The sequence below is a fragment of the Coffea arabica genome, chromosome 8c (assembly GCF_036785885.1).
Source record: "Coffea arabica cultivar ET-39 chromosome 8c, Coffea Arabica ET-39 HiFi, whole genome shotgun sequence".
Lineage (NCBI taxonomy): Eukaryota > Viridiplantae > Streptophyta > Magnoliopsida > Gentianales > Rubiaceae > Coffea > Coffea arabica.
The window spans coordinates 2,778,700-2,922,276 of NC_092325.1; the positions used below are offsets into that span (position 1 = coordinate 2,778,700).

General features: G+C 35.9%; 15 protein-coding genes, 1 long non-coding RNA gene and 1 other non-coding gene across 21 annotated transcripts; 5 read left to right on the forward strand and 12 right to left on the reverse strand.

Moving 5' to 3' along the window:
• Nucleotides 1-9,365: 9,365 nt before the first annotated feature.
• On the reverse strand, nt 9,366-11,416 carry LOC113703172 (carboxylesterase 1-like). Its single transcript, XM_027224449.2, has one exon. It carries the CDS (start codon nt 10,599-10,601, stop codon nt 9,510-9,512), a length of 1,092 nt encoding a protein of 363 aa, XP_027080250.2. The 5' UTR covers nt 10,602-11,416; the 3' UTR covers nt 9,366-9,509.
• A 727-nt stretch (nt 11,417-12,143) lies between these two features.
• On the reverse strand, nt 12,144-13,655 carry LOC113705594 (carboxylesterase 1-like). Its single transcript, XM_027227507.2, has one exon. It carries the CDS (start codon nt 13,445-13,447, stop codon nt 12,443-12,445), a length of 1,005 nt encoding a protein of 334 aa, XP_027083308.1. The 5' UTR covers nt 13,448-13,655; the 3' UTR covers nt 12,144-12,442.
• A 2,390-nt stretch (nt 13,656-16,045) lies between these two features.
• On the reverse strand, nt 16,046-17,458 carry LOC113705302 (carboxylesterase 20-like). The gene has a single exon (XM_027227108.2). It carries the CDS (start codon nt 17,357-17,359, stop codon nt 16,355-16,357), a length of 1,005 nt encoding a protein of 334 aa, XP_027082909.1. The 5' UTR covers nt 17,360-17,458; the 3' UTR covers nt 16,046-16,354.
• Nucleotides 17,459-20,845: 3,387 nt separating this feature from the next.
• On the reverse strand, nt 20,846-26,267 carry LOC113707085 (carboxylesterase 20-like). Its single transcript, XM_072063318.1, has 2 exons — nt 25,680-26,267; nt 20,846-21,843 (listed from the first exon to the last, which is right to left on the reverse strand). The coding sequence occupies exons 1-2, from the start codon at nt 25,939-25,941 to the stop codon at nt 21,107-21,109; spliced, it is 999 nt and encodes a 332-aa protein (XP_071919419.1). The 5' UTR covers nt 25,942-26,267; the 3' UTR covers nt 20,846-21,106.
• A 2,141-nt stretch (nt 26,268-28,408) lies between these two features.
• Nucleotides 28,409-41,387, forward strand: LOC113706348 (protein TONSOKU). Of its 2 annotated transcripts, XM_027228236.2 has the most exons (19): nt 28,409-28,827; nt 29,752-30,549; nt 31,253-31,429; nt 31,616-31,707; nt 32,329-32,427; nt 32,651-33,114; nt 33,193-33,236; nt 33,312-33,533; nt 33,853-34,000; nt 35,053-35,172; nt 36,714-36,814; nt 36,963-37,086; nt 38,201-38,313; nt 38,793-38,904; nt 39,227-39,331; nt 39,417-39,483; nt 39,583-39,703; nt 39,773-39,946; nt 40,445-41,387. In XM_027228236.2, the coding sequence occupies exons 1-19, from the start codon at nt 28,426-28,428 to the stop codon at nt 41,108-41,110; spliced, it is 4,149 nt and encodes a 1,382-aa protein (XP_027084037.2). In that variant the 5' UTR covers nt 28,409-28,425; the 3' UTR covers nt 41,111-41,387. The 2 variants fall into 2 exon arrangements, with proteins under 2 accessions (XP_027084037.2, XP_027084038.2); XM_027228237.2 differs by lacking the exon at nt 33,312-33,533.
• A 799-nt stretch (nt 41,388-42,186) lies between these two features.
• LOC113706353 (ASI1-immunoprecipitated protein 2) lies at nt 42,187-49,860 on the forward strand. Of its 4 annotated transcripts, none has more exons than XM_027228242.2 (12): nt 42,187-42,322; nt 43,783-43,893; nt 43,990-44,096; nt 44,249-44,515; nt 45,637-45,722; nt 45,890-46,389; nt 46,510-46,962; nt 47,159-47,630; nt 47,751-47,981; nt 48,068-48,189; nt 48,320-48,512; nt 49,584-49,860. In XM_027228242.2, the coding sequence occupies exons 2-11, from the start codon at nt 43,806-43,808 to the stop codon at nt 48,382-48,384; spliced, it is 2,391 nt and encodes a 796-aa protein (XP_027084043.1). In that variant the 5' UTR covers nt 42,187-42,322; nt 43,783-43,805; the 3' UTR covers nt 48,385-48,512; nt 49,584-49,860. The 4 variants fall into 4 exon arrangements, with proteins under 4 accessions (XP_027084043.1, XP_071919934.1, XP_027084042.1 ...); XM_072063833.1 differs by having other exon boundaries at nt 44,255-44,515; XM_027228241.2 differs by having other exon boundaries at nt 43,783-44,096.
• LOC113706354 (carboxylesterase 1-like) lies at nt 49,389-50,536 on the reverse strand. Its single transcript, XM_027228243.2, has one exon. It carries the CDS (start codon nt 50,415-50,417, stop codon nt 49,437-49,439), a length of 981 nt encoding a protein of 326 aa, XP_027084044.1. The 5' UTR covers nt 50,418-50,536; the 3' UTR covers nt 49,389-49,436.
• A 4,457-nt stretch (nt 50,537-54,993) lies between these two features.
• LOC113707086 (carboxylesterase 1-like) lies at nt 54,994-56,285 on the reverse strand. Its single transcript, XM_027229248.2, has one exon. The coding sequence runs from the start codon at nt 56,035-56,037 to the stop codon at nt 55,057-55,059; it is 981 nt and encodes a 326-aa protein (XP_027085049.1). The 5' UTR covers nt 56,038-56,285; the 3' UTR covers nt 54,994-55,056.
• Nucleotides 56,286-72,844: 16,559 nt separating this feature from the next.
• On the forward strand, nt 72,845-75,365 carry LOC140013768 (uncharacterized). The gene is made up of 4 exons (XM_072063859.1): nt 72,845-72,928; nt 73,044-73,229; nt 73,753-73,947; nt 74,976-75,365. The coding sequence occupies exons 1-4, from the start codon at nt 72,845-72,847 to the stop codon at nt 75,114-75,116; spliced, it is 606 nt and encodes a 201-aa protein (XP_071919960.1). The 3' UTR covers nt 75,117-75,365.
• A 6,265-nt stretch (nt 75,366-81,630) lies between these two features.
• LOC113707437 (abscisic acid receptor PYR1-like) lies at nt 81,631-82,708 on the forward strand. The gene has a single exon (XM_027229772.2). It carries the CDS (start codon nt 81,741-81,743, stop codon nt 82,428-82,430), a length of 690 nt encoding a protein of 229 aa, XP_027085573.1. The 5' UTR covers nt 81,631-81,740; the 3' UTR covers nt 82,431-82,708.
• A 13,405-nt stretch (nt 82,709-96,113) lies between these two features.
• LOC113705339 (uncharacterized) lies at nt 96,114-98,087 on the reverse strand. Its single transcript, XM_027227153.2, has one exon. It carries the CDS (start codon nt 97,453-97,455, stop codon nt 96,433-96,435), a length of 1,023 nt encoding a protein of 340 aa, XP_027082954.1. The 5' UTR covers nt 97,456-98,087; the 3' UTR covers nt 96,114-96,432.
• LOC140013668 (uncharacterized) lies at nt 96,114-98,507 on the reverse strand. The gene is made up of 2 exons (XR_011820485.1): nt 98,082-98,507; nt 96,114-96,246 (listed from the first exon to the last, which is right to left on the reverse strand). It is a non-coding gene; the product is annotated as an uncharacterized lncRNA (long non-coding RNA).
• A 6,317-nt stretch (nt 98,508-104,824) lies between these two features.
• On the reverse strand, nt 104,825-104,909 carry TRNAM-CAU (transfer RNA methionine (anticodon CAU)). The gene is given in 2 exon segments: nt 104,825-104,860; nt 104,872-104,909. It is a non-coding gene; the product is annotated as a tRNA-Met (tRNA).
• A 111-nt stretch (nt 104,910-105,020) lies between these two features.
• Nucleotides 105,021-108,395, forward strand: LOC113705603 (uncharacterized). The gene is made up of 2 exons (XM_027227515.2): nt 105,021-105,296; nt 107,170-108,395. Exon 2 carries the CDS (start codon nt 107,377-107,379, stop codon nt 108,124-108,126), a length of 750 nt encoding a protein of 249 aa, XP_027083316.1. The 5' UTR covers nt 105,021-105,296; nt 107,170-107,376; the 3' UTR covers nt 108,127-108,395.
• A 1,162-nt stretch (nt 108,396-109,557) lies between these two features.
• Nucleotides 109,558-110,640, reverse strand: LOC113706359 (uncharacterized). Its single transcript, XM_027228249.2, has one exon. It carries the CDS (start codon nt 110,198-110,200, stop codon nt 109,859-109,861), a length of 342 nt encoding a protein of 113 aa, XP_027084050.1. The 5' UTR covers nt 110,201-110,640; the 3' UTR covers nt 109,558-109,858.
• A 2,494-nt stretch (nt 110,641-113,134) lies between these two features.
• Nucleotides 113,135-115,227, reverse strand: LOC113707088 (uncharacterized). The gene is made up of 3 exons (XM_072063861.1): nt 114,573-115,227; nt 113,812-113,990; nt 113,135-113,722 (listed from the first exon to the last, which is right to left on the reverse strand). The coding sequence occupies exons 1-3, from the start codon at nt 115,225-115,227 to the stop codon at nt 113,135-113,137; spliced, it is 1,422 nt and encodes a 473-aa protein (XP_071919962.1).
• Nucleotides 115,228-135,504: 20,277 nt separating this feature from the next.
• Nucleotides 135,505-138,257, reverse strand: LOC113706815 (transcription factor MYC2-like). Its single transcript, XM_027228834.2, has one exon. It carries the CDS (start codon nt 138,004-138,006, stop codon nt 135,913-135,915), a length of 2,094 nt encoding a protein of 697 aa, XP_027084635.1. The 5' UTR covers nt 138,007-138,257; the 3' UTR covers nt 135,505-135,912.
• Between the last annotated feature and the right edge of the window lie 5,320 nt (nt 138,258-143,577).

A 143,577-nucleotide genomic window follows, 5' to 3' on the forward strand; every position in this document is an offset into this window, starting at 1 on the left:
TCCAAAATTAAAAAAAAAAAAGAGAAAAAAAAAATTTTCCGTAGAAAAAAAAAAGAGAGAAAAAAAAAACCAAAAACAAAGAAATTTTTTTTTCTTTTTCTTTCTTTCTTTCTTTTTCTTTCTTTCTCTTTTCTTTCGTTCTTCTACTCTGTTATCCTGCTGGTCCGCCGCTGTTTCCTCCGGTTGACCGAAGTCCCTCACATCGCTCGCCGCTGCCTCTCCGCGCTCCTTAGCACACGGACGCCGCCGCGCCCACCATCCGCAGCCCCGCACGCCGCCGCTGCTCTGGGCTCCTCCCCCGCGCGAGCTGTTCCCCTCTCAGCACCGCCGACTCTTCCCACACTCAGCAGCGATCCACTCCACAACCACCGCTGCTGCGCGCCGCAGACTCCACGCAGCAGGCCAGAGCTCTGCCTAGCCAGACCCTTCACACGCGCAGCTCCCCCACTCGCCAGCGGCGCCGCCCAAGCTTAACACTGCCCAGCTTGCGCCGCCGTTCCTCTTTGGACGAGACCCAGAGGCCCTCACGCGCAGGGCAACTTCTCAGCCACACGCGACAGCCGACCACCCGCGCCCTCCATCCTCCCTCACAGTGCCGACGAAGTCACCACCGCCGCTGCTGACGACCGCGAACGAGCCACCAGCACCGCGGCACGCCGCCACCACACCCACGCGTCTCACTTGCGCGCCTGAAGCCATCCGCCTCTGCCCGAATCCACGAGGTACTGGTAGAGGTATTTGGACTTAATTCCCCAATTTCTAATATTGATTGGTGCTGTTTCGGATTTTCCCCAATTGGCATTGTTGACGGTTGGAGTTTATTTTCTCAATTGGTGATTTCCGCCAGTGGTATTGGTTGGACTATTTTTGCTTGGAACTGCTATTTCTTTTGGGTTGGGTTAAATTGTGCATTTAATTGGCCAATTGGAGCCATTTGTTGGGACTTTGGGTGAACTGCATTGCTGTGCTTGTTTGTTAACTTTGGGGACCACTTTGAACCTCACGTTGATTGTGGACATTGGTTGACTCGTTGTGAATTGCTGGGCACTATTTTGCTTGAATTGCTGGATAACTCGCTGAGGTTTCTTTTGGGATTTTGGTTGAGTTATTTCTGAAATTGCTTGTTGAATTAAGGAGGCTGGCCGCGTGAATTACTTGTTGAGATTGGTAATATTCGGTTTAATTACTTGTTGAATTGCTGATTGTTATTGATTGGGTTACTATTGGGAGATTTTTGCTTTGTTTTTGCTGAGTTTCTTTTGCTAGTTGCTTCTGCTGGATTTTCCACATGGTGAGACCAAAATCATCCTCTAGGTCTAGGGCCTCTCGTTCTCAACCCCCTCCACATGCATCTATTCCTGTGAATACACCTTCCAACCTACCCTCTTCTTCTAGTGCTCGAACCCGCTTGGGTAGGGGTAGGGGTGCTCAGGTGGATACCTCAGCTCACTTTGGAGGGCACCTAACCTTCACTAGACCCGCCGATCAGCAGAGATATGCTAAGGTCTGTGAGCGGCGTATTATACCTTGCAAAACTTGGGACAAATTAACCGTGATGGGTCTAGGCATACGAGAGGAGGTCGAGCAGATGTTTACAGCCATCGGCTGGCGCCCGTATCTTGATATCTTCTGCCCCGCCTTTGTCGAGCTGACTCGAGAGTTTTATTTTACCTTTGAGTTTGAGCTGCTCACGAGGTACACCGTTGAGACACCTAATGTCATCCGCTTCCGTCTGATGGGTCGGGAATTTAATTTTTCTATTACCCAATTTAATCTGGCATTTGGGTTCATTACTCAAGAGTATGCTGAGACTAGGGAGTATGGTGAGAGTGCCTGTGACTACATAGAACCTTTTCTCTCCCGCTACCGTGTTGTGTGGGCAGAAATGTCTACCGATCGGGACCGCTACGACCCTTCTCGGTCTAGGAGCTCCTTTCTTAAGGACCCTAGCGCCCGATACGTCCATCGTTTCTTAGCCTACAGCTACTCCAGTCGGAAGGACAGCTCCGGCATTCTCTCTCGACCCGAGTTTTTCTTCATCTGGAGTATGAAGAATAACATCAAGGTCAACTTGGGCTGTTGGTTGGCGGCGCAGTTCAAGACCGTCTTAGCCAAAAAGAACAAGCCCCTGATCCTTGGGTCCTATATCACCCACTTGGCAACACAGTTGGGGGTTCTTAACCTGGAAAACCACGACCTACATTTGGCGTGCGAGATGGAGCTCTTGGATGTAGATTGCTTGGAGAAGATGGAGTCGTCGAGCGCCTGCCCGATGGTTCCTACCAGTTCACCCCTCCGGGACCAGTTTGAGCTCCAGGGGTGCACCCTTCGACCCGCGCAGGGCCCTCTTCATTTCATGAGTCAGCCGAGGACACCGCTGGGCCATCATCTTCTGCGCCACCTCCACCATATGGGACAACTAAATGGCAACAACTCCGGGAGCGGGTTCAGAATTTGGAGGCTCGAATGCTCAACGTCGACCTCAATGTAGCTGGCATAGCACAGAATTTGGCGCAATTTCTGCATCATACGGGCTTTCCTCCTCCAGCTCCGCCTCGCCCACCTCTTTGACCGGATTTCAGGGAAGTGTTGCTGTCCTCTCACTCACTTTTGTTGGTTATTTGTCACATTGAGGACAATGTGTCCTATAGGTGTGGGGGGGTTTCTAATAAGGTGCCAGTGTTTTAATTTTTGGTAGTTTTTAGTTTTTAGGTGCTTCCTTAACTTTTAGTTTGTTCTTTGTTTATTTCCATTCAGTCATTTTCTTTCTTTCTAGTGATAAGCTGTCATGTGAATGCCAAAATTTGCTGGATTATTGCCTCTAATGCTACTTTTGCCAAGTTTTTTTTTAAAAAAAGAATAAATGTGTATCGAGTTAATGTGGTTGGGTCCAAGATATCTCCTTGGTGAATATCGGACTGCTTGACTTTCTTGATTTCTTTGTTAACTTTTCTAGGCATAGGGAATGACTGTTGGCGTTTTAATGTGAACTGGTCCAATATTGACTCCAGTTCTCCATGTTTGGCAATAATGAGGCGAGCTGCTCCTATGCTTGGTTGCTAGTGTTGTTATTTCGCGTTTTTACGTTGTTTGGTTGTGAATAAGCTTGACTGTACTCCGCTATTAGTTACTACTGAGTAACCGGGGATCTGCACCTAAAAGTGTCGATTCTCGTGTCAAAAAGTAGTACTTTCTATGAGTATGTGGTCATATAGCGGTAGGAGCTGAGTAACCGGGCTCCTTCATCTAAAAATGTTGGAGTTCGCCTCAAAAGGCTCCAACGGTTAGAGACTAAGTCATTTCGTGTTATTGTTATTATTATTTCGTTCCAAAAAATAAAAGAAAAAAGAAAAAGAAAAAGTGAATGAGAAAAAAAGAAAAAAAAGGGTTAGTAGTATGTTAGAGGTCAGCTTGCCGATTTATGGACTGAATATGGGGGCTTTGGTTAATATTTGGACTGTTTGCTAATAAATGTTATGCGCCATTCCTTTTTCTTAGATTAGCTAATTTGGAAATTGAAGGAGTTTGTAGTTTAAAAGCTAACCGGGGTGATGTTCTTTGGAGTTTTACCACTGATGCTTGATTTATAATTTTCTTGGTGTCTTGGCAATTTGGTAGAGAGAGCAATGGCCGTTATCAAATTTTGGTATCTGTTTACTATTCTTATGCTTGAGGACAAGCATGGTTTAGGTGTGGGGGGAATTGATAGGTTACAATTTATTCATTTATTTTATTATTAATTCCCCTTATTACCTGACTTGGTATGGATTAATTGCTGGATTCTACTCATTTTTCTTAATTTACACTTATTTCAGGGAGTAGATCAAAACTACTGCAATTACTGCCATTTTGACAGTCATCGGGAAAGAAATTAAATAGAAGGCTTGCAAGGGCATTTTTGGAAGAAGAGACAAGAGCCCTTTTCGGTCATTTTGACTAAAGTGTTCTTCCGCCTAGTAGCCGCCGCATGGAGCATCAGGATATAAGAGGAAAATTGTGCAGAAGAAAGGGGGTTCGCAGCTTAGCATTAGTTTTGCCTTTTAGACGTTTTGATTAGAACCTTTTCCTGCGCATGGCAGGAACAAAAAGGAATTGTTTCTTTTGACTTTTCTTGGACTTCTTAGTAGCTTTGGTCTCCACGCATGTCAGGAGCAAAGAATTGGAGCCTACTTTGTTTGACTTTTCCTTCTTGTACCTTTTGAGTGGCTTTGCTCTACGGATGCTAAGAACAATGAAGAGCTTCACTTGTTACTTGTGACTTTTATTTTGCTCTCTGATTGTTCGACGAATTGCGGCTCTTGAAATGCAGACAGTGGCCGTGACTTTTGCTGAAATTTCCCGCGGGCTTAGTTTATCCAATATGAGCTAATCCCCTCACTCTAGTCAAGAAACGACGGATGCTTTGAGTTACCTAAAAATTGTGAGATCGATTTAATTTAATCTGTCCCTTTTATTTATTGGTATTCGCATATTCCTTGATTGCAGTGCTTATGATTGTTCAATTAATTGGTTGTCTTGGATCCAGATAATTAATTGATTTGGTAATCTAATGTCAATTAGGGCATTAAATCCGTAATTGTTTAATTGTCCTGAAATAGTGACAACTGGCACGATTAGATTCGAGTCAGGGGGATACGCGGGCTAATATGAAATAACCCTGGTAGTGTGTTATTTGGTTAGAATAGGGCTCCTCTAATACGTAAGGCAATTGGGGAATTGAATTCTACGGGCGTACCTAGGATTATTTCTCAATTAGAACAGTGATTAACGGGCGTACCTTGATCACCGACACAGTAAGGAGGGGTTGACTGCCATCGCTTGTTTGGTAGTTATAACTTATTTATTGATAAATAATTGGAATTGGCTTTGCATCGATGATCAATTAGATAAACCATTGCTGAAGTTATTTCTTGGCTAGATCTTTAATTAATATTACCTTGATTTTGGTGAATTGCCATTTGATTTTTAGTTGCCTACTTTATTTTATTTTTAATTGTTTCCTTGCTTTAATTGAGTTAGGCCTTTAATTATTGTTATTCTAAATTCAGTGAATTGTGGTTTAATTTCTAGTTAGTTATTTATTTTTATTTTCTTATTTGAATTTATTTAGTTGTTGTCGTTCCTACAAATCACTCCCCTGCGTTACTCTGGATTTCTTAAGAAACAAATATACCCAATCCCTGTGGATACGACCCTACTTGCCCTGTCTACAAATTCATAATTATTTGTGAAAAGAAATAACCATTCCATTCGGGTATATCGGATCAAGCAAACTCTTCGGGAATATGGTGAATCAAGTAACCCATTGCACACCTAGAGTCCCTGCTCCAGTACTTGGAATTGGGTTTTGGTCATTTTAACTGGCAATTATGCTTAATTTTATTATTGCATAGGCTTCGACACCCTGTCAGTATACGCTGAAAATCTTTTAGGTTTTCAATATTTCATTTTGACAAATAATTTTTTTTTTTTTGGAAAATTCTGAAAAGTTGATTAAAAGTAGGAAATACCATTGCAAGCACAATAATCAGATTAAAAATGCTTAAGTATCTAAATCAGTGTTAGGGGTGTGCACCGTTGATAATTCGGAAGTCTGAATTCCGAAAATTCGGTAAATTGAACACGGTAAATTTTGATCTATTTCCTTTTTGAATTCAAAAGTTCCGAATTCAATTTCGCTCCAGATTCAATTCAAAATTAGATATTCTACCAAATTCATATTTAAAAAAACTGGTTTGGAATTTATTGAAAAAAAAAACTAATCTAGATTAGTCAGTTAGAGGTATTATACTATCACTATTATATAATTCAATGACTTACATATATTATAATGATCTAGATTAGCCTGTTTGAGATATTATACTATAATTATTATTATATAATATAATTATATATACAAAATTGAAATCAAATTAGGTAGCCGAATTCCGATTTCGATTTGTGAATTCGAAATCGAAATTCCGCTTTTAAGAATCATGGCCTCGAATTCGAACCAATTTCGCTACTTTCGAATACGAAAACTCCGAATTCCTATGTATTTTCCAAATTTATGATTTCAAATTTCCAAATTCAAATCGAAATCAGGAAAATTGAAATTTTTTGGATTTGCGCACCCCTAATTAGTGTAGCCAATCACTAATTCCATTGAAAACAAGCTGACGCTGTTCTAATCATTAAAATCAAAGGAACACAAATGTGCATTGATGTTAATATTATATACACTTTGTATTCCTAGTACAGGTGACACATAAAATCCAAATATGAGATTAAAATCAGAACCTCCAGTATAATATAATACAATTATAATTGCATGCATCAAAGAAATTTACAATCATAATATCTACCATCATAACATTATAACAACTTTCCTAAGACTTAAAAACTAATTTGACGAAGAAAAAGAGTAAATTACAAGTACAAACATTAGTTAAAACGGAGGAAAAAAAGGACCTTTTGGGCCAATGATTGAGCCTAAGATTTATCTTATTACACATATAGAAAGAGTTAAGATTTCTACTCCACATGAGACACGTGGCAGCATTAGGGGAGGGAGAAAATTTTTCTTCCCTTTATGTCCTGAAAATGTTGATTACTTCTTTTTTTTCGGTACAAAAAATGTTGATTACTTCTCCAAACAGTATATCACTGTTGAGGTCATTTTTTTATATGAAATTACTATCTTGCCCAAATAAGAATAACTAGTCCCAAAACAGTAACTATCAGTTGAGGGCTATTTTTGACTTTTCGTGAATAGTCTTTTGCTTTCTTTCTCGGTATTTCCCGTCTCTTCCCCTCTTTTCTCAGACGAAAGAAAGCGGTAGTTGCCATCAGTTCTGCTGTGGTTCTCCGTTGTCTCTGTGTTGTGATTTGTGAAAGACAAGAAGTCAAAAAGTCAAATAAAAAATGGATGTTGACCCACGTGGCAGGAAGACAAAACACTCCCTTTCTAGTTCATTTTAGCCCATCATCTTTTGTTTCCTTCTTCCTTTCTCTCTCTCTCTTTCCCGTTTCTTTATTTCTCCTTTCTTTTCTTTCTAGTTCAGACGGAGGAGTGTTTGAATAGCAGGTTTTTCTAAATAATATTTCGCTTCTATTATAGATATATTTTTAATTTATATTTTTATATTTTTAACTATTTTTTTATCTCACATACATTATATCCCAAAAAATGTTACAGTAATTATTACAAATAACATTTCAAATAATACTCTATTCAAACAAACATCTTCCACCAGTAGCGAACTGTTTAGAAGTGTTTTTGACTTTTTCCCTATCATTCTTGTATCAGAAGATGCAGCCTCCAACTGTCTTGGGCCTGAATTTGATGTTTTGTACATACGGGCTTTTTCTTTGGCTGATTGGGCAATAGACTGATGCATTCATTTCTTACCTTTTTTATTGAAAAAAAAAGGATAAAAAAAAAGGAAAAGGCAAAAATCATCCACTGGTTCTCGCTCCTTTTCCCTCTTCTCCTTCGCTTTCCTTCAGTAATTAACCAAGAAAGACGTTCACAAATTTCAATCGATGTCCCAAAGATCACAACCTTCGATTTATTTGCACTACAAAAACCAGAATGATTGAAATGAGATGATTATGGTGAAAACACCCATCACCTCTTGTGACTTTGTGAGTTCCTAGCCATTGAATTTGCTTCTTTGTTGTTTTATATTGACTACATATTGGTTGTTTGGTTCCTAACGCTTGTTGCCATTTTGTAGAAAAACGTTGGGAGATTTTCGGACTCTCAAGTTGGCTTAGCACTGATTTTCGATTTTTGGAGTCTACTAGGTGAAACCAAAGCTATAAGTGGGAAATCATAGGTGCAAAGTATCTACTTTCATTTCCCTTTGAATGACTCCTATCCTGATCTCCCAAACAATACATCTGGAGGTCATTAATTTTAATACCCATTCTTGTCCCTCATACCCATTTACCTGACACCCCCAAAATTTGCTTCCCAACTAATCCCTATTACAACCCTAAATTTAAGTTGAACCGTGTGTTGCTTGATGCGAGAGCAGGCATGTAACAACTTTAACCCTGATTCAATCGTGCAATCAAAATTGACCTTCACGTGATCACAATTTAGATCGCCATGAGTTTGTCATATTTTGTTGAGTTTGACACTAGTGCAAGGTTCATTCTAACCCTGATTGAATTGCATTACGATCGAGGCCTACATCATCTTGTAGATGGAACCTATATTTTCATATTAGGATCGGGTATCGATTCAGCCAAACTCAAGAATCAGAAGTCGATGGATTCACTGGGCTCAATGGATTCTTGCACAAGATTGTTATGTGTTCTTAGTAGTGTTTCTTTGCAATTGATCGAAACCAAACCCCTCCTCGGGAGGATAGATGGAGCGATTCGAGTGAGATTCAACTTTCGATTCACTAGTGGGGGATCCGGGCGATTAGAGGACCAACGTGCCCAGGTAGCATTATATCACCATCCAGTTGACCTCTTCAAGATTTAAACACATTACTTGTTGCCCTCTCAAAGAAAAAAAAAAGAAAGAAACTGTGGAATGTTGTAGGTCCTCCTATTAATAGACAAGCATCATATACATTTGATACATTCACAACCACCTACCATACGTGAATTGACTCCCAACCTCAGATCCCAACTTAGGCTCCTCTTTTTTTTGTTTTTTTTTTGTCAACAGGGGTGTCCGAGTCAATCCTTATGGGGCGCGACTAACCCCCTTCGAGCACGTTAACAACGGGACTCGAACCCTGGACAAGCCAGAAATGTCGCCATACCCTAAGGAGAAGGAGCGAACCGTTCGACCTATCTCGTGGAGCAGAAGACCAACCACGTAAAGTGGCAAGTTTGTGGGAAGCAGGGATTGAATCCCTGACCTCCAGCATCACCAAGGATGGTAATGACCATTGAACCAAATGGCCAGTGGCCCAACTTAGGCACCTCAAATAAGAGAATTGAATATCTTGAACTGTTTAGTATACAATGATGGAAGTAGAGACAGCTCGAACCTGATCCAAATTTAGACCTAATATCTGAAATTAATGTCTCAAAACCAGTCTAAGTCAACGTGATTGTTTCTTGCTTCCTTCTACCTAGACGTAGAAGACAAACCATACTAGTAAAGAAATGACTATTCAAACTTGAAAGATAGATACGAAATCTTAAGAAGAAAGACAGTTGATAAGAAAATTAGGTTGACGATCGATTGAGGAATTCTAAAAGATCAGCATAACAGGAAAAAACGAAATCCCAGTATTCAAATTACCACGCATGCAATTAGAATGATTTTGGGACAAGAAAAGGAAAGTCCAAATTTTACTAAATCAAAAGTCTGGTAAACAATCAACGCAAATAGTACCAAAGATTGAAAGCTGTACCAAACCAAAAACAAAAAAAAAAAAAAAAAAAAAAAAAAAAAAGGGTAGTCGTAGTAGTAGTAATGCCATTTGACAAGATTTGCTCAGCTGCTGAACTTTTTTGTAGAATTCTGCAAGATAATTTGTCCATAAATGCAAACACTTTCAAGAAGTGGTGGCTGATTTCACAAGCTCTTTAATTCGCAAGACTAGTTCTTTAGCCTTGTCGGGATATCCAAACTCATACCCATGACATCCTCCCTCGTCAAACTTACCTGTCGCAGATACACCACACTCTTCTAATTTCTTCCAAAGCTCAATCTGACGGTCGACCAACGGATCACCATCACAGCCAGTGACCAAAACCTTCCACCTCAGAGCTTTGACCTGATCAAATTGGCCTGACTTAATCTCCGCTGTTGGATTGCAATACTCATGATCGCGGTCAACGCCGATTGGCAAGCTCAGATCCCACATCAGATCACATACCGTCAACGGTATGACCATGTTTTTGGCAAGCCTCAACTCTGACTCAGTCCTTTCGGTCCCACCAAAGAATGGCTGATGCAATATCAACCCTTTGATCTGCAGAGGCCCGAGATCGTCAACACATGCAGCTGCATGGAGGCCAACGTGATAAGCTATGTTACCACCAGCACTGGTGCCCATCAAGAAAGCCTTAGAAAAGTCAGCATACTTTTCCAGCCATTCATCCTTGGATTTCTTGATCCAATGCAATGCTTCAAAGCAATCTTCGTAGGCTGCAGGCAGCCGGTGCTCCGGAGCAAGACGGTACTCGACGGAGACAACTACAGCCGGAATTTCTGTAACAATCGGAGTGTACAAAGCATCAAAACTAGATGAATTCACGCTACATAAAATGAAGCCTCCACCATGGACATAAATAATCAGGGGCAATTTTTTGGCAGGAGAGGAATCAAATGCTTCCCGGGGGACGAATATCCGAGCCCAAGTGCCCTTCGATTGGTTTATGTCCAAGTCCTTCGAAAGATGAAAAGGGTTGCTAGGATCGGACGAGGCAGGGGTGCCCGGAAGTTGAGCCAGGCGTGTGATGGAGCCATCAGGGTTTTTGGCCATTCCCAGGTAGCCATAGGGGTTTTCATTGGGATCAACTGGCTGCTGAACTTGATCTGGCATGATGATTTTGTTAGACAAAGGTTTCGTGGATAGAAGGTATTTTTGGAGGCAGTAGAGTCTTGATAGTTTCTCTCGGGCTACGAATTTGTGGTACAACATGTAGTAGTTAACTTTGAAGATCAATCAATAAGACAATAACTCCGTCAGAAAAAAAAAAAAAAAAAGTCAATAACTGCAAAGTGCCAACAACTCCTTTGTTTTTTTTTTATTTTTTTATTTGACCGAGGAGTACAACAATGTTGGCAACTTCTTCAACTTGAGACAGGAGACGGTCAATTTTGGCAATTGAATTTCGATTAGTACTAATTAGACTCAGGAGGGCTCTTAAGAAGCCCAAAAGTTGAAAAAGAAGTAAAATCTGGGAGGGATCCAACTTATACGTTCAAGGTGATTTTGGAACGCCCCCGGGTAGCACAGGAGGAGATTTTAGAAGCAGAAATTTTGGGAGTTGTTACCCCCAGGGATGATTTCTTCTTAAGGGGGTTTGTCACTCCTTATCCCTATAATAATAAAGTTTGTGTAGGTATTAACTTTGTTTGTTTTCAAATTTATCTTTATATCTATTATCCATTTTTGTTATCCTTTAATCATTATTTTATCCATTAATCGTTATCCCTATTATCAACTGAAACACAAATCCTATCCAAGCAAAATTACCTCCCTTCAATTCTCGCATTCTCCCTTATCAATGCATTTTTTACTTCCAATTGTACATATCTGTAAAATACACTTTTTATCACATATTACATAAAATAGTTACGCTTATTTGTATTATTTTTGTAATTCTTTTAATTAAAAATATTTTTTGGCAAGATGCACACGCAACAAGTGTGCCTTGACAGCTAGTAACTAATAATGATGAATAAAGTAATAGTTTATTAGTTTGCCAATTTTTTGGACGATTTTCTCTGTCTTCCAAACATCCAAGTAAACTGGCACAACAATTTGAGTTCAATTTTTATTATAAACTCCACCCAAAATATTGTTGCATGATTATATTTCAGTTGTATAAAATTGAAAAGACACGATGAAAATATAGGACATGGATATTATTATTGACATAGAAAATCATCCAACAGACATATTACTCTTCATTTAGATGTAATTAGACTTTATTTTTTCCACTCAAAATGCTTGTTGATGCACCTTTACTTTCCAGTAAAGTTGCAACCTCCCTGTTCGAGTATAGATGAAATGTAGAAAATGGAATTTTACAAAAGAAAAAAACAGCTAACGAACGAAAAAGATGGGAAAAAATTTAGGCATCATGAAAGGCAATATTAGTACTTTTTTTTTTGGAAAGTGAAAAGTTTTGAATTAAAGGACCTCTTGCTTACCATTTTTTCCATTTTATCACCCAACTCAATCCCTCTCGAGTACTTGTAGTATAAGTTTTGTATAACTGATGCAACTATCATCCTGTTACACTACCATACAAAGCAAAGACCTAATTGTATTATTATCTACACAGTATTTGAAAACAGAAGGGCAGAGACAAAGAGAGAAGAAATGTATGGAAAGTTAATTTTTTACGTAAGGAAAATCCTATTACCCAAAAATTATCACTCATGTAACTAGATGACAATTTTGGGACAAGAAAAGTAAAAATATTACTACATCAAAAGTCCAGCTCACTTGATATAATCAAAAGTAGTCCATATATTAACCCCTGCAATATTTATTATTACATCAAACAGTATTGTGACACGGGCATTAATCTTTTTTTTTTTTAATCTTGGTAATAAACTGGGCTTTTATCCAATGACTGCATCAATACAATACAGTATCATTGCATCGTAATGCATACAAATGAAATTAGCTACTAAGCCACCAAATAGAAAAGCAAGTTCTACCATACCAGCGTACTAGCTTTGCTTAGCTGAATTTTTTGGCCTTTGACCTGTTGTAAGATCAAAATAGCTTCCCAAGCACGTACTTTTTCAAGAAGTGGTGGTAGATTCTACGAGGTCCTTAATGGTAATGGCCAGTTCTTTAGCCTTGGAGGGATCTCCAAACTCATACCCATGACATCCTCCCTCATCAAACTTACCTGCTACCGGTACACCATTCTCTTCTAATTTCTTCCAAAGCTCAATCTGGCGGTCTATTAACAGATCACCGTCACAGCCAGTGACCAAAATCTTCCACCCCAGAGATTTGACCTGATCAAATTGGTCTGGCTTAATCTTCGCCATTGGATTGCAATACTCATGATCGCGGTCAACGCCGATTGGCAAGCTCAGATCCCACAACAGATCAGTTAATGTCAACGGTACAACCCTGTCCTTGGCGAGCCTCAACTCTGATTCAGTCCTCTCGATCCCACCAAAGTATGGCTGATGCAATATCAAACCTTTGATCTGCAGAGGCAGGAGTTCGTCAACACACGCAGCTACATGGAGGCCAACATGATAAGCTATGTTACCACCAGCGCTACTGCCCATCAAGAAAGCCTTAGACAAGTCAGCATGTTTTTCCAGCCATTCATCGTTGGAGTTTTTGATGATCCAATGCAAGGCTTCGAAGCAATCTTCATAAGCTGCAGGAAGTCGGTGCTCCGGAGCAAGACGGTACTCGACGGAGACTACGACAGCCGGAATTTCAGTCACAATTGGAGTGTACAAAGCATCAAAACTGGCTGTATTTACACTACACGCGACGAAGCCTCCGGCATGAAAATAAATAATGAGGGGCAATTTTTGTTTAGGGGAGGAATCATCATCATCAAACGCTTTCCGCGGAACGAATATTCGAGCCCAGGTGCCCTTCGATTGGTTTATGTCCAAGTCCTTTGAAAGATGAAAAGGGCTGCTAGGATCGGACGAGGCAGGTGTGCTCGGTGGTTGAAACAGGCGTGTGATTGAGCCATCGGGATTTTTTGCCAATCCCATGTAGCCATAGGGGTTTTCATTAGGATCAACTGGCTGCTGAACTTGATCTGACATGATGGTTTTCTTGGACAGATGTTTTGTGGGTAGGAAAGGATAGAAGGTATATTTGTAGAGGCAGCAGAGTCTTGATAGTTTTCTCTCTGGCTGCGTTGGCTGATAGGATTTGTAGTTTAGACGATTAGTATACGTGTTTGCCTCACACTCTCAATACACAAGAACGCCGTTCTATCCTATGTTTTTCGAACCGGACCGGATAGCGACTCGACCGAGGCCAGGGATCAGGGGTCAATGGGTTCGACCGGGGGTCGATAGGGATCAAACCGGATGACGTCATAAATAAAAATTATTTAAAAATTAAAATATTATATATATAATATTTAATAATATGTTGATATTAATAAAGGTATATTCATATATATTTGATGTTTCAAATATATTTAATATGAAAATACAAAGAAATTAGAACAATCAAGTAGCAATTTATATTATTTAATAAATATTAATAAGTTTAGAATTAAAAGTATGAATTAAATTGAAAAATAACATCAAATTTTAGGATAATATTTATAAAATATCAAATATTTGAGGTATATCAATAAGTTTTAATAATTTAGGGGGTCAAAACATAATATTAAAAAGTTTGAATTTTTTTTAAAAAAAACACTGTTGAACCGGAAAATCGGTTTTTTCCGGTCAAACCCGGTCAAAATCGGTTTTTGACCGACTTTGACCGAGTTTTAAATTCCCGGTTTTTTAGTATGGCTCGGGCCGACTATCTGACCGATTTTCGATTCGACCGGTCGGTCCGGTCCGAATTTCAAAACAGAGGTTCTATCTGCTAATTTGTTGTACAACATGTAGCAATTGATTGAACTTTGAAGATCAGTCAATAAGTGCTAAGTACCAACAACTCCTTTGTTTTTTTATTATTTTTTTATTTGACCGAGGAGTGGAATAATAGTTTTCATTTTTCAAACTTCCCGGGAAGATTAAAATATTGACCACTTCTTCAACTTGACACGAGAGACCGTCAAATTTGGCGATTGAATTTCGATTATTATTAATGAGACCGAGGAGGGTTCTTAATAGGACTGCAAACGAATCGAGCCGCTCGAGTCAAGCTCGAGTCGAGCTCGATATTAATCGAGCTCGAGCCGGCTCGAATCAAACTCGAGCTCGAACTCGAGTTCAGAATATTAAACTCGTTAGTATATATATATATATTTTTTTTATTTAATAATAAAATTATGTATATTATATATATTTTTTATTTTTTATTTTCATAGTAAAATTACGTATATATCCTTAATATTTTATTATTTATTAAGAAAAAATATTATTTTATTTATTTTTTAAAAATAAAATAATTATTTTTTTTTCGAGCTCGAGCTCGAAAATTGCTGGCTCATCCAGCTCGAGCTCGAGTTTGGTAAAATTTAGTCAAGATTCGACTCGATTAACTCAAAACTCGACTCGACTCGTTTGCAGCTCTAGTTCTTAAGAAGCCCAAAAGTTGAAAAAGAAGTAAAATCTGGGAGGGTTCCAACTTATAAGTTGAAGGTGGTTTGGAACGTCCCCGGGTAGCACAGAAGGAGATTTTGGGAGCAGATATTTTGGGAGTTGTTACCCCTAGGGGTGATTTCTTCTTAAGGGGGTTTGTCATTTCTTATCTCTACAATAACAAAGTTTGTGTAGGCATTAACTTTGTTTATTTTCAAATTTATTTTTATCTCTATTATTTTTCTAATGATTAGCTTCTCCATTAATCATTATTTCTATTATCAACTGAAACACAAATTTTATCCAATCAAAATTACCTCCCTTCAATTCTCACATTCTCCCTTACTAATGCGTTTTTTACTTCCAATTGTACATATTTCTGTATAATACACTTTTTATCACATATTACATAAAATAGTTACGCTCATTTGCACTATTTTTGTAATTCTTTCAATTTAAAATATTTTTTGACAAATTGCACACGCATTAAGTGTGCCTCGATAACTAGTAGTAACTAATAATGATGAATAAAGGGATACTTTATTAGTTTGACAATTTTTTGGACGATTTTCTCTATCTTCCAAACATCCAAGTAAACTGGCACAACAATTTGAGTTCAATTTTTATTACAAACTCCACCCAAAATATTCTTGTTTATTGGTACATCAGGTAAAATGCGGTGAAGTTGACCTCTATTGTTGCATAATTATATTTCAGTTGTATAAAATTGAAAAGACAAGATGAAAAATATAGGACATGTATATTATTATTGACATAGAAAATCATTCAACAGATATATTACTTTTCATTTAGATGTGATTAGACTTTACTTTTTCCACTCAACATGCCAGTAGATGCACCTCTACTTTCCATAAAGTTGCAACCTCCCTGTTCTAGTACAGATGAAATGTAGAAAATGGAACTTTACAAAAGGAAAAAACAGCTAAGGAACGAAAAGATGGGAAAAAATTTAGGTAACATGAAAGGCAATACTAGTAAGTTTTTTTTTTTTCGATAAGTGCAAAGTTCTGAATTCAAGGACCTCTTACTTATTATTCTTTTTCACTTTATCAGCCAACCCAATTCTCAATGAATACTAGCAGTATAAGTTTTGTACTCCGTATAACTGATACAACTATCACCCTGTTACACTACCATACAAATCCAAGACCTTAATTGTATTATTATCTCTTTGAAAACAGAAGGGCACAGACAATTTTATCACTCATGTAACTAGATGACAATTTTGGGACAAGAAAAGTCCAAATATTACTACATCAAAAGTCCAGTTCACTCGATATAATCAAAAGTAGTCCATACTGCACACAAATGAAATTAGCTAGTAAGCCACCAAACAGAAAAGCTAGTTCTACCATACCAGCGCACTAGCTTTGCTTAGCTGAACTTTTTGGCTTTTGACCTGTTGTAAGATCAAAATAGCTTCCCAAAGCACATACTTTTTCAAGAAGTGGTGGTAGATTCAACAAGGTCTTTAATAACAATGGCTAGTTCTTTAGCCTTTGTGGGATCTCCAAGCTCATACCCATGACATCCTCCCTCAGCAAACTTGCCTGTCACCGATACACCTTTCTCTTCTAATTTCTTCCAAAGCTCAATCTGCCGATCTATCAACAGATCACCGTCAAAGCCAGTGACCAAAATCTTCCACCCCAGAGATTTGACCTGATCAAATTGGTCTGGCTTAATCTTCGCCATTGGGTTGCAATACTCATGATCGCGGTCAACGCCGATTGGCAAGCTCAGATCCCACATCAGATCAGTTAACGTCAACGGTACAACCCTGTCGTTGGCGAGCCTCAACTCTGACTCAGTCCTCTCGATCCCACCAAAGAATGGCTGATGCAATATCAACCCTTTGATCTGCAGAGGCAGGAGATCGTCAACACATGCAGCTACTTGGAGGCCAACATGATAAGCAATGTTACCACCAGCACTACTGCCCATCAAGAAAGCCTTAGAAAAATCAGCATGTTTTTCCAACCATTCGTCGTTGGAGTTTTTGATGATCCAATGCAAGGCTTCGAAGCAATCTTCATAAGCTGCAGGAAGTCGGTGCTCCGGAGCAAGACGGTACTCGACGGAGACAACTACAGCCGGAATTTCAGTAACGATTGGAGTGTACAAAGCATCAAATATGGCTGTATTTACAGTACACGCGACGAAGCCTCCAGCATGAAAATAGATAATGAGGGGCAATTTTTGTTTAGGGGAGGAATCATCATCATCAAACGCTTTCCGAGGAACGAATATTCGAGCCCAGGTGCCCTTCGATTGGTTTATGTCCAAGTCCTTTGAAAGATGAAAAGGGTTGCTGGGATCGGACGAGGCAGGTGTGCTCGGTGGTTGAAACAGGCGTGTGATTGAGCCATCGGGATTTTTTGCTATTCCCAGGTAGCCATAGGGGTTTTCATTAGGATCAACTGGCTGCTGAACTTGATCTGACATGATGGTTTTCTTGGACAGATGTTTTGTAGATAGTAGAAAGCAAGATAATTGTAGAGTTTATGAGGTATTTGTAGAGCCTGCTTGCCAGCTAGTTTGACGGTTACTCTCGTTGCTCTCGATAATGACTTGTATTATATGGGATTAACGTTCCTATGACATAATCTATCCTAACCTAGGAGACGGAAGTCGATGGAAGTAGAAATTTTATTAGAGAAAATCACTTAAGGCAGTCACATACAGTAATAATTTGATGAAAGGTAAAAATTAAACCCATGATTTCCCAACATCATCAAAATTTAAGTGCATGACAGTGATCACCAGGCAAAGGGCTGGTAGCGACCTTTCTCACTTCACAAGAACGCTAATTTATTATATAACCGTTTGGTTGACTTCTGATGGAGAAATCGATTAAAAACCGGCTGATTTACTCCTAGTGCTGTAACTTAAATTTTGCTGTCTGCATTCGATGAGTTTTGATCCAACAAAATTTTGGGATTTTCACTGTGACTTGTGGGACATTGGGGATTCGGCCCCATTGGTGGAGTAGTTGGAATATTAATAACAGCTAATTACTCCTTTGTTTCTAGTGGTTCGATTTGAACGAAGAGCTAAACAATAGCTTTCAAACTTCCGTGGAAGGTGAAATGTTGACCAATTCTTGAACTTAGACTGGAGACTATCATTTTTTTTTTGGGTAACGCTGACACTTGTATAATCTATTCTAACCTATTTCAGAGGAAGGGAGAGCCTGACCGACGAAGTTTCATCGAAGGAAGCCACTTGCAATAACCTACTCTAACCTATTCTAAACGGGATTTCGTCGAGGGAAGCCATTTGAAGGTGATAACCATAATTAAATGACAAATATACGATAAGAGAGGCAAGAGTTGACTCCTATTTCCACCAAAACTAAAGTCTTAGTGGTGATCGGCAGCTTTCAACAACTAGGGGTGTGCAAAATCAAAATATTCCGATTTGCCGACCGAATTCGAATTGAATTCGGAAATTCAAATTCAATAATTTGGAATGAAAATCTGATTTCGATTTCGATTTTGAATTATGAATTCGAAATCGGAGTTTCGTTTTCGAATTGGTCGAATTCGGTAACGAGATTTTTCAAATCGGAAAATTCCGATTTCGAATTCACAATTCAAAATCGAAATCGGAATTCAGAATTTCTATTTCGATTTCAAATATGTTTTTCATATATATATATATAATATATAATATAACATTTATATTATAATAATAATTTTTATATTCATGAATTCGGTGAAATCGGAATTCCTATTTCGATTTCAATTTTGTTTTCACACACATATATATATTATAATATTTTATATATATATGTAATATAATATTTATATAATAATAATAATTTTTATATTCATGAATTTGGTGGAATTGAAATTTACCGAATTTCGAATTGGATTCGAAACGAATTCAAATTTGAAATTGGTGAATTCAAAATCGAAATCGATCAAAAATTCTGATACAAAAATTCTGAAAAATTTCGATTTGAAAGTTCCGAATTACCGATTTCGATTTCGATTCACACCCCTACCAACAACCTCTCAACCCAAGCGGTTGTTGGCTACTATCGTATTTCGTTGGTAGTCGAATCCGATCCTTCCATCTATGATTGGACTGAGGAGGGTTCAAGCCCAGAACTTGAGGAAAAAGTAAAATTTGGGGGCAGTTCTTCTATCTTCCAAGTTCAAGTTTCAAGATTCAATCTACTTGGGAGATCCTCTGGGGCCACTAAAGAGATTTTGGGATCTGCTGTTTCGGGGTTGTTACCCACCCCAGCCCCCTGGTTGTTTTCTTCTTAAAGGGCCTTTGTCGCACGTTATAAACCAAACAAAGAAACAAAAATTACAGGGAAAATTACTGTCTTAGTCCTAATGTACAGCCCTCCGTAGTTTTAGTTCTTAAAATTTTGAAAAAAAAAAAATTTGATCCCTAATGTTTAATATATGTATAGTTTTGGTACCTAAAGTTTGGGCAAGAACATATCTGGTTCTCAATGTATCCAATTTAAAGCAGATTGATTTATGACAATTGATAAATTTTTACTGACATAATTTAGTCATTAGCAATCATGAGTCCATTAAATTGAATTCTAAAATAAGGGTAAATTACACTAACTTGAATTTTAAAATAAGGGTAAATTACACTGACTTCCTCTCTAGTTTCTGCAAAAGTTACACACCTCCCTTCTTGATTTTAAGATAACAGGGATCTCACCTCTAAATCACTATATAATGTTAATTACTTCCCTTACTGTTAACCAGATAATGAAAGTCAATTTGTATTGCCATTAATATCCTCCCACATCCCAAAATGCCCTAGGTTGACATTTTTTTATTATTTTCTACAAAATTGAAAAATCTGATTGCAAGATCTTTTTTCTTTAGCTCTTATGGTAGTATGAAACACATCCTAGGATTTTGTAGAAAATATCCAATTTAGATCCAACAGAATTGGAGGCTTCAACCGCTGATATAAATCTCAGGCTCATTCACTAGGCTAAAAGGCCTATATTTCCCTTTCCATTTTGATATCTACCATTTGTAATGTAGTTATTATACTCGACTCGACCTGACAGTTGAATTGGTCAACTTGATGAATCAGCCACCTAACCGACTGGGTTAGTAATTAGATTGGATAATGGAAGATCCCATTGATTAGTTAATGATGCAGTGGGGGTTGCTGGAACTTGAATCCAAGACTAGTCGGTCCATGTCTTTCTTTTCGAATAGGAAATAGTTCAACCAAAAAAATCTCACAAACCCAACAATGATTGGACTATCGGTTCGACCACTAATTCAATTATTTATTTTTTTTAATAACTCAAACTTTTCATTTTAATTTCATCATCATTTTTCTTGCTATAGTATTTCCTTTTTATAATAGATTTTTAGAATTTTTGAAAAACATTATTTGTCAAAATTTGCTTATCACTTTTGATGAACGATCAATACTCCGCAGCCAAGGTAGGTGGAACAATTGAGTCGGCGACCGCGACTGCAACTGCCATGGCAAATCAGGTCCCAACCCTGATTAAGCCATTAGGATTAAGGCCTATGTCACTTAATTCGTGGATGGATCAATTCCATTCATGGTAGATTTCCTGTATATGAAGACATTCCAAGGTTTATGCGGTGGTAGACCTGGCGGTCCATCCTGTATAGGTTTTCGGTGGTTGTGAGCAATTGAAACATGGCCAGGTAACATCAGGTCACCATCCAGTTGAACTCTATATGTTGGCCTCCGGCCAAAAGAAAAAGAATGATACGCATGATGTTGTAGGCAAGCAAACTTGTGTAGAAAAGTTTGACCCTGGCATCTGAAATCAATAATGTCTGAAAAACCAGTGTTAGAGGAGATTAACCCGACTCTTCAAAACTTCCAGTAGATTTGTAGTTACCCAACTCAACAAAAACAGATGAGTTACCAGACCAGAGGGTTGAGGTGCATGAGACATCGGATTAAAATTTACTTCCATAATACAGATTTAGAAGTTTGATACAGATATAACCTGGGTTTAAACCTGACTACTTCAATAAACCCGGGTCTAATCTATTGCATGGTTATTATCGTGTGACAATGGTTTAAACCCAGGTCTAACCTGTTGTAATTGTAAACCTGAAAGTTTTTGAAGGAAATAAAGAACACAGAACCACTGACCAAATTTTGAGAGTAACCTGTTGTATGATCAGAACAATATCCCAAGCACAAACTTTTTCAAGAAGTGGTGGCAGATTCTACGAGGTCCTTAATGGTAATGGCCAGTTCTTTAGCCTTGGCGGGATCTAGAGCCTCGTACCCATGACTTCCTCCCTCGTCAAACTTACCTGTTACTGATACACCGTTCTCTTCTGATTTCTTCCAGAGCTCAATCTGACGGTCTCTCAACGGATCACCATCAAAGTCAGTGACCAAAATCTTCCACCCTAGAGCTTTAACCTGATCAAATTGGTCTGATGTAATGAACGCCAATGGATTGCAATACCTATGATCACGGTCAAAGCCAATTGGCAAGCTTAGATCCCACATCAGATCACATACTGTCAACGGTATGACCATGTCCTTGGCCAATTTCAACTCAGATTCAGTCAGCTCGGTCCCACCGAAGAATGGATGATGCAATATCAACCCTTTGATCCGCAGAGGCAGGAGATCATCCATACATGCAGCTGCACTTAAGCCAACATGATAGGCTATGTTACCACCAGCATTGGTGCCCATCAAGAAAGCCTTAGAAAAGTCAGCATATTTTTCCATCCATTCATCGTTTGATGATTTAATCCAACGCAAGGCTTCAAAGCAATCTTCGTAAGCTGCCGGAAGCCGGTGCTCCGGAGCAAGACGATACTCAACAGAGACGACGACAGCCGGGATTTCAGTAACAATTGGAGTGTACAAAGCATCAAACATGGCTGTATTTACACTGAATACAACGAAGCCTCCCCCATGAAAGTTGTCAACAGGTATCTTGGGAGGAAAACATCTAGTCACACTATTATGAGTGACCAACTAGTATTTATAGGAGTACAAACCTAACAGACTATTTACAAGAATACCCTTACTAATTTATTATCTATAAGAATACTAATATTCTCCTAACACTCCCCCTCAAGTTGGAGCATATATATCATAAGCACCCAACTTGTTACAAATATATTTCACCCTAGAGCCCCCTAAACTCTTAGTAAATACATCAGCCAATTGATCTACAGACGGTACATGAGATGTCTTGATGACCCCGTCAAGCAATTTCTCTCGAATGAAATGACAATCAACTTCAATATGTTTTGTCCTTTCATGAAACACTGGATTAGACGCAATATGAACAGCCGCCTGATTATCACACACTAAATTCATAGGCTGTTTATGTTCAAACCCAAGTTCCAGTAACATGCTCTTCACCCAAACCAACTCACACACAGTGTGAGCCATAGCGCGGTATTCAGATTCTGCACTTGATCTGGATACAACTGTTTGCTTCTTACTCTTCCACGACACTAAATTACCACCAACAAACACACAATATCCTGTAGTCGATCTTCGATCTGAGGCAGAACCAGCCCAATCTGCATCACTATATCCTTCAATATCATTGTGTCCATGATTTTGATACAGCAACCCTTTTCCAGGAGCATTTTTAAGATACCTGAGAATCCGTATAACAGCATCCCAATGACTAGTACGAGGGGTATCAAGAAATTGACTCACAACACTCACTGCAAACGAAATGTCAGGTCTCGTTACAGTGAGATAATTTAATTTACCCACAAGTCTTCGATATTGCTTAGGATCATCAAGTAATGCACCTTGATCTCCTGCTAATTTCACATTGGGATCCATAGGAGTATCCACAGGTCGGCAACCTAACATCCCAACTTCACTCAACATATCGAGTACATATTTTCTTTGACATAAATAAATCCCATATTTAGACCGAGCTACCTCAATACCCAGAAAATACTGTAGATGACCTAAATCCTTTGTCTGAAAGTTTGCCTGCAGATTGGATTTAAGTTTCTGAATCCCCACAACATCATCACCTGTAATCACAATGTCATCCACATAAACAACTAATAAAATTTTACCAGCATTAGAATGCCGATAAAATACAGAGTGATCTACTCCACATCTTGTCAGACCGAACTCCATGACAACACTACTAAACCGGCCAAACCAAGCCCTCGGGGACTGTTTCAATCCATATAAGGATTTTTTCAAACGACAAACCAACCGCGGATTCTCCCCCTGAACAACAAATCCAGGAGGTTGTTCCATATATACCTCTTCTTCCAAATCTCCATGCAGAAATGCATTTTTCACATCCAACTGATGCAATGGCCAATTATAAGTTGCTGCCAAAGAGATAAGAAGACGGACAGGGGTAATCTTTGCAACAGGAGAAAATGTTTCTAAATAGTCTACTCCATACACCTGAGTAAATCCTCTAACTACCAACCGAGCCTTCAATCTATCAATAGAACCATTAGGCTGCACTTTTATAGTGTACACCCATTTACAACCAACAACAGGCTTACCTGAAGGACGAGGGACAAGATCCCAAGTACCATTTTGTTCCAAAGCAGACATCTCTTCTTGCATAGCTAATCTCCAACCAGGATGATTAAGAGCATAGGTAATAGACTTAGGAATAGAGATAGAATCAAGAGAAGCAACAAAAGAAGAATATGACATAGAGAGACGAGAATAAGAAACAAAATTAGAAATAGGATGGGAAGTACAATGTCTCTTACCTTTGCGTAAAGCAATAGGAAGATCTAACTCAGAGGAGGGCGTCATACCTGGATTTGAAGATTGAGAGTTAATTGGTGAAGTGCGTGGCATATCAGGAACTTTTTCAACCATGGAACGACGAGAGTAAACTTGAAGATGAGGACGAGATAATCGAGCTATGGAATCTGGTGGACTAGACAACTCAGGTAATAAAGGGGAAGGGACTGGTAAAACAGGAGAGGAAAAAGAGGGACACTGGTCTAATTCACAAGACATACTTTGCTTGATAAAATACGGAGTGGATTCAAAGAAAGTAACATCAGCACAAGTAAAAAATCGATTTAAAACTGGACTGTAACATCTATACCCTTTTTGCGCTCGTGTATATCCTAAGAAAATACACTTAATAGCACGAGAATCTAATTTATCCACCCCGGGAGCAAGCTGATGAACAAAGCACACACATCCAAAAATACGAGGAGGCAATTTAAACACAGATTCATGAGGAAAAAGAATGGAGTGAGGTAATTGACCTCCAAGAATATTAGATGGCATGCGATTAATTAAATAACATGCAGTTAGAATTGCATCACTCCAAAATTGTTTGGGCACATTCATGTGCAACAATAGTGTTCGAGCAATTTCGATTAAATGCCCAATTTTTCTTTCAGCAACTCCATTCTGTTGTGGAGTGTGAGGACAAGAGGACTGATGAATAATACCAGACTTAGTCATAAAGGTATTAAAAGGAGTGGAAAAATATTCTTTCGCATTATCACTGCGAAGTATACGTACAGGCACACCAAATTGATTCTTTATTTCTGTAACAAATGCACAAAAAATGGAATATAATTCTGAACGATCTTTCATTAAATAAAGCCATGTAACTCTGGAAAAATCATCAACAAAGACTACAAAATATTTAAAACCTAACTTTGAAGTGACTCGACTAGGACCCCAAACATCAGAATGAACTAACAAAAAAGGTTCAGAAACCCGTTTATTGACTCTAGGAGCAAAAGAAACACGATGATGCTTTCCTAACTGACAAGACTCACATTCTAACGAAGATAATTGATTCAAAGTAGGAACCAACTTTTTCAAATTTTGTAAAGACGGATGACCTAAACGACAGTGAATTTCAAGAGGAGAAACAGTAGCAGGACATGCTATCGGACCATTGAAGTTGAGAAAATAAAGACCATTATGCTCATGCCCTCCACCAATCATCCTCTTTGTCTTCAAATCCTGAATGACAACAGAATCAGGAGAAAAAGTAACTGTACACTGTAGAAATTTAGTGAGCTTACTAACAGACATTAGATTAAATGGCAAATTGGGTACGTAAAGAACAGAAGACAGCGGAAGTGATGGATTAATTTCTACAGTGCCTAGTCCTTTAACTTTAGTAGTAGATCCATCAGCTAAAGTAACATGAGAAAAGGGAGTTGACTCTTGAAAATTAGAAAAAATTTTAGAGGTACCTGACATATGATCAGTAGCCCCGGAATCAATAATCCATGGGTCATTACCTTTTTGTGCTAAAGAAGCAGAGGGAAGAGATGCGTGATTTGTAGCTTGGTACTGTAGGAATTTAACATAATCTTCCTCAGATATAGTAACAGTTTTCTGGGACCCATGTGTTGAAGAACTTGATTCAACTTGGTCAGTGATAACCGTATTAACAAACCTTTCAACCATAGCGAATAGCACGTCAAACGAAAGAACGGGTCAAAACTTGAGACAAACGCGTGAACAGTAACGGCATGAACAGTACTACGTGAACAGTATCGGCGTGAACAGTGCCGTGAACAGTATACGTGAACAGTGCCGCTATGAACAGTGCGGCGTGAACAGTGATTTGCTAGATGTTTTACCCTAACCCTAGGACTTTTGCTCTGATACCATGTCAACAGGTATCTTGGGAGGAAAACATCTAGTCACACTATTATGAGTGACCAACTAGTATTTATAGGAGTACAAACCTAACAGACTATTTACAAGAATACCCTTACTAATTTATTATCTATAAGAATACTAATATTCTCCTAACAAAAGTAAACAATGAGAGGCAATTTTGTGGTAGGGAAGGAATCAAATGCTGCTCGGGGGATGAATATTCGAGCCCAAGTGCCCTTAGATTGGTTAACGTCCGCGTCCTTTGATACTTGAAAAGGATTGCTAGGATCGGATGAGGCAGGGGTGCCAGGGGTTTGAGCTTGAGACAGGCGTGTGATAGAGCCATCGGGATTTTTGGTCATTCCCAGGTAGCCATAGGGGTCTTCATTAGGATCAATTGGCCGTGGAAATTGATCTGACATGATTGATCTCTTGGACAAGCAACTGTGGATAGAAAATAATGGCAGAGTCCATGAGGTATTTGTAGAGCCTTGCTAGTTTTATCTCTTGCTGCATTTGATAATGGACTTGTTGCAGTCGCGTACGTGACTACCTCACTTGAGTGATCACCTCACCATGAAACGATCTCTCTCCCCACCTCAAACCTCGTCAAACTTGCCATCCAGTTGAATTCTGCTATAGAATTTCATCAACAATGTGCGACTAGAATATTCTTTAATTTTGCTGTCTGGATACAATGACATTCGATCCAATGAAGAATATGATGTTGTAAACATTTTCATGCGACTTGTGGGATTTGGCTCCATTCTCTAATTTGTTTTTCCTTTCCTTTGAACGAGGAGTTAAAGAATAGTTGTGAACATTTCATGAAAGATGAAATCATTGACCAGTTCTTGAACTTAGATAGGAGACACAACGTTTGGATAACTATTTTTACGAGTTTTTGTAGAAAAATATATAGTAGCGATTTAATATATGTGAGATAAATATTTGATGTATGTGATTGAAAAATATGTTAATGAAAAACGTAAAAGTTATTTGGAGAAAAATTGCAATCCAAACATGATTAAATTTGGCAATGAATTCTTCTATCGAAATTATGAGACTGAGTAGGGCTCTTACCTTACTCTTATTAAGTAAAATCTAGTGTCAGTTCCAACTTCAAAGTTCTACTCCTATAATCCAAATTATTGCATGTCCGTTTGACAATATTAAAGCCAGAAAGGACCGCTGATCCAGATTCCAGCACAACCAAATTACATCAGGTCAATTTAATCCAATTATCAGAATAATTATAATCTCCAAAAAGAATATTCCTTGTATTTGTATTATCAGGTAAAATGCTTTGCAGTTGACTTTTCTTGTTGCGTAAACATACTTCAGTTATATAAATTTGAAAAAGGAAATAAATGATATTGTTCATTTTTTTTCTTAAATGTGAGAGTTCATTTCCTCCACTCAACTAAAGCTCAGTCATTGAAATTCAGGCACCATCCAGTGAAGTTCCAACTCCTCCCCTCCAGAGTAGACGTGATGTGGAAAAAGAAATTTATAACAAAGAACAAAAAGGATGGTAAAGGTTAGGCAATTTGGAGGCTCAATTGTGTTAAAATCTGCTTAAGAAAAGGAAAATAAAATTAGGGGAAGTTAATTTTTTAAGCCAGAAATAGATAGTTACCAGTAATGATGACATTTAGGGTTTATTCTTCTCACTTCATGCAAATGGTGTACTCATAATATTATATTTCAGCTTCTTTATAGATGAAATAATTCATTCTTATATGATTTTGTAGCAAAACCGCAGATTATCTGCATGAGAGTTTTGGTAATTGGTACTCTGCTCTAAGAATTGATAAATCCATAATTGTCTGTTTACTAAGCATGAGGAGCTCTTACTTATTAATTGGTGCCAATGTCAATTAATTGAGGAACTCTTAAGCAAAGAGTTCATGAATCCAAAATCCATGCATCACTAGTAGCTCAACTTTAATTAAATTTACATTTCATCATTCTCTCCCCCCTCCCCCCCCCCCCCCCTCCCTTTGGACTTGGAAATTCTAATTTCTCACTTTCCAGTATAACAGCTTGATTTCCCCAAGCAAAAATTATTTGTTTGTATCATAAATACATTTTTCAACACATATTTTTATCTCATATACATCACATTACAAATAGTGTTACAATAATTATTTGAAATAATATTTGAAATAAACTTATATCCAAACACACTACTCTATTCGCTTTGTTTGGACATCTCATTTTTTCAAATAATATTTCACCTATATATCATAAACACATTTTTCAATCCACCTTTTATTTCACATACATCACATCACAAGCAGTGCTACAGTAATTATTCCAAATAATATATTAAAGAATACTCTATCCAAACAAATTTCACTTAAAGCAACAACCAATCAATTGAGTAAATTCTCAAGTTTTTGAAAAGCGTGAGACAACGTATTTAATTAGTGTATTTTTTTTTAAAAAAAAATGCATTCAGTAAATGCATTTTGAAAAAAATAATATTTAGACAATTCAAAGATTGCATTCTATGAATATAACTTTCGAGGAAACAATGCATTCATTTAATATGTTTTTCACCCTTTGAAAATTTTCTTCTAAAAATCTCACTTTTTGGGATTTTACTCTAGGCCAACTATGTTAGCTTTGATAAATTTGAGAAAAAATTTGCTATTAGTCTCATAGCTCGACCTACCACATACAAAAGAGGAAGTAGTGTACATTAAAAAAAAAAAAGAACTTTTTATGCAAAGCATTTTTAGGTAGATGGTCAATTACTTGCAATTAGTACTTAGGTTCCCTGTACAGGTGTTTAAGGTGGACCTCCCAATCAAGCTGTTAAGGTTCTAATATTCAACAAATTATGCCCATAATACAGATAGCAGTCAAAAAGTTTTTTTTTTTTTTTGATTTAAAGTTTTATGGCGGGAATCCCTATTTCCCTCCTTTTAACGTTTCAAAACCAGAATCAATCAAGACCTTCGTCAATCCAAAAACTCCAAACCCCTAAACCTTCTCTCTCACACATACACACACACATCAAAATGCGGAAAAACAACGACGAACAACAGCTCCGTGATGCTAAACGGGCTTATAAGGAAGCAAAGGAGGTGGGGAATCGGGCGGAGGAGGCGCGGTGGGCAAATTACATCGGCAATATTCACAAAAATCGAGGAGAATACGTCCAGGCCCTCAAGTGGCTCCGTATCGATTATGACGTTTCAAGCAATTTTTTGCCAGATAAACAGCTCCTTCCGACTTGTAATACCCTCGGAGAACTGTATCTCCGCCTTCAAGATTTCAAGGATGCCCTAAAAATTCAGGTAATATTCTGTTACTATTACATAATTGTGTTGCTTGAAAGTGTGGTACCTTAGGCCTATGAGTTGTATGTTGCCCAGAAAATTAAAAATTTCCTTTTTTTCATTAACTGATTGATTGATTGATGAAGAAATGCATGCAATTGTTGGTTGTTCTTGTTGTCGTATGTGGTGTTGTACCTTCCACTACCTGTTTGATTCTGCTTTCTAGAACTAATTTTCAATATAATTGCTGAATTGGTTGACATTTTCGTTTTTTGGTTAATTATAAATTAAAATTCCGTTGATATTCATACAAAGTTAGTGCCTTTAATTTTGTATTGCTAGAAAAAAAAATGTTTTAGAACAGGGAGGGTGGGAAGGAAGAAGCTGGGAGGGGAGGGAGAGTGTAATAGAGATGGTGAGAATAGAGCCGTCGTGCTAGGAGGAGGGGAAAAAAGACCCTTATCCATCGGACGGCTTCAAATTATGAAAGGTATTGACTTAGCTCCGCTCCTTCCTCCAAATATTGGTTAGTGATGGTCATCGGCTTGCGTAATGCCGCAATTATGAGAAGCTGTTGTCGTGTAACATGATATTGATACCTTGTAATTTGTGTACTCTTGGAACCTGTTTTTGTGTAATGCACATATTATTTGTAAATGCAAAACTTGCCTGTGCAATTGGTTTGTGATGTTTAAGGTCGCACGGATATCGTGCTCGCATTAAGCCTTTGCAAGGAGAAAATACCATTTCTTAGTGTATGGGGTAGAATTTGAATTTGGTCAAATGGGTTCTTGCCTAGAGTCACAAGCCTTTCAAGTTTCAAGCGGGATTTTCTTTCCTTCAGTTGCTTTACAAATTATTGAACAGTTGATCTTTCTAAAGATTCCAGTTTCTGATTTTTATTAGTTTAGAGGATTAAATTTTATTGATTTTACATTGCAGAAAAAGCATTTACAGCTTGCAGAGGACACGAATGACCTCATTGAGCAACAAAGAGCAAGTACTCAACTAGGTCGAACATACCATGAAATGTTTATGAAGTCTGATGATGACCATTCCTCAATCAAGAATGCAAAAAAGTACTTCAAGTCAGCAATGAAACTTGCTAAAAATCTCATGAGGAATCCATCATCTTGTAAATCTACTTTTGTTGCAGAGTACGTTGACGCCCACAATAACATTGGAATGCTTGAAATAGATCTTGATAATCTGGAAGAAGCCCAGACAATTCTTAGTAGAGGATTAGAGATCTGTGATGAAGAAGAGCTTAGTGAAAATCATGATGGGCGTAGTAGGCTTCATCACAACCTTGGAATTGTTTACATGGAGCTCAGGAAATGGGACAAAGCTCGGGAGCATATGGATGAAGATATTTCTATTTGTAACAGAATTGGGCACTGCCAAGGTGAGGCAAAGGGTTATATTAATCTTGGCGAGTTGCACTACAGGGTCCAAAAGTATGATGAGGCCATAAATTGTTACCACATGGCACTTCAACAGGCAGAGTCAATGGAAGATGAGGATGTTTTAGTCAGTCAAATTGAACAGAATATTAAAACTGTTAAAGCAGCAATAAATGTGATGGATGAAATAAAGAAAGATGAGCAGAATCTCAAGAGGCTGGCCAGGAACATGCAACTAGCTAGAGGCACAGCAGGTGAGAGGAAGTGTTTACTGCAACAGATTGCATCTCTTGATCGTCTTATTGAGAAATCAAGCATGATCTTTGCATGGATGAAGGTATATAGTGAAACTATTTCCTTATTTGCTTATGCATTATGATTTAGTTTGGCTAACTTGCTTCTCCATAGAGAATTAATATTCTAAAAATTGTGCCTCAGCTCCAAATTTAAATACTGCATCCATTGGTTTGTGTTTAACCATTGAGTCTCTTTTTATCAATCACAGTCCGTGAGTTTCTGAATTTGCATATAAAAATAATGATTTCTCTCCTATGACCATGTTTTGGCATTAAATATCTTTTACTCTATGCCTGCTTGTGAAAGCAGGTTGTTCCAGTTGGTCGACCAGATGGGTAAAATCGTGAATATAAGAAATGAAGAAATTGGTTTAGACATGCCAGGTAGTAATTTCTTGCAGTGGAATAACAAATTTAATCTGCATAATGTAATTACATATTGACTGCTAGTGAAGGATTGACATCCATTAAATAATTTTAGTGGTCAACATCAAGAGATATTGACATGTCACTGGAGGAGTCAAATAATCTTAAGGTTTTTATAAGGATTAAAGGATACGTCTCCATTGACTCAAATGTCTTTCATGCTAAGAGAAAATCAGTCTAACATATTGAACAATGTGCATCTTTGTGTTTATTTTTTAATCCCAGCGGCATCTTGTTGTGTCCTGTTTTCTTTCAATTGTCAGCTAATATACTAAAGTGAAAGTTGAGTAACTGTGCTTCTGAATTTCTTGTGCTCAGCATCTTGAGTATGCAAAGAAGAGGAAGAAGATAGCTAATGAAATTTGTGACAAAGAGAAAATGGGTGATTCATTTCTATTGATCGGAGAGTCATACCAAAAGCTCAGGAAGTTCAAGAAAGCTCTTAAGTGGCACACAAAGAGCTGGGAAACATACAATTTAATAGGCAACTTGGAGGTAACTTAATATTTCTCTATAGACATCAGATACTTGTGCGGTTTAGTCATCAGTGTCCTTAACACAGGCAGCTTATGCATCAAATTAGTTAATGCACATTAGGTCTTTATGGATTTCTTTTTTATATGAATCTTATTTTTTCTTGTTTTGGTAAGTGGGTATAGTTTATGTGCCTTGTCATTCTAGGGACAAGCTTTATCCAAGATTGACATAGGAAATGCTCTTGACTCAAACGGTAATTGGATGGAAGCCTTCAAAGCATTTGAAGAGGGTTACAGGCAAGTATCTTCACCTATTACATTTTCCTTGCTGTCTTTTTGCAGCTCTGATTGTTAGTACACAGGTGCTTGGAGTTTTTATTGTGAATTTTCCGATTAAAGTTTTCTAACATGAAGGCTATAGATTGACTGGGTATGATAGATTTTCATTATTTCCTCAAATGTCCTATTTTCGGAAAACACAGTGACAGTTACAGGAACAAAAATGTTGAAGCCTTTCTGTGTGAATATTCACTAAGCCCAGCAGACAGGTGTATATCTGAGTTTATAAACTTATCTGAGAATTCCTTAAATGTAGGTAAAATACAATTTTCCCTGCTTGTGCTTGTCATTTTGCATGTGGAAAATATGGATGACTGCTTTGGCATTGATTCCTCAGTCTGTTGATGGAAAGAGAGAAAAAATGGAACTAATTGAATCAATTAAATCAGTTGAAGGCAGTTACTAGTGCTCTAATTTGTTACAATTCCCAAAAATTGCTATCATGAGTTTCATGATGGGTCAAAGTTGTTTAGAAGATGCTTCTTGCTGCTGAAACTCAATCTGTGCCTTTGCTGCCACTTTTTAGCTGCCCAGTTTGGCGCCTATACTCATGCTCTTTGATGTTCATTTATAATGCAGGATTGCTGTTGAAGCTAACATGCCTTCTGCCCAGCTATCTGCACTTGAAAATATGCACTACAGCCAAATGATCAGATTTGATGATGTTGACAAAGCAAGGTACTAGAGAAATTTTTGCTTTACCCATTTTGAACCAATCTAGATATCAGTCACTAAGAGAAAGGTTGTGGAACTAAGACCTAAGGAACAATGTTGTTGTGGATGTGGATTTGACTCCTGCATGTTTGAATCCAATCACTGATATAAGTTTCTTTTAGTTTGTCTCTCCTTTATAGTTTTATAAGGTTCACATGTTTTCTGAAATGAAAGTTTCTTCTTTCAGGAGCCTGAAGTCATTAATTGATAAACTGAAGCATTTAACACCTAAGGAAACTCAAGGACAAGACATGCCAAATGATTGTTCTGAAACTGAAACAGAGATTGATGATCTGTCATTAAATCCACCTGAAGTTAGAATTTCACCTGAGAGAAGTATATCAAATGCCAGTAGATCAAAGTCTCTTTCTGCAAATGACTTGAGTGAGAATGCTCCTTTAATATCATTTCTCCGTAACGGTAAAAGTGCTGAAAAGTTGAGAGCTGTGCATGATGCAACAGTTGAAACAGCAGTCAAGCTGCCTGAATCTTCACCCAGGAAGGCATCTATTGCTTCTGGTAGTCAAGCGGCTGGTCGTAAACGAATTCGTCTTGTTCTTTCAGATGATGAATCTGAAAATGATGGGGAGCATACCTCCAGAAGAACAGCTTATAACTTCCATGCAGAAGAGGTTGCTACTTCAAATGGATGTAAGTCAATTCCCATCTTATTTCTGCTGTATGCTTATACCAGCTCAGAAGAGTAACTCGCTTGTGTTGCATTTGTAGGTAAGAGTAAAAGCAATCTCAAGAGTCCTGTTCATGAGCTTCAAGTAAGCAAATATTTGTTCAAACTCTTATCAAGCCTTTTCCTTGTAAGCTATGCATGAGTCTTTTGGTTTTGGCAGGATCTTTCACCTGTTGCCTCAAGACATGCCATTAGCACTTGTACTCCTGTTAATCTTGAAGAAAGCAGTTGTTCCCATAAATCTGAAACCTCTGCATTAGCTGCTCAAGATGCCAAGGATTTTAGAGATCCATACAGAAATAAATTTGACAAATCAGGAAACCTAAATTATAAGCACAATATGTCCAATCTTGATCCCTCTGCTTGTTGTGCTGAAAGTTGTGTAAGTACTGAAACGGAAGTATCTCTACATCAACTTTTTCTTATTACCTGTAGCTTGCTATGAAGTACTACTATACATGGTAACTAGTAGTATTTTCTACTTTTTTTTTCTCTGATACATTAAACAAGACTTCCTTGTCAGCTCTTACTCTCCTTGATGGTCCATGGCTTTATGTACCAAATCAAATGTATTTAACTGTAACACTGAGATAACTAATGCTATTGAATCTTCACCCCTGAATTAATTAGTTGCTGCTTACTTTCATGTTCAGTTATAATTGCATGAATGACAGAATGTGATGCTTAGGTTGTGATTGCAGCAACATATGATATTCAAAGTCAATGATGACTTTGTACATTTAGAACCAGACTCTTGTATGCTTGGAGATGAACTCAGTATGGAGCAGCTGAAGGCTGGAGTGGCATGCTTGTACTACCTACAACTACCGTCCGTGAAGAGAGCAAAGGGTATGAATTAATATTCTCTTCTCAAGTTGTTTTCATATATTGTATTATAAACCATACATTTTCTAGTGGACCAGGCCTTTTGAAAGCTAACAATCCATTTGAATAGTTAGCAAGTTTGTGTAGCAAAGCAGTTCATGAGAAAGTGAATGAAAGGAAAGGGGAAGTTAATTCCTTCTTATGCCTGTTTACTAGAAAAGACTATTCAAGGAAATGGGTGGTGATGGGTAGTTGGTTGGTTAAAATCAATATTCTGTGTGTGAATTTCCGCAAATTCGTGCAAGTTTTGTGTGACAGAGTGTTTGAAAATTATTTCCACAGGTAAATTATCCTTTTTTTTGGTTTTTTTTTTTCAACTGAACATCCAAGTCAGAAAAATAGCTACTCTTCATCAACATTTCCTTGATATTCCTGCCCCTCAAATATTAACTAATTGATTTCATAATTTTGACCAAAACAATAGAAAGTATGGGGTGTGGAACCCTTTGACGTTATACTAACCAATTGATGTCATACTCTGAAGACCTACATCATTTTCTCTTGCTGCACAAACTTGCGAGAAACTAAGGGATACTTTTTCTATGCCCAATTTGACATACTCAATTAGTTAAAACTAAATAGAATAACTGAAAAGATTCCTATGTTTTCTAGATACAGAAATCGATTTGTCAATTCCCAAGTATCACTGAAGGGGTATGGCTGGATAAAATTGCTCCTCACATGACATGGATGAAAGCAAGAGAACAAAAGATTATTCTAATCCAATTACAATTCTGTAATGATTGCTAAGGGAAAATCAGATAAAGGAAGAAAAGGGAGCAATGAGGAAGTGAGTGCAAAATGTCCATTGCCTCAGGCTTTTAGATTTTAACATGAAGTCACAATACTGATGAGATGTTACATAATTGCCTTGTCCCGAGTTCTCTAATAGCTAACTCTGTTGTCTTGTTCTCAGTTCTGAGTCACTGACACACTTGCCTTGTCCTTAGTTATTTAAGTTTTATAGGAGTGCAGATAGGGGAGTAGCTGCTAATACAGATTAAACTTCTCATCAGGTCTAGTTCCGGATGTTCAAGACCTAAAAAGAGATGGCAAAGTCCTGGAAACTTTGGAAGCAGTTGATGAATTGAAGAATCACACATTTGGAAACAACATATTTGAAGTTTCACTTGGGGGTAGGCCTTTTGCTTTTGAACTATCCATTACCATGTGAAGAATCTTGGATGTTTGTTTTCCCCAACCAGTGTGCTGCTATTGAATACTTTGATAAAAAGACTGGTCTCTTGCTATCAGATAATTGTGAAATGGTGAAATGACAGGAGATAACTTGTGGTTTATTGATAAACAGGTTGTGTTTTCGATAAAGAAATATATACTCCAATGCTTGTCTCAATGTTCCAATTGCATCTTAAGCTACACTTTTGACTTCACCATCTACTTCTAACATTACATAGTATTAATTTGTAACAGGCACTTCAATTTTCTAAGGAAAGACAGAGGTTTTAATCTGCTTTGGGTTGAAAATGGCACCAGGATGAGCTGATTTATTATAACTTTATCTCCATTGATAAAAGTCCAATTATCTCAAACTAGATCTTTATTATTCTGTTGGAAGTCTATTTGGTATGGTAGGCATTCCACATCTTGCTTGGCATGTTGATTATATATCAAATGCATTTATTGATTAATACATTAGTATTTAATAGGTTTTCATTTTCATTTACATTTTGGTCCTTAGAGCTGTTTGGCAGCCCCCAACTTATCAAGGAATGCTTACACATCATTGAACTGCAAATTGGCATAATTCTTCTGAAAGTCAGTGCTCTACTATTCAACGAGAAAATCCCAAGTTACTTTTGTTGTTTTGAAGTGCATGTCCTAATATCATGGTTTTATTTGAATATTATTTCTAAAATAGCATACAAAAAATACTTGTACCCAAATTAACTCTATATCATTTAACAACAGTAGTATTGGTTTCTGCCTTTTCTAATTTCCCATATAGTCCACAGAAGCCAGTGGGTAAAGTACTAGTGGCTCTCTGAGGACTCAATCTTGTTGCATGAACCATAGCAGTACATCTTCTGTACGAGGTGGTCCATTGGCCTCTCTACCATAACTGTTTAGCATGCATGTGTTTCTAAAAGAAAAGCTACTGGTCACCAATGGAAATGAACTTGTTAATACAATGATGATTTTGTTATGTTTACGGGGTATCCTATATAACATACAAAAAGTTATTCTACCCCAAAATAATTTTATACACTCAAAAACTAGTAGTATTGTTTTTATGGTACTTTCATCAATTTAAGTGATGTAAGAAAGAAACCTGAGAGTTTCATCAATCTCTCATCTGTGAAGTAATGTGTCCCTAAGTTTGAGTGTTATTTGTGACTGGAGTATTAGCAAGTGAAGAATGAAGAGCAATCGATTTTTGTCCTGCTTTGAGAGAAAGAAGTTGCTTCTCTTGAGTTTTAATATTTTTTTGCAACAGTTAACCATCTGTTTGTAAGTGATTGTGAGCGTTTTTGTTAATTTGGAATACTACATGTAATGATTACAATTTTCATTATTGATGTCTACATAAGCCACACAAAAAATCTCCAATTATGCCATTTGGGTTATTTTTTATGAGGTTCCAATACCTGTACAGACACCATGATTCTTTAGTCCAAATGCCATGTACTCAGATACTCTTCCAATGTCTTTCAAGCAGTATGGGTACCAAAGCCAGTCATGAAGTTATATGTTGATTGCTGCAAGGAGCTATCTGAACAACCTGATTTGAAGGTTCTTAAGAAGCTATATAATCTAGAGGTGAGATCCCAGGAGCTGTGTGTCTATGTTGCTGGCTTGCTTTTGATGAAAAGTTGGATTACTGGTGTTTAAGGGTTTAAACCTCTCTTAAACAGCTTTAAAATTGAAAATGATGTTCGTACCCTTTGATATCTACTGTTTTTTCTAGGTATCAGAAGATGAGGTTATAGTATCTGACTGTGGATTGCAAGACATATCAGTTGCACCCCTGCTTAATGCCTTGTATGCTCACAAGACAGTCGCAGTCATAGACTTTTCTCACAATCTTTTGGGTAATTATAGCTTGTTTGCCTCTCTTGCTATTTAACTTAGTGGTTTAAACTAAATTGCATAGCCTCTCCTTTGTGTTCTCTCTCAGGAAGTGCCCATCATATTTCTATTTCTCTGGGTCATTAACAACAATATTTCTAAAGAAAAAAAAGAATGATAGTTTTAGCTGGTTTTGATAAATACAGAAGTCAAAGTTTTGACAAATCAACTTATTTCTTAAAGATTGACTTACTGATTTTCGAGAAATCGACTTTTCTTTCATTCCTTTCCAGTTTTCTTTCTTCTCCTTCTTTGCTTTTCTAATTTTCATTTCTTCTTCTTCTACACGTGACTTGATTAATCTGATGATTGGGTTGTTACTCATCACGTGCTATTGTTTAGTACAGCAATCATGTGCCTTCTCTGATTAAGGAAGACATCTTCCACCTTTCATTGTATATACCCTCTTTTCTCCCAGCACCTAAAACAGATGTATAAACAGTTAACACATTCGAAATCTATTGTCGTCATCAAAGTCTTCAGATATTTAGTTCCATAACGTTTTCAAGAGTTCTACAATAGATGAATTATTCTACTTCATAAGGAAAGAATTATCACATATCATGTTGAGCATCTATTCAAATACTTGCCTGAGGCAATGCAGTGCATTTCTCTGTGAGCTTCCATGGCTACTGCAGATGAAGAAGCCAAGCAATCTTGTTTGGATGTCTTGACAATTTGTTTAAATCCACCAATGTTTACCCTGAGCACATTGGTATTCTTTTGGTGAATATTGCATTTTGTTCAATCCAAACTTTGCTTTCTGCCATGATTGTCAACCGCTAAAAATTAAGAGGCAACATTAAGATCTTCATAGAATTCAATCCAGAAGAGTTGGAAAAGAGTTTGCTTAGATTATTGTGTGGAGGTGTTCGGTGTGAACAAGACAAGGGAAAAGAGAAGTCATAGTGTCAGACTTCTTAAGGGACTTTATAGTCGATTTCTAGGAAATGAATTTCTTTACTGAAGCTAAATAAGCCATCAGTATTACTTTAATTTGGCAAAAATATATCATTTGCTGTGTAAATGACCTGTATATCTCTTTTACTAGCTAGCTGCATCTCTCCTATTTTCCAGGAAATGGAACAATGGAGAGACTTAAGCAGGTGTTTACGTCATCAGGACAGGATTATGGTGCTTTAGTTTTGGATTTGCATTGCAATCTACTTGGTCCCACTGCTTTATTTCAAGTATGTTCCACTTCCTTCACCCTGTTCTCATTCTTTTTAGTGATAAGAAACTCATGAATCAGGAAGCGAAGTGAGAGTTTTGAAATGACATAAATGGAAGCTCATGAATTTTAAGGTAATGATACAGTTTATTATTGAAATAGATAATTCAACAAGTCCATAGAAAATTTCCTTTTTATTCCAAGAGGAAATTTTTCAGGACCCAGTTATTCGCTCTAATTGTGAGATTTTGCGCAAGTTATACAGGTTCAGTATCTAGAGAAATCGACTCAATTCTTTCTATTATAAGTTATGTGAACAAGGACATACGGGTTGAGTAGTACTTGAGTTAGACCTCATCAGAGTCTTGTCTAGATGGTTTATGGACACTGACATATAAAACTGGAAAATAGCTTGAATTGCGACTTTATTCGAACCACAGTAGTGAAAGTCATTCATATCCACCAATAAGAGACTCTGTTTATCCTTCTCATATGCAGATTTGTGAGTGCCCTGTGCTATACAACCGATTGGAAGTACTAAACGTCTCAGGCAACCGCTTGACAGATGCATGTGCTTCTTATCTTTCCACCATTTTGAAGAAGTGTAAAGGTGAACCTCTCTTTGTTTTGTTTTTCTCTGTCTGTATCCCTTATTCTCATGAACGAAATCATATTTGAGAAAGCACTGTACTGTGCTAAATATGTCTCTGCGAGCATGCATTTTAGTGCTAACATGCTGGAGATATTGCTTACTTGTAAGTTACTGATTATTAACCAGTTGCACTGTAAGTTAAGATATAAAAGATCAATATTAGAATTATATTGTGTCAGGATTTTTGTATTGCAACCATCTTCTTGTTTCTTACGATTCTCCTAAGTGCACAGATCTGCCTGTTTTTTATCATTGTTCTTAAGAAAGCTTTCTTCACCAGCTCTTTATACTTTGAATGTCGAGAAGTGTTCTATCACGTCTAGAACAATCCAAAAGATTGCTGATTCACTGGACTCTGGATCTGTACTTGCGCATCTGTCTTTAGGTACTGCTCATTCATATGACGAGTCGTTTTCAAAATCCTCTTTATGCACTATTCTAAGACTCCAAAATTCTCTGTTTTTGCACAGGACACAACAACCCTATATCTGGCAATGTCATTATCAACCTTTTTGTGAAGATTTGTAGCTTAAAAAGGTATAACTTCGTTAGAGATCTCAATCATTCTTTAATTCACAATTTGTTCAAATTAAGATGCTAAATCAAGGACCAAAATTTTTGTGTTGATGTTTCTAGATTCCAAGAACTCAACCTAACTGGCATAAAGTTAAGCAAACCTGTGGTTGATAGCCTTTGCCAGCTTGCCACGAATTCATGCTTGTCCGGGTTGATACTTGGAGGCAGCTACATAGGAACAGTAAGTGTATTAGCATATCTGCTTTAGGGAGCAATAACTTGATGAACTTACGTGGGAGGCCTTTTGCAGGATGGGGCATTACAGTTAACTAAGTCGCTAGCTAATGAGACCCAGGAACTGGTGAAGCTTGATCTATCATCATGTGGACTGACAAGTGACTATATTGTTAGGCTGAATATTGAAGTATCTTTGATTTATGGTATTCTTGAGCTGAATCTTGGAGGGAATCCTCTTATGCAAGAGGTATGTTGTCTTTTCTACTAAGAAGCATGAGATGTGAGTTTTTGCTTATGTATTTCTTAGATGTGTTCTTTGTCCTGAGATGCGATAGCTTTTGTTTTCTTTTGAAGTATGGAGTTTACAACGTTAATCTGTCAATAAACATGCTAATGGATTTGCTATTGGCGGAATTATGCTTTACCTGCTTGTGCTTATCACCATGGATTTGCATAAAAGATGTGAGTAATTTTCAGAAGGCAATCATTACAAACATTTGGCTAATATCAGATGTTCATGCATAAAGTCCTACATGCATCCGAGTGTTGCTTGTCGCTATGTGAAACACAACTAAGCAGGTAAACTTGCTGCATCACAAGCTAGTAAACCTCACATGCCCCTCATTAATACTAGAGATGCATCTACCTGGCATTAATAAGAATTTGACAAAGATCATAGAATTAATTAAGTGAGAAAATTCTGCAATTATTCCTCTTCATAACCTAACAGAAAGCATGAAATCAGGGTGGCAAGGCATTGGCGTCTTTAGTTGCTAATCCTCAATGTGGTTTGAAAGTCTTGGTGTTAAGCAAATGTCAACTTGGCCCGGTTGGCATCCTCAGGATACTTGAGGAACTAGCGTGCAACTCCTCCCTTGAAGAGCTGAACTTAGCTGAAAACATCCATCCAGAAAGCAACGCTTCAGAATGTTGCTTAATACCACTGAAAGAAGGCTCAAACTTCAAGCAAACCAACCCCAACCTTCCGGAATCTTTGTTGGAAGCATATGCATCCAAAGAGGTTCAGGGTTCTCCACAAGAGTTGTGTACTGTCAACGCAGAATACAATCAGCTTGAAGTTGCAGACAGTGATGACGACACAACTGGCGAGAAAGTTGCACCTTCAGGACTGAGTGACAATCCTATTGACTCATCTCAAAAGAAAGAACTTCGTCTAGAATCTAGTTTCATTCCAGATATTTTAGCTGCTATTTCCAGGGCAAAACATTTGCTAAGCTTAGATCTTAGCGACAACGGATTCTGCCAATCTGTTGCAGAGAAATTGTACACTGCTTGGTCAGCAAGTTCAAGAGCTGGTTTAGCTCAGAGTCACATTCAGGATAACATGATTCATCTGTCAGTGCGAGGACATAAATGTTGCGGTGTTAGACCCTGTTGCCGAAGGATTTGAGCTTGTCCCTGGTGCAATTCCTGATTGTTCTCAACAACTCCGTCGAAGTTGACAGAAAAACCAACAGGACATCAACTGCGCTACTTCCAACGCTGGCCATAAGAAGCTTATGTAGATATGTGCTTTTTCTACCTTGTGAACATTGTCAATCTTTTCATTTTTCCATTCTCTATTTATACAGTTTGTGGATTATTATGAAGAATCGAAACACTAAAAGCAAATACTTGCCAATAATGTGATTTTGTGATCTAACAGCTACACAAATGACTTGCTTCAAGCATTAGTTTCTCTTCATAATGTGATTATTTGTGTATGTAACTTGTACCCACTAAGGATTTTTGCTATAGAATGAATTCATGTATAATAATAATCGTTTATAAAACTGAGCTGCAAACCAGAAATCAAGGAAACTTCGCAGGAAACTCGAAACCTTCTCCAGCAAAAGCAAGAAACAAAACAGTTGAAAGGAATCCATAGCTCAATTGCCGGAAGCTTAAAGCTAGTGATATTCCTTTATTAGCAAAGAAGCTGCCGTCCATCTCCAGTACCGTGATTCGAAAAGAGAAATGGCAAAAGTAAACGTGTTTGATTCCATTAACCTACCTTCTCTAATTTTTCTATCATTTGGGACAGTTTTTGAATAATCTATTATTAAAATTTTGATATGATCATTTTTCATATTGATATAAAAAAAATATATTATCGAATTTTCATCCTTTCCCTTGTAATGAACCAAAAAAAAAAAAAATCAAGGTAGTAAATAAAATTATTGTCAGCGATATTATGTTTACATATATATATATATATATAACTATTGCACTTTTTATGGGGCACTTTTGAAATACAAGGTCTTAATTAAGGACCAAATTTACAAAATTTCCGCCACAGCTAAGAGTGACGACGGCGGTGGAGGCCTCATGGCCCACTTAACAAAGCCCGCCACTTTCGAAATCTTTTAAAAGTCAATAAACCAATTTCTGGTCGAAGTCTAACCAAATTTGCGGTCGGATAAATAAACAGCCAACTAGCACATAATTTTGAAGAAAATTTCTCACTTGATTATACATTTTTTTTCTTTTGAAGTTCGAACAAATATATAGCATGATTATTAGTTTTCATTTTTGGTTTTTGGAGTTTCTAAGTTCCAACTAGTAAAACGTTGCAAATTCGAGACTTTTGAAGAAGTTTATCGATAAAGCTCGATTGATTCCGGTAAGCCTTTGTTCCTATTTCTCTTTTTTTATTTTCCTTTTTTTTTTCCCTCAGTCGCAACATTTAAAATTTTTTTTTTGGTTGATAATGTTCTGCTGCTTTGGTTGAATTCTAGGGGTTTTAGGGTTTTAGAAATATGTTTATGTGGTTACTGCTTCTCTTGTCTTACTTGGCATCAAATTGTGCTCTTGATGATATTTAATTTAGTTTTTTTTTCTTTATTCTTTTTCCCTTTGTCTGGTGAACTTGATTATATTCTAGTAATTGATAAGATATTCTGTATTAAGCAGCTGAAATTCTGCAGGATACAATATCTTGAAAAGGGTTGCTCAAAGGATTTCTAATAGTAGAAGAACACATATAGCATTTTGTTTTTCTAGATTTTTAGCAGGGAAGGCGGAATGGGTTGGTGAATGGCGACTGGGAGAATTGAATTTCGTTTTAAGACGAGGAATAAAGACCCTTAAGTGTCAGACAAAATCAGATTCCAGGGTTAGCAACTAAGGCCTTGCTTGGATTGAAGGTTTTCGTCGGAAAATATTATCGTTTTCCGTGATCACATTTCCCTATCACCTTTTTCCCTCACATATATCAAATCGCTACAGTAATTTTTCCATGAAAAATGACGGAAAATGCAATCCAAACACAACCTAAGTTTGCTTAACATGAACCATCTTGATACAATTTAAACGAGGTGTAAATTGGCATCATATTAACAAATCCCTGCTGCTTTTGTTGTTAACATGTGCTTAGTGCAACATTTCGTATTATGTATAAGGGAATAGTTCCTTTTTTAGGTATAATAAGTACTATTTGATGATATTTTGAAGCTTCATTGGCAAAAAAACTCGAACAGTAATTTTATTTCCGTGCTGTTAATATTATCCTTTCCTTTCGAAGCTGAGAGGTTTCTGATGTTCTGTTTTTCTGAATTTATTTCAGCAGTGCATACATCTTAAACTGTGATTCTGTGAAGATTTTTTGGGAAAACTTAGGATGATGAAGAAATGCCTTTTTCTTTTTCAGTGCGATATGAAATATAGGGTTTCATGCTTACTTGCACTTTTTTTTTAAGCACGTATATATGTTTAGGTAACGGTGTCAGATCATTGAAAGGCATTAGTTTTGGTGATAGTTCCATTCCATCTCTTATTTAAGATATATCACATTGCTTCGAGTTTGTAACTTCTACTGAATTTTTCTCATAAACTTACCATTGTCAAGATTATCAGGAGTCTTTTCTGCTTTATGTGTCCTACAATACTCTGTTTTTTTAAACTCTAAAAAAAATACCAGAAGCATACCAGGTGGCCAACAGATCTGGAACTCATAGTACGTTGCATCTATAGCAAAAAAAAAATTATTATTATTTTTTTTGGGAATCTTCATGTTATTTGTGCTTTTCTACTTTCAGTAGTTTCTACTTTTCTGTTGTGGGAGAGTAAGTTTTGTTTGGACAGGTTTTAAACTGGAAAATTTTGATATGACAACTCAATTTGGAAGGTGCAATGTCTGCTCCACCCCTTGTGCCTCTTGCATGCATCTCGGCCGAGAACTCTTGCAGAGGGGAGGTAAATCTAACTGTTCTTCAGATAAATCCTGTGAACATGATGCCTATTTTGAGCAGGTTTCTGAAACTTCTGCTGCATCTTCTCATGAGAGTGAAGGTGGCACTCTAGATAGCAGTAATGATCGAAGTTCATTTGTAGAAGGAGCTGGCCCATGCTTCTCAGCTGAGAATCAAAGTATTTACACGGACAAAATAGATGAAACAGTGGGTTCAATTATAGCTAATAGTTCCTTTCAGATCAATTCAGCTTAGTTGTCTTCTTTGAATGACTATTATGCTGGTCCAACCTCTTTAAAGGTCTTGAAACAGTTTTTTTTTTGGTTAATTGTTTACTTGAAACATTTTATATTGTTTAGGGGCAGTTTCACTGTAGCTCCGTGGATCAGACAGGGTCATCATCTTCAGTCATAACGGTCAGGGCTGAAAAGGTGCAACACAAACAAGATGTAGCTGATAGCCAAAAAACTGTTAAGCTTATATTTGCACAAGATGGTGCTACTGGATTCGTGAATTGCTCAAGTTATAATGGAGGCATAACCTCAATTGATCAATCAAATGCAGAGAAACCTTCTCAGCCTTCAGAGTTTGTGAGGTGTGATGGTGAATCAGCTTCCCTGTATGACGTATGTTCTACTTTCTTTCCTATTACCTCATTACAGTGGCTTGATTATTAGACATTCTGGTGATGAAAGTACTGAGGTCATAGAACTAGATTTTGTAGTTTCTGAACTTATTGGTTGATTGATTACTAAAGTTGCAATGGTCCCAGATGCTCTCACTTATAGTGTGTTCCTTTGACACATTAAGTCCTGTGCAGATTTACTGTTGCTGTCCTACTTGAACATTGCAGAAAGGGAGATTTGTGTAACGAAAGAAAATTAGAGTATTTAACATGCTGTTTATATATATATTTGTGTTTACATGATGGACTTACTTTTTTGCTTATTTGATACTATATACTGGACTTCCGATGCTTCTTTGTATAATGCAGAAAGTAATTAACATCTTTCTGAACAATAATCTGGAAGTGTTCACATAACTTGAACAAAATGTAGGAGTCCTCTGTCCATTATTTTTCTTTTTGGTTTTAATCACTGCAGTAGGTTTGCTAATAGGAGTTGAATGCCTGACCTCCTGCACTATACAGCAGCCATCTACCCGCCAGTGCTACCAGCCTAATGCAATCTTCTGTCCTGCCACAGAGTAGTTGTCTAATTTTTTAGTTTAAATTGTACCTTAAAACAGAAAGTAATGCATTTCTTTTACCAGTCTTAGTGTTTAAAATCAAAAGCAGAGAAGTTATTAATGGATTTGTTGTTTCAGATATGGGGTATTTTAGGTTAGACTTTTAAACTTTTTACTCTTTTAACATTCTTGTGTGGTAGTATTTTATGAAATTGATTATTCTTTAATATTTTGTTCTTGATATTTGTTGGACTACTTTATAATTTAGTCCTGAGAACACGAGAAAGATGAAAGAATGATAATATTTATCAGTAAACATAGAGGAAAACTATGAAGTAAGTACTTGCTGGCTGCTCTTCATTTTCAGTTTGAAAATATTTCTGATATAGTAGCTTGACTTCCATGGCACTAGTCTAATAAATAAGACAAATATGCAGTGGTTCTCAGCCTCCCTGAATCTGTATGACACTTCCAGTTATTCTTATGATTATGTGTTCATGCTTGTTGGGTGATTGAAACCCTGGAGTGACATGAGATGGTTGCTGTCATTGGCACGTAGGTAAAGGTCTGTGACATCTGCGGAGATGCTGGACAGGAGGAATTTCTTGCTGTTTGTAGCAAGTGCAATGTTGGTGCAGAGCATGTGTAAGTAATTAATAAAAAAAAAAGAAATTGTTCTGTGAATGCTCTTTTCATTTTAAATAGTTAGATGAGTCCCGGCAATGGATGTTTATGCTTTGCTTGTGCACTTCTTGATGTTTTCTCCTGGATGGAGTATGATTTAGATATTCTCTGTCTGTTATTTGTGATAGTTACTGCATGTGCCCAATGTTGGAGACAGTTCCTTACAGCAATTGGATGTGTGAAGAGTGCATGCTATCAGAAGATAAAGATAAGATGACCAAAACCAAATTTGAAACGCTTGTTACATGTCCAAAGTACGAATCTTTAAATCCATCAAACCAAGGGTGTCAAATGTCGAATACTTATGATTTCAAGGAACTTCATGATACAAATACTAAAAGATTGGATGCTGACAAGAGCAGTGGAGATGAAGCAAGTTCTCTACTATCTGCTAAGAGAACTTCAGGCAATGTAATTTGTACGTCAATGACAAAAAGATTAGCACTTGGACCAGAAAGTCGGCCTTCTTGTATATCTGGAGACTCTAGCAAAGCTCGGGCTCCAGGTTTTGAGGTGAAGCCTAGTCATAAATTGTCACTGTCAAATGATTACTCTTCTCAAACTAAAAGCATTCAAGGGAAATCAGGTCGAAATCTGCCAAAAACCAAACTATTTCAAACGGCAACTGGTATTGATTCTTGATCCTCAAACTCTGGAAATTTTGTATCTTGGTTCGATGCTCTGTATTAGTCGTTTTGAACCCTGCTTCTGATACTTTGATTGTGGGGAAATATCTTCCATTTCGCAGGTAGTCTGAGTAAGTCAAGATCATTTAATGATTCAGGGAAGAGGCCAAAAGTACAGCGGTTGGATGTAATTCCAGAAAATAGGAAATTCTCCATTAAAACTCATTACAAGAAAAAAGGTAGTACTATTCGAACAATGAGGAAAACTCTGCCACTTAATGATGCGAGCTGTGGCAGTTCAAAAGCTGTTGGTCCAAAAATTAAGAGGATTCCAGCAAAATTTTCTGACAATGGCAGTTTGAAGAGATTAAGGTGCATGAATGAACATATTTCAGTTAAAATGACATCTAACACCAGATTTAAGAGGCTGCAAGTCGGCTCTACAAAAGATGGTACTTTTGTTTCTGCATCATCACATGATAAGAAGTTTGAATCTCATGGTAAATGTACACCTCCAGACGTTTGTGGAACCAAATATCTTAATATCAACCCTCTTCAGATTTCAGATGACTCAGGTAATTCATGGAATTTGGCCTTCCACTGGTTCTGAAAATTCAAAGCCATACACCTTGTGCACATGTCTAGTTTCATGCCCTTCACAACTGCCATCCCCTGGCGAGTTTTTCTTGATTCTATTAAATGTTTTCATCTGTCAATTAAATTTACTCACTTTGATGTCTTGTGCTTCTTGACTGTCTCCCTAAAAAACAGTCATTGCAGGCAAGGGAAAGACACTGTGCTTGCCTATAGTTGATATGGTTGAGGATGTACGATTTGCCAGTGTGTCTGATGCTTCTCAGGAACCAAAGCAGAAAGGTGAAACATCTCATCGCTTGTTGGAGTCGACAAATCCTTGTAGTTGGTCTGATGCAATTGGAGAAAAAAAACTGACAGTGCTACGGACATCCTCCAGTGTTACTGAGAAAGCCCCCCAGACATCTCCTTTCACCTCAGCAAATAAATGTTTATCAAATGGAAGTGGAAGTGAAGACTATGGTAGAACTGGAAGTTTGGATAATGCTTCATACTGTCACCTGTTAGACTGTTCTTCACTTTCCATTCTTGATGCAACAAGGGTGAAGGATATGGATGGAAGCAGCCAGATAGATGCTGGTCCATCATATTGCAATCAGATTGATGCTTATAGGGCGTTGGCTGTTCCCTTGATTGATTACATATGGAAGTGTGTTTTCTTTTCTAGTCACACAATTTTGCTCTCTAATTAATGAATTAGAAATGTGCACTTCTTGCAGAATGTATGAAATCTAAGATGTTTCACATGCATTTTCTAAAATTCTTACAGAGGTGAATGCGAAATTCAGAACTCTTCAAGGTTGCCCAGAATCTTGTATAGAATTCAAGCACACTTGTCTACAATGTCATCATCCAAAATACCTGAAGCAGTAAAGAACTTTTCCAACAAAATTCTTTTGGAGGAAGTATCTCGCTTGACTGCATGGCCTATTCAGTTCCAGGAATATTATCCCCAAGATGATAGTATTGGCCTTTACATTTTTGCAGAAGACATTGAAAGGTATGATCTTCCTGTTTTTCTTCTCCCATTATGTTCAAATTGTAATCATTCGAGAATTTATACTAAATTTTTTCATTCTGATGCAGCTATATAAACTACAAGAGCTTGGTGCAATACATGGTTGACCGTGATATAGCTCTAAAAGGAAATTTCGACCGGATTGAGCTTCTTATATTCTCATCCCACCTTCTTCCTGAAAGTTCCCACTGTATGAACTGAATTCACTTTTTATTTTTAATTTTTTTTAATCTTGAAGACTAGATTTGAACATGCACAAAATAATAGATTCTCCCTGTTCTTTTTTGCCTTAATTAATTATGCATTTTCTTTTTTGCCAGATTGGAATGGTTTGTTATATTTGTGGGGAGTCTTTAAAGAGAGGAAGGTGAATTGCTCGACATGACTTGCATCTATCGCAGGACAATGGCTTAAAATGGACACCAGTTGGTAGAAGTTGTTGGTGTTTGCAGCATCAATGTTCTCCTCTGAAGTCTGGTGGATATTTAGCTTCATACCAGGCTCCTAAAAGTGGTAAAAGTCTCAAGTTTTATCAATTTACATTTCCCTGTCACTGTCACCTCCCACAGCAGGCATAACATGGTCATATCTGAGGCTTTCAGCCTAAGACAAAATAATCCAACTGAAGCTTATCAGTATAGTGGCGAAATATCATATGTTTTGAAATTTATTCGGTGCACGCTTGTAAATTAGTAGAGTCTGAAAACTTCAAATTTCCTGCAAAAATCTGGAATTCTAGTTTATTTCACTTTTTCAAATGACATCTATCTCTTACATAAATATATGAGATTTACACAGTTCCAATAGCATGTAGACCATAACCTTGCGGTACAAGCACAGACCTATTCAGTATGTTCCAGGGGATTCGAGGGACTCCCATTCCGTGCATCCATACTTTTGAATTTCTTAATGTGATTTGGCATTTTTGCTTGTTACTTAGGATATAGATTGGCATTTGAAGTTCTGTTCTTCAGAGTTCAACAATTAGGAGGATTCTCGTGGAGTACACATATGCAGCAATTAATGCATGCCATGTTGAAAATGGGAAACTTTGAACATCTAGAACACACTTTTCCCTTGTGATGGGATTTATCGTTGTTTGTTTCAAGTATTCAACTTAAATAATTGAAAAATAATAACGTTGTCTAATATCGGCCTGTTCTGGGGGAAACCCTCTGATACATGTACTTAGTATTAATATCCCACTATTACAGAATTTGCTGCGCAAGGAGTACCTTTAGAGCCTTACATTCAAAATGATGAAATACTTAAAAGACAGTAGGAAAAATGTATCCCAAAAGCTATGAACTACTAATTTTGGCAGAACGATGGATCTGCACTTTTTGTTTTAAAGCAAAAGAAGAAAAAAAAAAAAAAAACTCCTGTTACTTCCATAATGTCATATTCCATGGTTCAAAGCTCATTGCTTAGTCTTTTTCAACAAGTGATGGAAGATAGTACAAACTCTTTTACAACCATAGTTATTGCATTGGCCGTGGGATTAACATAACCATAGCCATGATATCCTCCCTCATCAAATTTACCTTTCACTGATGCACCATTTTCTTCTAATTTCTTTACCAGCTCAATCTGACGGTCAATCAATGGATCACCTGCACACCCGATGACTAAAATCTTCCATCCCAGAGCCTTGATCAGTTCAAATAGCTGCGGATTGATTCCCATCATCGGATTGCTGAACTCGTGGTCTCTATCCGCGCCAATTGGCAAGCTTAGCTCCCACATGAAATCAGTTGCACAAAGTGGTATTACCTTGTCATTGGCCATCCTCAATTCTGAATCAGTCCTCCTGGTCCCGCCAAAAAATGGATGATGCAATATCAACCCTTTTATCTCCAAAGGCTTTAGATCATCAACACATGCTGCTGCAAGTAATCCTCCATGGTAGGCTATATTACCACCTGCACTAGTGCCCATGAGAAAACACTTTGATAGATCAGCATACTTTTCCAACCATTCGTCGTTGGAATCTTTAATCGTGTACAATGCTTCCAGGCAATCATTGTAGGCTGCCGGAAGTCGGTGCTCCGGAGCAAGGCAGTAGTCAACTGATATGATCACTGCTGGGATTCTAATCGTGAGTTCACTGTGCAAATCATCAAACAAAGGTGTTGAGACGTTGCCTACAATGAATCCTCCGCCATGAAAGTAAACAATCACAGGCAATTTTGTGTCCGGTGAGGAGTCAAATGCTTCCCGGGGTACATATATGCGAGCCCAAGTGCCCTTGTGTTGGTTTATAGATATGTCTTTTGAAAGGTGTAAAGGGTTTCTGGGATCGGATGAGGCAGGGGTTGCTGGTCCTGGAAGACGTCTGATTGTGCCATCAGGACAGCGGATGATGCCAAGGAAGCCGTATAGATCAATATTAGGATCGACTGGTGATATATCAGACATTCTTCTGACTAGTCCTAGTTAACTGTATGGTTGTGTTTCAAATAATTGTGAAGTTCTATGAGTACTCTACTTTTTATAGATGTTCGATAGCAATTAACACAATAAGCCGTTTGGCCAGGTAGCAGCATCAAAAGCATGAAGCGAATAAGTTACGGCTGTTTAGGAAGGATGTCAACTTAGAAACGTAGGCTCAATTTTCTGGCGTTTTAGAGTGGAAGAGTCAACATTTTCCAACATGCTAACCTAAGCATATATGTCAAGTTTGGGATGTGGACCATATCATCGTCATTCAAATCATCTGTGTTTGTCGAATTTTTGGATTTGCACATTTTCTGTACAGCGACATTAGCATAGAAAAAAGAGAAGCACATGTAAGTACCATGTACATGGCATAAAGCTTTTATCACAGAAGAATGCTAGTCTTGGCTATGAAATGTCAATGAATAGAGGTAGCCAGAATAGGATCATGTACCAGACAAAATCTAATCCAATCACGGCTTCAGTGCAGAAATTGTCAATACTATTTAAGGTTGCACTAAATTGCACGAATCCTCCTCCATGAAAGAAAATCATTTGAGTAAATTTGGTCAATGCAGAGGATTCAACTGCTTCAGGGGGTTAATAATCCACGAATTGGATTTGCTAACCTGGATGTCCTTTTGAATAAGGGTAAAGGGATTACTACTCGGAATATCGTTTGATGATCCTGTGGAAGTACGACTGAACCATCAAGGTTGCTAAACCTTTGTCCACTATTATCGTTAGGATCTAATTCAGTTATTTTGAAAAGGCGATTATCAACCTTTTCAAAATGAAAAGAAGCATGGTAGAGCTAACTTATTGATAATTTATTAAACTTACAATAGTTTTTATAAGGATTAATGCTTACAATTGGTGTCTTACTTAAATTACTAAATGAATAAAGTTTTTGTAGGGCAAATTACATTTTACCCCCGTATGGTTTAGTATTTTTGTACATAACCCCTCTATGATTTCAAAAGCTATATATAACCCCCTCATGGTTTGGATTAAAGTGTCAAAATGACGAAATGATCATTCGTAATGGAACATTTGAAAATATCGAAATCACCTTGGTTTAAAAATTAAAACTGCTGAAGTGACCAAAATATATAAACATAATATACATAACACACTAACCCCGTATGATTTTATATTTTACCATATAACCCCTTTATAGTTTAATGTTTTACCATATAATCCCCTAATAATTTTTAAAATATATACATAAACCCTATGTGGTTAATACATAATTTTAAACTTTACATAGGAATATTTTTTATATTTTAGGTGATTCCGTTATGGATTGCAAATTTCGCTACTTTGACACTTTAATTCAAACCATGAGGGGATTATGTCTAGTTTTTGAAACCATAGGGGGGTTATGTACAAAAATACTAAACCACTGGGGATAAAGTGTAATTTGCCCTTTTTATTTTTAAACAAAAGAACAAATTAATTGTTTTCAGTAGAATAAAAGGGACATAATAGTCACTTTAGACCATCGAGGGGGGTGTGTAATTTCAGAAACCATGAGGGAACTATTTGAAGTTGTTAGAAACCTCTTTCTGAAATTATCTCTTAAATCTATGCTTCCTAATAGTAAAGAAATTAGTCATTTCAAAACTTATAATTGGTGTTCTTATTAATTGTCAGTCACACATACTAAACAGATTCTAGATTATTAGTCAGGGAGATTAGATAGGTCATCAATTGGCGAGGAAAACCAATACATTTCAAGTCTATGTGCATCTAGTGCTGGCTGTTGCCATGTAACCTGTTATGAGGAACAAGACATGTATGCTCAAATGACCTTATTCATTCCCACATTGCTACTTACCTCGTACTTGAATTGGAAATTCCCTTTCTCTGCAAAAACTCTCCTTTTCTTGTTCAATTGCCTTTCTTCTTCTATCATCAACAAATCTTTATTTTGTCTTTTCTTTTAATTAGCTACTAATTTTTGGGATTTGAGACCTAACCCTTGACAGTCAAAGGCTGAGGATCAATCTCAATTGATCTTGGCTTTTAATTCAAAATGCTTGTCTACATTAACTGATCTAACTTTATATTTTCCTTCCCACAAGTTAGGCTAACATCGCAAGCCCCTAGTTTTATTATGACAAAAGATGAAAAAAGACCACATATCTGAGGCTAGCTCAATAGGAAGACAAACTCAGGGCTCGAAATGCATCTTATGGTTCAATGGGAAGTAGCTACTCCATAAGCATTTTCTTATGGTTCAATGGGAAGTAGCTACTCCATAAGCATTTTCTAGCAATGGATGTCTTTCCAATCACAGACCCAATTTAGCTTTCACAAATAGCATCTACAGCAGAAGCAGCAGATAGTTTTATCAATGTTTTGGTAATGATCAATGATCAATTTAGTAGGACAGCCAAAAAAGTGGGTATTACTAGAAATTGAATAAATGTGTCATGGTTGTAAAGGTTAACGTTCTCATTAAATTAAGAGGTAATTATAGTTTGTCCCCTTGAACTTTACCCCTCATAATAATTTGCTTCCTTTAACTTTAAATATACATACTTTGCTGCTTTATTGACTAGTCAAATATTATTAATGAACTTCCATACAAAATTTTAACATGATGACATTAATGCCAATACATAATAGTTGAGATTAATACTTACTTTATGTGGGAGTGTGGATCATTTGACTAGAAAAAAGAAAAAACTAGTCATTGATATAAAAAAATTTAAGAATTTTTCTAGCGGCTGAGCAAGCACGGTTAATGCACCTAAATTCACAATTATTGCATTCCCTGTATTTAGATACTTTCCAAAATTAATTGTACTTTTTTCAAAAAAACTAACACTCGATGCCTCTGTTAGTGGTTGCCCATTAGCATTTAGCCCTAATCGAAAACTTGAAACTACGAGATGGCAAAATACCAAAGAGCTAAAAAATTATGTTGTAAAGTTAAAAAAAAATTAAAAAAATCTCGAAAACTTCTGCACCGGTTTTCCACTGCTTCTTTTTTCCCCCCTTCCTTTAAACTATAAATTGATTAGCCTTGATCATGATTTTGGCTAACCTTACAACTCACAAAATTCCCATTAGTCAATCACATGCAAATTGATGTTTGCATTCTACTATAGTACTTTTATTTACATTTTGTTTAGATTCCACATCATTTGGGAAAATTTTTTGAAATTCTCTAAACACGATTCTCACTACATTTTTTTTTGGGGGGGTTTTTTGGGGGGGGGGGGGGGGGAGATACTCTGATATGCGTAGTATAGTTAGTAATAACTCAATATTCCAGAATTTGCTGCTCGAGGACTACCTTTTACAATATAGAGCCTTGCATTGAAAATGATGAAATACTTGGAAGACAATAGGAAACGAGTATCCCGAAAGCTATGAACTACTAATTTTGGCAAAAAGATGGATCTGCCTTTTTTGTTTAAAAGCAAAAGAAAAAGAAAAGGGAAAATCGTCCAAAACGTCCCTCACATTTTGTAAAATAACTTTTTTCGTCCCTCACTTTTAAAAATATAATTTTATGTCCCTTACATATTCACATCGGTCAAATTTAGTCCCTAACTAGGTTTCCGATTATTTTTTGGCCGGAATCCATCATGTGCAAGGCACGTGATCATTTTTAAGGGTGAATTTGTCAAATTATATTTTATATAATTTGATCTATAGTCCTCCACATTTTATAAAATAAATTTTTTCGTCCCTCACATTTTATAAAATAATTTTTTTCATCCCTCATATTTCAAAAGATGAATTTTTCATTTCTCACTAATTATGTGTGTGAATACATTTTTTTTAAACACATGTATATGTCTATTTGATTTTGCTTAATAATAATAGCATAAACACATGTATGTAATTGGGCTCAACTTGTGGGCTATCTTCTTTTTTTGTATGATTATGACTAATATTTACCAATAGAACCTTAATTTGCATATTCTTATTGTATTTTGACCGAAAATAGCATTATTGGCCAACTTGACAATGAATGCAAGATTTTTTACTAGCTAATACCAGATAAAATCAAATGATCACGTATAATTTATGGTATTCATATTGTTAAGTGAAATCAAATAGACACATACATATATTTATGCTATTCGTATTATTAAGCAAAATCAAATAGACATATACATGTGTTTAAATAAAAATGTATTCACACACATATTTTTTTTAGGGTTTCCCTTACACACATAATTAGTAAGGGATGGAAATATTCATTTTTTGAAATGTGAGGGATGGAGAAATTCATTTTGTGTAATGTGAGGGATGAAAAAATCATTTTATGAAATGTGAGGGACGAAAAAATTTGTTTTATAAAATGTGGAGGACTATAGATTAGATCATGTAAAATATAATTTGACAAATTTACCCTTAAAAAATGATCACGTGCCTTGCACGTGATGGATTCCGGTCAAAAAATGATCGGAAACCTAGTTAGGGACTAAATTTGACCGATGTGAATATGTAAGGGACATAAAATTACACTTTTAAAAGTGAGGGACGAAAAAAGTCATTTTACAAAATGTGAGGGACGTTTTGGACGATTTTCCCAAAAGAAAAAACCAAGTATTGTTTCCATATATTCCATGGTTCAGAGTTCATTGTTTAATCTTTTTCAACAAGTGATGGAAGAGAGTACAAACCCTTTTACAACCATAGTTATTGCTTTGGCCGTGGGATTAACATAACCATAGCCATGATATCCTCCCTCATCAAATTTACCTTTCACTGATGCACCATTTTCTTCTAGTTTCTTTACCAGCTCAATCTGACGGTCAATCAATGGATCACCAGCACACCCGATGACTAAAATCTTCCATCCCAGAGCCTTGATCAGTTCAAAAAGCTGCGGATTGATTCCCATCATCGGATTGCTGAACTCGTGGTCTCTATCCGCGCCAATTGGCAAGCTTAGCTCCCACATGAAATCAGTTGCACAAAGTGGTATTACCTTATCATTGGCCATCCTCAATTCTGAATCAGTCCTCTTGGTCCCGCCAAAAAATGGATGATGCAATATCAACCCTTTTATCTCCAGAGGCTTTAGATCATCAACACATGCAGCTGCACGTAATCCTCCATGGTAGGCAATGTTACCACCTGCACTAGTGCCCATGAGAAAACACTTTGATAGATCAGCATACTTTTCCAACCATTCGTCGTTGGAATCTTTAATCGTGTGCAATGCTTCCAGGCAATCAGTGTAGGCTGCCGGAAGTCGGTGCTCTGGAGCAAGGCGGTAGTCAACTGATATGATCACTGCTGGGATTTCAATCGCGAGTTCAGTGTGCAAATCGTCAAACAGAGGTGTGGATACGTTACCTCTAATGAATCCTCCACCATGAAAGTAAAGTATCAGAGGCAATTTTGTGTCCGGAGAGGAGTCAAATGCTTCCCGGGGTACAAATATGCGCGCCCAAGTCCTGTTGGATTCGTTTATAGTTACGTCTTTTGAAAAGTGAAAGGGGTTTCTAGGATCAGATGAGGCAGGGATTGCTGGTCCGGGAAGAGGCGTGATCGTGCCATCAGGATAGCGGATGATACCAAGGAAGCCATAAAGATCAATATTAGGATCGACTGGTGATATATCAGACATTCTTCTGACTAGTTCTAGTTAACTGTATGGCCGTGTTTCAAACAATCGTGAAGTTTGTAAGTACTCAATTAAACACTTTGTGGATGTTTGATAGGAATAAACTACCATAAGTCTTTTGGCCAGAAGCAGCATCAAAGCATGCAGCTTAATAACTTAGCCGCTATTTAGGAAGTAGGATGTCAACTGTTATCTTTGAAACGGAAGCTCAATTTTTGTGGTCTTTCGAGTGGAAGAGTCAACACTTACCAACATGCTATCCTAAGCATATATGCCAGGTTTGGGATGTGGAGAATATCGTCTTCAATCAGATCATCTTTCTTTGTTTGTCGCAATTTTGGATTTGCACATTTTCTTTACAGTGACATTAGCATACCAAGATGAAACACAAGACGCACAAAATTTTGTCACAGAAGATGGCTTTATGAGATGGAGGTGCATGATTGAACCATCAAGGAGCGGACAAAGCTAGAAGAACAATGGGATCAAATCTAATTCAGTTTAAAGAAGGATGGTCGACCTTTACAGAAAAGAATGCAAAACTAGAGATAATAACAATTTGGGCAAATTACACTTTACCCCCTGTAGTTTAGTATTTTTTACATAACTTCCTATGATTTTAAGAGATATACATAACCCTCTCATAGTTTGGATTAAAGTGTTAAAGGGATGGAAATGATTATTCATAACGGAGTCACCTAAAATGTTACAAATACCCTTATGTAAAGTTGAAAATTATTTATTAACCAAAGAGGGTTATGTGTATATTTTGAAAACCATAAGGGGGTTATATGATAAAACATTAAATTATAAAGGGGTTATATGGTAAAACATAAAATCATACGGGATTAGTGTGTCATATATTTATGATAGTAACTTCGACATTTTAAAAGTTCTGTTATGAATGATTATTTCGTCACTTTGACACTTTAATCCAAATCATGAGGGGGTTATATATAACTTTTAAAACGATAGGAGGGTTATGTAGAAAAAATACTAAATTACAGGGGGTAAAGTGTAATTTGCCCTAACAATTTACTAAACTTGCAATTGGTTTTGTAAAGGACTATTGCTTGCAATTGGTGTTCTTACTGAAATTACGAAAATATTTTCATTTTGTTTTAACAAAAGAACAAATTCATCATTGACAATACAGCAAAAAGTGTCAAAACAGTCATTTTAGGCCCAAAAAAAGGTGTATAATTTCCAGAAACCATGAGAGAATTGTTTGAAATTGTCAATTATCACTCACAACTGTATTTTCTAATAGTAAAGAAATTAGTCACTTCAAAAGTTGTAATTGGTGTTCGTACTCATACTAAACAAATTGTAGATCATTAGTCCAATGTGTCGAATTTACTTTCAAAAAAAATAACTATGCATTCAATTTTATGTAAATGCTTTTAGGGTTTTTTTTTTAATAAGAGGTTTCAAATTCAAAATCTCTCACTTACAATTCCTACTCCTATACCATCCAATCTATCCTCTCCACCCTCCCTCCATTTTTATAGTATTTGATAACTAATTTCTTGTAACTTAAGGAGTCCAATTTTTTGTAACTTAACAGTACTTTTGTTAAAAGTATCTGTGTTGAAAATGCTTCTTTATAAGCTATTACAACCCCAAACGGGGCCTTAATGAGTGCCATTGGTGCTTGTTAGCTAAATCAAAATCTAAAGTTAAAAGATAGCGGAACACCAGAGAGTTAAAAAATTATGTTGTAAAGTCAAAAGAATGAGTAAATATTATATACACTATTAGTATATACACTATCATGGTTAGATGGATGATACATAAGCAAATTTTGAATTTCAAATTCAAATTTTGCACATGTGTCATATATTTAATGGTAATAGTATATACAATAACAGTATATATAAGATTAATCCAAAAAGGAATTTTGAAAAATCTCCGTAACTTCTATCAAAGAGTTTCCACCGTCTCTCTTTCTTCCTTTCTATATTAGAAATTGATTGGTCTTGATAATTTTCGCTTCCCTTACAACTCTCACTAGATTCTCATAAGTCAATAAAATGCAACTTGGTGTTTTTGTGCCACAATCATACCTTTCTTCATATTTTGTTTGGATTCAACATTATTCAGGAAAAAATTTAGAAATTCTCCAAACACGTTTTCATTATATTTTTATTTTTTCAATCACGAGTTATCTCATATAAATCACATTGAAAAAAAATGTTATAGCAAAAAAATCTCAAATAATAGATTACATGTGTTCAAAAATTAGTCATTGGTATTTTGATCATGCAAAATATAACTGTATTTTAATCATCAATAAATTAATTGTCGTCAGATATTTAGAATTAACGGAGACAAAATGTTAATAGGGACCAAGTTCGAAGGCTCGGGGGAGAGGGGTCAAAGCGTAATTAGCCCTTAAATTTATGATCTCATAATGGTAATTAGGCTCGTGTGCTGTTACATAGATCAAATATGTTAGGATATATTTTACAAATTAAGCTTGTAAATTCAAATACTACGACTTCTGAGCACTCGTTTTGGTATTTCCTGATTCAAAGGAAATTTAGACCTCATAAGTGTAATCCCTTTTTTACCTTGATTCAAAGGATATTTAAGAGGCACTGTAAGCATAAAGTATTTCACCAAAAAAGGCACTATGAATAGACAATGTGACTATGGAAGCTATGAATAGAGCAGGAGGAATGGCTTTACTTTGGACTAAGGATACACAAATTGTAGAGGTGGCCACTACTGCTTTTACTATAGAAGCTAAGATTGAAGGTAATGAATCTCAGGCGGCATGGTGGTTCATTGGAGTGTATGCTAGTTGTGATCAAATGATCAGGAAGGAACAATGGAGGGTGCTAACTGATAGAAATAGGTTGTGGGGATCTAGATACCTGATCATTGGAGATTTTAATGACATTTTGTCCAATGAAGAAAAGTAGGGGGTGTGTTTAGGGAGGAGAGAAGTTTTAGGGACTTAAGACATTTCATTGAGCTGAACAGACTAGTTGATATTGGTTTTGAAGGCTACCCTTGGACATGGAGCAATCACTGGGACAATGAAGGGGAAATTCGTCAAAGACTAGATAGATGTTTGGGTAGTATGGATTGGTTTCAAGATTTTGAGAGTGCTAAGTGTCACCATATTGAGATTCTAGCTTCTGACCACTCGATGCTTTTATTAGACACCAATCCAGGGATAGAAAGGAAAAAAAAGAGGTTTTACTTTGACAAGAGATGGCTCCAAAAAGAGAGGATTCAGCAAGTGGTGGAACAAGCCTGGAATAGGGAGGAACAGGGATCAAAATTGTTCAAAGTGACTAGAAAGATTAGGAATTGCAGAATTGAACTCTTGAAGTGGAGAAATAATGTCCAAGCTAACTCTAAGAGTAAAATTGAAGGCCTTAAGCAGGATCTTGAGAAGACTAGAAATGCTGGATTAGCTAACAAAAAAGAGGAACTTCAGGATCTCAAAAGACAGTTGGCTAATGCTTACAAGAAGGAAGAAGCTTTCTGGAGCTAGAAGTCAAGAATCAGCTGGCTGAGGGAAGGGGATAAAAACACTAGATATTTTCACTCTTTTGTCAAGGGGAGGAGAGTGAGTAATAGGTTGAACAGGTTACAAAGAGAGGATGGATCTTGGACTGCTAAAGAAGATGAGGTAGTGACTGAACTTTCTAAGTACTTTAAGGATCTGTTTACGAGTGGAGGGAAGGGTGAAATGACATAAATTTTAAAGGGAATTCCACACTCTATTACTCAGGAGATGAATGATAAGTTAACCAAGGAAGTAATGGAGGATGAAATCCACGATGCTTTGTTCTCTATGAATCCAGAAAAAGCTCCAGGACAAGATGGAATGACTCCATTGTTTTTTCAGAAATTCTGGAATACTATTAAAAGTGACATCATTCTAGCTATTAAAGCTTTTTTCACTCAAGTCACATGTTCAAATCAGTTAACCACACTGTTATATCCCTTATTCCCAAAACACTGCACCTAACCAATCTGAAAGATTTCAGGCCTATCAGTCTATGTAGTGTGCTCTATAAAATCATATCAAAAATTTTGGCTAATAGACTGAAATCTGTTCTGGACTTGTGCATTAGCAAAACTCAATCTGCTTTCATCCCAGAAAGACAGATTTTAGATAATGTGATCATTGTTCATGAGTACATGCATTTTCTTAGAAATAAAAGATAAGAAAAAGAGGGCTACATGGCTATCAAATTGGACATGGCAAAGGCTTATGATAGGGTGGAGTGACAATGTTTGTTGGAAATGATGGAAAAGATAGGTTTCTACTCTAAATGGATTAACTGGATTCATAGCTGTTTGAAGACAGTAAGTTACTCTTTCAACTGTAATGGTGAAGTTAAAGGTTTTGTGTCACCAAAAAGAGGGATAAGGTAGGGAGACCCTTTTGTCTCCATATCTGTTTCTAATCTGTTCAGAGGGCTTCTCCAATTTGCTAAGAAGGGCTGAGGAAAGCAAAAGGATCCAGTGATTCAAAATCAGCAGACACGGTCCAACGCTAACACATCTGTTTTTTGCGGATGATTCTATCATATTTTGTAAGGCTAATAAGAATGAGGCAGTGGAAATTATGAAAGTGTTGAAAACATATGAAAATGCCTCGGGACAATTAGTCAATCTGGACAAATCAGCAGTGTTTTTTAGCAAAAATATGTACGATGAGCAGAAGAAGGAGGTATGCCTGGCCTTGGGAAGAATGGTAGAGGCTATGCAAGGCAAATACCTGGGACTTCCAATGGTAGTATCAAGGTCTAAAGAGCAGATTTTTGGTTTTGTGAGAGACAATATAAGGAAAAAATGTCAGAATTGGAAAAACAAACTATTGAGTCCAGCAGGTAAGGAAGTGTTGCTGAAAGCAGTTGTAATGGCGATGCCTACATACGTGATGTCTTGTTTTAAGCTGTCCAGAAGATTGTGTAAAGATATATGTGCATTGATGGCCAACTTCTGGTAGGGTGAAGTTAATGGTAAGAACAAAATGGACTGGCTGTCTTGGGAAAGAATAACAATGGCAAAAAGTGCAGGAGGTCTAGACTTTAAGGATATTGAAACTTTTAATCAAGCGCTGTCAGGAAAGCAAGTTTGGAGGATACTTACTAAACCAAATCTGTTGGTTAGTAAGGTGTTGAAAGCCAGGTATTCTCCACAGGAGTCCATATTACAGTGTAGCCTCTCCAAAAATGCATCCTAGATTTGGCAAGGACTCATGGGGACAAGAAGTTTAATCAATGCAAGAATGATCAGAAGGATAGGAAATGGAAGGAGTACAAATATTTGGAGTCACAAGTGGATCCCAGACACTGATACAAGGAAGCCAACTACTAATCGAGGGAATAATTGTGAGCTGGAAAAGGTGGAGGAGCTTATTAGTCAGCATAGGTGGAACAGAAACATCATATTCAGATACGTCAATAGAAATGATGCACAAAAAATTTTAGCTATTCCTCTAAGCCTAGTTGAAAGGGAGGATAGCTTCTATTGGCAACCAAAGGAGGGAGGGCTATACACTGTCAATTATAGATATAAATTTCTGATGAAGCAACACAGAAAGAGAAGCAGGTGCAACCAGGAAGGAGCTAGCTCTAGCTATGCAACAAGTGATTCAGAATTAGCTCAGATGTGGAATACACTGTGGAGTTTAAACATCAAACATAAAATCAAGTTCTTCATCTAGAAATGCATTCAAGGTGCTCTGCCTGTGAAAGCAACAGTAAGTAGACGAATGGGGGTGGGTGATCCGATATGTAAGATGTATGGAACAACACAGGAAACAGTCGAATATCTTCTGCTGACTTGCCCCCACATGGAAAACATATGGAAGGCATCTCCCATTCAGTGGGATGGAGCAAAGGATTAGCAGGGAGACTTCAAAAGGTGGTTGCTAAGAATCTCATAAGCAAGGCACAGGTCAGAAGTGATGGAACACATTGGATTAATTGCAAACATCCTGTGGTAGGTGTGGAAAGAAAGAAATAAAAGAGAATTTGAGAACACTACCTTTGTCCCTCCATTCAAATCTATAGGGAAAGCACATTCTGAATGGTTAGAGCAGCTGTAGCTAGAGTACAAGGAGAAAGGAGAGCACAGAAGAAACAGTCCCTAGGCAAGATGTACAGGATCAGAATTATGTAAATGAAGGAGAAGTGCTAATGGAGATGACTACAACCACGAAGCAAGGGCAGCTATTTGTGGGAATTGGAGTCACAGTTAAGATTTTTGCAAGTAATACGATGAGAGGGTGGGCACTGAAAGACATTAGTTCCGGTAACAAACTCCTAGATGAAGCTCTGGCACTGAAGTTGGTGTTGTGTAAAGCTGTACAACACAAGTGGAGCAAACTTAAGCTAAGATTTTGTAACAAGGAACTGTGGAGACAATTAAAACGTCAGAGCCCAGCAGACAGCAAAATGGCAACAGTACTTGAAGACATCTCTCAGTTACAGAGATTGTTTTACATGTGCTCTTTTGGTTTGTATAGGGAAGAAAATATGATAGTTAGTAAAAAAATGAGTGCTGATGCTTTAAGCATTATTGTGGATGAGGAGCGACAGCTTCCTCAGTGTCTTTGAACACTAGTTGTAGAGTTTCGATCGAACCGTTGCTCGTATATGTAATTTTTTACCATTAAAGCAATGAAATCATCTTATTGTTTCGACCAAAAAAAAAAAAAAAGAGTATTCCGCTAAACTAGGTACAGCCTAATTAGTAAAGATTCAACTTCCTTTACGTTCCAAAATTGTACAATTATACTTCTTGCACCCTCCTTAGAAGACGCAGCCACGAGCACTTGTAAATTAGTGGACATTCGACAACCCTTTGACGACTGACTAATGGGCTTTACAAATGCGCCTGTTTGAATCTATAAATGCAACACAAATACCACATGACAAGTGACAACATTTTCCTTACAATCAGAGATGTTACATAAACCATGAAATATTCCAGGCCATATACAATCAGTCTACCAACAACGATAACAAAAACAACCAAGTTGGACTGGACAAAACAATGCCCGTCATCGATATAGCTCCGACCTTTGATTACCTGCAGTATGGAGGAAGGTAAGACCGACAAGAAGTTGCCCATTTTCCCCGGTCATTACAATCTCGACTTCAGAAAATGAAGCTGAAACCCGACTTCAGAAACAGTGTTTGGGAAATAAAACAGAACAGACCAGGTTAGGAAGCGGGGGTTCACATCTTTCCCATGGCATGTGCTGCTGTTTAGGATTTTCAGGACTTTTCCAAGTCACTAATAAGCAAAATCTTCCCCATAACATGTCCTGCTACCTTGCCAGTACAGGCATAATGTTCAAGCCATAGTACAAAGCGTCAAATTACTGAATACAGATTCTGATAATTGTCAGTGAGCTCCATAAGCTTGTGAGCAGCTGCTGCTTCGGACAGTCGAAGTGTTTTGTGCACCACAGGCTTCGCCGATCTATTTTCAATCTCTGGCCATACTTCTTTCTTTAAAAATTCAACAATATTTGCTGCTTTGTCCAACGTTTTGAACCATCTATTAAGCACTGTATCCACAAGTCAAAAGCCATAATGCTCATAAATTAATTTGTTAATGCAAAAAACGAGTCAATGATGAAAGCAACCAGAAAAAAGATATCTAGATTAAATAATGCCAAGGTGGTGAAACCCCATAAACACCTTGTAACCAAACTAGTCCAAGTACATGAAGTTGACGACAATTATAAAATTACCTCAAACTCTTGCCTGCTTGGCCATTGCTGTTCCAAATACCATGTTTCCCGTCGAGGGTCCATGTGCGTCAACAAAAATCACTATGCCCCAATTGCTTATGATTTTTAGATCTTTTTCTAAGTTTACACCCCAACTGTCAACCACAACATCAATACCTAACATTGAAGAATTTGTCATAAGATTATCACACAAAAAAACTACAGATATAGCATATATACCAAGAGAAGCAACTCATTCCTTTTAATTTTTTCTTGAAAATTTAATAGATTATGCGAAGCAAATTACTTCCCATTGATCCTCTTGTAGTCTTCAGGGCATCAAAAAATTCAAACAAACACTTTAACCAGCATTATTCACCCTCAACGCAATTCCAATAGAAAAACGCAATTCCTTCATAAAGTCACCAAAGGATTTACTTGTTCTTTGCCTTTCCATATTGTAATATTGGACAATCAACTTAGGAAATCCAGAAAGAGAGAGGAGGCACAAGCAACGAAGTAAGTGATGGATAAGTTTGTAGAAATAGGAGCGTAGGACTGCTAATTTAAGTTTGGGGAAGTTACACAAATACCAGCACTTGGGGTTGGTTGTACTCTTTGTTCCAAATTTCAATTCATACACAACAAAATCCTTAGTTCCTCTAGTTTCAAATTAAGTACAACTGCAGGCAAAACATCATTATTTCTTAGTACACTATAATCAGTTGCAATCTAGCATTTTTACTCAACGGGCAATAGTTATTTTTCAGATACACAATTCAGGATTGGAGTCCATATGTTTTGAAGAATAAGAATAAAACATGCAATAAATTCAAAAAATAGACACCCAATTCATATTTCCTCATCCATCTATTGTTGCCACTGCCAACTTCTTAGGAGAAAAGACATAAGATTAAAAAAAAAAATCTAAGTGCTATCTTTGCTTAAACCTCCTCATCTTCTGTAAGTGTTGAAGACAAGGAGGCTTAAGCAAACTTGCCCGTTTGGGTCCGTTTAAAGTCCGTTTGGACCCTAAATCTATAGTCATTTAGGGTTCGTTTGGTTTGTGGGATGACACAGTATTATATTAATTATCCTATGTCATCTCATATTTAATTACATTTTATACATGGGATGATACATTCAAATTAACCAAATCAATCCCCTATTCATGGGATAAAATAATTTCATGGGGAGGTGATATTAGTCATATTGGGATGATTGAGAGATAGGATAATAAAATTTTAAACTAATTTATCCTTACAAATAATATAAATTTATACTCTCATAATTATATAACCTTACCTTCACATGATAATATAACATGAATGAACTAATTTGCCCTTACTAATTAATTTAAAGTTTTTTTGACTGATTTGCTGCTTCTACCAACATAACAATATTTGGATTAGTTTGCCCTTGCAAATCATACAAATTCATACGGAATATTATATAACCATTCTGCCACACAATCACATGATAATAAATGGAATAATTTGCCCCTACTAATTATATTAAAATTTTTTACTATTTTACCCCTATTCAATATCTTAAATTTTTTGACAAATTTACCTCTATTAATTAATTTAAAATTTTTTACCTAATTTACCCTCACTTATATCATAATAAAAGGACTATATTACCCTTACTAACCTTATTGTTTCAACCAAATTCTATATAAATACATAACTTTATCATTTGGGCTTTGCAAATGAGGGTTTCAATAACCCCAAATTTAAACCCAAAGAAAACTCTTCTATATTGACTTGAGTTTGGCTAATTTAAAAGTCTTAAATGGGTTGGATTTTATTCAATTTAATTCTAACTTAGCCAAAATTCAGTCCATTATTTAATTGAATTTCAAATTTAGATTAAAAAACTATGTTAACACCTATTTTTAAGGGTCCGAATGGGTTTAGTTTGAGTGAATGCAAATTTTTATATATCAAAATCCTTGATTTACTTTATAATTCTAAAGTTGCAAATTACTTTAGTACTTGACTCAAGCTTGATCATACTCACAAGAAAATCGAACATAATCGAGTTGATCTCGAGTATTTGAACAATTATTCAAGCTCGAGCTCGAGATTGAGTAATGTCATTTTAGTGTCGAGTCGAGCTCGAGCACCACGATACTCGAGTTCGACTCGATTCGATTACATCCCTATACAAGAGTGGTAGGAGCGACTACAAAAGTTTAACAATGATTTATGAGAACGAGAGCAGCAACTGCTAAATGATTGGAAGAAGTTATCCACGCTTGGGGACAACCTAATTTCCCGCGAGAATACCATAAATAGGTATGAGGATGCCTATAACAACTGCAAGAATGCCCTTAACAAAAGCCAGAATGCCTTTAATATGCGACTGCACAACCTGATCACAAGCAAGAAAGAGATTTGAACGTACGTGAGGGGGATTTGAACACAGTAGAGGAGGATTTGTATACACGCAAGGGTTTGCTAAACATATGGGAAGGTCAGCCGAATACTTTGGAAGGTGGCTTGGATGCATGACGCATAGTGCTAAATGGCTGAGAGAGGGAGCTAGGAGGTTGGCTAGAAGAGCAACTTCCATGGCATGGAGAGTCAGGTGTATGGCAGGGAGTGCTAGCCACATGGCATGAGATGCTAGATTCCCCAAAAGGATGGCTGAATGCAGGGGAGTCAGAGCTGCAGCAGCAGCAGCACCTTTTGGTGTTGCCGGTGCACCAGCAGCAGCAGCAAGTGATGTCGCAGGAGTTGCAGCATGATAATTTGGATTGAATGCGATTGCACTATGGTATGCTCTAATGGATTTTAGTCATTGTTTTTTGCTTGTATATACATTCATAGTTGGCACATGGTTCGAAGACTCGGCCGAGACCGAGACGTCTCGGCCGAGTCGTCTCCATCTCGGCCTAGTCCGAGACGAGACCGCAACAAAATGTTTCCGAGATACGTGACAGATCGAGACGTCACCGTAAAGAGTTGAAACGACCGAGTCATACCGAGTCACTTCGAGTCATCTCGAGTCAACTTGAATTTTTATTATTTTTACTAATTTTTAATTATTTTTATTTATCATATTTTTTACAATTTTTAGAATATTAAATATTTCAAAAATTCGCATCTCGCCGAAACCGCGACCGATATGCCGAGACTGATGTGGAACGGTCCAAACTGCGACCACAACTGCGACCGCGACTTTGAATCATGGTTGGCAGAGAAATAGGAGTAGTGTGTAACTATGGTAGGTGTTCTTGCGGCAGCAATAAGAGTTTAACCTTCTTAGTTTGAGAGTCAAATGCATTTGAACTGTGAAAGTCAGACTATTGATGTTATTGAATCTTTACCCCTGAATTAACTAGTTGCTGCTTACTTCATTCAGTTGTAATAGTTATGGTTTTGGCAACTTCTATCATGTTGTGCATAAATGTGAGAATATGATGCTTAGTGTGTTGATAGCAGTAATATATTATAATCAAAATCGATGATCACTTTGTGTATATAGAACCAGACTCTTGTATCTTGGAGATAAACTAAGCATTGGAATTTGCTGGAATTGATGTCCCAGAATGTTAATACGTTGCTGCTGGTCGATTGTTTCTTCAAAAATCTCTGCATTTTGCAAAACTATGAACTCTTCACTGGTATAATTTCATAGAGGGCATACACCCGAGGATCTCCACAGGAGTATTTTATACTCCACTGCTATAAACTTCTGAATTTCAAGACGATAAATTGTGCCTGAAGATTGCATTAAGAATTAACTCTTCACTAGCATAATTTTCACAAAGGGCATGCACTAGAGGATCTCCAGAGGAGCATTTTATACTCCATTGCTATACACTTGTGAATTGCAATAAATTGTGCCCGAAAATTGCACTAAGAAGCAGAGGACATGCAATTCAGGTACTGTAATTCACCAGGGACAAGAGCACCTTCTTTGCTTGTGACATCTAGGTTTACTTTTGGTTGTTAATGTTCTGCAGCTCTACGTGGAATTCAAATGGGCTTTGTAGGATCCAATAGATATTAGTGAATAGAATAACCTTCTTGACGTCATTATAAAGCTACCAAGCTGTGATGTTCACAAGTACTAGCATACTTTCATCACGGATGGTTGTATATACAAGAGCATGGCCATCAAGACTTGAGTGTCTATAAATACCAATGGTTGTTGAGAGGCTGTAAATCAGTTGCTAGTAGTTGACACTTAAAATGCCATTATACATACAGAGGCAATAATGAATAACAGCACAACACGTTAACTTAGATTCTTTTCCCCTTTTTCTTTTGGATCAATTGGATTATTTATATATTTACCTTTTTGGATCAACTGGAGGCCGAGGTCAAATGTACATAGTTCTACTATGGTTTACACATGTTAAATCTTCGGCTAAACATGGATTAATTCTCTGACAAACTTCTTTTGGAGGAGGTGTCTCGCTCAAATGCACGGCCCACTCAGTTCCAGAAATATTATCCCCAAGACGATAGCATTGGTCTTTACTTTTTTGCAGAAGATATTAGCAAGTATGTTTCCTCTTCGTATAGTTGCCTTGCATTGGAAGTCATGGTTCGAAGACTCGGCCGAAACCGAGACGACTTGGCCGAGTCGTCACCGTCTTGGCATTGGCCGATACGATATCGTGACGAAACGATACCGAGATACTCAACTCATCGAGACGTCACCGTGAATGGTTGAAATGGTTGAGTCACATCAAATCACTTCGACTCATCCCGAGTCAGCTCGAATTTTTATTATTTTTACTAATTTTTTAAATAATTTTTGTTTATCATATTTTTTATAATTTTTAAAATATTAAATATTTCAAAAATTCGCGTTTCGCTGATACCGCAACCGATATGTCGAAACCGATGTATAACGGTCCAGGCCGCGACCACACCACAACTTTGAACCATGTTGGAAGTGTGATCATTTTCGGTGTTATTTGTGCTACAGAAGCTACAAGGCCTTATTGAAGTGTTTGGTTGATTACGATCTAGCTCTTAGAGGAAATCTTGGTGGGATTGAACTTCTTATATTTTCATCTCACCTGCTTCCAAATAGCTCCCAGTGTATGAAGTGAACCTTTATTGGTTTATTTTGTTTCAGGAGATTGGATATAACACATTCACTGAACCGTCATTGCTTTGTTTTTATATCTTGAGATTGGCTTTGACACGTCCACATCCATACGCACTGCTCATTTTGTTGCATACAGGTGTTGGTCCCCTTTTCCTTACTGAGTTGTGTTATTCTTTTGCCAGATTGGAACGGGTTGTTGTTTTTATGGGGTGTCTTTAAAGAGAGTGCAAGAAATTAACCCACAAGAAAACTAACAAAACAAATCTCACACAATCAAAAGAAACTTGGCAGCGGAATATTGAAAAACAAACAAGCAACGCGCGGTGAAAGAAATGCAGGCTGGCAAAAGCTTCAGGAGACAAACTTCTCAATTCTTATTTCTTAATTCTCGGCACAACCCAATGCATCAGTACTACTAGTATTTATAGAATACCAATTCCTTATTTCAAATCCGAACTGACAATGGAAATCAAACAAGACTTGGACCAGACTAGCTTCCAACCGACTAAACACAAAGACTATTACCAAACCAATTAGGAAACTACTAAAAGAATAACTTGGTTTAACTTCCCACAGAGAGGAAGGTAAATGGCTCGTTATACACACCATTTACAGCTAAAGAGGAGAATGCACTACACTTAGTTGACACCCAGACCTCTCAGCTAAATTTGTAACGTCTTACAGCATATATGTTCCCAACTTCCCATCTGAGATCTTGTGTATAGTTGTCTTCAGATAAGACCCTTAAATTAATTTGACAGATAACGGATTCTATTGATTCACAGTTCTCTCCAGTGGATAGGAACTTCTTAAGGCCAAACTATAGTTGCCTAGTCTGGATTCAACTTTTGATCTGTGTTTTTAAACTCGGACTAGACAGGTCAGTCTAACCAGTCGAATCGAGAACTGATCAAGTGTCCTGTCCGAGTTATTTTAAAAATTGGATGAGTAAAAATTTGGTCAAATTTGGTCAAAGCCTTTTTTTTAAAAATCCGGTTCAAAGACTAGGTTTGACCGAAGCAATCGGAAGAACCGGTTCAATCAAAGTCTTTTTTAAAAAAAGGTCAAACATTTTCAATATTATGTTTTGACCCCTAAGTTATTAAAAATTATTAATATATCTCAAATATTTTATATTTATAAATGTTGTCCTAAAATTTGATGTCGTTTTTCAATCAAGTCTATAATTTTAATTCTAAAATTTTTAATATTTATTAAATAATATAAATTGCTATTTGATCGTTCTAATTTCTTTGTTTTTTCTTGTTAAACATATTTGAAACATCAAATATATATATATATATGAATATACCTTTATTAATATTAACATACTCTTAGGTATTTTACATACAATATTTTAATTTTTAAATAATTTTTATTTATGACGTCATCCGATTCAACCTGGATCGAATCTATTGACTCCTGAGTTCGACCAAATCGATACTGGTCCGAGTTTGAAAACATGGCTTTTCATTGGAAAATGGAGATGAAATCACATTATGGTCAATGAATCCAACATATGCTGGGATACTTGGTTACGCATTCATCTCTCTGGTAACATTTGTTCTTCTTGTATTATGCATTTGGTCTCTACAAAACTTACATATTTCACTGATTTTTTTAAATTTCCCTGTGTAAGAGTGTGAGTGTGTGCGTGTCTGCATGAATATTTGTAGTGGCACTTTATGTGTGGTTGTAGTCGTACATGAGTCTCGTTCCAATATTCATGTTAACCTTGTCGATGTCATTATAAAGCTATCAAGCTGTGATCTTCACAAGTACTAGCGTACCATCATCATGGATGGTTGCGTATGGAAAAGGGGTAGTAACGGTTCCTGATAGTTCACGGTCAAGATTTGATAAAAAAAATTGTACGATCCAAATTTCATCTTGTATCTCAATTTTAACAACATGTATAATACCTACAAAATTTTGTCTTAAAGTTACATGTTGTTGAAAGTAAGTTCCACCATATACAAACAAAATTATGCCGTATGCAAAATGCATATAACTGTCAGGAACGGTGGCAGGTCGGGTTGTATATGTAAGAGCTTGGCCAGCAAGATTTTTTTTTTTTTTGGTCAATACGTCAAAGTTGAACACAAGTTAAATTAAAGTTAACTAAAACACTCCGAGAATTGAACTTAAGGAGGACCTACAAGAAACACCCATCCAGCCAATTGGTTCATGGCCATCCAGAGTTGAGTGGCTACAGATACCAATAATTGTTGTGAGGCTGTAAATCATCTGCTATTAGTTGACACTAGAAATGCGATTACACATACAAAGGCTAATGAGTAGTAACACAAAATGTCAACTTAGTTTCTTTTCCTTTTTCTTTCCTGGATCAGTTGGAATTTTTATTTATTTGGATCAGCAGGATGCCAAAGTCAAACGTACATACTCCTACTATGGTTACAAATGTTAAATCTTCACCTGAACATATATACTAGGTTTAATCATATGTACTAGGTTTATTTGTAAATTGAGACTATGCTTTGCTAGAATATTGGCACATGAATTGCTTTGGTGTCAAAAGTGACTTATTATTCATTCTAAAATAGAATAATTAATATCTTTCTGAGAGTGACATTTTCTAAAGTGAATTCATGGAAATACCTCACTATTGAATTTCAATCAAAGTGTTTACTCAAAAAAGAGAAAAAAGAATTTCAATCAAATTGAGATAGTTCGAGCCCATCTGGAAAATGGATCATTTTAAGCCAACTTAAACTCTTTAGAATATAATAAATAGTATGCTCTACTCACTCTTGAAGTTTTTAGCCCATCCAGAAAATGGATCTCAAGTACACTAACATACTTCTGTGGGAACATATAATCTCTAAAGACGGCACTATTTTCAGATTTATCTTTTTGTTACAAAAATTATAGATTGAAAAAAAAAAAATCTAACCACCGGAAAGTACAGTGTCATCGTGGAAGAAGAATTAACACTTGCACCCATGCAAACATAGCCTCGCTAGGGTTGTTCACCTGCCATCTTGTCTTGTCAATCTCCCAAAGAATTTTCTTGAAAACATGTTAGATTAAATCGATTTCGTTAAGAACTAAAGCAGCTTTCCCAATATTATGGGAATGTTCAACTAAAATTGTTTGAGAATTTGAGAATTTTGTCTAAGCAAAGGCATCATTGGCAATCAAAGCTCCCCATGAAAATGTGAATGATGTCTTAACATTTTGAACGTTTTATTTTTTTCTTTTTTCTTAGATCACCAAATTAGTAAAACGTTGTTGTTTTTTGAAGCTTAAATATTTAACGCTCGGCTCATGTGAATTGTCTACAAAGAATTTCATATTATGTCCCAAAAAACTGACATTAAGTGCCCCTTTGGTATAGTGTTAGTCAGACGGTTGCTTTGATAACCGAGAGTTTAATAAAAAAAAATTAGTTTAAATCATATTTAAAAAGCGTGGGGTGTGAGCAGATTTTGTTATGTGCAAATTTTTTTATGTTAGCCACAATAGAAGCCAATTTGAACTTCTTCAAATTTTCTATCTTGAAATTACCTTTTGTCATGTCTGCTCCTTATTTATACAGCTGCCCCGTGTATTGATGCTTTGATAACTTAAACAAATTGATAACAAATTCGGTCAACAAGTCAAAGATTGCCTGAATTATCGATACATCAATATACGTGACAGCTATATATATAAACACAAGGCAGAATATTAATTTTAGGACAAAGGATTTGAAGTGAATTTGAGCGGGTTACCAAATAACAAAGGATAGATTCTTAATTCCAAACAAGCCATCCAAGAGTATTTTTTTTTTTAAGAGCACCATAATCCTAGTATTTAGGTAATTGAACTGCTTCAACACTTGTAACGGAGAATCTGCTAGTCAATAACAAAAAATATACACCTGTGACAATCTCGGCAAAATTCTAGCTACATATCTTTGGAAAAAGTCTAGTTTGCATGTTTCTATAGCTCTTAGCAGTGTAAAAAGCTTAAAAAAAACCTTAACCAACCTCTTTTTTGGAACTAATTAACTGACAAGAAATGGGTAACGATGAAGATGAATATCAAGGACAAACTGAAGTGTCCAGACCTCTTCTTTCAAGGCTGAATCGCCTGGGTTCTCTTGTGGGTTACTATCAGTTTGGTTTTTGCTCCACAAATAATTATGACAATAACTCTTAAAGAGGAACTAATTGTGTGTATAAGCTTTTCATTCATTCTTTGCTTTTTTGTAAACCAGATGAAACGTTTAGGTGGAAGAAAGAATTTGTGGGCCAATAAGAGCAGCACCAAAGATGATACTAACACTTCGGCAGACAGATTAGATGGAAGATGCTTTATGCCCCTAAATGTGGCAATCCAGGAGCCTTGTTCCAAAGGCTCATTGTTGGATCGAATTGCATCTCTTGAAGATCGTCTTGTCCAGGTCAGATATTATTGTTGCCTTCAATTCCATTCTTTTCGTTCACGTAAAAGCTTCTTTTGTCGTTTACTGCATGCGAATTACCTAGTGGAAGTATACATCGTTGTCTTGCTAATGATGCCTAGTTACGTCCGCTGATCATATACATATGTTCGTGCGTTGCATCCGGACCATGTCCCAGATTAGAACTGTTAGTGGTTACCTTTTGGAAATCCCACTAAGAATATGTGCGTTTCTTCATCGATCTGCTTATTGATTGATGTTGAGGGCACGAAATAATCTGCTTTTCTCAAGAAAATATACCATTTTTTTTTAATTTAGCAATGTCTTGGAACAATTGTCAGTGGATATATGAGACTTTTGACAGATAAATTCTCTTAACATGGGATTTACCTTAATCTGTTTGAATTACATGTGATTGCCAACATTATTTGGCGTAGATGTATTACGTATGATGATTTTCGTTCCAATGGAGGATTATGGCCTGCATTTATACTGATCAAACAATAATATTGATTTACATCAGCTCTGCTTGGAAATTGAATGCTACAGAAAGTCGTGCAGTTCAAGCGTTTATACATCTTCGGGAGCATCATCTTCAAGCAATAGCGGATCCAAAACAGAAAGGATTTCTTCATATCCAACTTTCAGCAGCAAACAGAACCCTCAATGCAAAGAGCAGACTCAAGTTCCTATCAGTACTATACCTCATGAATTCGAGGTACGATACTTCCACTTTCTGCATACAAACAAAGACGCCCAGTGTAGTGTGTTAAATGATATAGTCAACTTTTGGAGAAGATCATTTCTGATAGATGGTTAAAAGTGCTTTTGACAGGTTAAGAACTACCAAATATAATCCTGCTTTGCACCCTTGAAATGTTATAAGAGTCCAAGCTCTTTGCGGCATAAGCTTTTATAGGTGACGATTTAGTACCTAAAGCTTTTACCTCTTTATCAAAATCCATAGTCGAATGGTAAGGATTAAATGCTAACTGTGCACTTGACAACACCGTGATCTTAGATGATGGTTTAAAACAATTATATTTCAAAACCGTCTCAGTAATATTCAAGAACTGAGGTTTAATCATGAAATCCCAGTTCAAGACTTAACATTAACTAAATATTACTCAGGCCAAAATGATCAAAAATGAAATTTAAGTAATGAATTTAAAGGGCGCAAACTATCATATTCCTGTTAACGGAATTGTCTAGAGTTTGTTATGTATCTGTATCCTGAGAAGGAGACATCATGCAGTCTTACAATCCAATTGTGCGCAACAAGATTAAGGATCTGTTACGTTTCCTTGTTGCATATACCATCGTTAAGACATGATTTTCAATCAGAGATATATTGCTTCACCTGGAAATGTGGACAAAAACCATAGAGAACAATGCCTTTAAGAGTTTCAAAAGTGAAAGAGTTAGAGATGGTTCAAGCAAGGATGAGCATGCGTCCACGCTACTATACTTTCGCCTTTGCACTATCTGCTTCCCTTTGAATTTCTGTTGCCAAGAGATACGCTGCAGAGGTTTAAATGAAAGAAAAAGGAGGTTTAGATATATTTTTCCAAAAAAAAAAAAAAAAAAAGGAAAATGATGCGTTAGCATTCTTCCATTAAAAAAGAACGAATTTTTGTTTTTTTATAAATTTATGTCCGCATAAAATACCCTAATGAAAGTAAATGCATTTTTGACAATTTTCCATGTTCTATAGTTCATTTCTGATAGTTACTAACTCCTTTCCAGCCGCAAAAGTTAAAGGTTTCCAGTTCAATCAAGCAGCACCCAAAACCCCAAGGAAGCAGCAGGGACAAGAAAACGGGCCGGAAAGGGAAGAAGAAGAACTTGACTCCAAGTTGGCCACACCTGAAAATTTTGGGGTGCTAATTCTCGATAGAACCAAATGCAGGCTTGATGGAGGAAACAAGACTCATGAATAAAGGAAACATTCAAAAGCATTTTGTCTTTTTATCTTGATATAGTATTTTGTCAATCAGTTTTAGTACTATGTAAGATTTTAATGGTTTTTACTTAGGAATTAGGTTATTCCCTGTTGTTTGGAATCCTTTGATATTTATGTTTCTTGTTCACTTAAATTTTAGGTCTAGGTTTATAATATTTATAGCCCATTGTAACTCTCTACTCACTTTATAGTTAAATTAATGAATTGACGGGTGGGGTTTTTCACCTCTCAACTCCTCGCTTAAGATAACAAAACACATCGCAAAAAATCATAACCATAAATAATAATTATAGTACTTGATCTGAAGCTTAATTATATTTACATCACGCTCGTGTTCTAACGATCAGTCCTGTTACTCCACTATAAATCAAAACTGAAAATCTTGGGTTATTATTCCTCTTGAAGTCTATGTAACGTAGCGAATGCAGACTACTTTCATTTTTCTTCTCCATATCCGTTGTATCTCAAGCTAGATGATTATAATAGTCTATTCTTCTCTTCTCCTCCACCATTGAGAGCAGTGCTTAGATAATGTTTCTTATCTTTTGCTTCACGCTTAGTTAGTGACTCCCTCAAATTGCTTTCATGACACACATGCAGAAATTAAGATACACATTCCATGTCCTAAAGTCAAGTTACAAAATCATTAAACATCAAGAAAACTAGCTTCAAAATCCCATGTCTTAAGGACATCATTTAGAACCCATACCACCATGCTGCTAGTTGACATTTTTAAATTTTCTCAAAAAAAAAAATTTTTTTATTAGAGAAAGTAGAATAAGCAATGACAAAATTGATCTGAATCACAGCGTAGGGTATCCTACCATTGTAGTATATTCTAGAAATCACATCTCTACTCTATCAATGTGGCTCTATAATGCAGGTTTGGGTGTTTGAACCCTTACATTTCCCCGTCCCGTCACCAAAAATTAGGTCTAATTTAATCACTTTGAATTTCTGCCAAACTTTATGTGCAAGTTTTTTTAATATAGAATTATTTTGTTATTAGACTCAACCACAACAAATAACACAGGAAATCAAACAAAAGAAAGAAAATCAGCATCACCCCATTAAAGCATGACCCCCAACATTTTGCATCGGCCAACATTCTCTCTTAATATCAGTCAGTAAGTCAAAGAAAAAGGTATGGACAAGAATTGATCCCCCAAAAAAGTGCAAATCCCATATCTAGCAGTGAGAGAATATACATGCATCGTAGGCCTAGCTGCAACTTGCAACTTTGCATGTACGTTTCTAATATTTCCTATTAGGCCTTCGAATTTGGAAAGATAAACAAGCAACAATTGAGTAGTTCAAAGAGTGATGCAACTTAATCAGTTATATTTAATAGGTAGAGATTGGTTTGCAGAGCTGGAAAAATCGTGGAATGATGTAGATGCTTATTCTTTTTCTAAGGAGGGAACCACGCAAGCTCCACCTTTCTCTATATCAAATTTTCTGCTATGTATGTACTTATTCAATGTAGTCCTTTCTGTCAAGTAGAATAGTCGTATATACCTTTTCCAAGCCCATATTGATACGTATGAGATTGGAGGAATTTAAGTAGCTTTATTTGACTGGCGACCTATTGCAATTGGCAAAAGAGAGACACTGACTGAAAGAGATTTGAATAATATGGAAAGAAGAATTTAATTTACGTAGTAGACTTGGAATTTTCCAAGGGAAGAAAATGGTTTAGAAGCACAACAATCAACTGTCAAAGACATGTTATCTCTTTGTCAAGATAAGTTTAACTGTTGAACAATTAAGAGATCATATGCATGTTTTGCCATATCCCTATTCACATCCCCCCCCCCCTCCTTTTTTTTGTGTTTTGTAATCTCTCAAAGTGTCATCTTACCCTAGGTAGGCTTCATTTATTCTGTTGATAAAACATTGAAATGCTGAAAACGATTCATGTTAGGAATTTTATCAAAGGGTAGCAATTGCATGAGTTTCACTCGTATACCTCCATCCGTTATTGACATTTTTAACTTCCCCACTAGTCCCCACTTTACTAAGGATGAAATTTGAGACTTGAGCAATATCTATTAGCACCTTCTCTCGAGTAGATAATCAGAGTTGATAAAATTTAGGGGCAAAGAAGATTTTTTTTTAAACCAAGAAAAAGAAGTTTAATCTAATCCATCCTTGATTAGTTAGTCAGCAACCAAATTGCCAATCCTGATTGCAATTTCAGTGTGTCCATTCTTACACATAATGGCTAATTTTAGTGTTTTATCAACTTTACTTGCATAGTATACATGGCCATACAAACCATATTTGCCACAACTCTAGCCGTTGGTTTGAGCGATGAGGAAGATCCAATCACCTCCGAAGTGCTGACAAGAGGTCGAGAAAGGTCAGATGCACATTTAACGCATAAATATGTTAGTTAAAAACATTTTAAAGTTAGCACCGCATTGAGTCATTTATATGTCTATTCTCTTGTCTTTTTCTTATATGCTCCATGGGAAAAGGTGGCAAAAGCTTGCAAAAGCATCAGCAAAGAAGGGCTTATTATTCGTAATCAGTAAAAGAATCTAGCTCGCCTGCTTTGTCGACAGCTTTTTTATTTGGCTCTCTGTTGCAAAAGTGATCTCTTTTTGCTAATGAGGGAGCAATTTATGGCTTGAATTTTCCATTTCCACTTGTATATAAATGAATGAAGATGGCAAAAGTGCAAAACTTGACTCAGTTACCACCGGCATATAAAGGAACTAATGCTAATTCAAATCACGATAAAGGGATAATTCTTCCCCCAACTATTATAGATTCTTTACTTTTTCTTGCTTTTTTTCAAGGGGTTCATGGTTTCGTTAGATTCTTGTTCCATGTTCTTTTATCTTGTGTTTCCTATGTGGAACTCTGATGTTGGATCCAAGGACAAATTCATGGAGTTTAGGTGGAGATTATAACTAATAAACCTTTAGGGTCTGTTTGTTTGGAAGTAAAATATTTTCTTTGGGAAAATATTTTCCGTGGAAGTAATTTTCCATGAAAATCATTTCCCTTTCATCATTTTCAAGTGTTTGGTTAGCTTATTGAAAATATTTTCTTACTTCATTTTTCTGGTGTTTGTTTCACTTTTGAAATATTTTCACTTTTATCTCTATCTTTACTTTCTACACATTATAACTACATACTTCTTCCCATGCAAAATAAGAAAATTTATTTCATTGTTTAACTTTAAAAAATCTTGGAGAAATGTATATATGAATAAAAAATATCTCCTTAAGCAATAAACAAATTGCTGGCCATTTAGTGTCAAATATCAATCACATGCAATGCTTATTGTGACATATATCTTGCACTCTCACTGCTGGAAGTTTTTCTAAAAAAGAATGTCCCTATTATACATAATTAATTACTAACATAGAATGAGCATGATGAGATTTTTTTTTATTTTGAATATACTAGGGGGAGGGTTGGGTTGGGTTGGGTTGGGTAATACGGGGGAGGGAGTGTAAGGAAGAGGTCTTGGGTTCGAATCCTCCTGTTTACACTAAAAAAAAAAACATACTACAATATGTTTTCAGTAAGTTTGAAATATACTACAGGCGGGATGCATGCAGTTCGGAAAACAACTTCAGTAAGTTTGGAAGGGAAGTTGTTTTTCATAAGATGAGTGAAAATATTTTACATACGAAAATATTTTCAGTAACTTTTGTGCAATCAAACACGGGAAATTAGGAAAATATTTTCACCCGAAACAAACGGACCCTTAATGTTTTTTAGTATTTTCACCCGAAACAAACGGACCCTTAATGTTTTTTAGGAAATATACCCTTGATATTTGTGATCCTTTTTGGGGGGGGGGGGGTTGTGTGCAGTAAATGACTTTGGTATGCCTGTATCTAGGGTGGATAACGGGCTGTTTAGTTGATATTTTTCAACCAAACAAGAACAAATAAGCTATGAGATGTTCATCAAACTCCAATCAATATTTCATGTTGTGTGCTACAATCTTACTTAAGCTGAACAATAGAGTCTCAATCAAACTTAATTAATTTTATATTCAGTTACTTAAGCTGAAGATATAGTATCAATCAAGCTTAATTAATTTTGTATCCAGTTATCAAGTGAAATATGAAACTGAAATGTATTAGTGAAAACTTAATTTTGTATACATTTGTTTTTCCATATTGTTTGATATGAAAGTGAAATGTATTAACTCTGATGTGATGATATGTGTTACAGAGTTTAATTTCTCACAAAAAAGATTGTTGTGTTATCTGTCTTCTTTTTCAACTATTAGTTCCCATGAAAAATATTAGTAAAAATTAACCAAATTGTTGTTCAAGAAAGCCCACCGTTATGTGCATTTCCAGGCAAAAGTGTGCGACCTTGTAAGTTGAATATCTAGTGTTGTGAAGAATTGTTGGTGATACTCAGAAATTAGAATTTGATTTGCATGCTGAACATGAAAAGACAAAAACATTCTTTTATATCGAAAAAATTGCGCTTGGATCATTCAATTTTGCCACTTATTTCGTTCTTATCTCAAGGGTTTCGTTCAAAATGTCACTTTCAGCCACAAAATGGCAAAATTACTTGCTTTGTTGGAAAGCAATTTTTCAAAGAAAAATTGGTACGTTTTTCGTGAACACATTTTCCAATCATCTTTTTATTTTATATATATCAAATTGTTACAGTAATTTTTCTACAAAAAATCGAAAAAATTGCTTTCTCTCACATGTCTTAGACTTCAAACCCACTTAACTTCAAAAGTTCAAAGTTGTTAACTTGTTTTCCATCTTATTCAATCTAAACAAAAGATCAAAAGGACGAGGAAAAGCTAATCTTGATAGATTCAAGGCATAATTTAATAAACCTCTAAAAAAAATCATAAACTTCTCTTTCTGACAATTCCTTTTGGTTTCCTTGCAGGTTTTGATATTACATCTACCTCTCTTATTTCAATATTGATATAACAACGCCAACCCCATAAACAACTCACATGAAATACTAAAAGACACCAAATTAACCTTCCATGGCATATAGAAAATTGATAAAACAAATTGAACTAAAAAAATAACTTGAAAATGTGCCAAATAAATGACGATTTACCTCGTCACCTTTTTATGATTAATTTTTTAAGATCAACTTTTTCTCTTGTTTATTGCATTTTTCAAGTTCTTTTTTGAGTTCAATTGAATTTATGAGTATATGCAAGGATAATTTCGAAAGACAATACTTTATATCATAGCTTTTATGGGAATTTTTTTTTGGATAAATTGGCAGATTTTGTTACATTTGAAACTCAAAATAGGGAAAGTAAGTGTAATATCAACAAAATTGTCCAAAACTTCAACGAAGATTTCTGAAATTATCCCAAGATTTGTAAGCCTATTATACCAAGAGAATTTGTTTGAAAACTGAAAAGTATTCCATGGAATTTCCCCTGAAAGTGTGCACTTCTAGGATACAAATATCCCCATACTCTTATTGTTTCTCCTTTTTTTTTTTCCTATCTCCTTTTTTTCCTTATTTTCTATATCATTTTTCCTCACATCTTTTTGTTTTCTTGTATTTTCTTTTTTTATTCACTAAATTAGAATTTCAAGTAGGGCAAGATTTATGACATATCAATAGCTTAGCTTAAACATTTTTTCCATTTGTTTTCAACACAATTAGCATATAAGATTTTTACACAAGTCTTGATATATCATTTTCATTCACAAAAAAAAAAAAAAAAGTTTTGTATATGTGTTATGAATCCAAACCTTTTTTGCACATAATCTTTTACACTATCATAATTTAGTGTTAAATAAAGTTAATGGAAATGTCACATATAAAAAAAAAAAGATGATAAGAATATATGCAGGCTATGAAAATGTTGCTATGATAAAATTATAATAGATTATAATTTTCTATATACTAACAGTATATACTTTTTTATTATTTTTTATTATTAGATATACGACACGTAATTTGAATTCTAAATTTTACGTATATCAATGCATCTAATAATAGTAAGAGTTTATCATTTGTTCTTTTCTTAAGCATGTACCATTGATGTTGACTACATAGGTACAAAAGACAATTGTTAAGATGGTCCCTTAACTTTTAAAAAATCCTTTTCCTAGTCCCTCAACTTTGCAAAAACCTTAAACACTGTGTGGAAGTAGAACCAAATATCCATTTCCATTGGATTGTAAACCATTACACATCATCATAGGGACCCATCAACCCTCCCTGTCCGCCCCACTTGCAAGTCACTTGGCACTACTTTCCAACTCCTTCCCATAAAAAAAATCCCATATTTCCTTTTTATATTCCCATACTCCTTCCACTCCATGAATCACCCCAAAAAACCCCACTCCACAATTTCCCATTTCAACCAAGCCCCCACACCCCAAAAAAAAAAAAAAACTTAAACAAATTGACAAGTAAAATCCCTATATTATCCCTACATTGTCCGGTATTCCCCCTCCAAAGACGCCAACAAATAAACTCCCCCCAATCCCCCTAAGCTCTCTCTCTCTCTCTCTCAGGCCCCCTCTCTCCCTCTCTCTCTCTCTCCTCTTACTTCTCTTTCCCTAGGAATGGACAAGCAAGAAACGGAAGCCTCATCTAGCCAGCACCGAGAAGAAGATCAACAGCAAGAAGCAGCAGAAGCCCTGGAAATAAACACAACCCATCATCTAACAGTCCCACACGGGCTAACCCAAGACGAGTTCGACTCACTCAAGCACGTGGTGACCGAGTTCCACAGCTACCGAGTCAACTCAGGTCACTGCTCATCCCTACTCGCCCAGCGCATCCAAGCGCCGCTCCGCTACGTCTGGCCCATGGTGCGCCGCTTCGACAAACCTCAGACCTATAAACACTTCATCAAGAGCTGCAGCGTCAGAGAAGATTTCAGAATGACGGTCGGCGACACGAGGGACGTCAACGTCATCTCCGGATTACCGGCTGCAACCAGTACGGAGAGGCTGGATATGCTGGACGACGACCGACACGTCACGGGGTTCAGTATTATTGGCGGCGAACATCGGTTGAGGAACTACAAGTCGGTGACGACTGTCCATGAGTTTGACCGTGACGGGAGGATCTGGACCGTCGTTTTGGAATCGTATATCGTTGACGTGCCGGAGGGGAACACGGAGGAGGACACGCGTCTGTTTGCTGATACGGTTGTGAGGCTGAATCTTCAGAAGTTGGCGTCGGCGACTGAAGCTATGTCACGTGATCATCATCAAACCGGTGGTGGTGGAAGTGAGTTGAGGTCATGAGGTGACTGTTTTTGGCCCATGTGAATATTTCTCAAGAATGCCAAGAAAAAGTCCAAGAAGAAATGGAAAAATGAAAATGGGTTGGTTTTTTTTTTTCTCCTTTTTTTTCTTCTGTATTTCTCATGTGGGATCTTGAGTTTATTTCTTTTTTATTAGGAAAAAGAAATTTGGAGTTTATGTTTTTGGCTCAAAAATTTAGGTGGGGATCACAAAATTGTAAAACACCTTTTGGTTCAATCAAGAATGGAATGATCAATGAACTATGGAACGTGATGGCATTTTAAGATTTTCTTTAGGAGTATATAGAAATGTTCTACGTGTTTATTTTGTGTAATTTTTAAGACGATTTTTCAGTTGATCTATTTTTTGGGAAAAATAATTTGGATTTCTTGAAATTCTCTTAGGTGAATGTACTTGGGATTTTTATTTTTATTTATTCCGGAAAATTTCTGGCCATCAACATACATACTTTTCCATCTTGCAACTAAACTTTTAATATTGTTGCTAAGGTTCGCATCGTGAATTACAATGTCGTGTGCACATTATGAATGGACATTAAAGGTAGTCTTAGATAAGAAACCTACTTCATGAGGGGCTTGAAAGTTATTGACGAGAATGGGACCATTGAATTCTCACCATGAATTTGTGGAAACAAAGAACCGTTAGTGTATTTTGCTAAAAAAAAAAAAAAAAAGAAATATCTCTTCTGACTTCTGAGCATGAAACAATCAACAACAGGACCATGTATTAATTTTCCAAGTACATTGTCCCTCTCCCTCAAACATTGCTGTTTTGCTTCTTCTTTTTTCTTTCTTTCTTTTGCCTATTTGTAGCTTTACTCTTTTGACTCTTTGTCGACTTCTCTTGGTAAGCCTACTTGAAACTTTGAGCTTTGGCCGAATCCTAAATGTGGCAGCTACAAGGATGTACGCTAGCTACCCTTATCATACATAAGCAACAAAATGCAGGCAATTTTTTTGTTTTTTTGTTTTAGTGTTTAGACTGCTTACTTTTTCTTTTTCTTTTTTTTAACCTAAGCCAAATTTTGGGATATATATTGCGTTTGCATTAACTAGCATATAATATAGTCCTGTCTAAAATATTACGTGGGCAATTTATGTGCAATCTTGTTGATTTTGGCAACGAAACCTCGATCTGATATAGTAATGTTTAGCAGCATTATGCAAATGGCTTGTGCGACGGCCTATAACTTATTCAGATAGTGGATGAGGCTTTCTTGATGGAAGGTAGGACTTCAGGTGGAAGGAGTAAAGATTCTTACCATATTTATCCGAGTTTACTTGATAAGGATGCTTCTGTTACTACTACTATATTCTTTCCTGAATTCTCTACAAACAGATATTTACATCCTGAAATTAATAATAGAGCCATGAGTAAAAGAGTTGGTATATATGGGTATCAATAGGGGGTATCATCTCAAGGAAAACTCCGAAGGAATAAGAATCCACTTTTGCTCTGCAAAGCCGAAAGAGGAAAGTGATCCCTAAAGAAAGAAAATCCAACTTAGAACTTAGAAGCCAAAAAGCAAAGTTGGGCTGAAGGATGGCAGTGATAGTTTGGAGGCTTCTGTAAAAGGTATTGTTGTACTCTCAAAAACACTACTATTAGTGCCTGTCCTGTCCTTGCCCACATATGTGGTCATGTGCACCTCAGGAAAGAGAAAGTTGACTGGATCATAAGCCAATGGGAATTCAAGAATCTATCTTCAATTGAGGGAATGTGCGAAGTACAATTTTTTTTTCCCCCTCTAGCAGCATATGATGATATGGTGGTATGTGATGATGATTTGGGGTTGTGTGTGTGTGTGTGAAGTGGCAAAAACGTTGAGTAAGGTGAAGATCAAGAAACCCTAGGGTTTGCGAAGAGCCAAGATTGCTGCTTCTGGCAAGTTCTTAGCAAATCATATATTTCTTCCATTTTAAGGAATACTGCCCAATATGGACTCTCGCATGGTGATCTACTACAATGATTTGGGGTTTTAACTTTTTCCATTCCCTGTTGATTAAATCTCCCTGCAATGCAGGCCAAATTTTGTGGTATCTTTTCGTGAGATAAATTCTAATCAAATGATTCGTACCTTCAGATCATAATCAATTAGACAGCTAATTTGTGATGGCATATTACGTATAATCAAAGCAAGTGTTCAAATTGGTTCACCAAAGAAAAAAAAAAAAACAAGTGTTCAAATTCGGTGGGGTCAAAAGAGCTGGAGAGATGATGCAATATGGACCGACTGTAGCTCATATGATGGAGGGTTCAGAGGACACAGCAAAAGAAAATTGGTGATCACATGTGAAAATCACTGAAAAAATCATCGTATAGGCTGGCAATGTTTGTCCCTAGGCTGTATAATTATGTATGTAGTCATATTTAAGTCGGTTGAACTGCCATTTGTTTGGTCATCTATTCTGTGTTAGAATAGTTGGCGCATTACGCGAATCACAATGAAAGGGCAACTCTTATTGGAAATAGTTTGTGCATCCAACGTACAATTTTCATATAATCGGAAAAAATCCTTAGTTCAAAGACCTTCAACTTAAATTTTAGCCATTCTAAATTGAATGGCTTGCTAGATCTCCTGGTCAGTGAAAAGAGAAATGTTAGGGAGAAAACTTCAAAGAATACACTAAAGAAGTCCAATGTACCAATTGGAATACAGACTTGAACACAAAATTTAAGCTATTAGCTCTCGAGTCCTTACATGTATATATGAAACGCACGCCTTTTCTTTCTCTTTCAAACCAATTTGCGACAATTAAACATGCTCATGGATCTGACAAACATGATAATGTGTTTGTGTTAATTTATTCCTAATACACAAGGTATTAGTTATAATGTCGGTTTGTTGCTTTCTGAATTTGTGTGTTTTGGAAAATAGAAGAGAATCAATTCTAAATATTGTTCAGAAAACAAATTATGGAAGAAGTGAAACTGCGAAGTATGGATGGTGCGTTAGTTATTCCTCGTTCAGTTTTATGGGAATAAAAGATACAACAATTAATCTATAAGAAATTTAGACGACTCATCAGATAAATGTAAGTCACAAAAAACTCTTTTCATGACATGAAGCAATAAGTTGGTTTTTTAAGTCACGAATAATATATATGTAACATTAGTTTACAAGTTACAATTGATCTTGTGACTCGTAAATGAAGGTCACTATTTATACAGTCATAATTCATCTTTCAAGTCACAAGATCAATTATGACTATATAATCGATGACCCTCATTTACAAGTCGCGAAATTAATTATGACTCATAAATGAATGCCATTTCTATTGTTAGTAACTTAAGAACTATACTTTTTGTGACTATCACCAATTTTATGTCATAAGAAATACGTTTTTTGCGACTTGCAACTTTTTGACAAATCACAAAAAGTCTAAATTTCTTGTATTGATTCAATTTTTAGACCCAACATAAAGGCTTCTCAGTCTTTTCTTTCTTCTTTTTTCTCCCAATAGTAATTTTGTTGTACATACACTCATTTGGAATTTAGAGGTCTTAAAGTCACATTCCCGTAGCTCATAATTTTTCGAGGCCAGGTCTTAGTGTTTAGTTACTTACCTGCTTATACTTCCTGTATTAATTTGGCCGCCGATGATGCTGGCTGATATAAACAAATGCATAAATATTTTGACTTTTTAACATATTTTCCGATGACCATTACCATCTTTTTTTTCTCTCTCTCTCTCTTTCAAAACTGGCCATCTACTCTCTACCTTATTATGTTTAAAAAAACTCTTCCTAAAGAAGTACTCATATAATTAAACAAATAAAAAAAAGCAGTATCAGCTTAATTGCTAATGCTCAATAATTTTAAATAAATGAGCAATTCTCTTGTCCAGACTCAAGTAATCATTTAATGCTGACCACTAATGACTTCTTGCACAACGCTTTAAAAAAGGTCTGAACCATTATATTATCGATCCGCTTGTGGTGCATTACTATTTTTGTGGCACGTATGGTGAATAAGCAATTTTGTTCCTCTTGTGGATATATATCCATCTTGTTCTCGTTTGCTTTCTTTAGTTGATTATGAGTTTTAATTTTTTTTATTTATTAAAAAATCTATAATTTGAGTACAAAAGTAAAAGAGCACATCACAAAAAATTGATTGTTAAACATCAGAATCTATAATAAGTTAAAATAATCGACAGAAAACTGAGCCATTCTCTTTCCATGGAAAAGCCAAGCTCGAATATGTGCATGCATATACAGAACTTGAGGATGGTAATGAAGTATCATTTTCTTGAGCAGGAATGGATGAAGAAGATATGGTGGTGGGGGCAATTCCTTCTTCAACAACAGCTTTTCATATAAAGGTGTATGCTGTTAATTAGTTATGGAGAGTGAAAAACAGAACTTCAGTACTGCATTAAGTATATCCCCACAGCTCCTGAGCACTTGCTATGTCAAACCATTTTCTTGAATATTCTATTGATTCATGGATTGGATGGATGTGTCCTACCTTTTTGAAGTACATGGAAGATGTATGTATGTATGTATGTATGTATATGATGACTATGTGAAATTTTAATTATACATCTAATATATGTTGGTTTTGGTATGATAGAGAAAAAGGTAGTATTTCAATTATAGAATAGTACTTTAGGGTTTAATAACACTTTTCTCCCATGAACTCTTGAAATGTTTATCACTATACCTTCCCGAAACCAAAAAAGATGCAATTTGCCCTTGAATTGACAGTGATTATACTTTCTAACAGCTTTGAAAAAAATATTAATAAAAATTTTAATTTTGTTTCAAAAATCAGAAATTCTATTTCCCCTCTGAATTTTAATAGTGCCACATTTTACACCTTCTCCATTATATCCTTTATGTAATTTCCAAAGCAGTATTATTTTTTCTAGTTGACACGACCAAGACAAAAGTATTTAGTCATTACCTTAACTTTCTTTGGCATATTTAAATATCTAATAGTTTGACTTTTCTAAGATAGGTAAAGTGCATATTTTCCTCATCCCGCAAAAAGTGTTACTACCATCTAGAAGTGTCAAAATGGGTGATTTAGACCGGTATAGACGGATCATAATTGAATGATGGGTATAAATAAGTCAATCATCTAGAGGTGCCAACCGATTTATACCCATTTAATAATGGATCAATTCATTTATATCCATTTAATTAATGGGTATGATTATATCCAATTGTCAATTAGTAACCTGCTTGAAATTCTACTTTTTAAAAAAAATTTGCATTTTTTGTCAAATAAAATATCGTTATTTGACAAAAAAATAACGATATTTTATTATGACTAAATTAGTAAAAAAAATTCAAATTTATCCCCTTAATATTCATCAAAAATTGAATTTAAATATGTAATTATTTTTAAATAGATAGGTATTTTCAAGGAAAGTAATAGCCTGATTGGATTGCATTTTCAGGAGAGTTTTTTTTTTTTAAACAAAATGAAACTATATCATTTTCTAAGAATACGATATATTTGAGATAAAAAAAAATGTGATTGTAAATTGTGCCGAAGGAATATTCACAAAAAAAAAGGGAAAAAAATTTCTCCAAAAAAGTGCCAATCCAAGTAAGGCCATGATCTAAACCTAAAGCTTAATGATTTGCACGTCCTTGTAACTTTGATTTTATCCTTAATGTGACATCAAATGCCGAAATCTAGCTAATGTGATGAGGTTTTCAAATCTTCATACCAAAAAAGATGAGACAGCATTATGGTGAAACATACTCCTATGTGTATGTGCATCATGCACATTAAAGTCCATCCATGCATTGATGGAGCCCTGGACTCTAATTCTGATCACACATTGGAGGAGGAAGACGACCACGTGAGAAGCACTAACTAGTCAGCAGTTACCACATAACATAATGACAAGCAAGTCCAAAGAAAGTGATGGCCCCATTTCGGGTAGGCCAGAAGGCGTTTTAGTGCTGATGCAACTTGCCAACTTGACAATTTAAGATTACTGTTCAATACTCATTCACACCTCCATCAGCCTGCGCGTGCGGTTAACTCTCTACAGACATTCTAAATTCTAATGGAGGGATGACCAGGAGAATTTGTTAATAGTAGTATAATTTGTAAGCATTAATCTATCACAAATCCTGTTTTATGTATCACAAAAAAATGAAGAAAAGAAAAAGAGTAGTAACAAATTTTTCATTTACTGTTTAACTTACGGATATGAAATAATGCACTTATTTTCTTATTTTTCAATTCAGATAGTCATCTTTTTATAAATTTAATATTCTTCGGTATCTTTTTAACTATCTTTTATTTTTTAAGTCACTTTTTGTACCATATGATTACAATCAAGAAAAAAAATTCTTGTTTATTCTAATACTTTTTCTAATGTGACATATAGATTAAAAAAGTAATTAGTAAAACATGATAAAATACAGAAATCTGAAATTTTTGCTAAATAATATTTGGCTTGCATTATCAACATATTTTTTAACCAACATTTTTATATTTTTAATCATTTTTTTATAACAAATTTTTCATTTACTGTTTAACTTACGGATATGAAATATTGCATTTATTTTCTTATTTTTCAATTCAGATAGTCATCTTTTTATAAATTTAATATTCTTCAGTATCTTTTTAACTATCTTTTATTTTTTAAGTCACTTTTTGTACCATATGATTACAATCAAGAAAAAAAATTCTTGTTTATTCTAATACTTTTTCTAATGTGACATATAGATTAAAAAAGTAATTAGTAAAACATGATAAAATACAGAAATATGAAATTTCTGCTAAATAATATTTGGCTTGCATTATCAACACATTTTTTAACCAACATTTTTATATTTTTAATCATTTTTTTATAACAAATTTTTCATTTACTGTTTAACTTACGGATATGAAATATTGCATTTATTTTCTTATTTTTCAATTCAGATAGTCATCTTTTTATAAATTTAATATTCTTCAGTATCTTTTTAACTATCTTTTATTTTTTAAGCCACTTTTTGTACCATATGATTACAATCAAGAAAAAAATTCTTGTTTATTCTAATATTTTTTGTAATGTGACATATAGATTAAAAAAGTAATTAGTAAAACAAAAACATGATAAAATACAGAAATTTGAAATTTTTTCTAAATAATATTTGACTTGCATTATCAACACATTTTTTAATTAAATTTTTTTATATTTTTTTTATTTTTTTATTTCATATATATTATATCATAAAAAATACTATAATATTTATTTTAAATAATATCTCAAATAATACTCTATCCAAACACTACATAAAAAAATGCACCGAAAAAACCTCCTTATTATTGATAGAGTCGGTGCGCGTTGAGGTTGTGAAGTTATTCGATAATCTACAATAGGCTAGGCTAGTAGGCTGTCAAAGAATCTTTGCCTCGTTTGATTTTACGTCAATTCACATAGTATTAAGTGCTTGCTTGTGGGACGGAATCAAAAACTGGTGGCCACGAGAAAAGCGAAGCCAAGGAACAAAGGAGGGCTAACCAAAATTTAAATAACGAATTTATGGATGAGAAAAGTCGTTGCATTTGTCCAATCCCATCCTTCAGTTTTGCTTGATGAATGTTGAAGACCACTACTTGGCAGTCTTTCTTCATGACAAGAATTCATCCTTTTCGCATCTTTTCATGGCTTGTCATATTGACCTCTTGCTTGGCGGAAATCTTTTAATCTTTTGATACAAGTATAGAAAAGATTAGGGGACAAAGTATATTCTTCATGGCCTAAGCTTTAATTCTTCATGGCCACCCATAGATATTCGGTGCCAATATTGAGAATAGAGATGCAAACGAATCGACTCAAAATTTACTCATTCTAGTTTTAGTTTACTTAATGAAATCCATTCAAGCTTTTAATCGAGGTTACGTGATATAAATGTTGTTTTATATAATTTTAAATATTAGATACAACAGACATGTAACACTATTAAATATAACAAATTCATCAAAGAACTATATCGATCAATTTATAAAAGTTAAGTAATAAATTTGGTGTATTATAACAATTAAGAAATCACAAGAAAAGGGCAAATTTGGAATAAAATTGTATTCCCTCTCACAAAATGAGTTTTTTAATATTATATTTTAAAGTGGATTTCAAATGTTACAAAAAAAAAAAAAGTTTTTAAGCAGAGAAGTCAAGTGAGATTTTTTAAAGTTTGAGAGTACTAAGTGATATTTTCAAAAACTTCAAAGAAGGCTTCTGAAATTATCCCTTGAATATAATAAATCCATATGTGTATGTGTGTGTATATATATATATATATATATATATATATATAGTTTGATTTAACTCAAAGAACTTTTCAGAACTCGCGCGTAAAACTCGAATTCAAATTCATTAACTATTCAAATTCGACTTGAATTCGAATTTGAGATCAAATTCTTGAGTTCAAGATCAAAATCTCTTCAAGCAAACACGTAAACAATTTCATTCAGCTCGACTCATTTATATTCTGAAATTGACTACACATCATGGCTCAACGTTAGACCACATCCGTTTGGCGCAATATACACGGTTAAACACAGATTTTAAAAATGGAACAGTGTATTAAAATTTCAAACTTGACGCTGTTGACAGTCTCTAAATTTGGACAGGGTTAGTCCAACCAATATGAACGGTTGACCGCCGTAGTGATTGCAGTTGGCACTCTATTCCTAATCTATCTTGTTCACTTTCTGAAAAAAGAAATAATTTGTGCTTTTTGTTTTTTTCCAATCCCCTTTTAGGGTCCAAGTTGTAAAGTAGCCTTTTTCGTTTTGCCAATGCAGAGCTGGCTTTCCAGCGGGGATATCACCATTGCTGATAAGGCCGGTCCTAGCTAGCAGGTGACGGTGGACAGGTCGAAACAATTAATTCAATTCAAGAGCCACTTGATTTGATAGGACCAGAAAGGCAAATTCGCTTATTTTTTTAAGGAAAAAAAATTAACACTTAAACTTTTATTCGGACATTTAAGCCAATTTTTAGGAAAAATTCAGTTAGATAGAATTTTTTTTTTTTTTTTGTTTTGGAGGGCACCAATAGAGGAGGGATAATAGAAACTAGCCATGTCCTTCAAATTAAATAAACCATTATCTCCATTTATCCCACAATTGAGCCATTCTTAATGAGCAATCTAATATAAAGAAATTAGAGGCATAACCAATTATTAGCCCAAAGATTTCACTGCCAGACCAATTGTGGGGATATCAATCATAGAGAAAAATCACATCTGCACGCAGATAATGCTTTTCTTACACTCCCTTCTCACGTACCACCTAACTCAGCCTTCCCCTCATTTGGATGCTCACAGAGGCTAATTGTGCGCTTGTGATTATTTTATTATTATTATTATATCACAAAATTTATTCAGATTATGGTCTTCTCAGACAAATGATTCATTGTGCCCCAATGCGTTGTAGGTCTAGTTGTTATCCACTGAAAAAGATCCAATTGGAATAAATGGCAACTCATTTTCAGAAGTACCTAAATTGGATTTAGCTGGACTTTGGCTAAGAGGACCAAATTGGCTAAAAGAAACACTAAATTCGTTTTAAAATTTTAATTACCAAAAAAAAAAAAATTGAAGGACCACAAGTCACAAGAAGTGATTTTCCGGCACCCAAAAAGTCTATCTGCTTTTATGGTTAGAAAACCATGGTCATCCAGAGAGAAAAGTTGCACGCTTGCATGGATACTTATCCATATATATGAAGCCAGAAAATGAAAGGAAAGCAAGAGAAAATGTATGGGTCCTCCTTGCACTGGTGATATTTTGACTTCACAAGAGTTTAAGTGTTCATAGAAAAGTAGGGAGGGGCAAAAATAAGCAGAAAGGAGGGTTGAACACTGTAATCACACATGGGGGTTCCATTCAGCCGTGACAGGAGGGGGAGGAGCCACGTTCCTCTCATCTTCGATTTGTTTGTGCTCTAAAATAACCTATCTGTAAAATTTAGATTTGTTTTGGTATTGTCTTACTCTTGCACCTCTGAATTTTGATATTATTCCTTTTAGCCCTACATTTGCACCCCAAAATTGTTTAAGTTTTTTGGAGCTGTCTTCGCTATTTTTACAATGGAATGGTGATGTAAAATATGTCAGATGATGTTGTTTTTACTTTCTTTCTCATCAATCTTATGTATCAATCTCCTATACACTGACAAGTGTGTTTGGACAGGAGATTATTTGCCCAAATATATTTGCTTACATCACTATTACAATTTTCAATATACCTTTCTATCTTCGCAATTACCTTTTTTTTATCTCACATACATCACATCACAAAAAGTGCTACAGTAAAAATATCTCAAATAATTTACATCTGAATTTGAATTTGGCATATATGTCGTATATTCAATCGTGATAATGTATATACCGTCAGTGTACATAAGATTTACTTAAATTTTATGTACTTAACATTACATATATCCAACCATATGAATTACAAGAGAACCAAACATTCATTTGATTGATTATATACATGTTATCCGCCTAATATAGGTTTCCTTTTTCTACCATTTCATGTTAATATTAAATGGCTGCTCAAAGGGCAATTGTATTTTAAGAGTCTCAATAATACCACCTATTGTAGTTCAAAGAACATAAACTCAAAATGCAATTTATTAGAGGCACCCTGATAATTACTCAAGGTATCATTTAAGAGTTAATGAATGAATTTATCCCCCAAGATTTAGTTGCTAAGGCTGAGGTTTCATGAATTAAAAGTCTTGAATTCAAATCTCCCGGTCACCTATTGAAAAAAAAAAAAAAATTTACCCATCAAGGTTGAGGCTAGTCGTGAAGCGTATGTTGCACTGTAAAAAAGGTTAAACGCAAGTTGAGGTCCATATTCAAATCTCCCTTCTCCTCCTCCTCGCTTTTTAAATCTCATCTCTCTCATACTATTATATATATACATATATATATATATATATATATATATATAGGGTTAAATTCCCTAGATACCCCCAAATTATTAACCAAGTTGCAAAACAGAAAAGGCATAAAGTTTGACATCAACATCCTTGTATTTTGTGCTTCATTTTTCAACTTGTTGGTTGAGAGATACATTCATGTTGAACAAACAAGAAAAAAACAAGAGCCATTTGGATATTTTCAATGAGAGGCATGGTGATTTGGTTTACCAAAAAGTAGCAGCAGTAGCAGCAACAATATTGCCAACCATTGCTCCAAAAAAAAAAAGAAAAAACATGGGCAGTTGGCTCTAAGCAGCACAGATTGACTGTAGACCTCAAAGATTCTCTGCCCTAAGACCCAAAGTTCCATTCAGCTTTTAACTGTCTGGAAGAGAAAACATAAATGGAATTTATAGATTACTAAGGCAAGTAAATTTTTTCATTTCCAAATATTTTTCAGCGTTCAACAGAGAAAGACTTCACCATTTCTTGCGCAAGAGGAAGAACACAAGTTTCGGCCATGACAACTTGTGGCCCATGAGTACCATTTTGGGCTCTTTGTACCCAAGGCATGGGAAAGTCCAAGGTCATCTTTCTCCCCAGTCTTTTAAGGGAGTTTAATTTCAGTGAAGATCAACCTACCAAGAATTCAAGATTCTAGGTGATCGGTGATGAATTTCGAAGTTGATAGATTTCTTTAATTTTCTTTTCTTTACATTGATGTGGGCTGGATGTCTTTAGCTTTTCAACTGCAGAAGGATTGAATTTTAGCCAAGTTTTAGACTTGCTTGAGGGTTGGCCAGGATGAATTTCTAGATTACTGCATTGAATTACTCATTCAGTTATTGACAAGCTTGTCAATCTAACCTGACTTCTTTCTAGTTCCTATCCCCCCGCCCCCAACCAAAAAAAAGAAAAAAGAATTGGTTTCTCTTTTTTCCTTTGATTAAAGTTGTCTAATGCATGAATACCATAATGTATGCAATATATAAATTCCATCTCGTTTCTCACCAAGACCACACCACTCTGTAAATGCTACAGATTAAATTGTTAAGAATGAAATTTCATAAGCTTGTAACTACTTGTAAAAGTAACTACTAATTGATGCGAGACGAGGTACAATATATAGATTGACTTTTTATGCACTGACAGTGAGACGAGATACAATATATAGATTGACTTTTTATGCACGGACAGTATATTGATTGTTATCTTTTTACACTAATAATTTTAGATATATGTCACATATTTATCATTTGAATCTCAAATTTGAATTCATGTCATTTGACATGATCTAAACTTGCTAGTATAAAAAAAAAAATACACACTAATAATACTGTATAAAATAGTCATCCATAACATATAGTAGTATATTCATATCATAACCATTTGCTTATTATATTTCTTTGCGACGACATGGAGATGTCAATCCTTGGAACACAACATAAATTTCAGCGCCGAACATTAGATTCAGATTACCATCTTCTTCTTGATGTCCATAAAAGGAAAGAAATGCTGATAGAGTCTTACAATTTACGGATTGAATTTTGGGTTATAAGCGATGGTTATGGTCAAAGTCATCCAACTTTGGCAAGGCTCCAAGAAAGTTGTCATCAAAATAGTGACATTGCGGTACGAAGATTAATCCACACCCACTTGCCAATAGAAGCCAAAAAAAAAGCCATCCAATCGGCTAATAGTCTAATAATAACCAATACCCTCTTTGGTCTTCCAATGTGCTTTATAAGTCACAATAACGCGTGGACCAGCTGCTGTTTGGCCAATTCTGCCTGACTTACCAGGCCAACATTCAATCTACACCAGTAAACCAAATTTTCAAAAAGTAAACCATGCAGAGAAAGAAAAGCTCTACCTTGACATGATCAACCAAAAGAAAAAATGAGAGACATTTTGGTTTACATTTGAGCTCAGCAACACAAGTTTTAAGAACAGACATTTATTATGGGCATGATTGGATATGTGCCATAAAAGGCCATTGCCAGGACAAAGATTAAAAACAGTCAAAAAGCAACTATCAACACATGGTAGAGATGATGCAGAATGCTAAAAGGGAGGGCCTTACCTAGTTTAGTGTTTCATCAGTTTTAGAAAGGGCAGTAATGCTAATGATCTGTACTATAACCATTATTGGAGCAGGATCATTGAAAAATGGGATATGAAAATTCCAAGAGGAAGGAGGGAAATAGAAGAGTCACTAGAAATTCAAGAGAAGGTCTATGTTCCTCATAAACTAAGCATCAGGTGAGAAGAGTATACCAATCCCATAATAGTATGTCCACAGAAAAGGATACAAACTATAGGCATCATCATCCTCATCCTCAAACAACTATAAAAGTACCAAAACATCAGTAAATTCCCTAAATGGAGTGATTAAAGTTCAATACCCATAATGCACCAGAAAATTTCAAAACTTAGAAGAAATATGAGTATAAAAGGATACAAGAAATGCTATAAGAGACGCTATCAAAAATTTAAATAGAGGATAGCATTTTTATACACAGAAATAAAGGTACAAAGGTCAGAAGCATAAGAATATTTCTAGCACTGAGTATAAGATCCAAATGTTGAGCACCGAGTACAATAAGTAGAGCATGAGAACCTTAAGAATTCAATCAAGAGGTTTATAACTGAAGAATAATTAAATTCATTGTCATGGTGTGCTTAAGGAAATACACTTACAGGAAAGCCCCCTGCCCCCACCCCCGCCCCCCCAAAAAAAAAAATCTGCAGCTAGCCTACATATAAAATTTTACTTGTCTGTAACCCTACCTCCTTAAATGTTACATTTCTTCTCTGCATCAGTTGCTGATCTTCACTACGTCACCTAAATCTAAAACTTGATTGGCAATAAACAGGCTGCAGTTGTTGCACAATCGACCTCTGAGAAGAGAACCTGAAATGAGTATTGATAAAACAAAGGGAAAGACTACATACTTCCAAGGACATCTTGCATTGAAGAAATTGCTACATTTCACAGCAGAAGCTAAAATACAAAGGGATCAGTCACCAAGGTCATGGCAAAACCTATGTAGAACCCCAGAAAAGTCAGTAGCTTTCTTTCCTATATTATTGATCCCTCCATCTTGGACTTGGGATCGCGAAAAATCCAGATGGGGACAAAGGAAACCCATAACCAGGAGATGGAGGCACTTGAGGCCCAGGGCCTAGTATCCCTGACTGAGCCATGGGAGAAAACGAGAAATTAGGAGTCATTGGAGGAGGGTGCTGAAAACCAGGAGAAAGCAATGGATACGATGATCTAGGAGAAAACAAATTTAAGAAACCAGTTGGCGATGGCAAAAGAAACTGAGAAGTTGGGGAAGGCAAAAGTGGAGGCGGACCATTTGTTCGGGGTGAAGGAAGAGAGGGTGGAGGACCATTCATCCTAGGAGATGGAAAAGGTGGAGGGCCATTCATCCGAGGAGATGGAAGTGGTGGAGGCATGTTCATTCTTGGAGATGGGAAAGGCGGCATATGCGGATTAGGAAGTAAGCCAGAAGCAGATGGCTGAGCTTGATTTGGACCAGGACCTTGAGGTATTGACTGGGGAAAAGGTTGCCTTGGCCCTGAATCTATGATTGAATTTTGAAGGTATCGCATGTAAACTGATATAGGAGACTCAGCTGTGTTTGGCCAAGCATCACCAGGAGTGAAGGGTGGCAGCATAGTTGGTGACGGTTGGCCATACTGGGGAAGAGGAGGTCTTGTGAAGTTGTTGTATGGAACACTGGCTGGAGGCTGCGCGGGAGCTGGCACTGGTACAGGAGGCTGCATCACCATAGGAGGTCGATTTATTGGTGTCAAGGGCGGTGGCCGAATCTTCTGCAACCGCATACTTGCAGGTTTGGGGGGATTTTGGGGAGGCCTAGGTGCAGATGGTTCTTGATTATGCAAAGGTGAACCAGTTAACTTTTGCACTATGTTCCGAAAATCATTTTTATTAATATTATACACCTGAGGCTGAGGTTGCTGCCTGGCAGCATTAGTAAAATTGGGTTGGTGCATTGGACTCTTCTTTATGTTCTTCCCTATCTTGTTCACACCCAAATTATCCGTATGCCGATTCATCTGCCTATTGGTATTATCCATATCAACACCTCGAACCGACCAACAAATACAGAATGGTGCAAGCTCAAATTTCTTTTCTTCTTCAGCTAGTGAATCCAACAATTACCATCTCAAGCATCAAAACAACACCTGATGCTCGAACCAAAGCAAAACTTAAAACTTATGTGTCTGTATAAACTCTCCACAATCTTCAGATCCTTTCAGAGTATTTCAAGAAATTCTCAAAATTTCAACTGCAAGCAAAACCAATTTCAGGACGAGAACAGCACCAAACTCAAGTAAAAAGCATAACCCTTTACCATAAACTCTTGAATCCAACTAAAAACCAGATCAATTTAGCTCCAATACGCCAAAAACCGAGCACTTTTACGAAATTCACAAGCAAAAGGGCAACAAATCTCAGCAAATATCGATCTTTTCACAAAAAAGTAACTCAAACCCCAAAAACCCTTCTCTCTCCGGATTTAAAAAAAAAGTGGCAACATACACCAATTAATTTCACTTTTCAATCCCCCAGATTCAGTCAACCACCTTTGTTCTGTCTTATCCAATCAAGATTCCTTTTTCGTTTCTACTTCACAAAAGAGCAAATAAATGCTAACAGAGATGAAAGAGAATGAAAATGATAAGGAGATGGAGAACTTTACGCCTGGACAAGCGGTTCAGAAGAGGGATATGCCCTGTGGGATTTTGCTTGCTAGACAGACGACGATTCTTGAATTGCTGCTTTTTCCTTTCTTTTCTCTTCTTTTCCTTCCATTTCCTTTCCCCTGAATTTTCTTCTTCAATCTCAGGAAACTTCTGAAGAAGCCCTTTTTCTGGAAATGAAAATAAAAGAAAACCCTAAAGCTAAAAGCGCAGAGCAGCGGCTAAGCTTTTCGGATGTTCGACTTTGAGGCGGTAAGGGAGGAGAGCAATGTCGTTGGTCAACTGAGGAAATGATAGTGAAAAGGAATTAATAATAGTAGAAAACACAAAAATGTTTTTAAGTGGTTTTTTCTCACAACTTTTCGGTTTGGGCAGTGGGCGTCGCTTTGAAGTTTGAACTGAGTGACGCCACCATTACCTCATGTTTCACACTACCACACACAGTGAAAGTTATACAGCCAGCAAGTCTACTAGTGCATGGCACTAACGTAGGTCGGCTTGAGTATTAGTTTTGCACGTTTGAACAAATATGGAATCAGATCTAAGGGAATAAGCAAAGGCATGAAAAAGAAAGTCAAAACTCAAACCCTTGTTGTATCCAATAGATAACCGTAGTAACATATTAAAGTAAAAATTTATTAAAAATATTTAAAATAAATACCATCTAATTTTTATTTTCAAGAAGTTAAATACAATACTATGAACTCAATTTTTATCGACTATTTCTATTTATTGTCAAAGTTTTAATCATATCAACGTTTAATCTTTCATTTGTTTGCACACAAAATCAATATTATTACCTCTCTTTCTTATATTTTCCTCCTTCACGCCACTTTTCCACTCCACAACCCATTTTTCTCTCGATACTCCCCTTCTTGATCTAACTTTTTTACATCCCTATAACCCTTTCTTGTTCTCCCAAATCCTACTTTTGTTTTGCTCTATCTTGTGACCACCCAATTATCCTATCTTTTATCCAATTCTGTAGCCTACTTGTCTCTTATCCTACTGTTATTTTCGTCTATTTATAGCTGAAAATGGTAACCCGTTGACTTGATTTGCCCATCAACAAATAAGCTTCCGTATGTAATTTATTTAGACACAGATCCAAACTCAATCATGAGTGGGTAAATCTAATTTCTCTAATAACTATATTCTAATTTTTGTAAAGACATATTTATCATTTTTCCTATTCTTAATTTCTATTCTTTTTTTTATTTTATCCTTTTCCTCCTTTCCTTTCATAAAAGTCTAATAAATTATTTTTACATTCTTGAAGAGTGACAGAATTTGAAACTTATTATGATCGCCATTTTAGGTTCCTCTGTGCAATTTTTTATATTTTTCTCTTTATTTTTGAGTAAAAATTGATTTACTAATTTGATATGTTGTTATTTTTTTTAAATACAATGATATACTATTTTGTTGCCAAACAAAATATGGAAAAATTAAATAAAATTTAATAGTGGGCCCATTCAAAATGATTTAGTTATATAATAAGGTGAATAATTATGAAAATGTGGTAATATGACAAAATAAATGGGATATTCTATGTAGAAGAAAAGTGATAGAGATATAATATGTTGATTGTTTTAAAAATGAGTATAATCAAATCATCCCTTATACTTGACAAATGAATCTTCCTTTTTATATATAGAAAAATCATTTCATTCAAACAAATATACACTAATGGCAGAAAATACATCAAACAAACATGACACATATACATATAGATCTGAAATCAATAGATATAACAGATCTAAAAAAATAATACAAATAAAGATAAAATTGATACTCCTATATATCTTTCATTAGGATAAATCATTGTAGCCCAATGTATCAGTGTATATTTGCTAACAATTAGATCTATTTAAAATTGGTTCAAGTTTAAAGAAAAATTTAGATCTGACAATAATAGAAAACTTGCAGATTTGAGAAACTAACCTAAAAAACTCTCACAAGAAAAAACTCAGAAGAGAATAAAATTCTCATTAGAACAATTTAGGAGAGAAAAAACTCTCACTTGGAGATCCTAGGAGAGAAGAACCTCTCATTAGGAAATTCTGAAAGAGAATTTATTCAAATATGAGAAACTAAAAACTATAAAGAGTACTTCCTCCCATGAAAAAATATCAGATTTGGCCTCTCTCCCATGAGAGAGATAAAGAATATCTTGATGGAAGAGTCTCAGAGAGAAGGGAGAGAAAAGAGTTTTTTGACAAATGAATATTCTATAGATATAAAAATGAACCCTAAATTGAGTTAGGTAAGTACAGTTATTGTTACAGAGAAATGGATCTTTTATCTAACATCGAAGATGCAGACATCAAAGTAATGTAGATTTGATAGGGTGATTTTGGACCTAATCAATTGATCCATCAAATTCTGGAATTCCAAAATGAATTTGATTAGAAGTATTAGTGGTTAACGGAAGACAAATGAATCTTTAGTTAAGGAGTAAAAGGTTTCTAATTTGGAAGTTTCAATTTTTAAATTTAAGATATTGATAGGTTTTCATTAACTGGATTTATGTATTAAAATAAATGAAAAATCTTAAAACAGAAAAAAAGGAAGAATTGAAAACTATTGAGAGGGTCTCCACTAAAATTTCACTCTATAATACACACACATATATAATTGCTTCATCAATGGTAGAAATTGACTATTATTTGCAAAAAAGAAATTATTTGCTTTCATTACAAATACATTAATAATCATTTTTTTTAATTTTTCTAACTACTTGTTTATATCACATGTAAAAAGAATTACAATTTTTATTCTGAAAAATTTTTCAAATACTCTTCTATCCAAACATCATTTATTTCTAATTGTAATTTTGAAGATTAACGGTACAATCATTGTATCTTTCTGCATTATTCAATGATTGTGATTCTTTACAATAATTAGAGCAATTGCACTGTACAATTGATAACCATAATAGGTTATTAAGTTTGGATGGATATGATATTGATTAGTTGATAACAATTTTCAATGAGTTAGTGACAAAATTTGTTACTCCCTCCATCCCACTTTGATAGTCTTGTTTTCTTTTTTCGTCTGTCCCAAATTGTAGTCCACTTTCCCGTTAAGAAATGTAGTAATCATTCAAATTGTCTAAAATACCCTTATTAAATATCTTGTTATTAATACATTGTTATTAAATACTAACTCACTACATTGAATACATTGAGCTTTTCCAATACTAATCCATTAGCTGTAACGGATATTAATTGACACTCTTCGTGATTAGCATAAGAGTATTTTAGGAAATTATTAATCTAAATTTATGTTTCCAACCAAATTAATTACACTTTCTTAATCTGTGTGAAAAAAAAAATCAAGACTAACAAAACGAGACGGAGGGAGTATGTTTTTGGCATTGACATTGTGCCTACATTTATTCTGATAATACCTACATCTATTACACATTAATAGTAATGCAATGGACACTAATAATTGCAGAAGGTTTTGATCTATTTTTCTCACAATAATGTTTGACCATAAAACTAATTTTTTTCCCAAAAATCACTTTTCATAATTTATTTTAATCAGAGTAAATTTATCACATTGAACCGTCATTCATAAATAAGAAAACGCTTCACCTGTAATCGATAGGCTTGACGGTGCTGCCGACTATGGGAAGAATAAAACGTGTAAATATGAAGGAAGACCAAAAGGTGGAAGAACAAGTCAAAGGGGATGTAAGTTAAAAGAAGGGATATTTCATTTTCCACATTTTTTAATATAAAATAGTTTTTTTTTTTTAAGCCATAAAAGTGGTGTCACGGCATCTAGTTCGTAAACATGTTCCAACTTCCAAGCAAGTCAAGTGCCATAAAGGGACTTCGGTATGAAGGCGAAGAAATTATTGGGTAAATAGTAATTTAAAAAAGCATTGGATGATTGGGAAGTGGATGGGACATTTGAGAAGATGAGTTGGAGATCCAAATATCAAGGGCCAAGGCTAGTGGGCATTTGTTTTTGCCCTTTTTTTCCTTCTTGTTTTGCTGGCAACTTTCCAGCCATGACAACAATCTTAGGACGTGCATTTGGATAATGTATCATGTATGCCGGTTTCCGCTTTGACCATTCTTAATAGAGATTCTAATAAATACACATTCTTTGACAAGTTTTAAGCAATTCCTACCAATTTTTAATGGCTAATAACAAAAAAATTATACAGAAAAATCCCTCATAATTTCAAAACGTATGCTTTGAACTAAATTATAAAGGTAACGAAATCCATTAAAATTAACAGAAATAAATTATTAGAACCTAAAAAAAATTTTTATACCTAATTTTTAATAAATATACATGTTCTACCCTTCAATCCCTGATTCTCTCTCTCTAGAGAATGAAACAAATGATATTGTTGAAATGCCTTTTGTTCAGTTATATCAGAGTATTTTTATCATTTCGTCCGTCCCCGTTAAGTTTAACGAATTCCGTTACCTTTATAATTTAGTTCAAAATATGAGATGCCATTTTATATATTTTAAAATCATAGAGGACTTTTTTATATATTAACTTTTATTACTGGGGCCTTTTTTATTTTTTACTCACTTTTAATACATAGAAGGATGAATACATAAAAGCAATTTTAAATGGGCCAATTTGTAGTGAATTATTTTGAGTGCCCCCCGGACCCCACCCAACCCCAGATGAAGATTGGTCAAACAATGAGAAACTAACGAATTGTGTTGGAATTTTATGGGTAGACATGATCGGTTGCGTTTGGACCACTGGGTGAAGTAAAAATGTGTAGCATTGGCTGAGGGATTAAATTATCAGGTATTTTAAAACTAGATCTATCCATGTTAACTATTGAATATTTAAAAATCGGATTTATCCAAAATTTGGCTTTGACTTGGAACCCATTGGGAATACGTGTTTAATTTCTAACATTGGCTGAAGAATTATATACAGTAATTTCGGCTTTTAGTCAACAAATCTGAAACCAAGTAGGGGTTTCGTTCAAATGTGTCGGTTAAATATTAATGCTCTGATTTCCTTTGGAAAATGATATGATATTGTCGGAGCATTTTTGCTTTACAAAAAATTAAAGAATACCTTTTGCAAGTCAAAACACAATTCTGACTTGATAATGAAACGATTGAAAATTTATTCGGGAATTGTTATGATATTAAAATTTGATCGAAAAGTGAATTTTTTAACTAAGAAATGTTGTCGTTGTCAATTAATACCAACCTGACCAGCTACCTGGAGAAATCAGACTAGCAAGTTGCAAGCTGCAAACAGAAACGTGTACGCTGGTCCTGACTTCAGACCGTCATTTCTTTTTTTTTGGGTTGGATCATACATCGGTTACGGGGAAAGGACAGGTTCAATTAAATCTTAAGAATCAACATGAACTGAATCATCATCGAAATAGACAGACGTGCGAAGCACCTGTTGGATTCAGAAGAAATCATATGTTAAAGGGTAAAATATCAAAAAATTTCTTGTGATTTATTAAATATTTAATTTAACTCCCTCTGATTTAAAAATCTACACTATAATTCCCTGTGATTTCAACTAATTTGAAAATTGGACGAAAAGTGTCCAATTTAACCATTGAAATATCAATATTGCTCCTATATAAATGAACTCTCTATAGTTTGTCGAATGTTCAATTTAACTCTCTCTGGTTTAAAAAATTACACAATAATTCCCTGTGATTTCGACTAAATTAAAAATTGAATAGAAAACATCGTACGCATAATAGAAGCAATATTGACATTTCACAGACAAACTTTAGATTGGATGGTTTCTATCCAATTTTCAATTTAGTCAACACCGCAGGGAATTATAGCGTAGGTTTTCAAACTAGAGGGAGTTAAATTGAACATTTATCAAACCATATGAAGTTTTTTGGTATTTTATCCTATATTAAATGATAATTTTTTTTTTATCAGACGGCAACAATTAATGTAGTTTACTATTAATCCTATTCTAACTTACACTTTGGGAGAGCAGGGAGGGGCAAGAGGCCTAACAGGACTTGGAAAAACTGACGAGAATTGAATCACTGTCGAATCACACAAATACACTACGCATCCGTGTAAATTTTTTTAAAAAAAACCATATATAATGACATGGAAGGTAATATCTGAAACTATTGATCTTCCACCTCATAAAAGTGGCCAAAGCTCTGGCAAGCTGTTGGTTACTTCAAACCATCGCGTGAACGAGGAAAACTTCAAACTAGACAAGGCAAATGCAATTCTCTTTCTATATTTAGAAAGGGAAACTGCTATATGCTAATTTTATTGGTTTGTTATGAAGTTTTATCAAGTTTGACTGTAACTAAAGTGCTTTTACGTGAAATGTGCCGCATGCATAATGATTAGACAAGTCCATTTTCTTGACCGGTGCTAAGCTAGAGAAAATGGAGACTTTAATCCAGCCAGATCTTCAAGAAACAGAGAACAAATGTTAATTCAAACTTAAATTAGCAAAGTCCTTGTGATTCTGATAAGTGATTCTCATGTGGGTAGGGCAATAGATCCCAATGTCCACCAGAATTGCATCTCTTCTAACTTGGTCCCCTACTAAAAGAAACCACAAAGAAGAAAGAAGGAAAAGCATTCACTGCTAATGTATAATTAGGCACAAATAAAAGGATCTATGTTTATCAAAAGAATAAAATTGAAATTAAAAAAAAGAAACTAAAAACAACGAAAGGATTTTTAAAAAATCCAAAAACGAAATACGGAAGTTAATTGAAAAAAGGTTGGCGTTTTGGGGTGAGAGAGGCTCGAACTCTCGACCTCAGGATAACTCAGAAGCTATGAGACCTACGCGCTAGCCAACTGCGCCACCACCCCTGTTTGTTCCTACGACCCTGGAATCTTTTTATAATATTAAAAGTGCTGCAGGTTACACGTTTCAGCCGAAGGGAAAAGCAAGGGAATAGGCAGCGAATACACTTGGCAGCAAGCCTATTGTTAAAGTTTGCGTTGATGTTTGGTCGTATTTTGAACAGTCTCCTGACTTGACAAGACCCACAACCTGAAACCCAAAAAAAAACTTCGGTTTTCACTGTTCACATCCAAAGCTCGCATAATTTCCAATAAAATTTTCTACATTTTTGTTGTTTGCTAAAGAACCCGATTTGCTCTTAAGGCTCTCTCCCACTGCCAATTCCAATTTCTAGTATTAGAAAGGGATCTTTAACATGGATGAGAATGTGTGCAGAACTTGTCTTGAATGAGGTACTAATTTCTTGCTTTTAGTGTTTTTTTTTTTGTAGAATCTGTTTTGTGTACTAAGTAGTAGTACAATTCATTTAGTGATATCCACAAGCAAATTTGATACGTGTGTTTGTTTTATCTGCGATTTTTATTTTTGTTTGTGATTTAGTTTGGAAATGAGCAGTTGGGCGTTTCTTGCAGTCAAGGGCTTAGCTTTGCATTCTGACATATCTTGAACACTTTTTGGTTGTCAAGAAAACACCTTTATACCAGTTTTGAAGTTGATTTCTTTATGTTTTTTTGAATTAAGTGTAGCTTTTGCAGAGATGAATTTTCCCTCTTATAACTGGGAACCATCAGTTTTAATAGGAAAAAGGACACGTTTCCCCAGCTTCAGCTTGATTTACAAAATGAATGGGGGATATTGGTTATCTAGCATTATCTCTTTACTTTTCTGGAGTCCCTGACTTCTTAAAACAAACCCCTTTTCTGGTGCAATTAAGACTCATTCTTATTTTCTTGGTATGGCGATGAAGACTTGTGTTGGATCTAGTTCACAAAGTTTGATGCTTTATGAGTCTGTTTGCGGTGGCCTGGCTAATGTCAGTTCAGTTCATTATGTTTCGTTTAATGGATCTCAGTTTTGTTGAAGGTTACAGTTATCTTATGATGGTATTAGTTTGCCTTGTCTTCTAGATTCTGCTGCTGAACTTGTTAAATTTATATTGTATGTTGAGCTTGTACATGTGCGAAATGGAACTTTATTGCATTAGGATTCCATGCCTCTAGGGTGTTTGTGCGATAGATTTCACTGTCTTATCCATTATTTGGTTTGAGTGTTAAGGTTCCTGAGTTCAAAATTCATGGTTGTTTATCTTTTATATGGGTAGTTCATGTTGGATGTTTGAAGAGGTTCACAAGATAGCAATTTAGTTGACATCTGTGTTGTACATGTGACACGGAGAAGAGGATCAAAAGTTTTTGTTTTGAATGGATGGTGTTCATCCTCGTCGATCTCTGATGAGGCTATTTTTTAGTGCACAATACTTTTTCATATTTGGAAGTTTGTTATGTTCATCTGGAATGATTTATGTACTTTGAAACTGCTAAGATCCTTAATCAATGGCAGAAGAAATTGTACCCGTGCCCTTGGCTTGGTAGCACATCATTATAAGGTTTTCAGTGCCCCTTTTGATACTGTTCCAATCACAAATATTTAAGAATTTTAAACTGAAGTCAGATAAATAGCTGTCTAAAAGGATGCTTGCTTCGTGGAATTTAGTATAGAATGATTTTTGGGACTTGAGAAAACTTATGCACTGGTTGACATAAATAAATATTCCTTTCTCATGTTCAATGCTTGAGCTGTTTTCGTGCTTTTTAAAGCTAATGTGTGACAGTTAAGATAGTTTGCCCCATTTCAGAACTAGAGGTGACAATTTTCAAGTTTGTGCATTCTGAAATTCATACCATCTCTCAGGTCTTGGGAACTGTTATGTTAGATATACGGCCCTCTGATTGATTGATTTAGGATGTAGTCATTCCATGATGTGAATCATTATGCAATCAATGTTTGTTCTTTACACAAAATTACTGAATCTACGGATCATTTTCTGGTATTTACATAATTATATATCCCAGTGTAATTTCATTAAAAATAATCAAATAAGGAATTTACCTTGTGGACTTGCAATTAGCAACTAAGTACAGATGTACAGCAAGAGCTTGTGTTGAGTAACATATATTCTTAATATCCTTAAAAAAAAAAAAAAGAAATTTCCACTTTTAGGTCACGTAAAGCTGCATTTCCATGGGAGAACCTGAAACTATAGTTTGTACTGTCAAAGCATTTTGTACCAAATATATACTGTTAAAATTATTTTCATATTTGCAGTTTTGCATGTATGGAGTTGTGAAGCAACATCAGATAAGCATACTACTTAAGGATTGATGCTTTTGTGATGTTGGGTGGATTCTTTAAGAGGTTGTATCAGTAGTAGCTAATTATTGTTTGGAAGATCCTTACAAGCTTTTCACAGCAGAAAGCATAAGTGGAAAAGTTGTATGTTGTAACAAAGGTTTTGACCCGTTTGCTTGAGAGATGGATATTGCACAGAATGCTAATATATCTGGTGGGAATCTCTCTCTGATAACATCTATTGATCAAAACGATCAAGGTAGAAGCCATCATGATATTATGATGCGCCGTCTAAAAAATAGAGAACGGCAACGTAGATATAGAGCTCGGAAACGTCTTGCAGCTGAGAGAATGCTGACATCCCATCCAGTGCAGTACCTGGAAGCCGATACAAAGAAGGCACCTGCCTCTATGCCACTGCCCAAAGAGATCAAGCGGAGGCGGCGGAGGAAGAAGGAAAGTAGCATGGATCAATTTACTGCAACTCAAATAGAAATGCCTTTGCATTACACTGAAGCTGATTCAAAGAAGGGACCCACCTCCCTTCCCCTGCCCAAAGAGATTAAGCGGAGGCGACGGAGGAAGAAGGAAATTACCATGGATCAATTTATGCCGGTGCATGTACAAATGCCTTTGAGTGACACTCCTCAAGAGTTTGCAACTCGGGTACACAGCCGAAGAGATTGGAAAAGAGATGCGAGAAGGGCCCACGCATTGAAAGAGCAAGAAGTTAGAATTCATGGCCCTGTTATTCCGGTGGTAACATCTGTTAGTGCAAGCCAAGTCCAGTCTTTTGCTTCTGCCTTCTATCCTCATTCAGACAAAGAATGTCAGACACGTGGGGCTAGAGTTGACAATGAAGCACAAAAGGTGGTGCCTAGCCGAAGACACTGGAAAGAAGAGGCCAGAAATAGGAAAAGTCAAAATGCTTAACAAGAAATCAGCTGTGGGGTGGGTTTGGGTGTTGTGAATACTCTAGTTCTGTTTCTTTTTTGCTGAGAGTAGTATTAGGATATCTTCTGGCTTTTTTTTTTTTTTTTTTTTTTTTGTAATATCTAACTTGTCCTTGTAGTGAAGTTTTTCGTGATCAAGATTTGTGTGTAAACTGTTCTCTACCTCTTCTGTCTTTTACAAGTTTATGGTGAAGTTATGTTAATCTGTTATCTGCTGGACTTTTGGTCAGTAGCTGTACAGAACCTGAAGTTGACGGTTGCCTTTAATGGCTGATAGTGCGTGTAGAGTATATTTAGGATTGGTCGAGTTTTATCCTGACCACTTTCTACAAAACCCAACGACATATCTCATCTATTCATCTCCAGAAACTCAATTACAGATTCTGTCAGCGCAAGTTCCTGTTCCTGTACTTGAGGGATATAGCAACTGATCCGTCAACTGATCCCTTGACAGTTGCCTAAAATTGTTAAATTCATTGCAAGCTGTCCTCTTGAATAATCGAAAGCAGCGACTGAATATGGTTTATCAGTTTATCTGGCATAAGTAGCATTTGGTGCTATTCCAGCAATCGCGTTTATATATTACAATACAATCAGGTTATGGTCTTCAAAATGGAAAACAGATCCTAAGAAAGAAGAATATACCCAAAAGGAAAAGTTCTTGATAGGAATTTGCTATTTCTGCACAGAAGGTGTTAATTGACACGGTAGCAAATCTATAGTTCTATGCCTCCACTGCTACCTTTTTAATCCACTTATTGCATGTTATAGAAACACGAAAGTTGCTTTCATACATCTTCTACATCAATTGTTGACACCCCATGGTTTTCTATGGCTTCAATGCATATAGCAGTTCAATATTTTGATTGAATAACCGCGGACAGGTTCAGTTCATTCTTGTTTGAAAACACGATTTGCAAGTTGAAACACACGAGCAACGTTGGATGACATGGTTCCCCAGTCTGGCAAGCTCCTTTGGAACATATGCATTTGGTTAATGAAATTAAAATTTGAGATTTGATTATCAAGCATTTCAAGGAATAATGGAAAAGTCTGCTAGATCATTGAATATGAACAGATGAAAGTCTCAAAAGAAAAGCGAAGATGCTAATCATGCGACTACTAGAGTTACTAGCAAATTTTACAAGAGAGAATTTGTAGGTGCCATATTTCAATAGTAACACCAAATTCCCCGACCCTGTCTGTACTAACACCGGTCAACTTTCAATCACAGCATCAGATGCACCTGCTATTTTTCTTTTCTATGGATATGAAATCCAAGAGAGAAAATATGAAACTGTTCATATTCTGGCAAGCTCCTTTGGAACAGGTGCAGGCGGTTCAGTTCAGTTAATGAAATAAAATTTTAGATTTGATTATCAAGCTTGCAAGGAATAATTGAAATGTCTTTACAATCATGCAATACAAGAATTACTAACATATTTTACAAGAGAGACTTTGTCAGTACCATATTTCTATAGTAACAACAACAAATTCCCGGTCCCTGTACCAACACCGGTTAACTTTCAATCGCAGCAATAGATACACCTGCTGTTTTCCTTTTCTATGGATATGAAATCCAAGAGAGGACATATGAAACTTTTAATAAGAGAAAAAGGGAAAAAAAATGACAAGTAGGGGATATTTGAGGATGCATGGGAAGTAGCATCCTAGCATACACAGCTATCAACTAGATAATGCTTGCACTTAATCTATTTATGAAGATGGTAAGCATCCACCCTTCTCACATCCTCAAAGCTCCAATCCCTTCTCATCCCGCTGCTCCTTACCAATCTTGGCGTGCCCGTCTCGATAGGTGCACTATTGTGGATCCTATATTTACCCTTATTCGCATTCTTTTCAGCCATCAGAATCGTCCCAGTTCGCACTTTGTCATAACTAGGAGGCCTTGGCACCAGATTTCCTGACCAGCTCCTGTCAACTGTAGGCAAAACCATGTAGCCATTCGGCTTTCCTTGGTACAATCCGCTTCTCATATCAACATCTGAATCTGTCCTCTTCATGCCTTGACAGGTCAAGCAATTGAGATTCATGGTGTTAAAAAAGGAGATCAACTGTGCGCTTTTTTTCTTTGTTTCTGTGCTATGATCAATCTGATGGCTAACCCCAGGGAAGCGGCAAATAGGTTACCTAATGATTCAAGATGTACAGTTTTTATTTACATGTGATTGAAGATCTCTTGTGGGTTAGGATGGATGGAAAATCCCAGGCAGATTGGAGCTGTGATAATCCACAAAGAATGTTTAAGGGAATAGGTTGGTGCAGGCTTGGGGTGCTGCTTCCCATTTTGGCCATAGGCATTGTCTTCTTGTTAATAAGAATTATTCTTTGTATTTCCCTCAAGATTAGGTCCTAGAAAAATGGTGAACCAATGATCCAATTCATGAGAAGCAAAGAAATCTCCAGGCTTGCAAACCCGAGAAAGCAGCAGCAGTGCACTTGACCGTATATTTAATTTGTAAAGGATTTCTGAACCGCGTCTGTAATAAGTCAGCAAAAATAAATCATTGTTTGGATCTACTAGTTTTTCAAACACTATAAAAACTTTTAAAAAGTACTCTAAAAAATAGTCTAAATTTTTTTTTATATTCAAAAAATATCTCAAAATATATTTTAAAAACTCTATTACTCTTAAATATTTCAAAATATTTTCTAAAAGTATCCTAAAATATATTCTAAAAACTCCGCTACAATAAAATTTTTCAAAAATACCCTCAAAAATAGCTAATTCAAACGGAGGTGTCTGAGCCAAATGTGGTTGATTACATTTGATCAATGATGAATTAGAATAGACACCAAGGTTTGAGAGAAAATACGCACACATGTTTCCTTCTCAAATGAAATCTTACATGTTGCAACAAGGATGGCTGCAATAATTCATAATATATATTATTGAGCAACACTAAATCAACGTACAATAAAAATTATTTGAGAAAAGGCCTGGGTTGAATTGTCATTTTTTTTCTCTAAAAAATGTTTACGATTTCGTGAAATATTTTTTAATCGTCTTTTTACGTCACAAATCAAATTATTACAGTGCATTTTTTATTCAAAAGTTTTCAAAAAGACAGCAATCCAAACAGAATCTTAAGTATGCTGAGATAATTTATAGAACACAAATTGATAAAGCAATAGAGGCAAAGAGCTACTCTAACCCATTACTTGCTCAATATTACTAGTATTGTTCCTAGACTTGAACAATCTTTTCACCCTATCTGACAGATTAAGGTCAGACGTGGGAAGAATCAAGGACGTGGATGGTGGATCCCAGCTCTACGACGCCGTCTTCCACAGGTGTATTAACCAAAGTCTGGATCCCATATTTCCGGGCCTCATCTGCATGCGTACAATCCAAGCCCGCCAGCTTCTGAGTGCCAGTAACCCAAATTGCAGTAGACGTCTCGAAGGCCCGGCCCGGGAGCCCAGCTCCACCAACAAAAAACTGAGTCGCAGAAACGAGGAAAAACCACAGCGAATCAGTCACCTCTTCTTCCGGCTCTGCAACTCCCTCACACAACAAAGAGGTGATCTGCCGGAAGACACTTTTCCTGTGCTCTAGCTCCCCCACACACGGCGGAGGCATTGCTCGAAAATTAGTAATCTGTCCAGCTTCTTCAGAGAAGTACCCATCACACCAGCTTAACAGTAGAGGATTCATGGGGTCCAAAGCTTCAGAAACTCGCCAGAAGATTGCGTACGTCCAGCCTTGCCGGGCATCTTGAATGACAGATTTCAAGCGTTTCTGGATATTATCATCACGGGCAACAGATGATCGCCTATGCTTAAGTCTGTCTTCGGGCCTGACAAAGAGGGTCCTGATAGCCATCTCCATAAGCTCATCTTCGGGCCTAGTGGCAATGACCCGGATAGCCCGCTCCCCCTTAGGTGTATCTTCCGGCCTGGAACCGGAGATTGGAGGGATAACCGGCTTTTCTTGTCCTATTGATTGATAAAACTTGATCAAGCGCATGTATCGAGTTCTTATATGGGAGAAAGAATCATCTTCCATGGTTCCAGTTAACCAGAAATGACTACCCTTGTTCGTTCATGCAATTATGGTATCAGACTCTCATTGTAGTGGAGCAGCACTAAATATCAAGTCCCAAAACGAAATTCAGAAGTCAGAAAAAAGGGTCAATGGAGATGTTTGTGGACGGCAAATGTAGTCTACAGAAATTTGAGAAATAGGAAAAACATCTTGACCGTAGCTGGAGATGGACCTAGAGTAATAAATGGGGTCGTTAGGAGCTCCAAGTTGAATAAGAAGTTGCATGTTGCAAGCTCGCATTCATTTTTGGCTCATTCGGCAAATTAGTCCATTTGGTTTACCAGCTACTCGTGGTTCTTTACAAATTTCAAATGACAAAAAGAATGGAGTGTAGTTATTCTGTCTTAAAAATTACGGTACTACTTTAAAGATAGCTTTTATGCAAAACTAGAACTTCTAATCAGACTTTGAGGTTTGAATTTGGATTGGATTTAAGGATAGGATGGATTATTCTCCAGGAATAAGTAGATAAACTGACCAAATCAAATAGATTTTTTTTCAAACTTTTAATCAAGTTTTGCATTTTCATTTGTTTTTGTATATTAATTAGCCACAAAATTGGAACACGTGATAGAACGATTCGTGCCTAATTTGGCATTTACTTTTAGCAAAAAGTTGGCGAAGCCATCTTCATAGGAAAAAAATGATTAATTCTAGATGAACTCAATAAAAACATACGGGTTTCTTGTAGGGACGATGAAAACATTCTGACAAGATTTGTGCGGCCAAAGAAAATCCCTCCATCATTAGCATAGCAATTATCTATATACAGGGACGGAGCCAGAAATTTATTTTTGGGGGGCTGAAGTGTATTAAAAATTTTTTTTTGTGACGAAATAAATATATTTAATAAGTAAAATTTAGAATCAATAATTATAAAAATAATAAAAACATATAATTATACATACCCAAAAATTTGTTATTGATTAACACTTGAAGTAGTGGTAGTTGTTGCACTCGAATAACGAAGAGGAGGCAATTGCATTCTGCGAGTCTTCATCCGTTGAAAACGTTGCAATATTTGCTCATTTTCAATTGTTGCAAAAATATCCTTCTCGATGTATACAACCAGACAGTCATTCATCCACTCGTCTCCCATTTTGTTGCGCAAATCAGTCTTGACAATATTCATTGCAGAAAATACTCTTTCAACAGAAGCAGTCGCAACTGGTAGAACTAATGCCAACTGGATCAGACGATAAACCAATGGAAAAACTGTATTTTTACCAGTTTTAACCATTTGTTGAGCAAGACTTCCCAAATCTCCAACTTCTGAAAATTGAGGATCGCGTTGCACATTATAAATATAATTTCGAAGTTGAGACTCAAGATATAAATAATCGTTACTTGAGAAATCTTCAGGATATAAATCAGCAAGACGGAGTAGTTTCTGCACATTGAATTGAGAGAAAGAACTTTTTGGATCAAGACATGCTATGCAACTAAGCAATTCCGTGCTAACTTCCGAGAAACGATTATTCATCTCTTGTATAATTAAATCAACAACCTGACATCACAACAATAATAAAATTAATAACTAAGAAAATCTGCTAACAAGTAACAAATGTAATGAAATAATAATTTCAAAAATAATACCTCACAAAAAATTTCCACGCGATAATGATGAAAATTAGTGATGGTTTGACCTCTGCGACTGCGCCTGGCATTGCCACGGATTGCTATACTGTCTTCCATATCAATCACGGGAATCATATTCAACTCACAAAAATTGTTGACTTCATCTAAAATTATTTGCCATCCCTCTTCCCTAAAGTCTTGCAATTGAGATTTCATAGTATCAATCAAACTCATGGCTTGGACAATATTTTGATCCCTTTGTTGCAAAACAAGTGACAAGTCATTTGTGATTCCCAATAAATACTTCATCAGGTGCAATGCAAAAACAAACTCATAATCATTCATTCTATCAATCAAACCCCTGGCCATACCTCTATTGTCAGAAGTGGAGGCATCATCTTGTATATTTCCCAATATTCCAATCACCGAAGCCCACATAGAGGATAGACGAAGTAATGTTAGATAGTGTGATCCCCAACGAGTATCCCCTGGTCTTGCTAAACTAGTTTCTTGATTTTTGCCTTTTCCACTAATAATATCTCCACTGTCTAAAAGTGTAACAATCTTATCATATTCTATTTGTCTTAATTGATCTCTCCTTTTACATGATACTCCAGTTAAATTGACAATCATAGAGACATAGACAAAGAATTCACTGACAATGATATTTCCCTTAGCAACAGCAACAATAACTAACTGGAGTTGGTGAGCAAAACAGTGAATATACATCGCATAGGGATTTTCTTGTAATATAAGGGCCTTCAAACCATTGAACTCACCTCGCATATTTGAAGCTCCATCATATCCTTGACCTCTCAATTTGGATAATGATAATCCGTGTTGCGCGAATAAAGAATCAATTGCATCTTTCAAACAAAGAGATGTGGTGTCAGACACATGTACAATTGCAAGGAAACGTTCAATCACACGCCCTTCTTTGTTCACATATCTCAAAACAACTCCCATTTGCTCTTTCACTGAACTGTCTCGAGACTCATCAACTATTAGGGAAAAATAATTGTCTCCAATATCATTGATTATAACACTTGTGATCTCTGAGGCACAAGCATGTGCCAGATCTTTTTGAATCATTGGAGAAGTTAGTTGATTATTTGCAAGAGCATTTTGATTTACAACCTCAAAAATCTCAGTATTTCGCTGGCTATACCACTCAAACAATTCAAGAAAATTGCCTCTATTTGAAGAACTAGTTGACTCATCATTTCCACGAAAAGCCAATCCTTGCTTCAAAAGAAAGCGGGTCACATCCAGAGCAGCAGTTAAACGGGTGCGATATGCAATATCTATTTCGCGCCCACAAGATCGTAGCACATTTGACACACTATGCCTTTGATCTTGAAAACTTTCAAACTGTATTCTAGCATCATTATGGCAACTATTCACAGCTCCAATATGTTCATTAAATCTTTCCATTGCTTTTTTCCAATTATTGAATCCCGTTTTTGTAAAGGCATCCTCTGCATATCGACCTCCCTTATTTTGTGTTTTGAAAAGAAAGCACCAAAAGCAAAACGCCGCATCTTTCGATATGCTATACTCTAACCATACAAACTTTTGATACCAACTATCTTGGAAACTTCTATGTTGTTTACCAAATGATGTTTTTGGATACATATGGCCAATCGGTTGGCAAGGTCCCCTAGTCAAATACTCTCTTCGGACATGGTCTCGAAGAGAAATATCAAATTTCTCAACTGATTTTCGTAATCCCGGATCACTAACAATATCATTTAAATTCAATTCCACACAAGATTGATTTTGAACTGGTTCACTAATATTAGGCTCATTTGAAGATTCACCACTACGGACTCGTTTAGGTTTAAAGAATCTCTCCATTTTCTGTCACAATTAAATAATTGTGGTTAAATTCAATAAAATTATGCAATTCAATAATCAATTAATTTAAAATTCATATAAATAATTCTTTAATTTAATAATAAATTCATATTACTTATATTTCTCAATTTATAAAATTCATTATATAAAATTATCAAAAAGTTAAAATAAGGTACAACTAAATACCCATATAATTTCTAATTCAATCTCATAAAATTTTGAATTTATATTTACATTCAAAATTTCTAATTCACATAATTAATTCTTAAAATTTCAAATATAAAACTAACAAAATTTTAAAAACTAAATACAACCTAAAATCTATACAATTTCTAAACTAATTTCTAATTTAAATTTAATATCATTAAATTTTTTAATGTAATCTTTCAAATTCTTAAATTACATTAACATAAACTAAATAAAAATTAATCTTAATCAAATTAATATCAAGATACTCAAAATTCAAAAATAATTTAAACATATAATTAACAAAAATATAAAGATGAATATTGTAATTTAAACCAAAAAACTAACCTAAAAGATTTATGTGAATGGAATGGTGGAGAGTTGGAGTCTTGGAGCCTTGAATTGAAGGCTTGAAGCAGGATGGTAGAATCTCAACTGAAGCTTCTTGGAGTTCTTGGAGCCTGGCGTGAGTGGCGTCTTCTTCTTGGAGTTGGAGACTTGGAGTCTTCGTGAGTGGCTTCGGTGTTTGCCCTTTGGCCTTTGGCATTGGCGGCGTGCTTTTGCATCAGATGAAGCCTTAGGGCTTCATCTGATGTATTTTTTTTTCCCTCATTATACAAAACGACGTCGTTCCACTAAAAGTGAAACGACGTCGTTTTGTATTTAGAGGGCAAAAAAAAAATTCAACATAAATTGGGTCATCTTCTTCCTCGGACCTCAGCAGTCAGCAGACTCAGCACGGCAGGCTGGCAGCGGCTTTCCAGGCCCAGCTCTTCTTCACTTCCTCTGCAGCATTCATGGAGGCATGGAGCCATGGAGGATGGTAGATCTGGATCACCGTGGGGGGACTGGGCTGGGCTGGGTTGGCCGCCGGAATCCCCTATATGGCTATATATAGGGGATTTTCCGGCCGCTTGGGGGGGGCTTAAGCCCCCACCAGCCCCCCCTTAAATCCGTGGCTGTCTATATATACATGTGAGTACAGAACCCTACCAACAATTACGCTAGGTCTCCTATTAATTAGAAGAAGAATATGCTAACTACTATATATACAAGAGATATATACCAAGTTGATACATATCTTGACAGATCTTGACAGATATATATCTTGACACCCCCCCTCAAGTTGGAGCATGGAGATCACAAATGCCCAACTTGCGAAGGAATGATCCAAATTGCGACGTCCCAACGGCCTTAGTGAGAATATCAGCTAATTGCGCATGAGTAGACACATAAGCTGGGCGAATGGTGCCATCCTGTATGGCATCACGGACAAAATGACAGTCAACCTCAATATGCTTGGTACGCTCATGAAAGACAGGATTAGCAGCAATATGTAGAGCAGCCTGACTATCACAATATAAGAGCATCGGTTGAGAATGGGAAATCCCAAGATCACATAATAAAGCTTTTAACCATTTTAACTCGGAAATAGTTGTAGCCATGGAGCGATATTCTGCCTCAGCGGAAGAACGAGATACAGTAGGTTGTTTCTTTGTTTTCCAGGATACTGGTGAATTTCCAAGAAACACCAGCCACCCAGTTAATGACCGGCGAGTCAAAGGACAACTAGCCCAGTCAGAATCACACCAAGCAGAGAGTTGCAAATCACAGTCAGCCCGTAGCAAAATACCTTGGCCGGGATGACTTTTTAAATACCGAACAACACGCAAAGCAGCTTCCCAATGTGCCACACGAGGTGCTTGCATAAACTGAGCTAAAATATGAACACAATAAGATAGCTCAGGACGAGTCACCGATAAATAAATAAAACGGCCAACCAAACGCCGGTAACGCTCGGGAGTGTCAAAATGAGCACCGTCAGCCAAAGCTAAACGATGATTCTGCTCAAGAGGAAAGGCAGCTGGTTTGCTACCTAAAAGACCAGCCTCAGAAATAATGTCTAACGCATATTTGCGTTGACACAAGAAAATTCCTTCAGGACTGCGAGCGACCTCAATACCTAGAAAGTACTTGAGGGCACCTAAATCTTTCATATGAAAACAAGAGCTCAAGTAATTCTTGAACTGATGAATAGTCGAGCTATCATTTCCTGAAATAATAAGATCATCAACGTAAACCAAAACATGAACCTCAGTGGCATGACGACGCAGGGTAAACAATGAGTAGTCTGCATAAGATTGAATAAAGCCATATTGCTTTAAAGCAGTACTAAGTTTGGCAAACCAACACCGGGGAGCCTGTTTCAACCCGTATAAAGATTTCTTCAGACGACAAACAAGGTTAGGCTTGAGAGGAGAAAACCCTGGTGGAGGTCGCATGTACATCTCTTCCTTCAAATCACCATGAAGAAAAGCATTGTGAACATCCATTTGATGAAGTTCCCAATTGCAGGCAGCCGCTACTGCAAGAAAAGTGCGAACGGTGACCAGTTTCACAACAGGAACAAACGTTTCATTATAATCAATGCCCTCAACTTGGCGATTGCCAAGAATGACCAATCTGGCCTTGTACCGTTCGATAGTACCATTAGAATGGTACTTGATGCGATAAACCCATTTACAACCAATGGACTTCTTGCCAGGAGGTAAATGCGTCAACTCCCAAGTGCCATTAGTCTCCAAGGCCTGTAGCTCATGTTGCATAGCCGCACGCCAACAGTCATGTACAACAGCCTCAGTATATGTAGAAGGTTCAAGTCTAGCAGTGAGAGTAGCAAGAAAGTCCCTGTGTCGCAAAGAAAATCGATCATAGTTCATAAAATGTGCTATAGGATAGGTCGTACCTGAGGACGGCGATTGGGTCGATGAACAAGCGGGGGAAGGGCTCGACGTTGTGATTGTGTTTGTCACAAAATCTCGAAGAAGTACTGATTGTTGCTTAGATCGATGACCGCAGCCCAGAAGCTCCTCAGGTTGCTCATCAGTAGGACGAGAGGATTCGCCAAGATGATCGAGCGCTGGTTCATCCCGTAGAACTATGGGCATAGGCTCAGGCTCAAGCTCAGGCTCAGGCTCGCCAATAGGTTCAAGTTCCGGCTTAGAGACAACCTCATCAACACCAGTAGGCAATGCAGAAGAAGGAGCAGTGACAGGAGAGGACACATGAGCAAAATAAGGAAAAGTGGATTCAGAAAAAATCACATCACGCGATACAAGGTATTCATGAGTATCTAAATCATAAACATGCCACCCTTTTTTTCCGTACGGATAACCGACAAAAACACAGCGCCTACTCCGACTCGCAAATTTGTCCCCTTTGCAATCTTGATTATGAACAAAACACAAACAGCCAAAAGTTCGGAGATGATCATAAGAAGGAGGTTTTCCATATAAAATCTCATAAGGAGTTTTCCCATGTAAAAGAACAGAAGGTGTGCGATTAATTAAGTATCCAGCAGTCAAAATACATTCGCCCCAAAATTGAATAGGCAAATGGCCCTGAAACATTAACGCCCGACCAACATTTAGAATGTGTTGGTGTTTGCGTTCAACACGTCCATTTTGTTGAGGCGTGCCCTTGCAAGAAGTTTCAAATATCACACCATGCTCAGCAAAATAAGGCTTCAAAGAATTGAACTCAGTGCCGTTATCACTACGCACCACTTTAACTTTTTGTTGAATTGTCTATGCACGTAGGAAAAGAAATTGCGTATGGTTTGAGGAACAGCAGTCTTATCATTGAGAAAAAAAATCCAAACAGCACGAGAACAATCATCAACAAGTGTTAAAAAAATAAATAGCACCAGTAGAGGATGGGGTACGATAGGGTCCCCATAAATCACAATGTATGAGTTCAAAAATATTTAAAGAATGATGATCACTAAGCGGAAAACGTGAACGAGTCTGTTTTGCACGAAGGCAAACTTCACAGACTTTATTGGTCAAGCTACTAGACCCTCGAGAGCCAACATGAGGAAGCATCTCAATTATTTTAGTGGAGGGGTGACCCAACCGGTTATGCCAGAGATCAAACGTGCTTGAGTCACCAGTCTTAATTGCATTTACGGTAGAAGAGCCACAAAGATAATAGAGCCCTTCCCGCTGTTCACCCATTCCAATCAGCATCCTCGAAGTGCGGCCCTGTATTGCACATAAAATGTCAGTGAATAACAGGAAGCAATTATTCTGACGAATTAATTGAGACACAGAGATCAAATTGCAAGTCAGATTTGGTACATAAAGCACATCATGCAAGGTTAAGTGTTTGTTTAACACAGCCACCCCTGCCTTAGTTGCCATAACAGATTCACCATTAGGAAGTCCCACCGGACACCCCATCAAATCCTGGAGATCAATTAAGAGTTCTAGATTGCCTGTCATGTGATTAGAGGCTCCAGTGTCGATAATCCATGTCACATTTGTTTTCTTACCAGTCATCTTTAGTGTAGGTTTTGTTTGTGCATTAAGGAAAGTCCGCAACATTTGCCATTGGTCCTCAGTTATTCCTGTGAGACCATTTTGATTCAAACCTCCTTCAAGAGCTCCATTAGTAGATGACCCAGAAGCCATAGCTGCATGCGCCTGGCCTCCACGTCCTCCCCTATGGCCTCGTCCAGTTCCTTTGCCTCGGCCAGTGCCTCTCCCGACACCACGAGTACGATCTCCCCACCAGTCAGGATAACCAATCAATTGGAAACAATTGTCTGCTTCATGACCAGTGCGTTTGCAGTGAGTGCAGAATCTGGTTGGATCTTTCACCATCTCACGCCCACGCCCCGGATTGATTTGTGCAACAAAACTCATCACTTCACCTTTCATCTCTTTAGACGAGCTAGCAGTGTGAACCTGCTCTTCTCGAATCATAGAGGCATAGACTTTGTTCATATTGGGCAATGGATCACTACCCAATATGGTGGAACGTATCGTGCCATATATATCAGAATTAAGTCCCATAAGAAATTGATGTACCTTCTCATCTTCAGCTCTCTTATCAAATGCTTTCGTTAAGTTGCATGTACACCGTCCACAATGACACATCGGAATCGCATCGTGGTCTACCAATTCTTCCCAAAGCTTTTTCATCCGGCCATAATAATCACTAATGGTTGAGTTTCCTTGCTTACATTCGACAACGACAACCTTAAGTTGTTGAATGCGAGGCCCATTTGTCACACGAAATCTTTCCCTGATATCTTGCCAGAGATCGAAGGCACTATCCTTGTAAGAGATGGTGGATCTGAGTGTCGACTCAATAGTATTGAAAATCCACGAGACCAACATCGAGTTCACTGTATACCAATCTTCAAGATCATCAGAGTCATCATCGGGACGTTGGATTGTGCCATCCAGGAATCCCAATTTCTTCTTCGAACGCATAGACATACAAATAGCTTTGGCCCATTCATCATAATTATCACCCTTCAGTTGAACATGGGTAACCAGATTTCCAGGATTGTCATTACGATTTAGATCATATGGAGAGGTTACTCTCTTTTTGGATGAGTCACCATCCTTCTTATTATCGGAAGTGGCCATGCACGAGAAGAAAAGAGATCAATGAATGAAGTCTATTGAAGAATCAGAGCACAAGGCTCTGATACCATGACAAGATTTGTGCGGCCAAAGAAAATCCCTCCATCATTAGCATAGCAATTATCTATATATACATGTGAGTACAGAACCCTACCAACAATTACGCTAGGTCTCCTATTAATTAGGAGAAGAATATGCTAACTACTATATATACAAGAGATATATACCAAGTTGATACATATCTTGACAGATCTTGACAGATATATATCTTGACACATTCTGATTCACAACCTGCAGGCTGGATAGGCCAAGAATCTAGTCTTATATTCCAGCTGAATCTCTACCTATATACTATGAGTATACTGGTATCATTCTTAAACTTGAAAGGTGGCTCAGTCCTTCCCAACAGATCGAATTCAAGCGGAGGCTGCAGCAGCTCAATAGCAAAGAGAACCTGGTGGTGCAGTCAGTGGAAGAGCATCGACTACCCTAGAATTACCACGAGCTACTTCAGAAACAGCTGCAGCAATTTCATGAACTATTGCTCCTGCAACAACTTGAGCATGAACTGTTATTCCTGCAACAGCTTGAGCATGAGCTGTAACTTTTGCTGCTGCAAGATTGAAGGGTCATGTTAGCAAATAATGGATAGGTGTCATTGGTTATCTTTGGCACTGTATCCTTGCGCTGGGAGCAGTAAGCAGTTAGTTGCAATTGTGTCATCTAGCCTCCCTACCAGTTTCTTTCTTTCATAGGGCTGAAGTTTGTTAACAAACACACCTAGAATAATCCCCAAAAAGTAGTGTGATACTTTTTTCCGGAATGGTTATAGATTATAGGAGCTGATCTACTCAAGAGTTTACTTTGTTAAACATCTAAGATAAAAATTTTGATCTAATGACTTGCTTCGATTGAAAGATGTCGCATCAGAAATTCTCATGTTCCTATAACGGATTTGAAAGGTTTTAACCGTCATGTGGTTGGGCAGGTGCACAAACTGGTGGTTCATTTCCTCCTCCTCCTCCTTTCTGGGAGGCTTAGCCCTCAAATAGCAAACAATGCCTGGTGGCTAGTTTCCTCAACCGGTAACGCAGGTGGTTGTAAATTGTAATACAGTCTTAGCCATTGAACCGTCGGACTTAGTCATCACACCCTATGGTAAATGAAACGGCAATGTTCGCATGTTGATAGATTGCAATTTTGTCATTAATTTTATAATTAGTTTTGTACCCGTTCATTGAACGGGAATCTTCGAAAAATAATAAATTATTTAGTTTATTTTATAAAAATGTCGATATGAAATACAAACTTAATGTATATTTTACTATAACTTTTCTTAAGTATATTATTATATGTGCATTGTAATATAAAGTATTCTTATAATATAAATTTGAACATCTAATTCAGTTAATAATAATTTAAAAATAGAAAAAATAACATTCGACAATAGCATAACATTCAAAAACTTGAAAATAAATAAAAAGTGCAGTAAATAGTATCAAATAATATCCTGCTCTTCAGAAACTTGTTTTTATTTTTCTTCTATTTGAACATTCTCCTCGATTTGTCCGTGCAAATCAGCATTTATTGATTTTTCATTATCACTGCATGATAGCAAAACAGGATAACTAAGTATAAAAAAATAAATAATTTATTGCATTCAAGATTGTGTATAACAACACGTAAAGATTATAATTTAAAAAAGTAAAATAGTATATTAAATCTACCTTCTCATGCAAATCTTTTTATGAGGATTTTCTTCCTCTGTGGTTTTTGTTAAACCTTCTGATGATGATTCATATGAAGTGTATTGAAGTGTTTTTTATTAGAATCATCTGTTATACTAATTGAGATCTGGGAAAAAGATGCTTCAAGTTGATATTGGTTGTCGGTTCCACCAATCTGATAATAATTTATCAAAATTAAAGGCAAAAATATTATGTGAGATATAATATGTGAAATATAAGAAAAATTTATTACTAATTCAAGATTTATTACTAATCCTATGTGTTCATAAAAAAACAAACAGAAAATAAAAACAAAAAAAACAAAATTCAAGACATATTACTAAACTTTACAATTGAAGATCAACATGCCTTTTTAAAAAAAATATGTATTGAAAGAAGATGTACCTGATAATCAAGAGAAGTGGAAGCCCAAAATCGATGTTTTAATGTACCAATCGCTTGCGCTGAAAATACCTAACCATGAATTTGATACTTGAAATCAATATATTAGAGGCTATATGTAGTGTAGGCATAAGAAATAAGAATTGATAAGAATATAAAAAGATATTGGTAAAAACATTAAATGTAGGTTTATCTTGATTTAAGTTGTTAAAGTACGTAACTTTGGGTAAGAAATAAGAATCCTATAATATTAAGAATTCTTATAGGAAATAAAAGTGCACCCTCAAGACAGATTTTACTTATTTTGAAAGATCACCTCAGCTATATCGAGTACTTTAAGCGCATGGACTCCTATGGTGTGGGCCTACACACTAAATACTCCCCACCATCTGAGCAGAGATGTATTTTGAATCCTATAACCTAACAATGAGTATAACCTGCATGTTTTGATTAACAACGAACGGGTTTATAAGAATTTACAAACCCGTGCTCAAATAGGAATTTATATTTGACCGTACAGGTCAAATACATATAGTTAATTGGATTCAATTAACTTTTTCTTTTCCAAAAATTTCGTGTTATGCACTATGTCTTGATAACGCGTTTAATAATAAAATTTATTAAGAATGTTATTTCCAACATCAGATATTGACTTCTGTTATTAATGGTTTCTTTTGAAATTAGTTACTTTTCTACTTCTTCTAGTGATAATAATTCTTATTTACTTCGATTCCCTATACAGTACACAAATTATTGGCATGAATTTGGAGATATATCTAATAGAGATATTTATGTCTCTTTTATTTATATCGCATTACTTTCCAGTTCCATTTTTGGGTAGGAAATAAGAATCATATAATATTAAGAATTCTTATAGGAAATAAGAATTGATATATATATATATATATATATATATATATATATATATATATATATATATAGAAACAAAAAAGGAGCAAGGCACGTAGGAAACTACTTGCCGTCTCGTTAAGCCATGTAGGAAAGAGAAAACATGAAGGGGTAAGAATGAGAATACGACTTTATTATATATATATATATATATATATATATATATATATATATATATGATTATTTCTCCCTTTTGTATTACCAAATATTGCATTAATTGGTGACTTCTACTTATTTTTGGTAATTATCGTTGGTTGTAGAATTTGGATGAAAATAAGTTAAAATATGTGATTTCTTCACTAAACTTACTATTCGGCATGGTTACATCAAAGTTAAACTGCACACATCCGGAAATTCGGGATTTGGCACGTGAATTCCAATCTTAAATTGAAGCTGTGGAAGTCCGTCTCTTTAGCTGATGATTGGTCTCCTATCTCTATTGGGACACTAGTCTAGTTTATTTATCTTAACTTTGTGGAAAGAATCCTTTATCTAGTGGAAATTTGATTTCGATTAGTAGAAGTAGTTTAGTAGTATTAGGAAACAAAACAACAGAGCATAGTTATCTTTTCTTTATTCCTTCTTTTAGGGAGACGAGTTAGTAGTCAAGGGGTACTCTTTCTTTTAGTTAGCCGCAAGACACAAGAAAAACTCTCTCATCTTTTCTTTCACTTTTTTTCGAATAAAAATACATCACTTTTGGGAGAGAAGACTCATGTCAATTAGTTCAACTAATTGGCGTGGGATTTCTTCAATAAAAATGAACTAAGCTACCATTTCTAGTCAAGGAACAACGGAGGATTTGATTCATCTAAAATTTGTGAAATTGAATTGATTATATTTATTTCTTTTATTTACTGATATTCGTATATTCTTTGATTTAATTTTTTAGGGTTATTATGTTATTTGAATATCAAGAGCCTGATATTTAATTTAATCTAGTAATCTAAAACTTGTTAGAATAGTTAAATCCGTACTTGTTTAAGTACTTTAAATTATTGGTGACTGGCATAATTGACTTTGTGTCAGGAGAACATATGGACTAATTTAAAATAACTCTCGTAGCGTGTTATTTGATTAGAATAGAGTTTCTCTAATTTTTAAGGCAATTGGAAAATTACACTCTAAGATCGTACCTAGGATTATTTCTTGATTAGGAAAATAATTAACAATCGTACCTTGATCACCGATACAGTAAGGAGAAATTGATTATTATAGCGTGAACCATCTCCGAAATTGATTATTATAGCGTGAACCATCTCCGAAATTGATTATTGTTGCATCTATGATCAATTGAGTGAACCATCTCTGAAATTATTTCTTGACTAGAGATTATTCATTATTGATTTAATTTTGTTAAATTGTTGTTTTATTTTATTTATCTGAATTGTTTAATTATCCTCAATTATATAAAAATTTCTCAAATTTTGGATTCTAGAAGAAACGAATTATCACCAATCCCTGTGAATTCGACCCTACTCACCGATGTATACAAAAATTATATTTTTTCTTGAGTAAGTATTTATTATTGTACAAACTCGACATCCTGTCAATTTTTGGTGCCGTTGTCGGGGACTGGTGCTTGATTAATTTGTTTCTTTTTGAATTTATCTTATTTTTATTTTTTTTCTTATTTTTTTATTAATTTATGGCTGCTAATATTCAATATTTTGGTGATAGACAAAATTTTATTCCTAAGAGGGATAATGAGACTTGTGTCTTTTCTAATGATCAATATTTAGATTTACTAACCTCTCATGTAGAAAATTTTGCTATTGCAATTTGTGAAATTTGTTATGTCTCAAATAATTCAACCGACATATGCCCCGCATTTCAAAATGACCTGAGTGCTCCAATCAATACTTTTAGAGATTTTTCACCCTAATGTCGAACGTGGTATGACCCTTATTCAAACGGACATGATCAAGAATAGTAGGACAGCTCCAACTTTAATTACGTAACCGAGCCAATCAATTTTCAACAGTAATATGAACAACAAGAGTTTCAAGAATTGTCGTCCATGTCAGGTAGGTCTCTAGAAGAAATGATGAAATTACTAATAATTAATATATATCGATTTCAACAGGAGACACAAATGAAAATTAGAGGGACGGAGAATGGAATGCATCAACAACCATTATCCACATTAAGTATGTTTCTTGAAGAAATGATTGATCAATTTTAACAAGAGACACAAATGAAAATTAGAAGGATAAAAGACCAAAAGCATTTATTTGCATCTACAATGAGCATTCATAATCTGACGAATCAAGTGCGTCTATTGACATCTAGAATAACGTAATTGACTTCTCAAATATATGAAAAATTGCTCTCACAGACCATTATCGACCTTGAAGAAGATGAGAGTGCGATTACCCTGACACGCGACAATGAGCTGCAAGAGTCTCAAGGAGAAGAATCTAAAGATGTTATTGAAAAGAAGTTGAGAATGAGGAAATAAAACCCCAATCTCTAATCGTTCAAGTGAATGAATTCAATGAACAATTTTCAAATATAGTGACATCTCCTCCATTCTCTAACTAATATTATCCTGACTCTTATTCTATAATTTCTGCTAGTGTGATTGATTTTGTTATATCAGAATTTTTTGAGTCTTATGGCAAGAATAAGTTAAGAGTTGCTATAGCCAAATATCTTGAATCGGTAAGTGCTCATGATAGAGGAGCAAGTGAAGAATTAAAGTTACTATTTAATTGTTTGGCGCCATCTACTATGTGAGACCCCAGTCAGTTCTTAAGTTTGATATTAGGTAATATTCATTATTTGTGCGGTAAAATTGGGGTTTTAGGCCTGAGGAGAAAACCCTAATTTGGGTTAGGATTGAAACCCTAGTTTTGTATTAATCACAAGTTCAAGTTGTAATTAAAGTTAGTTATGCTAGTGTGTGTTTTAGTATAGATAAGTATAGAATTTGATCCATTTTATATAGGTTAAATAAGTTTAAGAAGATTAGAAACTCTAAATGAGTAAAACCTCTAGTGTTATGATTTATTAGAAGTTTTAAGTTAGGTTTAAACCCTAATGTTGCCCTTGACAAAAAGGTTATTGTTTAATTGCTTTTATGTGGGATAAAGTATGTTTAAGTATAGGTGATTAATATAGGAGGGTGATTAGTGAAGTAATTAAGTGTAGTCAAGTGTTTTAGATTAGATTAAGTTGGTAACCTATGGAGTAAATTGAAAGTTTTTCAAATGTTTGAAAGCAAGAGTTGATCAAATGCAAAGTTGAAGGTGTGAGGGCTAAAGAGCAAACTTGGAGCTTTTATGTGATTGGTTGTTAGAAAAATATCTTCCATAAGCCTTGACTTATATTACACCTTAGGATTTGTAAGATAATCACAAGACAAAAAAAAACAAAACAAGCCAAGAAGAGAGAGAGAGAAGGGCCGAGAGTTAGCTTGAGAAAGGAGAGGAAATTTCTTTCAAGTTCTTCATCTTCTAGCCTTCCATCTTGCTTTTGGAGAGTAAGGGGTCAACTTGGGTACTTGATTGTTGAGGTTTGGTCTCTCTTGGAAGTTAAAGTTAGGGAATTAATTTTGAAGCCATGAAAGTGAAGTTTTGTTGTGATTATGGACTTATATGATTCATGAGGTGTTTATGGTGTTTATGGTGTTTATGGTGTTGATTGATGGTTTATTTTAGTGGGTTATTGCTGCCCAAATTTCGGTTAAGCTTATGAAAGAATTAGGGTTTCTTGCTTCATAGTTATTCAAGTTGATTTGGATGATTGTTTGGCTTGTATATGGAGCCTATGATGTGTTAATTTCACTTGTGTGGTTAATTGTTAGTAAAATCAGATTTTGTCCATGAAACCCTAGACTCCATTAGATTAGTTTAGCTTGGCTAGAGTTTAGTTGGTTAGGGTTTGGTTAGTAGATTGTTAGAATAAGTTCAATGGTGCAAATGGAGTGAGGATAGGGATTTTGGTTAGTGTTTGGTAATTTTATGGTGACTTATAGGAAAAGTTTTGGCCCATTAGTAGGCCATTTAGAAGTTAATATATGTGTGTTTATTTGGTAGAAGTTGGGTTAGAAAGCTTGCATAAGAACCATAGAACGGACCGTGCGGTTGCGGCGCGCAAAAACGGCAAAACTGGAAATCAGGGCAGTCCACAAATCCGAACTTGAGTTCTGTTTTTCTTTATGCTACGTGCTGATTCAAAAGTTTCTCAAAACATGAAAGTTGTAGCTTCTTAAGTTCTTAATGTACCTGCAAAATTTCAGGTCAAACGGATCAGTGTAGCATGAGTTATAGCCATAACACTTGCACCTATTTTGTACACTGGATTGTGTTACGTTTTTGAATTTTGCTTCTGACTATGCTCTGTCTGTTTTGATAACGTGCAAACTGGGTGTTGATCCCTTCATAAGAAATGTAGATCTTGGTTTTAGCTTCGAAACAGTATAAAGTGTATCCAAATCCGAGTTTCGTAGCTTTAGTTATGACCAAAACAAGATCGGTTGTCAGAACTGCCTTCGAATTTGGACAGTTCTGATAGGAACTTTGAACCGCTTTTTCCCTATGCTCCATACTGATTCAACTTTTGGTCAAAAAACAAAAGTTATAGCTTTATAAATAAGCTTTCTAACGCCACTAGAATTTCTTGATTCTGATCTCTGAGTCATGAGTTATGGTATTTCAAACAATGCCTGTTTGGTAACCCGAAATGAAATGGCTGGAACTATTTTGTACATTTTTGTCCTAGTTCCATTGGGATCTAGCTTGAGGTGCCTTTACGAAAGTTGTAGCCCTTCTTCTTAGCTTCGTAACAGTACCTCATGCACTTCGATCCGATAACCATAACCTGAAATTTGATCAAAATGGTTTTAGGTGCCAAATATGCCGTTTCGTTGCCGGCCGTTTACATTTTCGTTTTCCGTTTCCGCACTTGCATGTGCCAATTTTGCCGTTTTGCTTATTTTGAGCATATTAATAGCCGTTTATGATATAATGTGATGCAATCTTCTATTTCAGACGGTGGTGAGTTAGGTGGAGCCGGTGGGGCTTACTACTAGCTATCCTTCGCGACACGATTTTCGTACTTTTGCTATCGTGGTTCTTTGTATAAGTATTCGGACCGTTTTGTATATAACTTGCTTATGTGTTTAAGGTGAATGAAAGGGATACCTAGGTGAGGGTGTACTTCATCGCACTAGACCTAAACCCTAATTTACATGCATCTTTGTACATGACACGTCTAAATGAATTAATTTGGATTTGAGCCCCTTGAGTTTGTAGCTCGGGGTGACGTTTGTGAGTTGGGGTCGATCTTCCGACCTAGATAGACTATTCAAATCAGTCGGGGTTTGGTCGAAACCAGTCCAACCTAGTCTGAGGTCACCAAGTTTGTAGGTTCATGTTGTGAACCAAGTTTGTGAATCCGGTTCACCGAGAATGTGAACCAAATTTGTGAACCGAGCTTGTAAACCAAGCTCAATTTCGTTTGCTCGAGCAAGTTTGTGAGGTGACTGGCTAGTGAGGGTGATAAGGTGTTATGTGGGAGTACAAGTGGAGTTCTACGAACCTTATTTATGGTCGACGGAGTGTCGGCAGGAGGTCACGCATGGCAAACGACTTGGCTTTGGAGTCAACCTGTATCTTTCCTTTGTATTGTTACTTTTGCACTTGACTTGACATTTTTGTGAAATAGTTGTTTATCTAAATGTGAAATTTACGCTTTTACCCCGTTTACTTACTGAGCATATAACTTGCCCATTTTCTTTTGTTTTCCTTAGCAGAGCCGACGCGGGGATACTCTTTGGTACCTTTACTAGTATAGTTAGGTGTGCTTGTCTTAGTTAGACGTTTAAGACGTTTCTTCCTGTTTTGATGGCCTGTATAAGAACCCCTTTATCGGGTCTACTTTATATATTTGGCGATTAGCATATGGTGATGTAGTAATCTGAACATCTATTTTGAAGGATGTAATTAGAACTCTTTCGGGATTGTATATATTGTATATAGTACTCTTTTAGTTTATCTAATTCTTATTGTTTTAAATTTTGAGTCCTGGCGCGAGTTAGGCAGGCTGCCCGCTGATACCCTCGAGTTCGCTCTTGGGAAAAGTGGGGTGGTCACATACTAGTTAATGGAAGAACGTAACTCATGTGTTTAAGGATCACTCTACTGACGAAGGTTATCAGGATTACATAGAGGATGAAACACTGAAATGAGTTGCATGATTTTATCTTCCTTAAACAAACATGACAATATTTAGTCAAAAACATTAAAGAAAGGCGCTACTTGAGAGACAACCCAAGAATTTTTAATTTTTGTCATTTCATGTTTCTTGTTTAATTTTTAGGTGCAATTTAAGTGGTTTTATTTTTTTGGCGTCAAGAAGTAGTTCGCTAGAAGACATGCTCAAATCAGAATTGAATGTCGAATATTCCTACGTCCAATGCTATGTGACGAATTGCCTGCATGTACCTTCAGCAAATGTCTATGTTTTGAAACTTAGACTGGACAATAACTCTGATGAAGTCAGGGGTTAGGGTCAAAAGATTCGACCGAATCGGATCGGTATACAAAATCGGATGATGTCAGCATAATGTCATTAATATAATATAATTAAAAATAAGAATACTATGTAAAATACTAATAACATGTTAATATCAAGAAAGCCACATTCATATATGTTTGATGTTTCAAAATTATTTAATGAGAGAATATGAATAAAATAGAATGATTAAGTTTCCATTTATGAAAAAAAAAAAAAGAAAGTTTCCATTTGTATAACTCAAGGCATATCCTACAAGTTTCAAATTAAATTTAGGGGTTCATTTGAAAAATAATACCAGAATTTAGCACTATACTTATAGATTATAAAGTATTTTTAGGTGTGTTAATGGTTTTGTAAAACTCTAGGAGTCGAAACATAAAATCGGAAAAGCTTTGAACTCCACAGTAATTTTCTTCCTTTTTCCTTTTCTTTTTCTCGAGTCTCCACCCAGCTACCGCTTCATCTTATTTTCCCTTCCTTGCCAGTTGCCATCTTAATGTTCTTTCTTCTTTTTGTTTTCCTGATTGTTTTGCTCACCTTTGCAATTTTAATTTTGTTATTTTTTTTCAAACTCAGAAAATATCAAACTTTTCATATTTTCTTTTTTTAATTTATCTTTTTTTATGTTTCTCCTTTCTGCAATTTTCTCTGTCTTTTTTTCATTATTGACATGCGATCTATTAGATCTTGTTTAAAAATTAATTGTAAGGGGTGGTTTTGATTGAGCTAATGCTGGCTGATGATTTGTGAGAAGAATAAGAAGGAAGTGAGAACAAGTTTATGCTGCAGGGGATTGAACTCACAGGTGAGGGAAAAAAACAAGGTTAGTAAAAAAGAAAAAATGGAAGAAACCCGATTTTAGCGATTCGTACCAGTTCTCGATTGAACCCTGGTTTGACCAAGTTTTCGCCAATCGAGTTTTAAAGACAACTCGGACAGAATGCCAAACCAATTTCCGATTTGACCGGTGCGAGGTTAAAAACATGGGCAATTGTATGGCAACCAAATAAGAGGTTATTGCTTTTGACCAAATAAAAAATAAAAAAAGGTTATGGCAAAGTGCTTAGTGAATAGAGCTTAGGAAATATATGTGGGAAAGGGAATAATCACAAGTAACTTTTTTAGTATTTGAAAATTGTATAATCACAAGTAACTTTATTAATATTTGAAAATTGTATAGGACCGCAATAAAGACCTTAGGAAAGCTCAAACCACTCTCTTAAGAAAATACACTCTAAATAATACCCTCTTTATAATTTATCAGATATGTAAAATAAGAAACCACCATGATAAGGTAATAGTACCGAATAAAACACCAACTAGTAAGTAGGAAAACTAATTCCGATTAAAAAGCAAATTTGAAAATTTTCTCGACATTGATTTATTTTGACAACATTACCTCGCTTAGTTATAGTATATCTTAGAATGAATTGGAAAAGGTACCTAGTGAATAACATATTCAGAAATGACTTGGAAATATGCGTTTAGTGAGAAATAATCTAAGTTCATAGTAGAATTTTGTTCGAAATGTCTTCCAAGAAGTGCATTCTTAGAATGTGTTAAAGATTTACAACACTGATAAGAAAGTATCATTTTTGACAACGAAAATCCTTACATAGACCAAGATGCATGGATAATTTAAATGGATCAGTATTACATTGTTGCCCAACCAACCAAAATTAGTCACAAGTATTCAGTTAAATACGGAAAACCCAACAAGTGGCGACCGTCGCTGATTTGTGACTCACATATTTCCCGCAACGGATCTTCTGTCCCACACCCTGTGTCACTCTCTGTCCCACTTTTTATTATATTGCTATTTCTCTTTTACAAACATCATGTTTTAATTCTTTTTTGTTTCCTTAAGATCCAATAACTATTAATTGAGTAATACACAAATTTTAACAAACTCAAAAAATCAAAATGCATAAAAAATGAGATTTTTTATGAAATTTTTGCTGTATTTTTTAATTTTCTATTATATATTAGTTTTTTGAAGCTGTTGTATTTATTTTTTACTCAATTAATAGTTATTGGATACTAAGGAAATAAAAAAGAATTAAAACATGATGTTTGTGAAGGAGAAATAACAATATAATAAAAAATGGGACAGATAGTGGCACAGGGTGTGGGACAGAAGATCCGTTGCACATATTTCCCCTGAGAAATTTGAAGGGGAAACCTAGGAGAGAGTCAGTTAGAAGCCACCAATAAAACCTCTTTGAGAGTAACACGAAGGATAATTACATAAAACTCTCCTGACGTTTCTCATAATTTTATTGTCTTCCTCTGAGGTTTTAAAAATTTCACTTACTTTTTCGCTCATTAATTTGGGACCTAGTGTTCACATCATTATTGGTGAAATGACTCAACTATCCTTACAACTTAAGATATTTTATACATATTTGTGGAGAGAACCAATCAGGACGTTTACTATTGAAATTAAACATAATTTGAAATTTCAAAAACAACTAATTTGCTTGCTACATAAAAAGGGAACTAATACTAGGTGCACTTTTTCTATTAATGTACTTGATAGATAAAAAGAGTTATATATGATGCACCTAACAAATAAAAAGATACAGACATGAAAAATAATTGAGCTGTTTACAAACTAACTTAAACATAATTTTATTATATTAGAAAAATTAATCTAGAATTAGGAAAATACTCCCATACTAGGCTCGCTTTTTTTCTTTTTCAAATGTACTTGACAATTAATAGAAGTAGGACATGAGGGGACTTTGGATCCATTGTTTCTTCTTATTACCGTGGTGGCAACAAGAATCTTAAGGTAAGAAAAAAATTTTATTATTTTGTTAAATTTTGAAAGTTGTTACTTTTTTGTTGCAAATGATGAAAAGTTTTTTATTAATCATGTGCAGTAACAAGCCCATGAGTGAAATAATAAGTAAGAGCAAATAATTAAATTAACTATTATTATAGATGAAGGGGCACTTATGGAATCAAATGATCTTCTCACACCTAAAATCATTTTTTAGGGATAATTTCAGAAACCTCCCTTGAGCTTTCTAACAATTTCATTACCCGCCTCTGAGCTTTCAAAAATATCACTTACATCCCGTATAAGTTATTTGAGCCTAATGCTTACCTCATGCATGTTCAAATAACTTTATTATCCTTACAACTTAGGAAATATTACATATTTATATGGGGAGAAACAATTGAGTTACTTGTACTAAATTAACCATGATTTGGAATATAAAAATTTCAAAATCTTGAATACTAAATGTTATAATGATAGTTTTCTATATTTTAGTAGTTCTTGTAATTTCTTCCCTCCAAAAAGATTAAAATTCCTTTTGAGATATTATTATTTCATAAATTTTTCAGAAAGATGAATATGAAAATACATTAAAAAAAAAGAGGGTAAAGTATTAAAATATGCTTACAATTGGATTTTATTAAGTTGTGGATAAAATGTAACTTCACATAATCTGTTCTTTCCTTTAGTTTCCAAAATATTTGGTGTTTCTTTTCTTTTCTTTGTATACGTAATCCAAACAAGATGGTTAGAAATACTTTTTTCTACTTTGATTTATTTGATTTTTCGTTAAAATCATACCTTTTCTATTAATCCAAACATTGCCTAAGAGTTGTTATTTCTTTCATTACAAATGATGAAAGTTTCTTATTAATCATGTGAAATAATAGACCTTGTAAGTTAAAGAAATAATTTTAAAAACATAACATATTTTTAGGATATTTTATATTTTTTATCATTAGCAATCTATTGTGATGTTTTTTTTTAGCTTGAAGAGGCCATATTTTGGCTTCTTCAATTCTTGTTCAAATATTTTCAAATTCTAATATTAAGGGTTTAGGAATTTTATGTGCAAATCTTGATTCTAAATTAACAAATTTTTCTCTCCAATACTTTAACTTTGCTATTTTTTGCAAATCCATGAAAAATAGTCGTTGTTACTAAATTCTGTAGTGCTCGTGCTAGAGTTTAGTCTTTATTTTTTTATTTTTAACTAATATTTTCCTTTGATTCTAAGTCAACAAACTAGTAATAAATTGAGAGGTGCTTTTGATATGAAATATTCTTCTCACTCTTGAAATCATTTTTCTATTATTGATTTTTTTGAATTGGATGAATTTGTTGCAAGAACATTTGTTTCAAGGGAGGTTAATGATATTTTTAAACTTTAGAGGAGAGCAGTGAAACTATTAAAAACCTCAGGGGAGGTTTCTGAAATTATCCCTTCTTTATGGTTTGAAAAAAGGTGCTATAATTCATAGCATGTATCTTTACCGGTCGAACAGATGATGCCACCACTTAGTGAACTGAATCCTAGAAGGATTCCTATCTATGATCATCAAATCATTGTAGCATTCTGTTATCAACTGCTAGTAGAAAGTGCTATCAATATAGTAGACTCCTATTTACTCTTTCTATAGAGTAACCTTTTATTTACTGATAGTAAGCGTAGAGATTTGTGAAGCAAGAAAAGATACAAGAACAAGCCCAGATGGGAGAGAATACCAGAAATCTGACTAGACTAATATGGACTCATTCAGTCTAGAGTACGATCAATACACATGCAAATTTTTCGTTCAGACAAAACGCAATGGACAATGAAAGGAAAACGACAAGATTTAGCATTCACTTGAAACCACAGAACTACCAATATCATCAAAATCTAGTATGGAGGCAATTATCTTCTTCATTCCAGCTGAACTCAAAACAATTGGAGTTCAAGAACAGAGTATTACAAGTGACATATTCCAACAGGTTGGACCAGCAACAACACAGTCTAACAACACAAATATGTGACCTTAATAAAATTATTGTACTGTACATCTACATTCACAGATTACACAAGCTACATATGGATAATCAAGGACAAAAATTAGATAGAAGCTGAATTATCTACCAGCTTTCAACTAAATAATCTCACTCTAACTATACTAAAACCTATAGTACACAAGCGACGAGGCAATAGTGTACCGACCTAGCTACCGGGACCCCTAAAATTCCCCAGAGCCTCAACACGATTTTGGCAAAGAAACTCTTCAGTCCTACCAGTTTTGGTCAAGCACAATCTGCTCATGCCTCATCGAGTTTCAGCAACTCTGGAAGTCAATGCTATTTTAAGCTGCTCTTGCGTGTAAAACCTCTTTCCCATCCTCACTGTATTTTGCTGGATCATCAAATCATTCACCACTGATACACTGGCATGGAGCAACTCCAGGTCAAGATCCTTGAGGGCCCCCATTATCCTAGCAGCTGGGTGGTTGTTTTTACTGGACTGGACTCGAATCATTGCCTCCCAACCGATGATCTTCACATCTATGTCCATATCCAGACTCTTGCTTCCTTGGTGGCTTGCCAACTTGAGATCTTTATCCGGCGGGGGAGGTGCAAAATTTCTAGCCTCTTTGCTGGTTAATTCCTTCTTCAAGGAGTCTATCTGGTTCCTCAATTCCTCTTTATCAGACTCCATATTATGAAGCTTCGATTTCAACTCATTAATATAAGAAATAGCATCCCCAAGAAGGGAGGCTTTGTCCATTTTTGACACATTAGGAACCACAGCTCTAAGTGCATAAAACCTCTGGTTCAACTTCTCCCTCCTCTGCCTCTCAGCCTCCACATGATTCAGAGGCTCTTCTCTTCCATTGGCAGGCTTCCTTCCTCGCTTCCTTGGCTTTTTCTCAGGGTCAACAACTCTACTACTGTCAGCTTCCTTCGCCACTGACGCCTCAAGGTCCGAATGATCTGAATCTCCACCGCCACCACTAGACTTCACCACACCTGAAGATGGCAAAATCACACCTGACGTAAATGAAAGCATCCCTTCATCATTACTTCCCCTCGAGACAGGTGACCTTTTCTTGCTCTTACTTTCATCACCAACCCCAAACGGTGATTGACCTGAAAATAAATTCCCATTTGCACTACAACTCCTCTTTGCAGTACTTTCACCCCCAAAGTTCAAGATTTCCCCTGTCTCCGGCTTACAAGTTGCATTCCTAACACTATTTCCCTCAAACCCATATTCTGAAAAATTCAATTCCCTTGTATAAAACCCTCCCGACTGCTGGGATGAATTATGATGAGCATTTAGGATATTCTTAGGATTATCAGTCAAAGTACTAGAACTTGGGTTATTATCATTTCCAAACAACATCTGCTTATTATTCGCACTAGAAGGAATTGAACTCCCTTGACCAGTGGTGTTATTATTGTTATTAACACTTTCTTTAACCCCAGCAGCTGAAGATGACGGATCAGTAAGCCAAAGTGCTGAAGGATCGCTCTCGGGCTGAATTGGCCAAGAGCCAGAACCCGAGCCCGAACCCATGTCCATATTATTGAAGTTGAAGAGTACCCTAACCTTATTCATTAGATCAGAGCTCTGGAAGATCAACTCCGTGGAACCCAGCTCAACGACGCCGTTTGCTGAGGGGATACAAACCACAGTCTGAAGCCCAAAACCCTGAGCTTGCTGGGCCCTTTCGCAGTGAGTGCTCGCCAGCCTGTCTGCGCCTGCGACCCAAACCGGGCTTGAATTATACAAAGCCTGGCCCGGAAGCCCGCTTCCGTTTACAAAAGATTGAGTCATGGAGATTAGGAAGAACCACTCAGTATCAGTGACCTCCTCATCGACAGCATCGTCGGAGGAGCCCTGTGGACCCGCAATCAACGAATTGAGCTCCCGGAGCACCTTTTTCCGGTGCTCCTGTTCGAGTAGTGAATTAGTGGAAGACGAAGAAAGCGGATTCTTCCGCTTCCCTTTATCTTCTTCCCCTCTGTAGTACCCGTCGCCCCACCCCAATACAGATGGGCCGCCGTAATCCACCACCGACGACTGCCAGAATATAGCATAAGTCCAGTACTCCTGAGCACCATCAATCAGAGTCTGAAGGCGCTGCTGGAGCGTTTCCTGGTTGAAGAATGAAGACGAGGGGAGGGATTTGGAGGAGGAATCCATACCACCGCCACCTGCAGCAGTGATAGTTGAGGAAGTTGTCGAAGGAATGCTCTGGTGAATACTCATAGGTGGCCATAAAGACCCCGGATCCGCCGAGTTCATAAAGACCTCCATCATGGACGTATTATCATCACTGGTCAGCGTTGTTGGGGTTTGATTACCCCATAGATTCATCTTCGTGTGAACTCGATAATCAGTCATTCCATCCACCATCAAAGTAACAAACCTTGTAGATGCAGGATTGCTGAAAAGGAAGATGGTGGGAAGATGAAGGAGAGCAGTAGTGGGAATTGAGAGTAGTGAGTCAGAGGAAGAGACGAAGGTGGAGAGAACTGTGGTGAGGGGCGGCTGGCGGTTGGGGAAGAGAAAGAAATATGATGATGGGCAACAGAAGAGGAAGAGGATGGGGAGAGTATTCGGTGGGGTTGGGGAAGCAAATTTGATTTGGGTTTGGGATTTATTTGAGGCGAATTTGAGCTGAATTTAGTTTGGGAGAAAGGAGAATGGACAAAAATGAAAAAGGGACTGCGGCGGGTTCCACGAAGGCGATCCGCCGATTTAATCGTGGCGTCTACTATTTTCAGTGGTAGCCGGCGCTTTTCACCGTAGCCCTACCACAGTAATGTATTCCAATGTTGTAGTGTACCGCGCTAGTAAGTAAATTACTAGTAAACCTTGCTAAGCACCGTGGACTCCAATCCATACACCAGTATTAACATTGGACCAACACATACCATATACTACAACTACAAAAAGTGCTATTCTAATTTTAGCCCTAATTCCAAGAGATAAACTACAATTTTATTTATTTATTTTTCTTTTGTAAATGAGAGGCACTGAATCTATAATTTCTTACTTATAATTTCTCCTACTTTACTACAGATAAATTACGTTTTAAACGTTAATTTGTTTCATAAGAGTTTAATTTATTCTATATGGGATGTACGTAATTTAAAAATGGGTGACTGATAGTGTTCGAATTTACAATGTATCATCCACTCTATTCTTATTGTTTGCTTCTTTTTGCGCTGATAAGGTAATATTAGAAAGAGTCTTACTAAATTTGTTCAGCCTAATCATGTGCCTCTCACATGCATCATTTCTAGATTTTGATTAAAAAAAAAAGATTTCACCAAAGAAGAAGTGGGAAGACAGGAAGGACGGTGAGTAACTAGTTTGAGATGAAATCAAGGTATAAAATCCTTTTTCTTGTGTTTGAAGGGTAACATGGAGGGATATTGGCTTACGTTTCTTTAGCTCCATTGATCTTCAAAGGGGTGTAATTTGAGTTTAATTAGATGTCAATGAGTCGAACATAGAAAGTCAATCTCTGAAATTAATATGTTATGACCTTAGGAGATCAGCCATGTAAGAGTTAAGATTGAGCCTGTAATTTGATCTTACTGGCTTTAATGAGTATAAGAAAATGTATGAAATAGAAAAGGAAAAGGGAATGTATGAAATAGAAAATGAAAAGGGAATTAATGAATGATTACTAATGTCAATCAAATAATGATCTTTGAACAGCTTATTTTGGAACAAAAATCCCCATAAGGAAGGCCTAAAAATCAAGATCCTTCCATCATAATTATGCACAACTTATTCGAAAACGTTATAAAGATATTTGTTGCCACCTTCCATATAAGAAGTGGATTGTCTAGCATATGAATAGTTTTTACCAAAATTATCAAACATGGATGAATCTTGTCCCAAATTTCCAATCATCACGAGAAAGAAGTTGCATTCTACTTTGACATGGCCCCATTTACAATTTTGGTGAAATGACATTTTTCTTCTCATGAATTCGGGATTCTACTTGTTACATCCTCATTGAAAGGGAAAAATTGTTAGTAAGAAAGAAAAAATATATATATTAAAAGCCATTAACAAGGGGTCTTTTTGAATTGGGGATTTTTTTTTTTTGAGAATAAAAGGGTGGAGTATGTGAAATGAAAAGTGATTAAAAATATATTTATGATACAAAAAAAAATTTTAGGAAGAAATCTCAGTCCAAAGTAACCGTTTTTCTACCATAATGTATAGTTTACAATTGATTTTGTACATAGCAAGTTAATCAGTGGGTTTTCCTTTCACAGAGGTAAAGATTTCTTTATTCTATGTTACTTTAGGTGAAAAATTCGAATAGTAACGTGTCTTGAGTTGTTAACTTGCAATAAAATGTAGGCATAGTGAGATACTTAAAAGAATAAGTAAACTAAATTAATTAAAGGAAGTTAAGAATTAAAAACACTCCAAATGAAGTTCTGATGCAAGCATAGTTATTAAACCCGGCCCGGCCCGGCCCGACGGTCGAACCGGTGAACCGGTCATTGGACCGGGCCGAGTCTTAAATTAGATCGTTTGGGCTACGAAACCGTTGACAAGTCAACGGCCCGGCGATCGGACCGGGCTAATCGGGAAACCCGGCCGGGTTTGTCCACGGGCCGTTCCCGGCCCGTTTTTGGTGAAAAAATTTTATTGCCTTTGTCAAGGCTCGAACCTTGGACCTCCACCAATCAATAATGCATGCTTACCACTAGGCTACTCCAAAATTTGTTAATAAAAGATCTTTATTATAATATATATATGTTTTTTCAATTCTATCTTTCTTTCTCTAAAATAAATTTATTTGAAATCTTTTAATAAAAATTAGTACCCTCCAAACTCTATAATTTATAAAATGAATTTAAAAAATAACACATTACATAATTCATTTCAAAGATAAATATTAATTTAATAATTTTTTACACTTAAAATTCATAAATAAGCTACATTATTACACTAAATATAGATAAAATTTTACACTTGAAGTTTGGTGTATTACTAAATAACTTTATATTTAATTGATTCTTATATGAATTAATTATTTTATAGCAAATTAAATTAAATGAGCTTTTACTATGGCATTATTTATTACAATTTATATCATATATCTTATATAAAAAATTATGAAATATAATATTTAAATATATTTAGTGACCCACCGGTTCAACCACTCACCCACCGGTTCAACCACTCACCCACCGGTCGAACCAGTAACCCGTTGACCCACCCCCTTCGCCGGGTTCCTTCCCGAGTTGGGTTTAATAACTATGGATGCAAGTACTTTTCACTCCCAAATCTGGCCTTTGTTTCTTACCCTCCAAACCGTATAATTCCATCAAAGCCTAAGTCAAGTCTATACAGGAAGAGAAAATTGAGCAAAAGATTTATATAAGAAATTGTTCTATAGGTTTAATGCATGTGTGTATGTATAGGATTAATCTTTTACACACTGACAATATATACATCATTACCATTGGATGTATGACAACTCATTTAAATTCCAAATTTTACTCATATAGGATTAATCTTTTATACACTAACAATATATACATCATCACCATTGGATGTATGACAACTTATTTAAATTCCAAATTTTACTCACATGTCATGCATCCAACTACCAGTGTATATAATTTTTACTCAAATACATATATATATAAACTTACTAAATGTTCATGTATATAATTATTTTTATATATATGTGTGTATGTGTGTAGTGTCTATGCGTACAAAAATTTACATAGTTAGTATGGTGTTGACTATGGTTAGAAAGCTCCAAGAGGAATCCATTGTCATGTTATTTAATCATTGGGATAATTTCAGAAACCTCCTCTGAAATTTCTCATAATATCTCTCAGCTCTTTTGAGGTTTTTAAAATCTCACTTATCTCCCTTAAATTAACATTTCTTGTAACATTTTAACCCATTTAGAGGAAACACGAGAAAGAAAAAACTTTTGTTCCAACACTACCCTTATATTAGCTTATTTATGACATTTATAACAACAATAAAAAATAAAATAAGGTTAAATTTTTATAAGGTATAAATTTCTTGACGTAAATTATTTATTTTAGTTGTATCGAAACAAAAACAAAATTTACACCTTGAAAAATTTACACATATGAAGAAATTATTTTAGTTTTCAATACAACTTAAACTATACTATGGATTGAAACATATTTCCCCAAAAAATATCTTGACTTCCTTAATTGTAACTGTGCACGAAATTTTTTAAGGTATTAATTACTCGCCAAAATTCTCTTAAGTGATTGATCTTGACTAGATTTAATTTATCCACATCCTTTGCTATCCCACCATGACCCCAATGTAAAGAAATATCGACCATTATAAGCTAGTAATTTGTTTTTTCTTTTAATTTACACTTTTTGGTTTAAAATTTTATTTTGTTTTGGATTTTTGGTTAAATAGTATTAAGAGCACGAGTAATGTTGTCAATTTGTGATCTTTGATAGGAATATTTAATCTTGTCAAATTGACAAGGGAGGTAAGTGAAATTTTAAAACTTCAGGAAAATTGAGTGATTTATAACAAACTTCAGGGGAGGTTTCTGAAATTATCCCTTAATATGTAGTTCCATAAAAGACATGCTTATCCTCTTTCTTCTACTCAGCTACAAACTTTGTGTGCATATATACTGGTCTAGCACAAAGTTAGTAACTTATTGTCTCATATGTATAAACATGATTTGTTCACGCAACAGCCCTTACTCTTTAAAGTTAGTATGATATCCTCGTCATAGACATGCTTAGTATGGATTCATGCCTTCAACGGCCTGTTTTTTCCTCTAACTGGTCAAGTATTCGAAAGAGAATCAATCATATTCACAAGTTTTTTACCACAAGCATTTCGTTTTCTTTTAAGCATGACTAGTGGAAATTTTATCACAATTTGATACGATTGTTGAAATCTAGTATTTAACATCACCCCTTGTGGTGACCGGTGGCTTGCCGGAGTTATCTATGATTTCGAAAATATATTTTAATCCATGATACTGATGTAGATTGAATCCATCCAAACTTTACCATAAAAAAAAAAAAAATCATCCCTTGTGCTTCCAAAAGTCATTAGATGACTGTTAGTAAGTTCAAAACTATGTTTTATAGAATCTTGATTCGAATTTTTGAAGCCTCAAATGTGAGCTTTGGCATCAATTCCTTTACATCTCCATTCTTGGCGGGTTGTCCCTCACAAATACAATATTAAAGTGTTAAACCAACATACGACTTGATCTCGTATCCAATTAAAAATTAATAATAAAAGTTTCACAATGGCTAACTATTTCAAATATTTGTTTCAAATAACTCGATAATTGGCACCCTTAAGATAATTCTTTTGCTTAAATTTTATCCAAATTTTACCTCATACTCAATAAGTAACCCAAATTTCTATCCCCTTTTGTTTGGATTGTGAATTATTTTCAAATTTTATTTACTTGTAGCATCAACACATTTTTTAACTATATTTTTATTTCACATACATCACTTACAAAAAATGCTACTCAAAGGATCCAAAAGTTTTGTACATATGCTTTTTCTTCCTTCCTCTTGGTTTGTGACATGGAAGCATATAGGAGGCACAATTTATACAAGCATCTCTTTAATCTAATCTATCTTAACTCTAACATCTCTTATAAAATTTTTTTCATTGTAGATGAAATTCAAATCCCCATATAAACCTTTATGCTAGACAGGAATCTAGTCCCTTTTTTATAACCACCGACCTTTGGCACAGTGGTTTATATAAGCTCAGTGGTTTATATAAGCATCTCACAAATTGGAAAATTAAACAATTTGGGGTTGGGACCTAATTCCATTCTACTGTTGATTTGGGAATCGTCACATGAGTGCCCAATTGCATATATTATCTCTTTTGGCTAGTTTATAGTTTCAGCTTTCCAAGAAATAGCCGCCAGCAGCAAAACCAATTCCTCGTCGGCTG

Coding starts and splice junctions, on each gene's coding strand:
- LOC113706354 (XM_027228243.2), bottom strand. CDS start 50,417: ATGTCTGATATATCACCAGTCGATCCTAATATTGATCTATACGGCTTC.
- LOC113707085 (XM_072063318.1), bottom strand. CDS start 25,941: ATGTCAGATCAATTTCCACGGCCAATTGATCCTAATGAAGACCCCTAT. Junction 21,844..25,679: donor AAAATTGCCTCTCATTGTTT/ACTTTTGTTAGG, acceptor TACCTGTTGACA/ACTTTCATGGGGGAGGCTTC.
- LOC113706353 (XM_027228241.2), top strand. CDS start 43,806: ATGACAACTCAATTTGGAAGGTGCAATGTCTGCTCCACCCCTTGTGCC. Junction 44,097..44,248: donor CGGACAAAATAGATGAAACA/GTGGGTTCAATT, acceptor TATATTGTTTAG/GGGCAGTTTCACTGTAGCTC. Junction 46,963..47,158: donor TCAGATTTCAGATGACTCAG/GTAATTCATGGA, acceptor CCTAAAAAACAG/TCATTGCAGGCAAGGGAAAG.
- LOC113706815 (XM_027228834.2), bottom strand. CDS start 138,006: ATGGTGGATGGAATGACTGATTATCGAGTTCACACGAAGATGAATCTA.
- LOC113707088 (XM_072063861.1), bottom strand. CDS start 115,227: ATGGAAAGATTTAATGAACATATTGGAGCTGTGAATAGTTGCCATAAT. Junction 113,991..114,572: donor TGGAGCTTCAAATATGCGAG/GTGAGTTCAATG, acceptor CTCAATTGCAAG/ACTTTAGGGAAGAGGGATGG. Junction 113,723..113,811: donor GCGTGGAAATTTTTTGTGAG/GTATTATTTTTG, acceptor TTGTGATGTCAG/GTTGTTGATTTAATTATACA.
- LOC140013768 (XM_072063859.1), top strand. CDS start 72,845: ATGGGTAACGATGAAGATGAATATCAAGGACAAACTGAAGTGTCCAGA. Junction 72,929..73,043: donor TGAATCGCCTGGGTTCTCTT/GTGGGTTACTAT, acceptor TTTGTAAACCAG/ATGAAACGTTTAGGTGGAAG. Junction 73,948..74,975: donor CTATACCTCATGAATTCGAG/GTACGATACTTC, acceptor ACTCCTTTCCAG/CCGCAAAAGTTAAAGGTTTC.
- LOC113705339 (XM_027227153.2), bottom strand. CDS start 97,455: ATGGATAATACCAATAGGCAGATGAATCGGCATACGGATAATTTGGGT.
- LOC113705302 (XM_027227108.2), bottom strand. CDS start 17,359: ATGTCAGATCAAGTTCAGCAGCCAGTTGATCCTAATGAAAACCCCTAT.
- LOC113707086 (XM_027229248.2), bottom strand. CDS start 56,037: ATGTCTGATATATCACCAGTCGATCCTAATATTGATCTTTATGGCTTC.
- LOC113705603 (XM_027227515.2), top strand. CDS start 107,377: ATGGATATTGCACAGAATGCTAATATATCTGGTGGGAATCTCTCTCTG.
- LOC113706359 (XM_027228249.2), bottom strand. CDS start 110,200: ATGAATCTCAATTGCTTGACCTGTCAAGGCATGAAGAGGACAGATTCA.
- LOC113707437 (XM_027229772.2), top strand. CDS start 81,741: ATGGACAAGCAAGAAACGGAAGCCTCATCTAGCCAGCACCGAGAAGAA.
- LOC113706348 (XM_027228236.2), top strand. CDS start 28,426: ATGGCGGGAATCCCTATTTCCCTCCTTTTAACGTTTCAAAACCAGAAT. Junction 32,428..32,650: donor GATGATGTTGACAAAGCAAG/GTACTAGAGAAA, acceptor TTCTTCTTTCAG/GAGCCTGAAGTCATTAATTG. Junction 39,947..40,444: donor GGAATCCTCTTATGCAAGAG/GTATGTTGTCTT, acceptor GCATGAAATCAG/GGTGGCAAGGCATTGGCGTC.
- LOC113703172 (XM_027224449.2), bottom strand. CDS start 10,601: ATGTTGTACCACAAATTCGTAGCCCGAGAGAAACTATCAAGACTCTAC.
- LOC113705594 (XM_027227507.2), bottom strand. CDS start 13,447: ATGTCAGATCAAGTTCAGCAGCCAGTTGATCCTAATGAAAACCCCTAT.